We start from the raw sequence: 124,114 nt of genomic DNA on the forward strand, positions 1-124,114 counted from the left end.
GTATTTACAAATAGAAAAAAAGCAGGGAAAGTGGCTCTCTCAGGATAGAAAAAGTAGAGGTGATTTTCTACATTAAGTATGTATGGTGTGATACAAAAAAGTAAACCTTGAGGAACCCTTTTGCACTGCTGGTGGGAATGCAAACTGGTGCAGTCACTCTGGAAAACAGTATGGAGATTACTCAAAAAATTAAAAATAGAACTACCTTACCACCCAGCAATTGCACTACTAGACTAGGTATTTATCCAAAGGATACAGGTGCACTGTTTTGAAGGGACACGTGCACCCCCATGTTTATAGCAGCACTATCAACAAGAGCCAAAATATGGAAAGAGCCCAAATGTCCATTGAAGGATGAATGGATAAAGAATATGTGGTACGTATATATATATATGCACACACACAATGGAGTATTTCTCGGCAATCAAAAAGAATGAAATCTTGCCACTTGCGACAACACGGATGGAACTAGAGGGTATTATGCTAAGTGAAATTAGTCAGAGAATCACAAATATCATGTGACTTCACTCATATGTGGAATTGAAGATACAAAACAGATGAACATAAGGGAAGGGAAGCAAAAATCATAGAAAAAGAGGGGGGGGACAAAACAGAAGAGACTCTTAAAAATAGAGAACAAACAGGGTTGCTGGAGGGGTTGTGGGTGGGGGGATGGGCTAAACGGGCAAGGGGCATTAGGAAGACATTTGTTGGGATGAGCACTGGGTGTTATATGTAGGGGATGAGTCACTGGATCCTACTCCTGAAATCATCATTGCACTATAATGTTAACTAACTTGGATATATATATTTTTTTAATTTACAGAAAAAGGGGAGCGTAAGTAAACTTTTACACGTTACTAATTTAGTTGAATCTGTGACAGAGTCATTTATATCCAATTTTGCAATTTACCAGATTGGTTAAAGAATATATTCATTCATTCATTTCTTCGCAGACACGTTTGCTATGCCTGTTATGTGTGAGCCCTGTGCCAGAGTCCATGGAAGGTACAAAGGTAAAGATGAATCCATGAAGTCAAGGAAGCAGGCATCTTAAAGGAGATGAGTGGACCATGGGAAGTGCCCTGAGAGAGGCACAAAGTAAATGCTATGAAGGTCCAAAAGATGGAAAAGGATACCTGTCTGAAGGCCCAGGAAAAGTTTATGTAGAGGTAGAATTTCAACTAGACCCTGAAGGAACAAGTGACATTTTTTTCTTCTTCTACTTTGGAGTTTCATTAAACAGCCTTGACAGTTTGGAGCATGGTTTAGGAGTGCTTCAAAGTTTGAGACTAGGTTTTTTATACTCTGTCCTTTGTCCTGGTGCATTGTTCATGGCACTTTCCACCCTCATCTTCCCATCCACCAATTTTGTCCCAAGGAGGGGTCTCCTTGCCAGCCCAGTCCCATACCTGAATCAAGGAGTCATAATAAGGTTACTGTACTCTAGGTGTTTCTGGCCAGCTAGTGTGGTTTCTTCGAATTCTTTTCTTGGCTTAAAGAAGATCTCATTAATTCTAAAGGTGCTTTTACTTTTGATAGTGATCACATCGCTATTTGTACCAATGGGCACAGTGGTCTTTACCAACAGTCTAGTTTCCTGCTGGTTTCTCCTATTCCTTCAGTAACAGAAGTCGGGGCATCTGATCTTCAAATGTCTACTTCATTTGGACCAACTCTCTTTTTGGAGTTTCAAAAGTTGGGCATGTCCTGGCACATCAGGGGCAGATGTTATAAAACATGTCACATTTTGTTAAGTAAAGATGGGGGGTGGCAGGGAATGGCAGGTACAACAGCAAAGACTCGGTCCCAACGCTCTACCATCAGTTCTTGAAACAGTCAACTTTACAAAGTAATAACATGAGCTCTGTATGGAAAACAGCAGAGCTTTACCATGATCAGGAGCTCACAAGATTTTTCATCATTTCACCTAAAAGACTAGACTCGCTTGTTTAAGAGTAGCTTAGTACCGTAGTCTTTCCGGATTTGGAAACATCCCATGAAAAATGTTGAAAATTATTTTGTCATGAACAGAACATCTTTCTGTTCAACTACAGTTCTGAAACATTGATGATTAGTGTAAGTGGGGTGGAGTTGGGGCAGAAATGTGCATTATTAACATCATCTAAGGTCAAGTTCTGCTACATGAGCCTATAATGTTCCTTGGTTCACCACAAGCTTAAAATTCACATACTGCAATAGCTTGTTGCCTTGAAAGTATTCCTTTCTCTAAGAATTCTATCCAAATCTCACAAGACTGTTCAGACTCGGAACCATTAAACGTGTAAAAGCAGCCCCCCCACCCCCATCACTTCCTTATCTCAAAAGTCCTGCCCATTCTTTGTTGTTAACAGATGTGCTGTCAGAAACTAAGAATCTTGACGTTATCACATGGAAAGGAAAGTAGTTCGAAGAAAAAACAATAGAACACAAAGGTCTTCAGTGAAATGCTGACTTTGAGTATAACAGACAAAGCAGTTATTCATAGATCTGAGGTAACATTCTTTTAGGTTTTATTTAAAGAACTTCTATAGTAGCTGAAGCTGGAGTCTACAAGTATTTCCTTAACATGTCATTTTTTCCTGCAATTCAGATACATAGACTTATTATGATAAAGTTCTTCAGAATTCATAAGGTTTTCCATTTTATAATAGCAAGCATTTCAGCATTTATTTTGGAAAAAAATGCTTAGAAAATGTCGTGAATTTTTCTAGTAAGTAAACCAATCATTAGGTCTAGGAACATGTAGATTATCCAGTGCCTCCAGCCCTCCCCTCTGAAAAGTCCAAGTTGGTTTTCTTTCTTTCTTTCTTTCTTTCTTTCTTTCTTTCTTTCTTTCTTTCTTTCTTTCTTTCTTTCTTTCTTTCTTTTTTTAAATTTATATAGGAATCTGGCTCTATGAGAAGAGGAAGGGAAAGATGAGGGGGTAGTATTCTATAGGTCTGTAAAATCTGTACCAAATAGTCTTACTGAAAACCGTGTGCCGGCATCATGTTTCTGCTGGGCTCACCAGGGCAAGGAAGCAGAGTGGGAGTGTGGGCACGGCAGATACAGAGATAGGAAGCTTTGAAACACCATACAAAGTTCATTATCTTCATTTGGTAATTTGTAAACTTTCTGAGAATAAGAACTCCTTTTTCGTCTGAGTGTCTGAAAACGTGGCTCTCTACATGACAGCAATTGTACTTTTGTCTATTTAGTTTTCAGACCATGCTTGAGACCTAGATGAAATCACTGACTCTTAACAACAACCCCCTGTCCCCAGAGGCCCCTCCTCCTCCCCCAAGAGCTGAGGCTGAGACACAGTTCTTTTCTGTTCATTGATGAAAATCATTGTGAGTCACAGAGCGATTCTGTTGCAAATACGATAAGCATTAGGCCCCCGAGTCTCACAGAAGAGTGGGTTGAATTGAGGATTTTTAGCAACCTTAGCGCAATAATGGCTGCCGAGCCAAGAGGACTTAATGTCCAGATACCAGTGCAAGGAAGATCGGGTTCAACAAGGATGGGACAAGAGTGACAGGGGCAAGGGGAGGCGTTCTGTTGCACCCTGAAGCCTTATTTATGTGGAAATTTACACACTTTGGGCAAGATTAAGGCAGGATACAAAACCAAGGAAGAGGCAAACTCCCCACCTCTCTTCCATGCCACTGTACCCCCAGCCCTGTCCAAAAACCTGATGCAAGCGTAAGGCCACTGTTGCTCAGATTTTTTGTCTGCGGCCCTGTCAAGGTTCCTTTTTCTTCAATTCTTTTAACCATCGTGGAATGAGGTCAGTACTCTGTGATTGTCATTTCGTTCCAAATTCTTGAAATATTTTATTATTTACAAAAGATTTCCCTACTGACTTAGGACAGGAAAAAATATGCATGTGCAAACCCTGACAAAGTCTCAATGATAAAAATTTCAAGTGTCATGGCCTTAGTTAAACAAAGATTATTCCTGAAGGGCTTTTGAAGGAAAATGTTTAAGAAACATAGTTTAATTAGTTTGTTTTTATTGAAGAGTTTTATTTTGTTTGTATATGTATAAGTAACAGATTCATTGTTAAAATTTCAGAAAAAATGCCACCAAAAAAGTGTAAGGAAGAAAAGAAAGATTATCTCTAATGTCATTGTCCAATGTTATATTTTGGAATCTGTCTTTCCAGACTTTTTTTCTACACATACCCACATTCAGGCATACACCCCCAGTTTTAAATGTGATCAGAGTATTTTTCATAATCTGTCATGCAACCATCTCCCATTTTCACTATATATAATATTGTGGCATTTTTCATGTCAATGTACATAAACCTACACTTTTTAATTTTTGTATTGTATTCTATTGTATCGAGCCACCATAATTTAGCTCATTACTTATTAACATATACTCGGGTTATTTTCTACTCTTTTTTTACTATTATAAGGAAGGTTGAAGTAAATATCCTTGAACATACACCTCCAGATATATGTCCAATTATTTCTTCGTAGGAGTGGAATTGCTAGATCACACAGTTTGCATATTTAAAACTCCAATACGTGTTGTTAAACAGCCTTGCGGGATGCTTATACTTAATTCTATGCCCACTTGTAGGATATAAGGATGCCTCTGTCTCCACTGTGCCCACGTTGGGGTCTCTCTTTTTTTAAAACCTTGGCATTAATAAACAAAAATAAATAAATAAATCGCATTGTTTTTGAGTGAGATTGACTATTGAGAATGAACTTATTTTCTTATATTTATTGACCATTAGCAACGCTTCTAAAAGTAATTGGTTTATGACCTTTGTTCATTTCCTGTTGGCCTGTGGATTTTTAACCTTATGATTTTTAATAACCTTTTGTATATCAGGGAGAGTAACGTTAGTCTATAGAGACTATAAGCTCTCTGAGAGCTAAGATCATCTTCAGTACCGCAGAGCCGGCCCTTAGTATGATGCGTGACCCAGGGCAGACCCAACTAACTCTGGAGGTTATAAGTAAGTTCTCCTAGTATATGTTTCTCTTAGTATTTTCTTAAAATTTTTTTCCTATCCAGAAGTCTGTAAGCTTCAAGTAGTAAAAAAATCTATCAATATATTCCCTTATGATAGATGAACATTTGAGTCATATACTTCCCATATCAAGATTATGAAAATAACAACAAACATTTATGTACACACGTTGCAAACACTTTGCATATGCTCATTCACTTAATCCTTGTAACAAGCCTTTTGCCTAGTAGAGTATGTCCCAATCCCGTGCCTACCTAATTACTCCTTTTAAAAACTATTCTAGATCTCTTCTCAATTGATCTCACTAATTTTAATAGGTAAGCCTTTCACGCTTTCTTTTTCTTTTTTCTTTTTATAACCTATTGACAGATTGGCTTCCATACAACACCCAGTGCTCATCCCAACAAGTGCCCTCCTCAATGCCCATCATCACCCATTCTCCCTCTCCCCCACCCCAATCCCCATCCACCTTCAGTTTGTTCTCTGTATTTAAGAGTCTCTTATGGTTTGCCTCCCTCCTTCTCTGTTCGTAACTATTTTTCCCCCTTCCCTTCCCCCAAGGTCTTCTGTTAAGTTTCTCAAGATCCATATATAAGTGAAAACATATGATATCTCTCCTTCCCTGACTGACTTATTTCACTCAGCATAATACCTTTCAGCTCCATCCACGTTACTTGCAAATGGCATGATTTCATTCCTTCTCATTGTCAAGTAGTATTCTATTGTATATATAAACCACAACTTCTTTATCCATTCATCAGTTGATGGACATTTGGGCTCTTTCCATAATTTAGCTATTGTTGAAAGTGCTGCTATAAACATTGGGGTACATGTGCCCCTATGCATCAGCACTCCTGTATCTCTTGGGTAAATTCCTAGGAGTGCTACTGCTGGGTCATGTTTTCTAAATCAGAAGAAGCAGAGGGGTAAAAGAGATCCCTTTCTCTCTCCCCTTCATCACAGCTACCCTCATTTTCTTCCCCAGTGCCTGTGTGTGATTTCCCCTTTTCTTTACACAAATTGTAGCATGATGTACACAGTATTCTGCATCCTGGTTATTTGATTCACTTAATAAAATATCCAAATGCTCTTTAAAATCACTTTGTCAACTTTTGATTGTAGTTGAGTTAAATTTATAAACTTGGGGACAACTTTCATCTTTAAAATATTGTCTTCCCAGGGTGTCTGGGTGGTTCAGTTGATTAAGGAAGCGGCTCTTGATTTCAGCTCAGGTCATGACCTCATGGTTGGTGAGATCAAGCCCTACATGGGTTCTGTGCTGACAGTTTGGAGGCTGCTTGGGATTCTGTCTCCCTCTCTCTCTGCCCCTTCCCTGCTCATGCTTTCTCTCTCTCTCTCTCTCTCAACATTTGAAAAATAAATAAAATATTGTCTTCCACTCAAGAATATATTATTTCTGTGGCGCCTAGGTGGCTCAGTTGGTTAAGTGTCCAACTTCAGTTCAGGTCATGATCTCATGCTTTGTGGGTTCAAACCCCATGTCGGGCTCTCTGCTGTCAGCTCAGAGCCCAGAGCCTGCTTCGGATTCTGTGTCTCCCTCTCTCTGTCCTTCCCCGGCTCACAGTCTGTCTGTCTGTCTCTCTCTCCCTCCCCAAAATAAATAAAAATTTTTAAAAAATTTTAAAGAATGTATTATTTCTGTTTTTTTCTGACTTACTTTTGTGTCCTTCAGTAGTTTCCAGTTTTCTTCTTACTAGAAGAAGTTTATATATTTCTTAAGTTTATTTCTGAACAGTCTTTTCAATCTTTCTCTACCTGATAGGCTGGAAAAAAATGTCTCCTTTGTTTTTTTTTTTTAACTTGCATTTATGTTATTACCAATGAAGTAAAACACTTTCATACATTTATTGTTCACTTATAGTCTCTGCAAGTTGAGCTTCTCATCCTTACGCATCTGAATGGCAGTGAAGGCTTGAGAGGGTCCCCAGGACAACTAAAATAATTGTTCAACACATTAAAAATCTAATTCATCATTCTCACAAAAGCAATATCTCCACCTTACTTCTCTGTTTCTGTTAACAAGATTAACAGTCCTCCATGATTCAGGCTCAGAATCACATAGCCTTCTTTGATAACTCTTTCCCCCTTCACCTCCTACTTTATCTCATTTGCCTAACGTGATTTTTTAAAATCTACTACTGAAATTTCTCTTGCTTCTGACTCTTCCTTTTCATGGCCACAGGTTTGGAAAAGTCCTCTATCCCTTTGTCCAGAGATAATTGGCTTTCTGGTCTCCCCACCTCCCCTCTCTTCCTTCTGCAACTGAACAGAGAATACATGAAATACATATCCAAGCATATCCCGTTGTTCATAAAACTTGAATGGTATACCACTGCTTCCTAAATCTGTCTTCCAACACGATCCTACTTTTTTCCTATAGTTCAGCAAAACCAAACTACTTAAGGTTCCCAAAATATTCTCTATGATTTCCTGATATACTTTCTCTTCTGCTATCAAATGCACCTGGAATGTCCTTTTTTTTTTTTTTTTTTTTGCAACCCCATCACTTCCTCAAGCCTCGTCTGAAATATCATCTCCAAGAAGCCTGTCCTGTGATCTCCAACTCTTCTGAAGTCCCAGTGTAACTTTGTTTCTCTTAAACTACTCACCCTATTATTATCGCCACTATAAATTGTTTAAGCAAAGAGAATGTGTCTTACATGATGGTATAATGCAAAAAAATCCTGGGATATGTGGTCAGAGGATCTGTTGAAAGCCCCATTGTTCACTTACTAATTGGTTTAGATTGGGTAAGTCATTTAACCTCTTACCCTAAGATCTTTAGTTTGTGAATTGGTGGTGGGAGCAATAATGTGTATAACAAAAGAAGCTGTGAAGAACAAAGAAGATAATGTATGTGAAAAAAAACTGTAAATTTTAAAGCACTGTATAATAAATATTGGCTTAGAATTGATAAATTTAGTGTGCCTTGATTTTCTTCCCATTTGTTCACCACGCCAACGTCAATCAAGGTACTGTATTCCACATAAGACAGTTGCAATAATTTCTAATGAGATTTAGCATCATGATCTAGTCTCAAAAATGGAAAATGTTGGGGCACCTGGGTGGCTCAGTCGCTTAAGTGTCCGACTTTGGCTCAGGTCATGAGCTCACTGTTCATGGGTTTGAACCCCACGTTGGGTTCTCTGCTGTCAGCACCGAGCCCACTTGGGATCCTCTGTCCTCCCATCTCTCTCTGCCCTTCTCCTGCTCATTCTTTCTCTCAAATAAATAAATAAATCCTAAAAAAAAAAAAAAATGGAAATTGTTATTAGTTGGTTGAGAAAAAGACATTTTAAACAGTGATTACAATGGTTTTGTAGCTGTTTAAACGTGAAGAGGAATCTTAAAAGTAGCGAACACCAATGGCCCCTTTAAAGATAGTTGACATTGTTGGGGCGCCTGGGTGGTGCAGTCGGTTAAGCGTCCGACTTCAGCCAGGTCACGATCTCGCGGTCCGTGAGTTCGAGCCCCGCGTCAGGCTCTGGGCTGATGGCTCGGAGCCTGGAGCCTGTTTCCGATTCTGTGTCTCCCTCTCTCTCTGCCCCTCCCCCATTCATGCTCTGTCTCTCTCTGTCCCAAAAATAAATAAAAAACGTTGAAAAAAAAATTAAAAAAAAAATAATAAAGATAGGTGACATTGTTACGGATTGTAAACAATTGCTAATCATGCTGACAGAAACCTTTCTGAATGAAACATATTTCTATTAAAGAATCTATGATATACGGTGACAGGGAGAGATAAAGATCAGAAGGTGAGCCATTCTAATTCCTGTTTTCAGGTCTAGTCCTGAGGCAAAGGATGTCTGAGTAAATGAAGAAGATTGTTGATTTCCCATGAACTTCACTGGGATTATTCTCCGGAAATAAGTTTTTTAAATCATTCATAATAACAACATCTGGTGCTTCTCCCCACAGTGGCATCACACAACGCATGCATCCCATATTTCATACACATAGGAACATGTGCACATAAACCACCTTACCTATCCTAAAAGAAATAAGACAAAAAAAGAATGACTCTCTTCCTTCATATAACTATCTCCTTTCCACGTATTTAGCATCCCTCACCCAACACTCTTACTCTGAGAAATAGGCCTTGCTTTCGGCATATCCGAAAGGTCGGAGGCCCCCATGACCTTTCTACTGTCTCTTTCTTTCCAAGCTTAAGTTTCTCTCTATATTATCACCCATCTTTCTCCATTTTTGTCAATGTTATTATTGAAATACAAAATACAGCCAGCAAAGTGCCAAACTCACACTGAATTTCAGTATACAGCTCGATAGAGTTTTGCATATGTTTGAATGCAAACAACCACCACCTAGATCAAGGTGTGGAACATTTCTAGTACCTCAGTGGGCTTCCTTGTGGCTCCTCATAATCAAATGCCTCACCCAGAACCCCCTAGAGGTAAGTGCCATTCTGACTTGTATCACCATCAGTTAGTTTGGCCTGTTCTTGAACTTCACATGTATGGAATCATACAATGTGTACACACTTATGTGTCCAGCTGTTTTCTCTTCCCAGAGTATCTATGATATTCATCTATTGTGTTAATCAGTAATTAATTCTCGTTACATACGTAACAACTTTATTAAATATAGTTCGTATACCATAAAATTCACCCTTTCAAAGTACAAAATTCAGTGGGTTTTGGTATATTCAGAGTTGTGAAACCATCACAATATGCAATTTTAGAACATTTTTAACATCCCCAAAGAAACTTTATACCGGTTAAGTCACTCCAAATTCCTCCCCTTCCTCCAGCCATTGGAAACCATTAATCTACTTTCCATCTATAGATTTGCCTATAAATGGAATCATACAATATGCAGTTTTTATTGAGTGAGTTCTTTCAGGTAGCATAATGTATTCAAGATTCACCTATGTAGTAGCATGTATCAGTACTCCATTCCTTTTTATTGCCAAATACTATTCCATTGATGGAAATACTACATTTTGTTTATCCATTTATGGGCATTTGGGTTGTTTCTATTTTTTTGCTATTATGTACAATGCTGCTATAAATATTTATGTACATGTTTTTTTCTGTGGACATATGTTCCCAATTCTCTTGGATATATACTTAAGTTTTTAATTTTGATGAAGTTCAATTTATCTATTCTTCATAAGTGACAAAAGAAATAACAGTGGTGACGGTGGCTGTCAAGTTCGAAATCTACGGGATGAGCTGGCAGGCAGGAGACCCAGGAAAAGCCAATGCTGCAGTTTCTGTTCAAAAGCCATTAGTCTGGAGAACCAGGAAGAACTGGTGTTCCAGTTCAAGTCAGAAAGCCATCTGCTGAGGGAATTCTTCTATTTGAGGGAGAGTTGGTCTTTTATTCTACTTAAGTGCTCGATGATTAGATGAGACACATGCACATTATGGAGGGCAATCTGGTTTACTCAGAGTCCATCAATCTGAAAGGAAATCTCATACAAAAACACCCTCACCGAAACACACAGAATGATACTTGGGCCAGCCAAGTTGAAGCATAAAATGAACTAACACACTTGGGTCATAGAGTAGGGCATATGTTTAACTTTAGTAGATACAGCCAAAGCGTTTTCCAACATGGATAAACCAATTTACACTCCCATCTGTAGCGCATGAGAGTTCAGGTGGCTGTCTACCTTTCTTTGTCAACACTAGGTACTGTCAGTCTTTTAAATTTTAGCCATTCTGATAGGTAGGTAGTGATATGTCATGGTGCTTGCAATTTACATTTTCCTAGTAAGAAATTATGTGAAACACTTTTCCATGAACCTATTGGCCATTTGGAAGTCATTTTTGTAGAATATTGCTTCAGGAGTTTTTCCCCATTTAAAAAATTGCACTGTTCAGTTTTTCATGGTGATTTATAAAAGTATTTTTTTACATATTCTGAATATGAGTCTATTGTCAATATATATACTCAAGTATATTCTCTCTTAAGGGTGTCATTATCAAGACACTCTCTTGATAGTGTCTTTTGATTAGTAGAAGCTTTTTTGTTTTTTTTATTTTTTTTTTTATTTTTTAACGTTTTAATTTATTTTTGAGACAGAGAGAGACAGAGCATGAACGGGGGAAGGGCAGAGAGAGAGGGAGACACAGAATTGGAAGCAGGCTCCAGGCTCTGAGCCATCAGCCCAGAGCCCGACGCGGGGCTCGAACTCACAGACCGTGAAATCGTGACCTGAGCTGAAGTCGGCCGCTTAACCGACTGAGCCACCCAGGCGCCCCAACTTTTTTGTTTTTTAATTTCCCATTTAATTTAGGTCCATGATCCATCTTTTTTGTTTTAGATCTATGATCCATCTTGAATTCATTTTTATATACGGTGTGAGGTAGGAATCCAGTATCTTTTCTTTCCATACGAGTAGCCAATTGCTTCAGCACCATTTGTTGAAAATATTATCCTTTCCTCACTGAATTGCAGCAGTGCCTTTGTCATAAATCAAGTTCTATTTTTGGATTCTCTATTATGTTCCTTTGGTGTATTCATGCATCCTTGTGCCAATACCACAGTGTCTTAATTACTGAGTCTTATGATGACTTTACATTTGGTAGTGTAAGTCTTTTAACTTTGTTCTCCTTTAAAACTTATCTTGGTTATTCTAGCTTCTTAAATTTAAATAAATATTAGAATCAATTTTCAATTTGCATACATGCACACATCCAAACACACTTTGGGGAATTTTCTTCCTTTCTTATTTCTTTTTGTCTCGGAAAATGTCTCTTCTCCTAAAAAATTAAAACTCTCCTTTTGTGTCTGCAGTGTTAATCCCATAGGCTTCTCTTACATGCTCAAGAGTCATCACCTCATACTTGCACCTTCAATTTTTTACTCTCCTTTGAGTTTTTGCCCTCAGCAGATAAACACAGCTAAATGTTTCTTATTTCCTACTAAAGCAAAACAAACAAAAACAAATGTTTTTCAACCTTTTCAACCCTCACATCACGATCCTCTGTCTTTGCCATTTAATATTTTTAAATATATGCATATACATTTTAATTATAAAATTGCTATCTCGGGGCACCTGGGTGGCTCAGTCGGTTGGGCGGCCGACTTCAGCTCAGGTCACGATCTCGCACTCTGTGAGTTCGAGCCCCGCGTCAGGCTCTGTGCTGACAGCTCAGAGCCTGGAGCCTGTTTCAGATTCTGTGTCTCCCTCTCTCTCTGACCCTCCCCTGTTCATGCTCTGTCTCTCCCTGTCTCAAAAATAAATAAACGTTAAAAAAAATTTTAAAAAATAAATAAATAAATAAAATTGCTATCTCACGACACAAAATCTGAAAAACCATTGTTCAACCACCGCAAGACAATTAGGATTATTTCATAGCATCTTTATATGCACATGCATGTATACTTTTTGGTGTTGTGATCCATGTGTGTTTTTTAAAATTTTCTATCTTCTTCCTTCACTTAATATTATAAATATTTCTCCATACTGTTCCATAATCTTAATAATTACTTTAAATGACTGCATCACACACAACTGATTACCAAAATCCTAATTTTAAAACAATAGTATATTATGTTAAATAATAGTATATTCAGAAATTTCTGTTGCTTCAATATTTAGTCTTCTAAGTAAATATTGGTATAAACATCCTCATTCATGTAGCTCTCCCTTTCATGACTATCAAACCTTTTGAAAGAATAGTCTGCATTCCATACTTTGACCTGTCTGCTCATCCCTTAACTCCTGAAATCTACCTGCTCCTACATTGCTATCAAACAACTCTCTTAAAGGTCACAATCACCTTCTATTCAGCAACCCAATGTTTCCAAGCCTGCATCATCCTGATTCTCTTCATAGCACTTAATACTGCTGGCCTTCTTGAAATTCCATCCTTTCTCCTTGATTTCTGTATGATATATAGCCTAACTTTGCCTGCTTCTCTTGCTTTCCCTGCTTGTACCTCATCCTCCAGGGTTGGGTTATGTATCCTCCCCACTCTTCTTCTCATTTGGCAATCTCATGGCTTAATTTATTTTCTCTCCACAAATGACATCCAGTGTATATCCCCAACTGTGATCTTCTTTCTGAACTCCAGTCCCATGTTTTCACGTGCTGATCATTTCCATCTAGATACCTCTTTAGCATCTCAAATTAGGAGGACTATCACAAAGATCATCATCTTTCCTCCCACAACTTCTCCTCTTCCTATGTACCCTAGTCTTTTAGCCTTAAACGCTTGAGTCACCTTTGACTCTCACTTCTCTGTCTTTGACTCCTCGACAATTGTTCCCTCATATAAACCAGGAACTGTTTCACGAGTGGGCATTGTGATTCAGTTAAGGCCTAGGAGGGAGGGATGGCAAGTCATTCTGGGTAATATTTTCTCTCTCTTAAGAAGATCTTTCTTCCTCCTCTGGACATTATGACTTCAAGATGTGATCATTGGAACTTCCATTGCCATCTTGCCATTAGCCAGACAATGATGCTAACACTCATGACATTGGGGCAGGGATGGAAAGAACTTGGTTCTTGATATTATTAAGCTTCTGGATCTTTCAAACCTGAAATCTACTCTAGTTTATAATACCCAAATTCATGAGATCTAAATTTCCTTATTACTTAATCCATTTAAAATTGAGATTTGTTACATGCCAGTGAGAACATCCTTACTATCAATTCTTCATTATCTCTCATTTGGGCTATTGCAAGGCTATGCGGTCTTTATGCCTTCAAACCTAACCTATTTCATACACCTGCTGCTAGATTCTCCTTCCTAATGAACTATTTGACCATGTCTTTTTTCTTATCCAAAGACCTTTAGTAACTTCCTATTGCCTAGAGGGTAGTTCAGACTTAGCTGCTCAGCATTTGTGGTTTTATACAGTTCTACCCTGCTTTACATATCTCATGTTACAGATACACAGAATTAAGTGCTATCCCTCAAATATGCCTCTTCCTTTCCTGCTCGTTTCATGTTTTCTCTCCCTGGAATACTCTTGTTCTACCTCCTCCTGTCTATATGCAACTTTCTTCTTGAAGCTGTCCCTTCCCTTCTTCCACCCCCTGCAAAGTAATCTCTCCTTCCCCTAAACTTCTGTGGTCTTTTTTACTGTCTACCTTGAATTGGTATTATTTCTATAGCATAATCTCTTCTACTGCCAGTGCTGTTCCATAGAATTTTCTGTGAAGAAAGTTAATGAGCACTTGAAATATGGTCAGTGCAATTGAGGGCCTGAATTTTTCATTTTGTTTCAGTTAGTTAATTTGAATGCAAATAGCTACAGGCAGGTAGTAGCCATTCTATCAGACAGCACAGTCCTAGACTAAAAGGCTCTTGAATACAGCACAGGGATTTTATCTTATTTTATCTCTGTAATCAATACAGAGAGCCCTGGAAAGGCACAGTGTGTTTTATTCTCTCTTATTTTCTCCAGACACTTGTGGCTAATAGACACTGAATATTTATTAGGTCATTAAATATGGAAATCACATTTACCAAAACAAGTGTTTCTAGCTATTTTTGTTCCAAATTCAAGTAGATTAAATAGAAGAATGGACAAAACTTGCACCTGTTACTGAGAAACAATGGCTAGCCCACAGTAAAAGAATCTATTTCTTTTTAATTTTTTTTTTAACGTTTATTTATTTTTGAGACAGAGAGAGACACAGCATGAACGGGGGAGGGGCAGAGAGAGAGAGAGGGAGACACAGAATCGGAAGCAAGCTCCAGGCTCTGAGCCATCAGCCCAGAGCCCGATGCGGGGCTCGGACTCGCGGACCGCAAGATCGTGACCTGAGCTGAGGTGGGACGCTTAACCGACTGAGCCACCCAGGTGCCCCAAAAGAATCTATTTCTATCGCTCTGTCCACCTTACAACTTTATTCCTCTTAGTCAAGTAGAGGAACTCTGCTGTTTAAGGCTCCTTGGTTTTTAAAACTTTTCACTTTGCAATGATTTCAAACTTAGTGAGACATTGTAGGAATAGTACAGAAATTCCCATATTCACCAAGGCTTTAAAATATTTAAACATTTCTTAGAATTTAAAAATCATCCTGTAGTTGCCAGGGCTGGGGGAGGGGAGGGAGGATTAGTTTTTAGTTGGGTTTAGAGTTTCTAATGTTGCAAGATGAAAAAGTTTTAGAGCTCTGTTGTACAATAATGTGAATATACTTAACTCTAGTGAACTGCACACTTAAAAATGGTTAAGATGGTGAGTTGTGTGTGTGTGTGTGTGTGCGTGTGTGTGTGTGTGTGTGGTTTAACATGAGAACAGTTAAACCATCTTGGAAAAATAAGTTATAATTTTGTTATAGGCTCCAAAAAGGAAAATATCTTTTCTTTTATCCTGTGAATTATTCTTCCAGAAATCAATCTGTTCCTGTATTTTCAAAACCTCACTTTTTAGAAGTCCTTCCTTATGGCTCATTTAAAATTCCATATTTTATAAGGGAAGCCCTTTTTCATCATATTCCAACCTCAACAGAAATACAATTGATTCTTTAATAAAACTAATAATAACCTAGATTCACCAATTTTTAATTTTATCCATCACTGTCTGTACATGTGTATGGGAGACATGAGAGATGTGTGTGCATGCATGTGCATGTGTGTGTGTGTGTATATGTGTGTGTGTGTGATTTATTTTTTCTGAACCATTTGGGGAAAAAAATCCCATAATGTCCACTTATCCTTTAATATTTCCATATGTTTTCTTATGAATAAGGATATTCTCGGACATATCATATTCGGGGAAATTTAACATTCATACAGTAGTTTTATCCACTCTGCAGTCCATATTCCAATTGCATCAATTATCCCAATAATGTCCTTTCTAGCAATTTTCTCCTCCGGTAAAAGATCCAGTTCAAAATGTACATTTTGCGTTTAGTGGTCATGTCTCTTCAGTTTCATTTAATCTGCAGCTTTGTTTTGCTTTGCTTTGTCTTATGACATTGATAGTATTTTAAGAATACAGGCCAGTCGTTTTACAAAATTTTCTCCTTTTTGCATTTGTCTGATGCTTCCTCACAATCAGGTCCAGGTTAAAGCTCTTCAGGGTATGTTCACACCTATCATACTCATAAGTTTATAAAGCACTCTGTTTCTCTTAAAATATACACTTATTTCATTAAATAAGTTTTCCTAAAAATATAAAATACACAGTTCTACCATTTCAAAAACAGTTGTTGGCTCTGTGCTTTTTAGTGGTTTCAAAGACAAGTGAAATTTACTTAATAATAGATCCAATTTCTCTAAACTCATTTATTCAATTATTTTAACATGGAGTATGGAAACAATTCTTCAGACAGGACTACTGAATGTATCAAAGTTTGGTGATTTCTTGTTACCCACCAGTGAATAAAACCACAGCATTTCCATTTTTTGAATCTTTATTTTTACATCTCTTATGATATCAACAGGAGAGAAAATACTTCAATTCTGATATTGTAAATAACAAGTACTTTGGCTTTTGAAGTGGTAAAGGTTTTGAGTTGGTTCTTTATTCCAAGATTACAGGTAATTTTAAATGATGACTGAGGAAAAAGGAACTGAGAAAAGCCCTTCAACTGTGTAGAAACCTGCACTATTTAAAAGATACTTTACCAAAAAAAAAAAAAAAAAAAAAAAAAAGTCATGATAGCTATAGCACTCATCTGGAAACAAAAATAACGGTCCTTCAGAATTTTTCTGGGGAATAAGTAAGAATTGTTTTAAGGAAGAAACTGGCAGGGATATGGACATTTTGGACAGGGACAGAAAAATGCCGTAGTGTTTTGGACACCATGAAAGCACTAGAATCTTTAAATAAATATTTTATATTGTGAGAAATGTCTGAGTGTTAAACACTTTTTTTTTTAATAGGGGAAATTAAACAAATATTTCTTTAAGAAGATAGAAACAAGTCTCCCCTTCTCCCCCCCCCCCCCCAAGTTAAAGTGTCTTTGGCTCTGCTTCTAGGACTTCTAGGAACGTGCAATTAAAATAAAATCGAAACAAAACCCTTGCAGCATTTCGATTTTTTTTTTCCCCCAAGCGCTCTAGAAAACTCCGAGTCCGACTCTTTTTTCAAGTCTCAAAGGTGGGAGTGCCGACGCTTCCAGGACTTCTCCCACACTCTCTTGGGACTCCGGACTCCGGGCTCCCGCTCGGGTCACCCCGGTCAGCCGACCGCCTCCGCGCAGCCAGGCTCCAAGGGGGTGTGTCCCGGCCCCCGGGGCGGCCGGACACCGCCTCCGCCGTGGGGCCCACCTGCTGCCCCCTCGGGCCCCGGGCGCGCGGGAGGCGCTGAGCTACCGGTGCGCAGGGGCCACCCCCAGCCCGGAGCGCGGGGCCCCTAGCCCGCGGGCGCCGCCGATCGGGGGCAGGTCCCGCCGCCCGCTTCCGGACGGGCCGTGCCGACGGAGCCGGGGTTCCTTTCGCCTTCCAGCGCAAACTGCTACCGGCCCCGTGGGGTGGGGGAGCTTGCACTTTCTACACGCACACACACACGCACGCACCGACATACAGAGCCCTCCAAAGTATGAGAGATCGGGATTTAAAAACGTAGGATCCCGGGCCCTCCCCGAGCTCTTTGCGCCGGCGCCCCCTCTTGCACTGCCCCGGCGGCGGCCCGCGCCAGTCCGCGTCGCTGATCTGTGTTCTCCCTCCGGCCTTCACAAGGCGGGCGTGGAGTCTGCGAGTGTCGGGGGAGGGGTACAGGGCGGAGAAAGAGCATCCCCGCGCCGCCGCTGCGGCGGCGGCCGCCGCCGGCCGGCTGGGGGAGGCCTCGTCACAGCCGCCGCCTCAGCAGCGGCCGCAGATCTCGCGGTGTTTGCCGGCGGCTGCGCCGCCATATTGTGTGACAGTATTTTGATTTGCACTGGGCTGGCGGAGCCGCGGCGAGAGCGAGCGAGAGCTGGGGGGGTGGGGGGAGGGCAGGCGAGCGCGAGGGGGGTGGGGGCAGAGGGAGGTAGGGAGGCCGAGCGAGCCGGAGCCGAGGAGCGGGGAGCGGCGACGCCACCCAGCCAGCGTTTTTGATCTGCAGCAGCCGCCGGCGGGGCGACCCAGCCCGACCCCCTCCCCTCCCCTCCCCCTCAGCCACGAGCGGCGGCGGCGGCGGCCGGAGGGAGTTGGCGGCGGCGGCCGATCGGAGGGGCTGAGCGGGGAGGGAGGGAGGGCTGAGGTGTCCCCCCTGCCGGGTGGAATCGGAGGCGGCGGCGGCGCTGGCGGCGGCCGTGGTGGTGGAGGCGGCAGCGGCGACGGTGGAGACGGCTGCCCTAGTGGGAGAGGCGGCGGCGGCGGCCGAGGAGGAGGAGGGGGAAGCGGCGGCGGCGAAGGGTAAACGGACAGCGCTGCCGGGCCTCGGCGGGATCCCCGGTCCCGGCTCTCCCCTCAGCTTCCCGCACCCCCCTTTCGTCTAGAAGGGGCTCCGCTGACTCGCAGGGCCCTTGCGGGGCGTCCGCTTCTTCCTCTCACTCTTCCTCCCTCCGCCTCCTTCCTCCCCCAGTGGCGAGGAAGAGTGGGAGGCCCCCCAAGTCCTCCCGACCGGGTGGGGGTGGGGAGTGTCGGGCCGGGCCTGGGCTCCGGGGAGTTTGTGTGTAGGGGGAGGGGGGCATTCATTGCAGTCGGGAGCCGGGGAGAGCCCCGGGTAGGGGAGGGTGCCAGGGGGTGGGGAGGGCCCCTGCCTGCACCCGTGCCCCCGGCCCGCCCCTCAGGCATGTGTGAGATGGGGGTGGGGGAAGGAAAACTCCTTTTTGGGGAGCCGTAGTCCGGTCAAGATGATTTAGCCAGGGTGTTGGGGTTAGAGACTGAAAGAGTTGTGTGGCGACGGTGGGGGGGGGAGAACTTCGTTGCCTTTGCAGTGTTGGTTTTCTGCAGCCTTCTTGAAATGGGGAGCAAGCCCCGCTCTGAATATGCGGCCCCCTCGATTTCACTGGAGAGTTCTAGTGTTCCGTCCGATCTATCTCCAACCCCTAAGATTGTGGTTGTAGCAGGGAGGTTGAAAGGGTCTGGATAGTGCTGAACAGGTGACAGGTGTATCTTTCTGTTGCTGATGCTGTCGGATTGCTCAGGCAGAGCTGTAAACCAAAGTTTCGGGGACCGTGTGAGTTTGTATTTATGTGTTTGGCCACGTTTCATTCCATATATAGTATATTTGAGATGTTAGGTTTCCATTCTTCAAGTCCGCTTAATTGTTGTGGAGAAATTCTTCAAATGTTTCTGATAAGAGGAGTTTCCAGGAGACCGGAGGGAGTTTGCAGCTTCACAGGGGTTTCTCAGTAGCTCGTGAAATTCAGGTCCCCCATGCGAGGCTGTTTTTAAGAGCCTTTTATTCATTGGAAAGTTCTTGAACACTAAGGTCGTATTTGAGGCAACGGTAAGGCAGTATGATTTTGCATCCATTTTGTCTGTTTTAGGTAAGTTTGTAAAGGTTCGAATTTTAGGGTCAGGTTGATTCACATTTTATAAAAGGAATTGGGGCTGTGCTTTAGCTCACTTAAAAGAGTATGTTGCTTATTATGCAATTTCAGACTTGGCTGAGAATTTTGGTGGGCATGGAGTAGAATTTTTGCTTTCAGTTTTTACACTATTAACTGGTTGCCACACTTTTCTTTATACAGTAGCAGAGTATTGACACCTTTTTTTTTTTTGGTAACCGTGAAATCGTGATTGGTTTTAATAAACCTGCAGTTTGAAACTTTAGTTTTGAAACCATTGCATTTTCTAATAAAGGAAGACATGCTTTTCATCTTATTGTATGTTTTGGCTGAACACTTAAATTAGAAACAATGGAAGGAATTGTCAGATAAATGAGCTACAAATTAAATTAGGGCCAAGTTAGTTTAAAAGGGATCCTGAAGCATTTAAAAACGTGTATGGAACAAATGTATTGAGTGATGGTACCATCAGTGTGTTAACAGGAAATACAGCAAAAATTCCAGTGATTCAGAACTTCTGTTGGGGTTTTTTCTCCTTTAAATCTAATCAGTTTCTAATATAGGGTGCTTATGATTTAAATCTTTGAAGGATCAACTGAAAGTTGAATGTGTTAATTAGATGAATAAGTCATCCCCCGAACAGACTCCATTATTTCATTTTTCTCTTGGGTGCATGGAATAACTTTTTCTAAGTTTGAAAGTATTCTCAAAGGACAATGATGAAATGCAGCCCTTCAGCTTCTCTTCAGTGAACTGTCAAATGGTAGAGACTGTGCTTTTGTAACTCATTAAGAAGTGGGTAATGATGGGAGTCTCCTCGGATACAGATTTCCTGAAAAATACGTTTTAACTTAAATCAATCCTGTTTGATTGCAATAACATCTATATTTGGTCCTCTCTTTAATGGAAAGAAGCACCTGCCTTCAACTAAGGATTGTTTAATTACTGCATCTAATGAAATGAAGTTTTTAAACTCTGCGGCGTTAAGCAAGCACTACCCAGATCCCCAGTTAATGTCCTTGAGTATTCCTTCATTAGTATTAGTAATATGGGTAAATTGTCTTAATGTGATTAGTCTGTGTCTTGACAGAAATAAAAGTATTCTATTTCTGTCATTTTCTCTGTAAGGAAAATTATTTTTTCAGAATACTGTTTAGGATGAAATATACACATCTATCTGTAAACATGCCGCATTTTGAAAAATAGGTGTAATGTAGACCATTTACACGAAACTATGTTTCATGCCAAAAATTCCTTGAGGAATGTCAGAATTTTCTAAAACATTTTTAAGAGACATAAACTGATCAAGACTTAAAAGTTTATTTTTAACAATCAAACAATCATCAACGGAAATTTTGTCTTTTGTACATGTTTTGGAGAAAAAGTACCTGGTAATCTTGCCAATATGTAACGTTTGTAAATTAAACTGATTCAGAAAGGCTTCGATTGCAGTATATCTCTACCTGGCCAGGTTCCCATCACCCAGAGGAGAATAGTGGTAGCACTTTTCATTGTTTCACTTCTGTCATCTCTGTTTGGTCCATCTGAGACTGGGACTGTCTGTAATAAAAGGATTATGAGGCAATAACAGAGGCCAGTGTGAAGATTGGGGCAAAATAATAATGAGGAGATAAGGGATTATTAGCTGAAGAGTTTTAGGCAGCTGGAAATACGTAGATGTGGGTAGTGGTGGCTACCAAGCATAGGAAAATGATCATGCTGAACTGTACTGAAGAGATTTGCTCTGAATCTTTTGAGAGACTTTGGCCATATGTATGTCATCTTATTTTATAGAAATGGTAAGGATTTGGAGACATTGAAATTGTATGAAATTTAAGTGTATATTTGTTCATATTATTTACCTCTGGCTCATAGTTCCAAAACACAGTAGTTTAACATTTCATTTCTTATGATTCTGGTCCTAGGAAATCAAGGACACTTGCTTAATCAGAAAGCTTAAAAACCAGAGGAAGTATCTTAGGGGTAGCCAGTATTGTATTTTTAGCATTCTCTTTTGTTGACCACTAAACTTGACTATGATCTTGATAGAGTCATAGATTAAGAATGGCTTTCTTTTTCTTTGTTTTCTAACTATTCCATCCCTCAAAACAATGTTTAGTACTAAGTATAACTACTAGCCTTCTAGAATTAAAGTTAAGCATTTCACTTAGACTTTTCACTCTCAGTTTTATTGACTCATTTTACAGAATATGCTTCGTTTCTAATTTCTTAGTCCTCAGAAGAGGAATGAGCTACTGTTAAAAGCACAGTAAAAAGTGTCAGCTGACACCTTGATATTTCAGAAGAAGATCCAGGTCACAATTGCCACAAACTAAAATCATAGATATTAATATCAATGAAATATAACTGAAATTGGATTAAAGTTTAGGCACTAAAAAGTGCATTTGTTCAAAATATAATTTATATAGACCCCTTCCTTATCTCTTGATGCCTGATAAATTGCTGAATATCTTTTGATTTGCTCAACATTTTAAATGTAAAATTTTAATAAATTCTTCCTGCATTTCTAATCATCTGTTCCAGTTCAAAATTTGGTATCAAGGGAGTGATGAATTTTTTTTTTTGACCTTTAATAGCTTTATGTTAGTCTTGTTAGTGTTTCTTTCATAGTAAAGGAAAGAAAAAGAAACTAATATTTACTAAATGGCTACTGAATGCCAAGCTTTCGTTCACAAATATTTATTGAGCACTTACTGCGTGCTAGGGACCTTTGAGATGCAGGTGATGGCAGCAGTGAATGACATAGACAAAATAGCTGACCTCGTATAGTTTACATTTTAGTAGTAGAAGACAGATGAGTAAAATGAATTGTCTAGGAGAAAAAAGTACTGTGGAGAAAAATAAAAGGGGGTTGGAGAATGGACATCGTTTATTTGCTGTTTTCACAACCGTGAAATGGACATTATCCTTGATTTCAAAAGCAAAAACTATCCACTACATAAATTTTTTTCTTTAAAAATATACTTAATAACTTGTGAACATATTTATGTTTGTACTTTGGAGTTATAGTTCAGGGGTGCCTGGGTGGCCCAGTTGGTTGGACGACCGACTTCGGCTGAGGTCATGGTCTTGCAGTTTGTGGGTTCCAGCCCGCGTCGCGCTCTGCTGAGAGCTCAGAGCCTGGAGCCGCTTCGGATTCTGTGTCTCCCCTCTCTCTGCCCCTCCCCTGCTCAGGCTCCATGTCTCTCTGTCTCTCAATAATAAATAAACGTTAAAAAAAATTTAGAGTTCAGTTGATAGCAATTTTCAAAAAATTTTTGATGTTTATTTTTGAGAGAGAGTGCGAGCGGTGGAGGGGCAGACGCGTGCGAGCGCGCGCACGCGCACGCACACACACACACACACACACACACACACACACACACACACTCCAAAGCAGGCTCCAGGCTCTGAACTGGCAGCACAGAGCTTGATCCGGGGCTCAAACCCACGAATGGTGAGATCATGACGTGAGCGGAAGTCAGAGGCTTAACGGACTGAGCAACCCACGCACCCCAATAGCAATTTTCTATTGTTAGTACTTCAGAAAACTGCTTTGTGGCTCAATAGAAAATCTGGAATCTGCTATCCTGGTTTTGCCAATGATTAGCTTTGTGCTTTGGAGCAGATTACAATTTGGTGGCCTCTCTGAACTTGTTTTCTTCTCTCTAAAATGCCTGTGATATCAGTAAGGTGGTTGTGATTATAAATTACACATTTTGTGTCAATTATCTGATACATAGGAGGGGTTCAGTAAATTGTAACGTTTTTTGTTTACTGCTTATGGGAAAGTTCTGTCAAACAAATATACCTGAAGTTGGTGACCCTTCCAAGAAGCTCTGCTCACACTCTGTGGGGCATTGTTTAATATATATTTCATTTGAACAGCGAAAGCATTCTTGTCTGATAGCATAAGGATAATTAATATATACCTGTAACCTATAGTCACTAGTACTATCCGGGACACTTGTACAGTTGTCTAGTCAATGTGATATTGGGAGTAAACCTACAGTGTTTTTCTGGTGAAGGAACATTGTGACATAGCTTGTCATTTAGGGTGACAAGCTGGATCACAGCATTTTGACAAATACAAATATTGGGTAAGATTCCCGTTTATGCAAATACTTGTGAAACATTTAGTACAGCGTAGCATATTGTAAGTATTCAATAAACGTTTGCTTTTTTCATTCATTACTCCTTATTGTGTGAAGGGTGTAATCAAAGAGTTCAGAAAGTATTAAGGAAAACTTTTACAAGGATAAAAGAATGCAAGTTGTTGATGAGTTTTTTTGAGGGAAGAGTGGGATAGCCAAATTGCAGTATTTTTCATTTTTATTCTGGGAGATCACTAACCGAGCTTCTCAAGGACAGACTATGGCTTCTTTTCTTTTTTTTAAAGTTTATTTATTTATTTGAGAGAGACAGAGACACCAGGAGCAGGGAAGGGGCAGAGAGAGGGGGGGAGAATCCCAAGCAGGCTCCACGCTGCCTGCACAGAGCCTGATGCAGGGCTTGAACTCCCAGAACCAGAAGATCATGACCTGAGCCGAAACCAAGAGTCGGACGCTTAACCGACCGAGCCACTTCAGCACCCCTGGACCACGGCTTATTTTCATTTCAGTCTTAATTTCACCATATCTTTAGTGGCTGGCCTCTACTTAAGAGCTCAACAAATGTGTGTTCGATGTTGAATAGTTCTTAGTTTTTCTTTGTATCACAACTCATTTTGGTAGTAAGCCACTTCTGAGTTTGAAAAGTGACAGTACTGGACTTAAATCTTTGAATCTGTAGTTTAATGTCAGGCAAGATGTCAGGCAAGGTCTTCTGAATGCCATGTTTTTGAATCTAGCCAAAAATTTGAAAAATATCTTAGAAATTGAGAGGAAGAAATCAGTTATCTGCAGCTAGATTGGCATTTGTTAACCTAGTCCTATGAAGTTGTTGACATTAAAGTGAAAAAGTGAATAGCGATGTTTACAAGTAGAGCAGAAAATATAGTTCATGCATAATTACATGCTCTTACCTGTTAAAAGACAAGTTAAGCTTCTCTCTTTAGGGCACTTTTGATGAAACTGTCGATTTATACTGGCTTTATGAGTTAAATGGCTCAGTCACGTTCTTACACTCTTACGATGTGGGGAATATTGGTGTTTTCACAGAAAAGAGAAAACAACCCACCCCACCCTACTTTTAACAGTAACCATTTTTCATATGCTTAAATCTTACCATCAGCCAGCTTTTTCCTGTTCTGTGGCAAGTTGTCCTCTGCCTAATGAATAGTAATTTTACCTTTCTTAAAACTTAAAGAGTTTTTCAACTTCTAAGACATTTAGTCATTTACACAAACTGTTTCTTGGCTTTTTAAAAACTGCTCCTCATTGCTTTATATTCAAATTTGGTATGTTACAGTACTGTTTTAGAAATGAGATAGAAATACATACAATTGAGTATTTTGATATTCTTGTGGTTTTTGTTTGTTGGCTTGTTTTGAACTGTAATAACCTGCCACTGAAAAGGGATACTTCTACAGTGTGTCAGTGTGAGTGGCTTCAGAGAGAAAGTCTGATTTATCCACAAACAGGTAGAACATAGACGAGGGCATTGTAAGAATTTGTAGTATTTTAATTGCGTTGTTAAAGAAAATGACATTCTTGTTTCACTTAAAAACAAAAACAGTCCTAGTATAAGTCACAGAAGCCAAAAAATAGAGGTTGGGAAGGTCCTGCAGAGAAAGACAGGAGAGAAGCAAGAGTAATGTAGAATTTAACAAGGATTTTGGTGGAAATACATGAATACTGGTAGTTATTAATAAATTATTCAAAAGAATTAATCCATTAAAGCGAGTGACCCCTGCAACCAGTACCCTCAGCCAGTCCTACGAAAACAATTCAAAGCAGTGTCACATTCCTAGATCTATTACGGGGGTTAGTGCTACCACCAAAGTCTTAAACATTTCTGGAGGTAACTCTGACCGTTTAACTTGCCTGCTTACTTGGTGCAGAAGACACGTTTTGGGAGAATGAGCAAATTATTGCCCCCTCCCCAAAAAACTATGTGACAGAGTCCTTTTTGATTAGTAAATTCTAAATTAGTAAATTTTGATTAGTAAATTTTAATTAGTAAATTAGTAAATTCTCCCTGGTTTATTAACTGTACCTCTATCTGAATTGTTACATAATATTCAGTTATTTTGAGTGTTACCTTACAGGTTTACTCTTAACATTTATATTTAGGAAAATTTCTTTTGGCCTACCTTAATGGTCACCTTTTCAGTGTTAGCAAAACTGAGCATGTCACAGGTTGCTTCTTGTCAGCCTGCCAGCTGGCCAGGCCAGAGATGACCGCCTGCGTCAACCCTACAGAGCCAATGGCAGTTCAGTGCAATGGTTTTCCATTCCCTATCAATGAGAGAAAATACTTGCCAAGACAGACTAAAACTTGAAATCAGCAACTTGACCTTACAGAACCTGGTTCTCACACTAGGCAAGTGCTTAGTCAGATAAATCAACAAAAACTAATTCTGATATCAACTGGGGAGATAGGAGCCGAAGGGAGTTTACTTAGTTTTGATTCTGTCTGCAACTGAAGAAACTATTACTTTTGACTTGAGTTGATCTCTCTTAACTGGTCAGCTTGTCAACCTCCACCCCCTTTAGCTAATTATCTTAGCTTTTACCATGGTGAGGTTCAGCGAGGTTTAGTAAGAGACCTGGGCTTTAAGGTCACATGAGCCCTAGTTCAGCTCCCAAGTTGTATTGCTATTAGTATGTGGCCTTAGATTAATTGCTCAGACTTTTTGAGCCTAGGACTTTTTTTTAGAAAAATAAGTATGTACACTAATACTTAACTTGCATGGGAGTTTTAATCACATTATCTGTATTTCTTATATTACTTATATACAGACATGGAACCTAGTAGACATCGATAAATAGTCAAAATGTAAAATATATCCTATGATATCCTGTGCTTTTCAAGACAGCTTTTCTTCCCTCTAACTTTGTTAGCTTCATATTGAGCAATTTCTATTTAGTCAGTTTAATTTTTTGAGGTATTAATCTTTAAAATAGAACAAGGCAAATTCTTGTACTTACATTAGACATCTAGCTTATAATTAGAAATAATAATTTTACTTTTGGAATTTTGCTTTGTTAGGGTTTTCCTTCAGGGTACTTACTCCCTTTATTGTTTTCAATAAATAGTATGAAAAGGGAGTAATTTCTATACAGTTTAATTTACTGTTCCTCTTTAGACCAAGGATGAAATAAACAAACATCACTGTTATTTTTTCATTACAAAATAAATGTGTAACTTCTTTGTATTTTCCTTACCCATTCCTATGAAAAAGCCTACATTTTTCATTTGAAAGTAGTCCAGACTCATAATTAAGTTCTTTTTAATGAAAAGCATTAGAAAATTGACATGGGTCATATTTGAAAACACCTTAAATATGAGGTTAAATATAATACTATGAAACTTGTGCTACCTAAAAAAAATCTTGTGTTACTTTATATAGAATGATCTTTGTACCTTTTCTGTTTTAAATTCCTAGTCAATGTTTTTTTTAGTTATTTCGATAATACTCTTCTGTGTCTGTATTTCACATTCTAAACGGATATAGTGCTGAGTTTCCCAACGTTTATTACTGGATGCTTTGATTTTTTTTTTTCCTAAAAGTTTTTTATTTTAATCTACTGAAAGAACTGATGTGATTGTTGTAGAATATTTTGCTCTACTAATTAGTATTCAGTTCTATTTGCATAAGTAATATTTTAACATATTAACAATACCATTTGTTTTTTTTTTTTTTAATTTTTTTTTTAACGTTTATTTATTTTTGAGACAGAGAGAGACAGAGCATGAACGGGGGAGGGTCAGAGAGAGAGACACAGAATCTGAAACAGGCTCCAGGCTCTGAGCAGTCAGCACAGAGCCTGACGTGGGGCTCGAACTCACAGACAGTGACATCATGACCTGAGCCGAAGTCAGACGCTTAACCGACTGAGCCACCCAGGTGCCCCAACAATACCATTTGTTTATTGATCATCCAGTAAACCTCAGAACTTTTCCTGGTATTGCAGCAATACAAATAACCTGTTACTGAACTGTAAGTCCAATTGCTATGGTTACTGTTAAGCAGTATGTACCAATCAATCAATCAATCCATCAATAATTGCCTGCACTTTAATAAGTATGTTTAGAACATTTGGTAGTAGCTCTAGAGGTAATAAATACTCTTTGTCTAAACGTGCAGTTTTTGTGAGGTCTGTGGTGTGAACCTAGAAGCACAAAGGATAGTGGAGATCTAACCATTTATCATCGAATAAATAACATTGTTGCAGAGAGGATTATGAGATCTGTGTTGGTCTTTCCAGTGTCCTTTCTATAGCTAAATAGTTTTTCTTTTAGCAAAGTCATGTGTAGTGCATAGGATTATTTATAGACACAAAGGTTCCATTTTTATTTTCCTCAAATACTATTATTTTGAAAATTATGTTTTCAAAATTGTTTAGATGGATCACTTAATGCTAGTAATAATTAGGCCAACAAATTTTGCTTTTTTGCCCTTTGCAACAGAGTTCATCTTACATGTAGCAAATCAATAATCAGTTGCATAAGAATTTAAATTGAAGAAGCCTCCCTTTGTTTATTTATTTATTTATTTAATGTTTATTCATTTTTTTTTAATTTTTTTTTTAACGTTTATTTATTTTTGAGACAGAGAGAGACAGAGCATGAATGGGGGAGGGTCAGAGAGAGGGAGACACAGAATCTGAAACAGGCTCCAGGCTCTGAGCTGTCAGTACAGAGCCTGATGCGGGGCTTGAACTCACGGACCTCGAGATCATGACCTGAGCCGAAGTCGGCGGCTTAACCGACTGAGCCACCCAGGCGCCCCAATGTTTATTCATTTTTGAGAGAGAGAGCGTGTGCTGACAGTTCAGAGCCTGGAGCCTGCTCTGGATTCTGTGTCTCCCTCTCTCTCTGCCCCTCCCCATTTCTCTCTCTCTCTCTCTCTCTCTCTCTCTCACACACACACTCTCCAGTAAATAAACATTAAAAAATTTATAACATTCAAATCTATGGTATAAAATAAGATAAAGATAGATACTGGCTTCCATATTCTTGACTATCTGAACTATCCTGTCTTTTATACCAGCATTTCCTGATCATAGGTTTTTATTGGTACTGAGTCATCCCTAGAAAATAATTGTGGAGAAGATAGCAATATAGGCAAAAGAAAAACAAAAACAAAAACTTGTTTTTTTGACAGGAATTCAGAACACTGTGTATGTTCCACTTTAATTCATTGAGCACTTTGTATGTATAGTTGCTTGGCTAGTTTTTAAAAGGCAATTAGTGACCTGATAAACACGGACATTTACTCTTTGGAACTGAAGCAGATGTGTGTAGGCATTGAAGTCAAGTAGTTGCTAGGATTGAAGAGAACAAGTACTTAGGCGATACCTAAGATAACCATCGTCAAACAAAAGTTGGTGGAAATACAGGTACCGTATATTTGCATTGAGAGTAACTTGCAGTTTACCTTGTAGCTAGCATGTACCCGAATGGTACTTGACTAAGTACTGATGTCCACTTTATGATGATTTTCTAAGGAAATGGAAAAATAAACGTGGAAATTGGAGTTTCAAAAAAACCCTTTCATTTCCACATGGACAATTACGCTTTTTTACATAGGAAAATGTGTTGACATGTTGGTTGGGCTTGCCAGCTTGCCTTTTCTTTTTTCTTCTCTTCTCTTTTTCTTTTTCAGGATTTTTCTAGGCGAAGTGATTGGCTGGCCCGAGTGAGACATCCTCATTCTTTTCACATCTTCCCCTCACGAACAACGGCGTAAATTGACAGGATTACTGTTCAGAGCCGTTCCTGTATGTGTGCGAGTGGAACAGGGAGTGCTCTTTCGGGAGTGCTGGTTCATGGGAAGATTGAACGGGTGATCTTCACCTGAACCAAACTACAGGACTAGTACTTCAACTTTTCTAGGCTGTCACGTGATAGGAAGACTAGAAAGAAACTCCACAGCCTTTGCACACCTGTGTAAAACCCAAGGAATCTTGCCTGATTCTTCCATTATGCTTCATCTCTGCATTCTTGATTAGTTAATCTAATTCACTTATCCAATAGTTTTGGAGTAGTTTTGAGTTTCTGCCATGTGCTAGGTACTTTCCTAGGTGAGGGGGACGGAAAGAGGACTAAGATACAGTTCTTGCCTTCGAGAGACATGTATACAAACTAGTATGCTATTCTGTAACACGTGCAATGAGAGAGTTATAGATTAGGAGTCTCTAGGAGTGAGCATCTGACTCAGTGAGTGAGAAAGGAATAGGAGAGGGAAATCGTCATAGGAAAGGTGAAGCTTAATCTAAGCGTATGTCAGACAAGGAGTACAAGCTGGGAGGAGAGAGGCTATTTCAGAGAAAACAACATGTGTAAAGGGTGAAAACAGGAAAGTCCATACATATTCAGTAACTATGAGTAGTTTCACTGTGTGTAGGCACTAGTGAGGGGTTACTGGAAGTGAGGTGGAAAATTAGAAGACAGGACATGAAGATACTGCCTGCTCTGTAAGGTAGATTTGCCTTCATTCTATAAATGATGGAAGGCAAGTGCTTAAATTAACATCCTTAAAAAGGTATTTCTGGCTGCAGTGTAGAGAATATTTAGAAAAGAGCCAGGCTTGGGAAGGTGGAGGACGTGGTACCTGGGTGGCTCAGTTGGCTGAGCGTCCAACTTTGGCTCAGGTCATGATCTCTAGGTTCGTGAGTTCGAGCCCTGCATCGGGCTTGCTGCTCTCAGTGCATAGCCCGCTTCGGCTCTTCTGTCCCCCTCTTTGTGTACCTCCCCCACTAGTGATCTCTCTCTCAAAAATCAATTTAAAAAAATAGAAAAGAGCTAGGCTTGGAAGGCAGGGGCAGGCCTTATAACCATGTATTTGGATAAGGAACTGAATTAATGAATTAAGTCAGGGATTAAAGAGCAGAGTAGGAAATGAATTTGAGAAGCGAATACCGAGTGTGAAGTAAAACAATGTCATAATGATCACACATGGCCTGGTTTGAGTACCTGGGTATATAGTGTAGTGCCTGCCATTTACCGATGTAAGACATACCAGGGCAGTAACAAGTGAGGAATATATCTGAGTTCTTTTTGTTGTTTTCAAGGTTCCTATGGAGAGAAAAGAGAAGCAACACATTGCTTTATTGCGGGGAGGCAGAGAAGAATTCTCTAATTAAATGACATTTGAGTAGGTACCTGATGAAGTGATAAAGGGAAAGAGCTGTCCGAATAGAGGCAATAGCAAGTGCAGAGGCGTTTGGGGGGGAGGGGGGGAGTGCTTGCCATATTCCAAGAGCAGGAAGGCCACACTAGTTGGAGCTGAGAGCGAGGGGAAGGGTAGATGAGATTCAAGTATGTATTCCTCATAGCGTCTTTAGATTGTAGGAAGGACTTTAGATTTTATTCAGGATGTGATAGGAAGCCCTAAAGAGTTTTTACGCATGATCTATGTGCTTTTTTTCTCCCTTCTTAGAACATGTCTATTTGTTTGCAGCTGTATATATATGACTCTATCATTTATCATATGTAAGATTCGTGTAACCATCACAGTCAGGATACAGAACTAGGACTCTTCTGTCACCACAAAAAAACCTCTTTGTGTTACCCTTATATAGTCACACCTTTCCCCCGACCTTAACCCCTGGCAACCACGTGTTCTTTATCGCTATAATTTAGTGCTTCAAGAGGGTTATGTAAATAGAATCATCCATTATGTTATCTTTTGAGACTGGTTTTTGGTTGTTTTTTTTTTTTTACTCAGCATTATGCCCTTGATCCATCTAAGTTAACGAGTGTATGAATAGTTGATTCTATTTTAACACCAAAGAACTATACCATTGTATGGATGTATCACAAGTTGTTCAACCATGGACTGATAGACTTATGAGTTTCTAGTTTATAAAAATTGTACAGTTTGTGTGTGTGTGAAAATACATTGTTATTTCTCTGGGGTCAGTCCTCGGGAGTGCTTTTGGTGGGTTGTGTGATAAATATATGTTTACCTTTTTAAGAAGGTGCCACTTCTCCAGAGTGGCTGCCCTATTTTACATTCCTACCAGCAATGTATGAGACATCAATTTCTCCACACCCTTACCAGCATTTGGTACTGTATTTTTTTATTTCAGAAATTCTAATAGGTTTAGAGTAACATCTCATTAAAGCGTCCATTTGCATCTCTTTAATGGTTAATTATGTTGAACATATTTTCATGTGCTTTGCTCTCTGTATATCCTCTGTGGTAAAGTATCTGTTCAAGTCTTTTGCTCATATTTCAATGGGATTTTTTTGTTCTCTTCTTTTTTACCCTAGTGAGTTCTTCAAATATTCTGGATACAAATGCTTTGTCAAGTATGTGATTTGTAAATATTTTCTCCTGGTCTGTGGCTTATCTTTTTATCTTCTTAATGGGCCTTTGCAGAGCAAGAAAAAAATAATTTCAATGAAGTCTAATTTATCCATTTTTTTTTCCTTTTGTGGATTGTGCCTTTGTTGTCAAGTCTAAGAACTCATTGCTTAACTTTAGATCCCAAATTTTCTTCTAAAAGTTTTCTAGAAGTTTTACATCTTGAATATATAGATCTATGATCCATTTTGACTTAATTTTTATTTAAGATATGAAGTTTAGATTTAGATTCATTTTTGTCTATGGATATTCACCAGTCTGTTCCAACACCCTTTGTTGAAAATTATCCTTCCTCCATTGAATTGCTTTTGTACCTTTGTCAAAAATCAGTTGGTTGTACTTGTGAGGGTCTATTTCTGGATTCCCTATTCTGTTCCATTGATCTTTGTGTCTGTTTCTCCACAAGTAACTATCTTGATTACTGCAGCTATATACAGTATGTCTTAAAATCAGGTATCGAAGTTCCTCCAGTTTAATTCTCCTTTTTTCAGAATTTTTTGTAGGTGTTCCAGTTCCTTTCCATGTAAAATTCATAAAATTTTACAAAAATCCTGCAAAAAATCCTGGATTTTGCTAGGAACTCCATTAAATGTGTAGATTAATTTGAGGAAAATTTGCATTTTTATTTTGAGTCTTTCAATCTATGAACACAGCATTTCTCTCCATACATTTAGGTAGTCTTTGATTTCTTTCATCAGCATTATGTAGTTTCCAATACTCAAACCTTGTCCATGTTTTGTTAGACTTCTACCTAGGTACATTTTTTGGAGCAATTATAAATAACATTATGTTTTTAATTTTGGTTTCTAGTTGTTCATTGTTAGTTTTTAGCAGTATGATTGATTTCTGTTAGTTGACCCCGTATCCTTTGACCTCAGTAAGCTAAATATTCTAGGTGTCTTTTTTTTTTTTTTTTTTTTTTTTTGCAGATTCCATTGGGTTTTCTAATGTGTCTGTGAATATAGACAGTTTTATTTCTTCCTTTCCAATCTGTATGCCTTTTATTTGCTTTTCTTGCCTTGATGCTCTGGCTAGTATTTCCAGTATTATGTTTAGTAGGAGTGGTGAGATCAGACAAGGTTGTCTTGCTCCTGATCTTAAGGGTAATGCATTCAGTCTTTCACCATTTGGTATATGTTAGCTGAAAGTTTGTGTAGATGCTGTTTATCAGATTGAGAAAAAGCCCCTTTCTGTTTCTAGTTTAAGAATTTTTATTATGACCAGGTATTGAATTTTATCAAGTGCTTTTTCTACATCAATTAATAGGTCATGGTTTTTCTTCATTAAACTGTTAACTAATGGTAACTTTCCTTTTTAAAGATTTACTGTGGCTGCTGTGTGGAATAAACTATGGGAGCGGGGCCAAGATATAAGCAGGGAAACCATATTGGAAATTTTTGCCGTAATCCGAATGAAAGAGGATAGTAACTTGGACTAGGAAGGGTGAGAAGAGGTCAGATTTTGGACATGTTTCAAACCTTGTGTGGGCAGGAATTGCTGATGAATTGGATCTGAGGCATAAAAGAGAAGTCAGGGGTGACTCCTAAGATTTTTGGCCCAAGCAATTGGAAGTATGGAGTTGCTGTTTACTGAGTGGGAGAAGACAGTGATGTCTAGCCAGTTTGCGCTAGGCAATCAAGAGTTTGTTTTGTACATGTTAACTTTGAAAGGCCTATTAGACTTGTAACTGGAGATAACAAGTAGGTGATTGGGTATACAAAATAGAATTCTAGCAAGAGATTCAGACTAGAAATTTGAGAATTATCAATGGAGTTGACATATGAGAAATTATAGTAATATTTATTAAAAACTATACCTACCACCTTTTTACTGGACTGTTATCTAAGTTTATCTATCTGTTAGCAAAATGCCGTATTCTCTTACCACGTGAAGAACTTTGTTTAAATTTGGATTGGTTCTGTTTATCACCAGACTGCTGTGTATCTGACATTACGTGACGTGCACCAGAAATTATGTGATGGGGGGGGGATATATATTCCCTATAATACTGTATTTAGCCATGCTTTTTGATAGGCAGATGACTGTAATAGTAGTGTGTCTTACTTATTTTCAGAGGTTTGTCCTAAACCTTTATAAAAGGAAGTATTTCTGTGTGTATTGTGAACAGGGTTTGACACTATTTAGATTCCTGATAGGCTTTCTGTGGCAGGATTTCTTTTGTAGGTAAAACAGGACATCCAGGGAGACAAATCAAAAACAAAAATTAAAAACAGAAGTGCAAAATAGCTAGCAAGGAAAAGACTTCGATTTCTGACTTAGGTCCAAAATTAAATCGGTAAAGGGAGAGGGTGAGCCTCAATTTACAGAATTGGTGAAAAGACAGATCTGAGTTCCATTCAGATATGTTTACTTCATATAAAAGTGTTTCAGAAAATATTTTTTAAATGCCACAATCTTTTTTTATAACTGATTAACTCTAATAATATTTTCTTTTTTTATACTTAAAAATGTTTTTTAAATATTTATTTACTTTAGAGGGAGAGAGAGACAGAGTGCTAGCAGGGGAGGGGCAGAGAGAGAGAGAGGGAGACACAAAATCTGAAGCAGGCTCCAGGCTCCAGGGTGTCAGCACAGAGCCCGATGGCGGGGCTCAAACTCACGAACAGCAAGATCATGACCTGAGCCAAAGTTGGTCGCTCAACCTACTGAGCCACCCAGGCGCCCCTCTAATATAATATTTTCTTACTGATAAAGAAAGTTATGTGTCTCTAGCACTTTTAGTTCCTCTGTTGTGCAATTTACCAAATTGTGTTACAATATTCTGTTTACTTTTCAGTTTCTCCCACTAAATGTCAGGTTTTACAGCATTAGTACAATGCCTTGGCACTTAAGCTCTCTGTACGTATTTGTGAATGAATGCATGAACACCTACTACTAAAGTTTAAAGCTAATAACCTTGCTTTTGAAAGCAAATGAGTTTTTGAGATTCCAGAGTGTGGGTTATGGTCATATGTCTCTTCCAAGTACTACATTTTCAGTTGATGCTTTCAATGAACATTATACTCCGACAGAATGCGCATAGCAACATTACTAACCCAAAGTCAGTGAGACACACATTTTGCCTTTTGTTATCTGTTCTTTTTGTCCTAGTGGTAATGGATTTATGCAAAATCATCTCAACTTTGGCCCAGACTTGTATTGAATGGCATATGCTTTACAGATAGGAAGCTGAGCTTAGAGTTTAGCCCACAGTTAGTTACATGCCTCATAGGATTTTCATGTGCACGCTTATTACCTAGTCCTTCTCCCCATTTCCAAGTAGATGGTACAGTTATAGGCCACGTTTCTCTTCAGTAATAATTATACTTTTAAAAGCATTTTCATATACTCTTGTTCCTTTGAGCTTTACAAGACAAATATACCCTGAGCCTTTACTGTTCCAATGCAGATTTAAGCGCCCTGAGAACAGTTATTTTTGCAACCATGGTATTTTATCTCTAAATCCATAGTGTGTTTGTACATGTATGTGTATGTATATATGTACGTATGTATGTATCTACATGTACATATATGTCCCATTAGTCCATAACAAATTAATAAAGTTTATAGGAAGAATCTTTCTCTGAAATTGTTGATGTGATAAATGCTTAATAAGTGTTAGAGGTTTATAGAAAACTTTTTCAATTATAACATAGCTATAAAATTATTACCAAAATAATAAACTTAAAACTTTATAATAATTATCGTTATGCTTCTTTTCATTTGGCTTTCTTGACCCCACTCTTTTCTGAGTTGTATCTAACTTTGACTCTTTTGTTGTAAATTCTTGGTCTTTAAGTCTCCTCTTTTCCTGCTTAGCACCTTTTCTGTAATTCCCTGGGTCATTGTCACTACCTTCTCCTAAAACTCAGTACTGTGTAATTCTAGAAAACCTATTGCCTGTCTTGGAGAGGCAATTACTGCGTGGGAGACAGATAAGTTTTAGACAGAGAACTTGGGTTCCTAGCATAGCATCGTCAGGCTATTTAGTTTTACTTGTTCCAGTTTCCCTGCCCCGCCACCCCCCAGTCTTCCCCCTCATTCACTCTGAATTCCAGTGCTGTTGGTCTAAGAACTTCCCTTTAGGAAAAGTCATTTCTATTTGGTTATAATCAGCAGTAGAAATTGTGTTGTATGGAAACCATCTTTGTTTCCTACCCACATTCCCATTATCCTCCTCTTCTTCCAATGAGAAAGATTACTTAGAATAATATTTACCACCATCGCTCCTACCACCTCACCCCACCCCATCTCTGGGATATTGATACATAAGTTTTTATATTTCTTGAAATAAATGAGGCAACTTGGTAGAGCTCTTTGAAGAAAAAACAAAACTTTATGTAAGGTGTTTGTGATTAAAACATTAATCAATGAGTAGTGTAACACTTCATCTAGTTTCATTGGTTATAAATATGCTACATAAGAGAATTGAAATTTATCCCAAAATGTTTTTTTTTATAGATTTTGTGTATAGAGATTTTTACAATATATATACACTATGTAGGTTTTACTTGTGTGTGTGTGTGTGTGTGTGTATGTATACATGTATTTAGTAGCTACAAGTATGTTTCTTTATAATGTTTTTATATGATGTACTCCCTTCTGAAATAGGGAACATTCCCCTTGCTCCACACTTAACCTGTTCTGGAAGATAGAAATGGCTTCTTGTTCCCAGAGCTTTGGAATGAAGAGTCAGAAACCCTAGGTTCTAGTCCAAGCTCTAACAGTAAATTCCTGTGTGAGATATTTTGTTTTTTTACCATTGAATCCATGGGATCTGGAATAGTGTCTGGCATGCAGTAGGTGCTTATTAGCAAATATTCATGGAATAAATCATTGTTTTATGTCTACATTAGCACTGCTTTCCTGATTTATTACTTGGGATTCAGTACTACCTAGTAAATAAGCTTCTAAGTTTTTAATATAATAGGAGTATCTAGGTTCTGACTGAGGCGAACTATTTAATTTATATTGTCTTTTAGTTGCTTCGTGGAATTTTTCGCCTTCATGATGTATCTCCTTATATACTTAAAGTTGTCAAATGATTTTCTAATACTTCATTTAATGAGAAGTTTCCTTACCAATTACATTCTGTTTGTCTATATTATATGTAAGCAGTGTCTTATTTACAAGGATATAGCCCATGTCCCCAGGGATCTTATAACCTAGATGAAGAGACACACAAATGAAACTAGAAGACTGATTAATTGTTAGATCATGAAGCACTGACCTACAGGTACAGTGGGAGTTCTAAGAATAGAGAGATCCATGTGGGTTGAAGCAGTAGCAAAAGAATTCAAGAAGGAGATGAAACGAATTGGTTTTGAAGAGTAAGTCAGAGTTTGATAAGCATCGAGATGGAGAAATGACATTCTAAGCCAAGGCAGTAGCGTAATCAGGAAGGAAAACTGGGTTAAACATGTTCAGACAAGCCCGACTGGATTCCTACGGGTGTGAGGACGAGTGGGAAATAAAGGTAGGTGGATTTAGTAGAGTTTTACTCTAGGTTCCGTGAAACCGAAGAGGTCTGAGGATAGAATTTAGAGGGATCCCTGCACTTAGATGAGAAAAAAACTCCACATCTTTATGTTTTCACTAACAGAAATCTGTACCTGCAATTTAGCAGTTTCTTCTGACAGTCCCGTATTTACAGTGGTTCAACTTAATGATTTTTCAACTTTCTGAAAAAGAGATACACATTGAATAGAAATCTCACTTCAGAGTTTGAATTTAGATCTTTTCCTTGGCTAGCGATTCCCAGTGCTGGACTCTCTATGCTGGGCAGTGTCAGGGAGCCGCTGCCCCAGTCAGCCACACAATCACGAGGGTGAGTGACCGGTACACTTACAACCATTCTGCACCCGCACGGCCATTCTGTTTGTCACTTTCAGTACAGTAGTCAATAGATTACATGAGCTAGTCAGCACTTTATTATATAGTAGTCTTTGTGTTAGATGATTTTGCCCAAGTGAGGTGTAAGTGTTCTGAGCACATTCATGGTAGTCTGGACTAACCTGTGATGGTTGGTGGGTTAGGTGTATTCAGTGCATTTTTGACTAACGGTATTTTCAATTTACAGTGGGTTTGTTGGCACGTAACCCCATCATAACTCAAGGAAGATCTGTACTGTGATTCTAAGCAGTAAAGCAGTGCCTATGACTTTATTACTAATAGTAAAAGCACAGGGATTTTCATATTACTTTACAGTTGTTGATATCTCTGAATATAATTTACATAGGTTAATAAAAAATTATGGTTATTAGACTTCTAGATTTTATTTTGTTGAGTGTTAATAAAGAAGCATATATATCTATATCTATATCTGTATCTATATATATCTATATGCATCACCAATACAGGTTTTAAAAAAATACTTGGTAACTTTCAATATAATTGGTTTTCTTTGTAATCACTTATGCATTTAAAACCATCCATATTTTAAAAAATAATTACACTTTAGTGAAATTGGCTTTCTTTGTAATCCTATGTATTGTATTTTATGCATTTCAAACTATGCTGAGAGGATATTTGTAGCTTTCTTCAGACTGCCAAAGGGGTCAATGGCACCAGATCTAGTGAAACCAAACAAGAAAAGGCCTTGAGAACCCCACCAAAGAGTTTTAGTTGAAGTGAATAGTAGAGGAGGAACCTAATGAATTTTTCTTTTGTTTTTAATTACAGAATAAATACAAGTTAACTTAGAAGAATTTTTAATTTTCATTAAGTTTTAAAAAGAGGGAGTTCTTTATTTTACAACTATAGATAAACGTAAGTTTACAAGGCAACCAAAACTTGTATAATCCCACAGTCTTTATCCTTACCCTCTTACCGTGTATCTGTTCCAGTTTGTTAAGTTTTTGTGCAAAGGAATGAAATATTTAAAGTGGTTAGGTAGGAGCATTTCTTAATCTGCTGTACTACACTGGGTCAAGCGGGAAGACTTTGGTGTCAGGGAGGTAAGCTGTGGGTCTGGTCAGTTAGATGCTGGATGATTGGGATAGTATGGGTAGCGGTAGGGGTGGGCTAGAATTGGCATTGCCAGGAGGTATTAAGAAAGAACTTTAAAGGGGTTGGTGGTAATCATGGTGGCCGAAATGCATGCAGTGGTGTAGGGGAAAGTACCAGAAAGTTAAGAAGAGAGTGCCTAAATTAGGATTCCTGGAATAATACTCTACAGGTTCACAGTGCTTGATCTGTAACCCGAGGCCAGCTTTGTGTTTTAGAATTCAAAATTCTTTGAATTTTAGAAAGGAAACGTGACATTTATATTGTATATTATGTAATGCCCCCAACAAGGTCTGAGGCATCACCCAGTTATTAAACCCTAATTATTTCTGCAGTGAAGCATGGAAATAGTCACAGTAGGCTAACTAAGCCTATAAATAGCCTTAAGTCAGTAAGTCAGTTCAAAGCAAATTTTTGCCACTACCAGATGAGGGTTTTTTTTCTTAAGATTTATTTTTATGTAATCTCTACACCCAATGTGGGACTTGAACTTACAACCCCGACATCAAGAGTCACATGCTCTCCCGACTGAGCCAGTCAGGCACCCTGTGCAGAGGAGTTTTGACATGAAGAGTCATGGAAAAAATCTTTTAAGTACTTTCAGATTTCAGAACTATGGAAGTAATTGTAAACTGTATTGATTATAACATGCAGTGAAGAGAGTCTTAGGAGTTGTGTTTTGAGGAATACTGATTATGAAATGGATGAAATTTGAAAGAGAGGTAAAGAAAGGCAAGAGAAGCGTTTAGGTGACTTCAGTTTTCAGGCTAAAAAGAGAATTACTACTTCTGATAAAAATGGGAAGCTGAGGAGGGAAGCAAGTTTGGGCAGGATTTTAAATTTAAGCTTACTTCCCTTTTATTTTTCAAGTGTTCCATATTGGTAGAATGAGCTTGAAAGTTTACAAGTGGAATGTACAGTTTCCTTTTAAAATAAGCTCTTAACACACTATATACATTGTATTAGCTAACTTGACAATAAATTACATTTTAAAAAATTAAAAATCAAATAAAATAAGCTCTTAATTTTCAGAACTCACAGTCTCTGATGTTGAGACATTAAAGTACTTAGGGTTTGAGAGTGGTTGAAAGGTGTTGTTCCTGGAGCATAAAAATTGTGGCCCTGCTCAACTGGGACAAAACCTGGAAAACAGACCGAAAAGGAGTAGAGTGAGGTACTTATACCATGACGGGATTCTTTGTGTGGCTGAGCCATTAACGTGGCCATATTTGTAATGATGTGAACACGTACGGAAATGGCAGTTGCAGCTGCCGCGTGGTGGCTGACGCACTTTGAATGCTTACGGCAGGCCGGCACTGTTCTAAATGCTTTACAGCAAGCAGTCTCCTGCCTCTCTGCCTTGTAGTCCAGGTCCTGACTGCATGTGGGTGGGAAGCGTTAGCACAGCTAGCGGTATGATTTTGATTCCCAGTTCACCTTAAAAATCTGGAGGGAGGGGCGCCTGGGTGGCTCAGTTGGCTAAGTGTCCCACTCTGGACTTCAGTTCAGGTCATCATCTCAGGATTCGTGAGATCGAGCCCCACGCTGGGCTCTGTGCTGACCGCGCAGAGCCTGCGCGGGATTCTCTCCCTCTCCCTCCCCCACTCACGCTCGCGCGCGCTCTCGCTCTCTAAGTAAATAAATATAAAAAAAAAAACTGACCAACTTCAAATTCTGTACATTTAGACAAATTTTAAACATAAAAATCCAGAGTATGGATAATTCATGAATATGTAGAATTGAGTAGGTTTCAACTTTATTGCTATTCTGTGATTTTTTTTAATCTACTTTGATAAATGAACTCCTATTAATATTGTCACGTAAATAACATCTCTTAGAAATAGGAGCAGACAAGTCTTTAATAGAAATAGAAATAAGGACAGACAAGTCTTTAGCAAAAATGAAATAAGGTCCGATAATTACTCTTAAAATTTAATTACTTAGCTGTATCTACTGTACATACATATATGCATTTACTTTACGTATAGTTTAAGAAGGCAAATTTTGTCTTAAACCTTTATTCAGATTCTCCCACTGACTTGTATAATACAAACTTGACGTTTTCAATTTAGTAAGGACATCAGACTAGAGTATATATAAGCGTCCTTTCAGTATCAGACTCTAAGGCTGTGAATGTTTAGATTTCATCCAGTAGAAGAGAAGGACTGAACTACACCTTAAAGGAGATTCTCCTTCGATTATGCTGGAAACAGTGCAGAAAAGGTGCCTGAGGAAGACGTGCAAGGACGAGTGTCAAAACTCTGCACCACATGGTTTTGACAAGCCAGAAGCACAGAAATAACGATCCTAGAAAAATGAAGAATGTGTACGCTATTGAGCAGAAAAATTTTCAAGAAAAGAGTGATTAGTAATCATTCAAATTAGTAATCAGTCGGTCAACTTAATAGAATATAGAGGAAAGGGGGTCTCTGGGTGGCTCAGTGGGTTGAGTGTCTGACCCTTGATTTCGGCTCTGGTCATGATCCCAGTGTCATGGGATCAAGCCCCACGTCAGCCTCCATGCTGAGTGTGGAGGCTGCTTAAGATTCTTTCTCTCCCTCTGCCCTTCTCCCCCATTCTCTCTTTCTCTCTCTCTCTCTCTCTCTCCCTCCCTCCCTCCCTCCCTCCCTCTCTCAAATTAAAACAAAAAACAAAAACATAGAGGCAGGAACCCTGTGCCTGGAGTTAGAAAGCCACGGATACATTTCTGGCCCTAAATCTGCCACTGATTGAGGTTTTGATTAGTAAATTACTCAATTTTCTAAACCTTGCAAAATGAGAATAATAGCTACCTAGGCTTCCTCACTGGTTTTTCATGAGGATCAAATGATACGATGAATTAGAAAGTACTCAAGAAAACTTAAATATACTATGGAATTAAGTTATTGCAAAATGGTGGATGACGATCCTGAAAAGGGTATTGTATTTGATGATTTGAATAAAACTATTATCAAGGGAGGAAACTTGTAGGCAGATTAAAAGAAAGTTGAAGCCATAGTATAACTACTCTGTAGAGGAGTTTGGCAAAAGGCATGAATGGTAAGACACAGAGGGCCTAGCATAGTGTGTTCAGTCCTTACATTGCTAATGCAGATTTTGGTATGTATGCTTGTGTTTCTCACTTGTTTAGGAGGATGTAGGAGGCAGAAACTGTAGCTCATTCTCTTTCCTCAGTGCCTTGAATACAGTAGCATATTAATAGCTTTGTGAAGACATACTTGTTACAGGGCTTAACTGGTAAGGAAATACTTTGTGTATTTCCAGTATATTGTATACTGTATATACCAGTATATTATATATACCAATTAAGGTAAGGAAATACATCCACGAGTTTATACATGGATGTATGTTTAAGATGGTTAAGACTCAAACATGTTCATAGGTTGAAGGAAGAACGCTAAGCCCCAGATAACCATTTCAGAGCGTAGAGAAAAAAAAGTAAGCTTCCCAGTCCTTTGTACAGAGCCAGCATAACATGATAATAAAATATGAACATAAAAGAAGAATACACACCAATCTCCCAAAAGTTGGTGCAAAAAATGCTTAATAAAACTACCAAATGGAAACTACCATTACATTAACAGAATAAAGCGTAACCAAGTAGAATTCACTCTAGAAATGTAATGATAAATTCATTCACGTTTAGTGGGTGAGAGGGGATTATGAGTATCTTGAAGGATACCAAAAAGGGGGAAATCAACATTTATTTCTAATAATCCTTAGTGAAACCAGGATAAATGAATATATTTAAAATTTTACATACCTCCAACCACAAGACTGCATTTTGTTTTTAGACATGAAATACTAGAATTTCTATTTTAGTGTTTAGTGAAATACTAAATTCCTTTTTTAAAGTCATGAAGCAAGGAAGATCTGGCCAGTGTTACTATTCTATAACATTGTCTTTGGAATACAATGCAAAAATTAGACCAAAATACAAAATAATTGTTGAAAGGGAGGAGACAGATTTATTATTTGTAGATGATCTTGTATATCTGGAAAAGACAAAAAAAGAATCAACCTACACATTACTATGAATCATGAGGTTTCATTATAATAGCTAGTGATAAAATACCAAACATGAAAACTAACTGTTTAAAGTATTTTTCCAGGGGCGCCTGGGTGGCTCAGTCGATTAAGCATCCGACTTGGGCTCAGGTCATGATCTCACAGTTTGTGAGTTGGAGCCCCGCGTGGGGCTCTGTGCTGATGGCTCAGAGCCTGGAGCCTGCTTCAGATTCTGTGTCTCCCTCTCTCTCTGCTCCTCCCCCGCTCATGCTCTGCCTCTCTCTCCTTAAAAAAAATAAACATTAAAAAATACATATTTTTCTTGGTGGACTTTAAACTGAAAGCCCATCTGTATGGGTTAATGAATGGGAATCCTCATTCTTTTTTTTTTTTCCTAAAGTTTACGTAGAGAGCGTTCAAGAGAGAGAGTGAGAGAGAGAGCGTGCGTGTGAGTTGGGGAGGGGCAGAGAGAGGGAGAGAGTGAGAATCCCAAGCAGGCTCCACACTGTCAGTGAGAAGCCTGATGCGAGGCTCCAGGTCACAAACTGAGGTCATGGCCTAAGCCGAAATCCAGAGTCAGATGCTTAACCAACTGAGCCACCCAGGCACCCCAGGAATCCTCATTCTTAAATACTGTTTTTAATTATTTTTTTTAATGTTTATTTATTTTTGAGAGAGATAGAGCACAAGTGGGGGAGGGGCAGAGAGAGAGGGAGACACAGAATCTGAAGCAGGCTCCAGGCCCTGCGCTGTCAGCACAGAGCCCGACACAGGTCTCGAACTCACAAACTGAGATCATGACCTGAGCAGAAGTCCCACACTTAACCTACTGAGCCACCCAGGCACCCCTAAATACTTTCTTTGCTTTTTTTTGTTTATTTTCCTTCTATGGAATACACAGGCAATTTAATTTTATCATCTCTAAGTAAGTTGAAGTGGGTTTTGAATAGACACTTTCCATGTTAACTTTTAAAAAATATTTTGAAATAAAGTTGTAGCAGTGAATAGAATGACTAAGGATTTTTTTTTTTTTTAATTCTTTGTTACTTTTGATACTTGCTGTATTACTTGGTAATGCTAGGAAAGGTGTAATCTGATCTTTGAACCATATTTAGTAAATAGTAATTTTGTATGGAACCCGCTGTTCTATCAGTAAGAGGAAAATTATTGCCCAAATGTAAGGCTTTTCTTTGCCCTTAAAGCATTTCCTGACTTAAAAACCAAGTTATATCATGCGTGGATTCTTTTTGCTTTTTAAAGTACACTACTCCAGATCTGTAACTTTTTAACAAGAGATGTGTTGACAAAGGTACTTTCTATTTTATTTGGAGGGAGAAGAATTACATTGTTTACCTTGCTTACCACTGATTCCCTTTATGTTCTAAATGTAAATTGTTATATTTGTATTCATTATCAGCTCTCAGAATTGAGCTCTCTGACACATTTCCTTTGTAGTTCTGAAATCAATGTTGATAAATCAGTTGTGTCTCTTAGGATGTGATGCAGTTGAGTTATTTAAACCTAAAGCTTGTTACACACTGTTGTTTTAGTATATATGAAAATGAAAACTTAGGTAGATCTGTATGTTTAGAATAAAAAAATGTGTTTCACTCTGTAGTAATGCAGAAAAATTGATTATCTACTGTGTGCTAGGTTGTTAGCCACTTGTGTACTTTAGCTAATTCTCTTGACAGTCTAGTAAAGTGAGGTGTGGTATCCAACTTGATAGAAAAGAAACTTCTGCAGAGAGTTTTAGTCTAAGGCCATGCTGACACAAGATTTGAACCTAGATCTGTCTCTGCCAGAATTTTTTCACTGACAATATGCCATCGTGAAAGATGGAAAATTTACATTTTTCTTAAAAACTATTTTGATTCTGTTTTGCTTTGCTGTGTTGCTAGTCACTAGAAATGCAGGGAGTTAGTTCTTTGAATCCTTGTCTTTATTATTATTATTATTATTATTATTATTATTATTATTTTGTCTTGTTAGCAGTTCCCACAATCTGCCATCATTTGACAGTAGCAGAGAATTCAATTCATTTTGAGTGCTGTGGCATTTGTTTCTTAGAGAAGCTCCCTCGGGTGCCAGCTCACCAAGTGTAAGGACATCCTTGCCAGGCTCTCATACAACAGTCTACCATTTTTAATATCCTACCATTTCTGTAACCTCTGTAGTTTGTGTGTGTGTGTGTGTGTGTGTGTGTGTGTGTGTGTGTGTGTGTGTTTTAATATGGACCCCACAAATTTATACCAAAAAGATTGAACCTATTTTGGTAATGGAAAAAGAGAATTTCCAGTGTGGTTAAGAACCACATCTTATGAGCTGTTTTTTTGCCTCCCACTTTAAGAATTACCAAGTATTTTTAAAAATTGGAACTTGAAATTCAGTTCATTGCTTGGATGTATTTCTGAAGAAACCTCTGAGACTTGATTGTAGGAAATCAGGGGAGCAGTTAGAAGACAATTGGAAATAAGATAGTGAAAGAAGAGCAAAATGACCTGAAAATGAGGACTTTACAATTTTAATTTGACCAGTGAAAGTGGATTTGCTGTTTTTCTCCTTCGGCTATTGTCTGTGGTCCCACGTTGGACAGTCTGCTGCTCAAAGCGATCACAGGTCTCACGAAGGCCACTGTTTCAGTAGCTGGAACTGGAAGTCTAGAGTAGAGTTGGGTAAAGAAAGACAGTGACTTAACTCATGTAAATGGCATCTTCTGGGAACTTACAACTTAAGAGATCCTTCTTCCACCTCCGAATATCTTCTGTGAGACACACTGGGGACTTCATCACTGCCATTAGATCTCATAGTGTTACCTGGTCACGTTTCTCGTTCCGCCTGCCTCTAGTTTACTCTAGTTTCTCTTCTGCTTTCAAGGCTCCAGACCCAGTTCCTGGACCTGCCCTGGAAAAGAAGTATCCGGTAGAGATGAGCTCACTGCAGTTACTTAATTAAAAATTTGTAAGCTGCAAAAATGGCAATGGGCCAACCAAGAACAGCTACAATTTGAATTTTTCTATTTCCAGGTATGCTAAAGTCCACGGCACCAGTCAAGCTTAGCCTGTGTAACTGCCTTACTGTGACATCTATAATAACCAAAACTTTACTTTCAAAATCTGTGGTCTTCTTGCTTTCAAGTATAGTAACATTCCTAACATCTAGGTAACATGCAGCTACTCTTGACTTTAACTTACTTTTGCCTGAATATTTCTGATTTAACTTGTTTGCTAGTAGTAGCAAACTAATGCAAAGACAACTTAGGAAAAATAAATTGGAAATACTATTGAGTTAGACCCTGTAAATGTGCAAAAACTACTCTGGTCTTCAATGAAAAGTAACCATTATCGACAGCAAAACTGTCTTCCTTTAAGAGGTTCACACAGAGTCTGAGTAGTACGTGGAGTTAAATAAGGGAAACTAGTTCTCTCAACCATTCCACGCAATGCGTGCCTTCGCATAGAGTCGGTGTTTTCTTCAGCAGTTGGAAGCAGAACCAAATAATGTATTATATAGTACTTCTACATAAAGAGTTTAGTTTTAAATGTAAGTGTGTAACTAATATTTGCTGTAATGATACTTGATTATTCAAAATAAATCCAATAAGAAAGTCATAAGTAGATTAAATTGTCCTGGAATATAACAACAAAAACAAAAACACGTTTCCTGGTGCTTAAGATTTTAATGGAGTGAAAACTACTTATGAAGGATTCGAGGGCTGAGGTCAGTTAGCTTTTAGGGGCATTTATTGCTTTTACCAATTTGTATAGATTTAGAAACTGGATTAATCCATGAAAGGTGATTTTATTTACTGAATGGGCAGATAACCATACTTATCTTTTGTTTTTAAAGTTCAGTTCAGAAGAATTGATCAAGAAATTTTATGTCCCAACTGTGATTTTAAAGGATGATTCTAATATCCTAGCTTCTGCTTCAGAAATTCTCTCCTCCACTGTTATTGTATAATGAATATGTCAGCCAGTCTAGTCAGCATTGGGTCCCTGATTATGTCCCACATGATTTGTTTGGTATTGAAAGGATTGACTCTCACTGAGTGTTGTATTAGGACCGGAAAGAGAGCTACTATCAGAGTTATTACAGGATCTTTACTGCCGATGGGTGAATTGGGGGAGAAATTGAAGAGAGAATTGCATTTGAATTTCAAGTCTTGTTTGTTATCACTGGGAGGCTGTTAGTAATGGTGAAATTTTTCTACATTACTGAATGCAAGTTTTGTGTAAAACACTGTACTAGGCCCAAAGGGATGTGCAAATGAATAAACTTTGCTTTCGGTGAGCTCACAGACAAGTAATACCAAAGGAAGTACTATAATAGGAGTGCTAACAGTATACGGGAGAGGACCAGATAGAATCAACTTTGTGGGGAAGGTAACATTTCTACTAAGCCTTGAGGGATAGATAAAAGTCTTTGGAGAGAATGGCAAGAATCTAGAAATCTTAGAAATCTAAGTTATGGAAATGGAAGTAGATAGGGGCACCTGAGTGGCTCAGTCGGTTAAGCTTCCGACTTCGGCTCAGGTCATGATCTCACAGTTGGTGAGTTCGAGCCCCACATCAGGCTTGCTGCCATCAGCACAAAGCCCTCTTCAGATCCTCTGTCCCCCTCTCTCTGCCTTTCCCCCACTTGCACTCTCTCAAAAATAAGTAAACATTTTAAATGTTATTTACTTCTTTAAGAAGTAAAAAAAAAAATTTTTTTTAAGTGTATAACATGTTCTAGAAATTGTGAGCAGCCCAGTGTGCCTAGAGAACAGTGGAGTACAGGATGTGATAGAAGATGGAGCTGTGTCATACTTTCGAATGTCAGGTGAAAGATTTTGGACTTAATTCAGTAGCAGGGAATGGGTATCCACTGAAGATTTCTTAGCCTTGGTGCACTTAAGTCCGTGAGTCTTTTGAAAAGCTAACTGTATTAGAGTAATTGGCTTGATGAAGTTAGATTTTAGCAGTAGTGGTACCTCATTAAGGACATTTATTGTTATATGTGCCAAACGTGTGAAGAGTTTTTCCTGCAGTTTCTCATTTAATCCTTACTACAGGAATGTGCGAAGTAACTGAAATGACACACGTTAGGCATTTAGCATAGGACCTGGCCCATAATAATGGTGAACCAGTAATGCTGAACCATAGCGTTTACACTGTAAACTAAGAGAAAAGTGTTCTTGTCCACCTTTATGTGTTATAACTTTCTATAAAAGTATTGTGTTTATTGAGGGACTCAGGCTTAAGATAGTAACATTAAACCTCTTTTTCTACAACCCCCTACCTCTTTTAAACAATTAAACCCATCTCATTGGTGGATGAGTATTTCTTACTCCGTTTGAGAGTAACTCAGCATTAGTTCACGTTGTGTTAGCCTTTGGTTGAAAATCAAAGGGACCTGGCTTTTTTGTTTTAACAGGACTGAGCATAGGGCTAGTCGTGCACCTAAACATATAGCCTGTATGTAACGTTTAAATCAAAATGTAACTGTAGATCTATCTCATCTTGTCAAACATCTGGAAGATTGTTAATTGTTGTAGCTGTTAACTAGAACAGTAACAGTCTCAGCATAGATAACATAGGCTTTAAGTTATCTTAGAGTACATATAGTTGGCTAAGTATAGGTATTTTCAAATTATTCTACTCTTACTCTCCTGCTCAGGTATCAGAATACAAATACTGATGGACCATATTCCATCCATGTAACCTTTTACCTGGCCTCGCTCCCTCTCCAAAATAAGTGTATATTCTTTCAGAGTCTTTCCTGTAGATACATACAAAATATCTTTTTAAAATACATCTTTGTATCCCTTTTTTAAATACACAGATTCTGCCTCTTACTTTTTTTATTCATTAAAATCTTCTCTTTCCATTTAATTATTTCGATATCTTATTCCACCAAAACACACACACACACACACACACACACACACACACACACACACAGCTACTTGGTATTCATTAGTGTTGCTATACAGTAATTTACTTATTCACTTGCCAGTAGCAGTTGTTTTTAGTAATACACACTAAAGAGGTGACTTTCTGCTCCTCTTGAAACACATGTGTTTGTCTCTAGATGAGATGCTCTAATTTATATAAAGAGACCTCTGGTTCTTTATTATCTGCAACAGACTTCATTCAGCCTGCCTCACAGCCGACTGCAGTCGCAGTGGGGGGTGACACCACAGTTGTGCACAGCTGGCCTTGCAGACTAACTTGGTGGGAAGTGTGTGTATAGATGTCTCAGTGTCTCTCTCCATGATGCTCCTCAGTTAAAAGGAATATAACAGCTGTCCTCTGTGCCTCACATGTGGGTAGGATAAGGTGAGATAATAGACATGTGCTGATAAGAAGTCCCAATATAAATCTGAATTCTGCTAGATTATAATCTTCTCAAAAGCAGGGACTATATTTTACTTATCTTTGCATATTTAAAGCACATTGCCTGGCTTGTAGTCGCAACGTTTATAGAGTGGATCCTAGAAATGATGGTGAGCCAAAAAGTCGTTCAGGCCCGTAGATTTTTCTCAGATCTATTTTCTACATTATCTGGAATCTGTACATTTTTCACTGAAACTTTCCCACCTTTTCAAACTTCACTCATTTTTCTACTTTACTCAGCTGTAATTCTTCTAATTTATCGTGTTCTTTCGTGTCCTTTCCCTCAACACAAACAGTTGTCAGGGATATCCTTCCTGCGAGACCTTTATTATTCCCCTGTAATTCCTAAGCTCAAGCACGACATTCTTTGTGACATTTTTCCTGCCTTTCTTCAGTTCCTCAGTTTTAGGCACTTCTTCCCTTGACCTTCACTGCAGCTTGTACACCTGTAAATGGCACAGAGTACTTGTTGCTGTGTGCTGGGGCATAGTGGTAGGTCTTGTGGCAGGGCCTGGAGCTTCAGAGATAAATGACCTGAACGGAGAAAGTGAGAGGCATGTTTTTGCTGACTTGTGGGAGGCAGCATGCATGATGCAGAGAGCAATGAAAATCTTCTGTGACGTGCCCCTCCTTACCCCACTTCTTCAGCCTCGTCTTTTGTCACGCTGTCTCCTTGTGAGTCTCACCCCCCGCAGGTCAGCATTAGCCAGCTCCTTACGGTTTCCTGAACTTGCCACGCTGCTTCACCCCGTTAGGTCTTTCCCTAGGCAACTACCTATGCCTGAGTTACTCTTTCCCTCTCGCCTGTCCAAGAGAACACATTTTATCTTCCAAGACCCAGCGTAGGTGTCCCCTTGTTTAATGAATCCTTTCCTTAAATCCTCCCCTTCTCCTAGAATTGGCTGGTCCCTCCTTCATTTCTGCTGTTTACTGCATATTATATCTGTATCCATTATTACATTTATTTGTTGAATGTTTGTTTTCCCCTACTAAAATGTAAATTAAAAAAAAAAATTTAATGTTTATTTATTTTTGAGAGAGGGAGATTGACAGAGTACGAGCAGGGGAGGGGCAGAAAAGGGGGGACAGAGGGTCTGAAGCAGGCTCCAGGCTCTGAGCTGTCAGCACAGAGCCTGATGCAGGGTTCAAACGCACGGACCATGAGATCATGATCTGAGCCAAAGTCAGAGGCTTAACCGACTGAGCCACCTAGGCACCCCTAAAATGTAAATTTCTTGAACATAAGCAACTGTGCTTTTATTAATTTTAATACTTTCAGCACCCACTATGGTGTAGAGTAAGTAGCAGGCACTCAACAAAGTTTGAGATATATATATATATATATATATATATATGTATATATATATATATATATATATATATGAAAAACTACATATGAAAAATGTACATATGAAAAAATATAAAAATGATAAATTAGAAAATGGGTTATGTCATAAATAAAAATGTTAAGTAGAAGATCACTTTAATATATTTTTACAGTTCAGATTTCCTACTTAGTTAGGAAAGCCTTTGCTGCAGATTTATGGATAGGTATTTGTAGGATGTGATTTCTGTTTCTTTATTTGATTATGTTATACAACTAAAAATATTAAATTGAATATTCTCTAAGGGTGTCTAATTTAGAGATTTGTGAAATAGATTTGTATATAATAAATTTGCTGATAAAAGTTTCTGTATAGTTCTGAGATTATTCTTGACCATCGAATAAAAAATCCATTCACCATAACTGTAACAAGACAAATAGCCAACTATATACAACAGTTTCACAGTGTTAGATTGAAACACTGGCACATACTAAACAAAATTACAGCATGGTGTTGTATTTTAGAAACGATTCATTTAATATTTCCTTTCCAATTTTAACTTTGCTCTTTTGAATTCTCTGTGATTTCCTTTTAAGGTTCTGAATAATCTAGTAATGAAATATTTTATTTAAATGTTGGTCTTTACATATAGATTTGTATATATTTTCTCCATTAGCAGGCTTAGCAGTCTCTATTAACCACAGTTGTATTACCAATCAAGTGTATGTGTATAATTTTCAAATTGCCAATTTAACTTTTCGTTAGATAGTAAAACATTTTAGTAGTTACTACGAAAGCACTAATGGGGAGCCTGGGTGGCTCAGTCGGTTCAGCCCCCTGACTTCGGCTCAGGTCATGATCTCACAGTTGGTGGGTTCGAGCCCCATGTCAGGCTCTGTGCTGACAGCTCAGAGCCTGGAGCCTGCTTCAGATTATGTCTCCCTCTCTCTCTGCCCCTCCCCTGCTCATTCTCTCTCTCCTTCTCTCTCTCTACCCCCAAAATTAAATAAACATGAAAAAAATTAAAATTGAAGAAAAGACTAATTGTCCATTTACATTGTGTCTAACTCATGAACATAATCGACCTGTGCCCTGTGCTATAACACGCACACATCCATACATCTACCAGGCAGCCAGAAGTCCACTTTGGGGAGAAGTCAGCTGAGGGCCATGACATTAGAAGGAAGATGGGCAAAATTATAAGAGATGAACAAAAAGAAAGCGTGGGGCCAAGTAAGTGATTAGAACTGCACAGGGATCAGTTGATAAAAACTTCTCATAACTTTCTCTTAATCTGCATATAAAGATGCCATTTTAGATTAATATTTTAACCAGATTATTATAATTTTCACATGCCACTGAGTTCATTGGTTCGTTCTAAATGTTGATGGTTGATACAAGATGCAAACTGGTACTTCCAAGTGCTTTCATTTTCTTTTATCCTCTCTTTTTCCCTTTTACCCATAATAGGAGCTTCTTGTCATATCATTTATTTATATCATGTTTTCTTTCCAAGATATTTATGCACAGGATGGATTATCCAAAAATTACAGGGAAAAGGGAGCACTGAAAAATAACTTTGTCTCCATCTTAAAGCCCTAATGTATTGGAAAAAAATAGTGAGATATGAATTGGAAAATACACACAAGGTAGTTAGTTATATAATATGTTTTGATGAATTATAACCATTCTGTCTTAGATTTATTGCACTTTTCTTGATCCTTAGAAAATGGTAGCACTCACCACAAAACCACAGTACATAAATTGCCAAGTGTGGCTGACTTGCACATTCCTTTAGAAGAACTTAAAACTGGTAAGACTTTTATCCATAAGGAATGGCCAACATTCATGGACTTGAGGCAATGTAGTAAATGAAAAAGTCGGGAAGTTTTCTTGTTTAGAGAAGGAAGTATAGATCATTATATACTTCAGCCATTAGTGTTAACTTTTTCTTTTACAAAGTAAATTATTGCAGTGTTATGAAGTTGAGAAATCCATTTTCTGCTACCAGTCCTTTGCTCCTTTCAAGCTTTTAAATAACATAAAAGCTGAACATGATAGCTAACTTATGTAGCATTTAGATGACTGATTTGGTATGTTTACTGTTACTTTTGCAAATAACTAGCTATCTATGTAAAGTGTTTCAGTATTACAATTCTTTCATGCTAAAATTTATGCTAAAGAGGGATTATGATTCTTATTTTTAGTCTTCAACAGTGATAGTATTTGAATTTTAGATTTTGATTACATGGCTACAATTCTTGCATTTTTTAACTCTTAGGAAAATAACTTGATATTATAGATTGGTGGAGGGTAGACGGGGCGGGGGGGGGGGGCGGGGAGGGGGAAGGAGTTTGCTTTGCCTTAGTAAAGTTGTCATATCATGCTCCAAGAAATATAACTCCAATAATTTGCTGTTAAAATTTTTTTGAAAGTTTTTATGTTTAATTAATGACATTTGTAAATTCTTTTGAGGTTAATCAAATGTGAAGTGCATCAACTGTTACCTAACTGGCATTTGATGAGATACTTAGATAATGCATGAGTAAAGTAAAAGGTATTTAGAATAGTGTGTGTATGATTAGGCATGGAATAGATTTCTTTATTTTTAAGGTTTAATTCTGAAATCTTATTGGGGCTAAAGGTTTCAAAATTTGCTTTAACTTTAATTTTAAAAATTGTAGCACCATCCAGCTATTCTAACTGTATATCAATGCTTCGTTCTATGATACTCTTTAAGAATAACTCACTGCACAGTCTGGTAATGTCAGCCAATCCACAGAAAAGACACAAATTATAATCAGTTATAAGAAACTATTAACATCATTTTGACAACCAAATAGATAAGTTAAAACATTCTGCCTTCCCAGTAGTCATCCTGGGGAAGTTACTGTTCACAGTTGTTAAGGTCAGGGGGGCTTTGCAGTTCAGACAGTTCTGTTAAAATTTAACATCTGTGTTTCTAAAAATCACCATACTATGCAAATCATGAAAAAGAAAAGCCACAGGGTTTATGGAAAAAGTGGAGTTCCAGATACAACACTCAAAAACTTTATCAGAGAACATTTTAAAAAAGATAGGATCCTTAAAAAAATGACAGTATAGTTTTACCCATGTTAAATGACTAAGAAATGTGTACTCCTATAACGTACAAACAAATATGGTACTTTGAAAAAGATCTGCAGTTGGCTTATGGAAGTGAGCATAGATGTGGCAATTTGTTATCCTGAAGTGGTCAAAGAAGGGTTTTCTGAAATCAGAAGGAAAGTTGTAACACAAGATATGGCTAGGTGGGGCCGCATGCTGATACGGCCAGCTGAGGCCGCTGGCGGATGTTTGAGGTGTGTTACATTTTGTGTATTCACATGCAGCTTGTTTCAGTTGAGCGTGGTTTTCCGCATCCAACTAGTATTTCTAGTGGGTAACTAACGCTCAAATTGTTCCCTATTATTTCAATTGCATTGGAACAAATTTGCAGTTTCAAAATAAGTACTAAGCAGCACCAACTTAAAGCTGAGGGTAAGGGAAACGCTTGTTTGGATAGATAGAGACCACTTTTTATACTAGTCTTCAAAATCCAAGCATTTTCTGGCACGCTGGCTCAGTCCGTAGAGCCTGCGACTCTTGATCTTGGGTCGTGAGTTCAAGCCCCACGTTGGGCATGGAGCCTACTTAATAAATAAAATTATTTAAAAAAATAAATCTAGGCATTTTCTGATATGTAGAGATTTATTGCAGCAAATATTTACTGAGCATCTACTACTTAGCACACACTTTCTAAGTATTTAGGACACAACAGTGAACAAGGTAGTCTTTCCACTTTGAGAATAACAGTACTTTTGTAAAGAATTTTGTTGTCAAGGGTCAGTTTTAAGAAGTAAAATTACACAGGTGAAAGGAGAAGTCTAGCAAGGAGTCTATTGGACAACAGGCTTTTCTCTAACCTCTGAAATTGTATACTTTCGCCAGATAATTTCATGGGGTCCTCTCCCACTCAAGATTACATTGTTTACAGAAAAAGTTATCATCTCTTAAGGTTATTAACCAGAACTAAATTTTAGGATGGTATATATATGTTAGAATGGGAAGACCTCCTTACCTTCTTGTCTTATAAGCTAAAAGAGAATCCTAATGCAATTGAGAAGTAAATTTTAGTTTTATGTATTTCATTCCATTTCTTTCTGGTACTCAACATGAACTATAATTAAATGTGTTTCAGTAAAATTCAACCATGCAAGAATAGGGCAAAGATAAATGATAGTTTACATAATAATATTAAAACTTTAGTGTTCTTATATCTCAAGGCCTTTCTCATCTCCTGTAACTACCCCCCACCCCAAACTCCTTCTTCCTAATCCTACTGTCCCTCCTTTCTTCTAGCCAGACAGATGACTGACTGTCTCCAGAATCTGCCTCAGATTTGGTTGTTTTACTTCATACTTTTTTAACCTTCTTTTTTAAAAATGTTAATTCCAGTTTCGTTGACATGCAGGTACGTTATTTCAGGTGTACAATATAGTGGCTCAGCAGTTCTGCGCGTTACTTAGGCCTCCTCACAATAAGCATATTTCACTCGTCCCTCCGCCCACCTTCCCTCCGGCAACCATCAGTTTGGTCTCTATAATTAAGAGTCTGGTTTTTGGTTTCTTTCTTTTTTCTTTGCCCGTTTTGTTTCTTAATTGAAACATATGAGTGAAATCATTTGGTGTTTGTCTTTCCCTAACTGACTTATTTCACTTAGTATTGTCCCTCTAGACCATCCATGTTGTTGCAAATGGCAAGATTTCATTCTTTTTTATGTTCTTAAACTTCGAAAGTAGCCATGATTCTATGGCCTCCCAGTCTCTCCCTCAGCCCAGAGAGCCCTTTAAACACATACAGCACAGTTAATACCACTTAGGTAGCACTCGTGTACAGCCTAGACCCATATAGCCTTACTCCCTCTGTGATACATCTATTTTGATGTTTTAAAGGTGCCCCAGAGTCAGCATGTTCAAAACCAAACCCGTAATCTACCCCTTTGTTTTCTTGGGCCTGTTCTATGATTTGTAGATGGGACCACCATCCAGTTGAGCAGATCAGAAAGCAGTGTGGACACCTACTTCTTCACCCCAATATTTAATCCATCAACAAGTTCTATTCATTTTTCCTTCCTAAATATCCTTTCAGTTTTTCCTTTTACTCGGCCTCCATTGCTGTTTCTGTAGTTACAAGCTATTAACATTTGCCAGCTAGACTACAACAGTAGTTTTCAAACTGAGTTTCTCATATATTTTGCCCTTTTCTCCATTCTGTAGCTATTCTTCATACATACATGATTTTTTCATCATGTCCCCTTCCCTGCCTCTGAGCTTAAATCTTCAGTGACTTCCCATTACTCAGAAGATAAAACTCCCAAATTTTAATGACCTGCAAGACACATCATGACTTGGAGCCTACCTTCTTCTTGCTCTCTGCTCTCTACAATTTTTCCTTATGCACAGTGCTCCTTCCTGATCCTTTTTTGAATGTGAAAGAGACGAAACCAATGTGATAGCAACAGGCTAGGCTGAGGTGGCAGCAGGAAGCAGACAGAAGGTAAAATAGTGCACAAGTTCGAATAGCTACCTAAATTACAAACTGTGTTGATGTGCCTCTAATCTAAGAATTTCTGTGACCTGGAGAGCAAGGGCATTGACTAGTACTTGTATCTGCACGTTCTAGGCACTCCTTAAGTGTGTGGGTCGTGGCTAATTAGACTAAATGATTGTCTGGTTTTCAATATTCTGTGTATCCAGTTGCCTCATAAATGCCCATAGTTAGCTGCATTATAGTTCATACAGAATCTAACATTGGTTTGTTTCAATAATGTGCTTAGTTGTAAAATTTATTTACTCACCACCAAAGGCTACATTAAAAATAGTTATCTTGCTTTGTTCTTAAGGTTTACTTTTGCTGGATATAGAAAGTGGGTTGATGTTTTTTCTTTCAACACTTCAATTATGTCATTTGACTATTTTCTGGCGTCCACAGTTTCTGATGACAAGTCAGCATTATTAGAATTGTTCCCCTTTGTGTCATTTCTTTTGCTGCTTTCAACATTTTCTTTGTCTTTGATTTTTAGCAGTTTGACACTTATACCTGTGCGTGGTCTTCCTTGGCTTTTCCTGTTTAAGCTTTGAGCCTAACCTGTTTAGGCTTTGATATTCTTAAGTAAGATCTTTTTTGCTGCTGCTGCTGCTGCTGCTGCTGCTGCTGTTGTTGTTGTTGTTGTTGTTGTTTAAAACAAGCTCTGGCCAGTTTTATTAAAGACAATTTCTGCATACTTTTCACCAGTCTGTTCTAACAGGCTTCTAGTGATATCAGAATCACCTGGGTCAGGGCATCCTGTGCAGAATTTTCCACATGCTGTGCCCAATTCAGTAGTATTGCCACTGCAGAGATGGACACGAGTTTTGGCCAATGTGACATAGTACTGTTTCAGATTTCTTCAAGGCTGGACAGCTGTTGGCCAATTGGCTAGTTTTGCCTTGCCTTGTCTGGTCATTTTTAGAGTCTTCTCCAACCCCAGCAAGGACTTCCCACTTTTCATGAGGAGTTGGAGCCTAGAGTTGATGGACTCCGGCCATCATCTTCTGGATGGTGTTGCAGCCACCATCTTCTGCCTGCTGTGTGGGATGACCCCTGACCAATAGCAGCCACACATGTCTGAGAAGGTGACCAAAGTCTTAACTAACTTGGGGAAATCTTTAGCCACTACTCTTCAAATAGTTTTTTCTACCCCATTCTCTCTCCTTTATCCTTCTGGATCTCCAGTTACAAGTACCTTAGACTTTTTGATATTTACCCTTAGGTTCTCTTCCTACCCTCACCTACCTGACCCCACCCCACCCTCAGTCATTTTTTTATTCTCCATCCCTTGGGTGTGAATAATTTCTATTGCTTTGCCTTCGAGTTTACCGACTATTCTGTCATTTCCAATATATGGGGAATCCACCCAGTGAATTTATCTCAGACATTTATTTTTCACTTTTTGAAGTTATGTTTGGTTCTCTTTTTTAAAAGAATATAGTTTCTGGCTTTTTGGTTTTTTGGGGTTTCAGGGGAGTGGTTTTTTGCTGAAATCCAAGCATGTGTGTCCTTACATCTTTAAGCATAGTTAAAATAGCTGCTTTAAAATCCTTATGTGCTAATTCTAGCACCTGGGTCATCTTGGGCTTGGTCTCCCTTGGTTGCCCTTTCTCTTGAGTATGGGTCAGTTTTTCCTGTTTCTTATGAATGGCATGTAGAGACTCTGGATTCTATTGTGTGCCTTCAGTAGTGAGTATTGATGTTTGGTTGGTTTCCTTCCTTGCTTGCTTGCTTTAGGAGGCAGTTAACTTGGCTGAACTCCCAGCTTCAAACTCTGAAATCTCAGTTATTTTAGCTTTGGCTGGGCTGCTTGGAATCTCACATGTGTGTAGTTTGGGGATCAGAGATGTGTGCAGAATTTATACATAGGATTTGGTGCTTCTCTCCTTGCTGTGATTTACTTACTAGGTTTTCAGCTGTTGTGGGTATGCCAGAGTCTACCCTTTGGTTCATTAAGCTGGTACGGCTGTAGGTTTTCTGTCTAGGTTTTAGCCACCCGAACCAGCCGAGGCCTGCTCTCTGGCTAAACGCCACTAAAAAAAAATGGAAAATCACCCCATACTGTTAACCTTCTAAGTACTGACTCCTTCTCCTCCCCACCATCTCTATTACTGGTTATGCCTTCTGCTTTCATGTAGTTGTTTTTATACTCTGTCTAGTGTTTATAGTGTTTATGAGAGAAATGATCTAGTAGGAGCCATTCAGCCATTACAGGAAATGAAATCCCTGAAACACAGTTGTACATATGAAAAATTTTGTTGTTTGTGTACTTGATGGTCTTTATTAGAAAAGCAAGTGTGATAAGATGTTTTCAAAGAATTTGGGAACTTTATGTTTTTATAATGGGATAAGTTGAAATTTATTTTCATGATTCATCCTCTTCTAATAAAGGTGGTCCTGAATTAGACTGAAAATTCATTTATTTGCCTCTCCCTCAAATTGTGCAAAAACTTCCAAATCTAGATCATTTGAAAAGTGTTTTAGAAGCAAAGTAATGTGAAGAAACCATACAGTAAAACTTTCATTTCATGCAGCAAATGTTGCATGTTTGACCTAGGTCCTGAGGTGGGTAAAGCAGTGAATTTCAAAGTTCTTGATCCTGTGGAGTTACCATTTTGCAGATAGATGGAAAATAAATAAATAAATACATATCATGTATTGACACGCTATGAAGAAAAGTAGGGTGTGAGGATGTGAGGAGGAGACTTGTGGCTTTATTCTTGAGAGATTGGGCAAGGAAGCTACTGTCTCTGAGGAAGTGACATTCCAGCAGAGATGTTAATGAATTAAGAAAGGGGGCCATGCAAGTATCTGAGGGTAAAATGTTCCAGGCAGAAGGAGCAGTGGTGCAAAAACCATAAGGGAGGAAAGAGTGGCTTTTTTGAGAACTAACCAGAACCGAGGGGGCTAGAATGGTAGAAGGTGAAGTCTGAGGGGTGGTAGTTAGCCACAGGCCTGGTGTTGTAGGACTGAGCAGGGGATTTTGCTCTGGTTTTCTTTTCATAAAGATCCCTCGATAGAATGAGGGGCAGAGGGGGAACAGAAAATGAAGGCAAGGGACGAAACAGTAAGAGACCTTTGCAGTGGCAGTCTGTGTGAATTACAGTGGTGGCTTGGACAAGAGCAGTAACAGAGGTGGGAGAAAGTGGTCAGATTCAGAATATTATTTTACAGATCCAGCCAACAAGACTTGATGGATTAGATCTGGGATCTGAAAGAAGGATCAACTGGATGAATGATGGCACCATTTACTGAGATGAAAAAGACTGCGAAAGGATTGGCTTGAAAGGGGGGAAATTAAGAGTTTCCTTTTGGACATAGTAAGTTTGAAGTGAGTTTTAGATGTCCAGAAGGAGATGTCAGGCAGGTAATTGGCTAGATTAGTGTGGAACTCAAGGGAGAGCGTTCCCTTGACATTGGAGATACAAATGCCTCTGTTTAAAGCGGTAAATTTGGATGAAATTACACTGCGGAGGAGTGTAGGTTTAGTTGAAAAGAAACCCTAGATCGAACTCCATTGTCCACCAACATCTAGATGTGCAGGAAAGGAAGAGGATCTGACAAAACTGAGAAGGAGCTGCCAGCAGGTAGGAGAAAAACCAGAAGAGTAGAAACCTCAGAAGCCAAGTGAGGAACTTGTTCAAAGGAGGAGATTGGTTGACTGGGTCCTCAGCTGTGGTTAGCTGAGGACTGGGGACTGCTTAAGAGGTCTGACAGCCTGAAGGCCTGCGGCAGCTTTGAGAAGTATAGTTTCAGTGGAGAAAAACTGCGAAAGCCTGATTGTGTAGGCTAAAAGAGATTAGGAGGGAGAAAGGGAAGACACTTAGGTACAAACAACCCTTCCTTTCCAGGAGTTTTAGCCCAGAAGAGGGAAGGGGCAGAGAAATGAGCTGATGGCTGGAGTGAAGTCAAGGGAGGCTAGCTCAAGTTGAGCAGTGTTGTAGCTCATTTATCACCCCTTAAGCTATTTTAAAATACCATTTACTAATTTTCAGTACTCCTCTTTTCTCCTATAACCCATTGTAATTTTTACCTGTGTGACATAACTAAGCTGAAATCACATAGACGAAACAATTAAGGAATTTAATTAAATGATAATAAAAAGCTTTAAAAGGCTTTACTATGCATGATGTCTGTATATTCTGTGGAAGACTCAGAAGTTCTACCATAACTAAATTTAATAAAAAATATTTTAATATCTACTGTTATGCTGAACAGTGCTTACACAGTGCTAGCTACATGAAGGGAACAAAAGAGACCTAATTCCTATATTGATGGAGTTTATAGGTTTGTATTTTTTAAGCTTATGTTAGTTAGCAAGGTTAAATGAGAAATACAACAGATAAGAAACCCGTTTCAAAGAGATTGTCTTATTGTTAGATTTATCATAAAATGACATGATCACACAAATAGCATTATATCTAAATATTTTCATGTTATTTAGGTTTAATATACTTACGTACTATTTATATGCCAAAAGGGCTTTCAAAATTAAACGTGGTTTCCATTAGGAATAAAAAAACAAGGTAGGTAGTTCTCAACTTTGGCCACACCTTAGAATTACTTGGGGAAGTGTTAGAAGTCCATATGCCCAGGCCACTCCCCAACCAATTAAATCCAGACCTTTGGGGGTGAGCCTCAAGTAATAGTATATTTCAAAATACTGATTTTATTAAAACGGAGTAAAATGCCACTGATCCCCTGAGAATGAATTCATTACACATTTAAGGATTAAGTATATCTGGAAATTAAGAAAATGTATTGGGTTATATAGCTCATTATTAGACAAAGCATGCAAAGTCATTTTTAAAGTTTGGTTTAGAACCAAACTTTATCAGGTTCCAAACTTTAAAAATTTTGAGTAAATAAGATAACTCACCTCAGATTCTCTTCTAATTATTAAGAAAAATGTCAGTAATGTTACTCATTTTCCCCGTTTAGAAGAATGAGGGAAGACATCCTTGACAGTAATTTCTTAAATGCCTTTTGGCACAGCCATTATAAGGCATACAAATAGGGATTAAACAATCTAAAAGTTTGACATCAGGAGTTATAAATTGAAAAGATAGTATAACTACATGGAAAACATTGTAGGACTAAATAATATTTTGATAACTTATATTAAATGTTAGGAACTAAAGCACGTGCCCTGTGTATTGAAATTTTAAATCCACAACAATATTCATTCTCTAATCAGTTCTCATTAAAATTTTTTTCTTTCTTTCACAGAAAATGCTTGGACAGAAGAGATGAGTACTATTTCCACTAAGGCCTAGAATTGCCTACTGTACAAATAGTCCTGATCAGGCAATATACGAATGGCCCAAGGAAGCCACCAAATTGATTTTCAGGTTTTACATGACCTGCGACAAAAATTCCCTGAAGTACCTGAAGTTGTTGTATCCAGGTGCATGTTACAGGTCAGTGTGCAATGATTTCTGCATTCATTCATACAAACCTGGGTTGTTGTTTTTTTTAATTAGAAGAAAACTCTTATCTTCCTGTTGGCACTCGTGTGCTCTGATGAAAAGAAATGAACTTTGGTGTCTGATAGCCGTGTGGCCTTTAACAAGGTGTTTAGGCTCTTTGGAATACAGGTAGTACCTACCTTGTGAAGTAGATGTGAGGACGAAATGAGAGCCCAGTATAAAGCCCTGATACGTGGTCCATACTTACTCTGAGCTCGCTTCACTTTTCCCCTGCACTTTTTAAAAATTCCAGATCTTCATATGAGAGTCAGGAAATCATTAAATAAGGAGTCAGGAAACTTGGGTTCTGATCCTAAATGAGCCCCCCAAGCGTATTTGGCAAGTAATATGCCTTCTTTATACTTTAGTTTGCTTGTCTGTAAAATGAAGGAATTTGACTTCAACAATGCCTCAGGTTCCAATTTTAAAGACAAAAGTTTGTTTTTAATATTTTTTAATTTAATCTGTAGGTTTTCCAGTTGTCACTAACCATCTAATAAATGTTTGCATTTTTCTTGCGTGTACAATCTTAGAAATCCATAATTCTAAATATTTGGTGATAGGTGTGCCTTCTCATTTGATTAAACTGGAAATCTCTCCATCAAAAACTGCTTTTCCAAGCTTGTTAAAAATAGAGATATAAAAAAGTAATTTGGGCTCAAACATACTTTCTCGATAAATTAATTTAAAAGTTTGAAATTGTATGAAATTTTTACAGGCTCGATATCTGCTTGATAAAGTGACTACATTTTGTTCATACTCCTGTCGCCTTTTATCTGTACATTTAATTGCTCTACCTGCCTGTAGCCTAATCCAGTTTTGGCCTCTCCAGTCCTCCTTATTACTTCTGCCAATGTGTCTTTCTAAGTGCAGATTTTGTCATGTTTTTACCTGCTTAAAAACCTCATGATTGTTTTTTCATACCCTTCAGAATAAAGTTCATATATTGCGAAGAGGGCATACCAGGCCTGTGATCTGGAATCCTGCCTTCTTCTGCAGCCTGGTCTCTTGCCCAGTCCTTCCTCCTCACACCCTATGCTGCAGACGTCCTCAGCTGATTGGAATTCTCTGAACATGCCTCGCTCTTTCTATAATATAGTGTTTAAGAGCATATGTTTTGAGTTAATAATACTGTATTGTATACTTGAAATCTGCAAAAAGAGTGGATCTCAAGTGTTCTCACCACCACTAAAAAAATGCAGAGACAGAGACAATGTGAAGTGGTGAATGTGTTGATTAACTTGATTGTGGTAATCATTTCACAACGTATAACTATATTAAATCATAACATTGTACACCTTTTTAAAAATCACATTGTACAACCTTAATATATACAGTTTTCATTTATCAATCATACGTTAGTAAAATTGGGGGAAAATAAATAAATAATAAATTTTTTAAATAAATAATAAAAAAATAACATATGTTTGGGGTGATAAACAGATTTGAGTTCAAGTTTTGACAGTTACTAACAGTAATTTAATTAACCTCTCTGGCCCTCATTTTCCTAACTGTACAATGGGAATAAAAAACTTCACAGTGAATTAAATATGATAAAGAGGGAGCCTGGGTGGCTCGGTCGGTTAAGCGTCTGACTTCGGCTCAGGTCATGATCTCACGGTCCGTGAGTTCAAGCCCCGCGTCAGGCTCTGTGCTGACAGCTCAGAGCCTGGAGCCTGTTTCAGATTCTGTGTCTCCCTCTCTCTCTGCCCCTCCCCTGTTCATGCTCTGTCTCTCTCTGTCTCAAAAATAAACGTTAAAAAAAAAAATTTTTTTTTAAATAATATGATAAAGAAAGTAAAACCACCAGTAGGATAGCTGAATCATAGGAAGTGCTTAATAAATTTTGGCAGCCATTACTAATAACAATAATAATAGTAGAAGACCTATAATAAATATTTGGTGAATGAATCAGTAGTCCGCATTCATTGATATAATACGTAAAAGAAAAAAAGGAAAAGGAAAAAAAAGTACTAAGAGTGGAGTCAGAAGTTGAAGAAAGTATGGGGAGGAGCAGAGATAGTGGGGAGTGTTTCCCCCTAGAATCCAGGTACCTCTTTCTAACTTTTCAAATGGATTTTTGTAATAAAATAACCCTATACTGAGATAATAAAATAACCCTATGCTGAAAGAGTTCAATAAGTCATTGAAAAATAGAAAAATAACACAATTTCTTCAATAAAATGTTACAAGACTTGATATGAAAGAACTGCCAATTTTTTAAAAATGTAGCCAGTAAGCATGTATTCAACTTTACCAAAAAATAGAAAATAAATGATTTTGAATTCCTTTTGGGGGCCCAGTAGTAACACTTTTACCATGTTAATCTGGTTTCACAAAGCAAACTGCCCGAAGGCAAGCTTCCTAACACCTAATGATAACTGAAATGAAATCGGTTTTGCTTGCAAATTACCCATGTGACAGATCACATTCTTCTAAATTGAGTTGATGATCATTCCGGGCATCCAAATAATGTAATTTGTATGTGCTAGAACAAGAAATGTTAAAAGAAAGGGATGGGGAGAGCTCCTCTGAAAGCACAGCTAGGGTGCACATCTTCCCAAATTTGGGGAGATATTTTTAAACTGTAAAAGTAAATTTAGCTACCTCTAAATGTACTTCTAAACACCTCTTATTTGGTAACAGCCTCTTCTTTTGGGAGCTGCCGTCCCTTTCCCAATTGGGTAGGCTTCTGTCCTTCCTCTGGAGGGAACCTCCCTGTAATAAATACACTGGTTCAGAACTTTCCTCGATAGAAAAAAACACAGTAAAGAAAATAGAAGAAATTAGTCGTCAAAGGATCATGCCATGCTGCCACTATGTTTACATGCTCTTAAACATCTTGCTGCTTCTTTTTTTTTTTTTATACTTATTTTTGAGAGAGAGACAGAGCACAAGTGGGGAAGGGACAGAGAGAGGGAGACACAGAATCCGAGGCAGGCTCCAGGCTCTGTGCTGTCAGCACAGAGACCGATGCGGGGCTCGAACCCACGAACCACGAGATCATGACCTGAGCCAAAGTCAGACACTCAACTGACTGAACCACCCAGGCACCCCAAACATCTTGCTTCTTAAGGACAGAAATATCTACTGTTCTTTTCTTGACTTTATTGACTGCTCAGATTCCTCTGTTTGGAACTACCTGTATCATTTCCTTGTGCTGTGGATTCTCTAAGATGACAATATTATCAGCAGGTATAATTCCTATCTTTAAAATTTATATTTGTTAATTAAATATTAGAATGGTGTAAAAATACTGCATCGTTAACACTCTGACTTCCTTTTTTTAAACTGAGTTTTTCAGTTCTCTTAAAATGACAATTGAATCTATAAGTTTAAAATTTGCTATTCTAACAGTAATGCATTAAGTAGTGTTTATTTAGTGTTTGTAAGACTTAATATTAAGTACCATACATATCCTTAGGTGAAGTCTTCTCAGGTGACCTCTGCCCATAGTCCTTATCCCTACACCTATCATTCTGTATTCTGTTTGTGAACACATTAATTTCCTCTACCAGACCAGGAGATCCTTAGCAGTAATTGTATTTCTTTCTGTTTGCCTAAGGGAAGTTCAGTAAATTGGTTGAAGGAGTGAATGAATCAGTTAGAGAAGGATGATCACAGAGGATATTTTGACACTATCTGTAATCTCTGTGTCTATGTAAGAAGCTTGAGGAAAAATGAAAGAGGAACTGGAAATAATGAGTCAGACCTTTTTGTAGCTTTGAAGAGAATGCAGATTTGCATATATACAAAAAAGCAATGGTTTTCAACCTTTTAGAATCTTACCCCACACCTCTTGTTACACTTAAATGGAGTCCCACTAAAAGTAACTAGGGTGTCTTTGAGAAATAGGTGATTCCTCTAGGGTAGGAAGTGTACAAGATGATCTTGGACATCTTGTCATATGACAAAACAAGCTATGAAAGGCTACTGGGTTCATGTCGTGTATACACATGGACCAACTTGAAGTCCTTTCCACCAGCCTAAAGATCAAATAAGAATGACCACAATCGATAAACATCAAAACATTAAAGATGCTGGAGTTTGTGATGATACTGAAAATAAATCTTAGTAACTTTTAGAGGTTGCTAGAACATCAATTCATTATTCTAAAAACCAGTAGAGAGAAAGAAATTATTTACTCTGTTTCTTCTGTGCAAAGAGTGCCAAATAGTTAAAGACAGCAAGTTCTTTGAGGAAGCATTGCAGCTAATACATGAAGAAGGAATCTTAGGGGCACCTGGGTGGCTCAGTCAGTTAAGCATCTGACTTTGGCTCAGGTCATGATCTCTTGAGTTCAAGCCCCGTGTCGGACTCTGTACTGACTGCTCAGAGCGTGCAGCCTGCTTCACGTTCTGTCTCCGCCTCTCCCTGCCTCTCTCCTGCTTGTGCCCTCTCTCTCTCTCTCTCTCTCTCAAAACCAAATATTTTTTAAAAATTTTTAAAAAAGGAATCTTACAGTTGAGATATCCCAAATATCAGCATTTGCAACCCCTAATGAAATAAAGATTCTAAATAGCGATCATCAGTAACTGCTAGAAATCATTACCTGTATCAGGCTGATAATATCAGAATCTACCAATCAGCTTGAAGGTCATAAAAGGACAAGCGGACATTATTATGCCCCCTTTGTGATGCAGTAAGTAACAGACGCTATAGAGTCTTGCCAAAAATTTGTGTATGAACCTGCTTATACTTAGAGTTACATTCACGATGAAATACAGGGGATATTGACATCACAGAGTGCACCCATCCAGTATAGATGGCAAATTCTACTGGACAAATGATTGTTTTTCAACAAACAAATGGCTAGAGAATTTTTTAAAGAGGGGAGGATTAATTATTATTAGAAATTTAAGAAGCATATCAGCCAAATTAAATATGTGGACCTTCCTTAGATCCTCCTTCAGGCTAACTAAAAAGACATTTATGACGCGGGATTTCAACACTAGATATTAAGTGATATCAAGTATTGATTACTTTAAGGTGTGATAGTGACCTTGTGCTTATGGTTAAGTCCCTATTTTATTTTATTTTATTTTATTTTATTTTATTTTATTTTATTTTATTTGAGTGTGTGTGTGCCTGCACATGTGGGGGAGGGGCAGAGGGAAAGAGCGCGAGAATCCCAAGCATTAGGGCTGCATCCCAGGACCCTGCGATCATGACATGAGTCTAAATCAAGAGACACTCAAACAAGTGAGCCACCCAGACGGCCAAGTCCCTATTTTTAAAAGATACATATTGAAGTATTTACAGATGAAAGCGAAATAATGTCTGAGACTTGATCTAGTGTCATGAGGGGAGTAGCTGGGGCATATACATTGGGTGAAAAAATTTTGATACTGTTAAAGATGGATGATGATATAGATGAGTTTATCATATTTACTCTTTAGTTTTTAATGTTTTAATTTTTAATACATTTGATAAAAGGTACATTTCCTTTTATTCTGTTATGGCCTTTTAAAAATCCCAAAGTATACTACTTGTCAGTGTTTTTCTGATAAGAAAGTGATGTCTGTAGAGGGTAAATAACCTAAGTGCATGTGAGTTATGACATAGCTGGGATTAGAACATATTAAATAATCAGATTTTATAAAGGATTGAAGGGATTTTTGAGAGCTCAAGAGAATTAAGGAAAAAGACTTTGTAAATAGGAGTATCTCTTTTAAAAAAGGAAGTGTGGGGATTGGATTTGGGGATGTTGGCAGAGAAGAGATGAGAAGATGGGGTCTTTGTGAGCTTTGGTTTAGTAGGGAGAATTTGCTAGGAACAGCAATAAAGGTAACTTGAAGCAAAAAGCACCATTTAGGTTTGGCAAAAGGTAAGGTCTAACTATAGTGAGTAATTGGTTGATGAAGATTGTGGTGTCTTTTTAAATTTTAGTTGAAAAACTGATGTATATCAATTCAGAGTTATGAGTAGGGTAAAAGAATTTTTACAGCATAAGAGATTTGAGCTTTCAGGGAGGAAATAAGTCAAGCCTTGCCCACTATATTTTGCATTACCTGTTCAAACTGTGGACTATCATTTCTTAACAAGACTTCAAGATGCCTTTTGTGGTTCAGTTTTCTCTAATTAGGTATTATCTCCTATCAAACCACCTGTAAACATTTTAACTTGGTTACTTAACCTTTTTTGTGTCTAAAACTGACCTCTTTCTGTCAGGTTCCTAATCTTCCAACCCCTCTGAAGTCTCTTTCTCTCTTATAGACAAATTGTGTTGACTGTTTATTTGTAATGCTTCATAATTTGTGTCTACTGTCAAACAGTCCTTATTTCATGTCTTCCAGTGGTGGTCTTATCAAGAAGTTGCCCCTTTCCTTTTCGTACGAAGTATCAACAGACCACCCTCCCAAAATACCCTGTGTCTGCACTTCTCTGTTCATTCACGTCCAGTGGCTCTCCCCACTGCCTATATCTAGTCCTAACTTTAGTGTGACTCATTTTTCAAAACCCTCAATTATAGGCATACCTTGGAAATATTAAGGGTGTAGTTCCAGACCACCACAATAAAGCAAATATCATAACCGAGCCAGTCAAGCGAATTTTGGGGGTTCCCAGTGCCATATAAAAATTATGTTTATACTGTAGTCTATTAATGCAGTAGCATGATGTCTAAAAAGAGAATGAGCATACCTTAATTAAAAAACACTTTGTTGCCAAAACGGCTAGCCATCATCTGAGCTTTCTGTGAGTCACAGTCTCTGCGCTGGTGGAAGATCTTGCCTTGATGTGGATGGCTGCTGACTGATCGGGGAGGTGGTTGCTAAAGGTTGTGGCAGTTTCTTAAAACAATGAAGTTTGCTACATCAGCTGACTCTTTCACAAACGATTGCTTTGTCGCACGCAAGGCTGTTTGATAGCATTTTACCCACAGTAGAACTTCTTTCAAAATTGAGTCCGTCACATCCTGCCACTGGTTTCTCAACTAAGTTTATATAATATTCCACATCATTTATTGTCATTTGAGCAATCTTCACAGCATCTTCACCAGCAGTAAATGCCACCTCAAAAAGACCACTTTTTTTCCTCGTCTGTTAGTTTTAGCATGAGATGACCCATTTCAGTCACTTCTTCAGGCTCTGCTTCTTATTGTAGTTCTTTTGCTGTCCCCACTACATCTGCAGTGACTTCGTCCACTGAAGTCTTGAACCACCTCAAAGTTGTCAGTGAGGGCTGGAATCCACTTCTTTCTCACTTCTCTTAATGTTGGTATTTTGACCTCTCCCCATGAATTACAAATGTGTTTAATGGCATCTAGAATGGTGAATCGTGTCCAGAAAGTTTTCAATTTACTTTGCCCGGATCTATCAGAGGAATCACTGTCTGTGGCAGCTATAGCCTTACAAAACATATTTCTTAAATAATGAGACTTGAAGGTCAAAATGATTCCATAAGCCATGGGCTGTAGAGTGGGTATTATGTTAGCAGGCGTGAAAACAACATAAATCTCATTGTACATCTCCGTCAGAGCTCTTGGGTGACCAAGTGCATTGTCAGCAGTAATATTTCGAAAGGAATCTTTTTCTGAGCTGTAGGTCTCAACAATGGGCTCCAGATATTCAGTAAACCATTTTGTAACCAGATGTGCTGTCATCAAGGCTTTGTTCCCTTTTTAGAGCAAAAACAGAACAGATTTAGCATAATTGTTAAGGGCCCTAGGATTTGGGGAATAGTATATGAGCATTGGCTTCAACTTCAAGTCACTAGGAGGCGTTAGCCTCCTAACAAGAGAGTCAGCCTGGTTTTTGAAGCTTTGAAGCTGGGCATTGGCTTCTCCTCTATAGCTATGAAAGGCCTAGATGGCATCTCCTTCCAATAGAAGGCTGCTTCATCTACACTGAAAATTTGTTTAATGTATCCACCTTTGTTAATTGTCTTAGCTAGATCTTCTGTATAACTTGCAGCAGCTTCTGTATCAACCCTTGCTGCTTCACCTTGCACTTGATGTTATGGAGATGACTTTTTTCTTAAACTTCATAAACCAACCCCTTCCAGCTTTAGATTTTTCTTCATCTTCCTCACCTCTCTCAGCCTTCACAGAATTGAAGAGAGGTTAGGGCCTTGCTCTGGATTCGGCTTTGGCTCAAAGGAATGGTGAAGCTGGTTCCATCTTCTATCCAGGCCACTACAGCCTTCTCATATCAGCAATAGGGCTATTTCGTTTTCTTATCATTAGTATGTTCGCTGGGCTAGCACTTTTAATTTCCTTCAAGAACTTTTCCTTTGCACTTACAACCTAGCTCTCTGGTACAAGAGGCCTGTCTCGGCTTTCAACATGCCTTCCTCACTAAGCTTAATCAGTTCTAGCTTTTGATTTAAAGTGAGAGATGTGGGTGGCTCTTCCTTTCACTTGAACACTTAGAAGCCATCGTAGGACTATTAATTAGCATAATTTCAGTATCGTTGTGTCACAGGGAATAGGGAAGCCCAAGGATAGGTAGAGAGAGTAGTCGGAACATACAAATTTATCGGTTAAGTTCATCATCTTCTATGGATGTGGGTCGTGGCACATCCATAGAATTCGTGGCACCCCAAATCTATTATAATAGTAACATCAAAGATCACTGGATCACAGATTGCCATAACATAATAGTATGGAAAGGTGTGAAATATCGCAACAGTTACCAAAATGTGACACAGAGACATTAAGTGACCAAATGCTGTTGGAAAAACAGTGCCAATACATTTGCTCAATGCAGGCTTGCCACAGACTTTGAATTTGTAAAAGAACAACAGTATCCGCAAAGCACAGAAGCACAGTAAAACGAGGTATGCCTAATTTAATCTCAATCTCTTTTTTTTCTTAAAATCTTAAAATCTCCAATAAAACCTTTAGCTCCAACTAAGTCTGTTGAAATTACCTTGTTTAAAATATGCTTTTATTGATCACACTTACATCTGTCTTTACTCCTGCCATTCCCTTCACCTGGAATTCTTTGTTCCTATCCAAGTCGTGTATAAACGCATATCCTACTGTATATGAAACCCATCAGACTACATGTCCCTTAATAACAGTTCTTTGTACAGTAGCCTACAGTACTGACTCTGTCGAACTTCAAAACCACTTGGCACATACTCCTGTTTTAATAATGTTACCTTTTCATAAATCCATGGTTTGTCTCCCTAATCGAGTTCCAGAACTCTTCTAGGGAAAGTTTGGTTTTATAGGTCATTGAGTTTTTCCACGGGCTCAGACTACTGTGCATATTTGGGTGTTCAGTAAATATTTTTATGGATGATTTATGAGTAACGATTGGTCAGTCTCTTGAGGATTCTTTGGAAATAATCTGGTTGCTTTTTTGTTTTTGTTTTCATTTCTATGGAGTAGATTTGTATGGTACTGTCTAAAGGCAGAGATACGAACTCCATTACTCTAGGGCCTCCCTGGAACTTCCATTTCTTATATATGTGTGGGGTTTTTTTTACACAGGTTAAGAGGAAGCATGTAAGGAATTGAGATGACTTTGTTGTGAGTTTTAGGACTTTTTATATTTAAACACTCCATACGTGATTTTTTTAAAAGGTCATTAGTTTAAAACAATTGATACAGCATTTGAATGCAGGACATCTAATTAATATATAATGCTCGAGTGGTAATGTTTTGTTCAACATTCAAATCGTGTTTTTAATTAGATTATACTTTTACTGTATTTGCATGAATCCATTTTACTTACAAAACAGCTCCTAAAACAGAACCGTGACCTGGTTTGCTGTCAGCTATTGCTAGAGAGCTTTTCCATTATGTTAGCAGTGAGGATTTTTATAATTCCGTCATTTGCACCAAAAATAGTTCTTCTCAAATTAAAGATTCCAACAGATCTGTTAGAATTGTATTAGCTAGTCGCTAGTTAATCACGTAATATTTTAGTAGTGTTGAGCATGTGAGCATGAGCTTCTGGTTGTTAACATCAAGCTGTTTTTATTTTTGTTTTATAGAATAATAACAACCTGGATGCCTGCTGTGCAGTTCTCTCTCAGGAGAGTACAAGGTATCTTTATGGTGAGGGAGACTTGAACTTCTCGGATGACTCTGGAGTTTCTGGCCTACGCAATCACATGACTTCTCTCAACTTGGACTTGCAGTCGCAGAATGTTTACCACCATGGGAGAGAAGGACATCGAGTGAACGGAAGCAGGACTCTGACGCACAGCATTAGTGATGGACAACTTCCAGGTGGTCCGGCCAATAACGAGCTATTTCAGCAGGAGCCACAGACAGCACCAGCTCAAGCTCCTCAAGGCTTTAACGTTTTTGGAATGTCTAGTGCATCGGGTGCTTCAAATTCAGCACCGCATCTTGGATTTCACTTAGGCAGCAAAGGAACATCTAGCCTTTCTCAGCAAACTCCCAGATTTAATCCCATTATGGTGACGTTAGCCCCAAACATCCAGACTGGTCGTAACACTCCTACATCTTTGCACATACATGGTGTACCTCCCCCTGTACTGAACAGTCCACAGGGAAATTCTATCTATATTAGGCCTTATATTACGACTCCTGGTGGTACAGCTCGACAGACACAACAGCATTCTGGCTGGGTATCTCAGTTTAATCCTATGAACCCTCAACAAGTCTATCAGCCTTCACAGCCTGGCCCCTGGACTCCTTATCCTGCGTCTAATCCTATGTCACATACCTCAGCCCAGCAGCCAAACCAGCAAGGCCACCAGACCTCTCACGTCTACATGCCCATCAGTTCACCTACTACTCCACAGCCACCGACCATTCATTCATCTGGGAGCTCCCAGTCTTCTGCCCATAGCCAATACAACATTCAGAACATTTCGACAGGACCTCGAAAAAACCAGATCGAAATCAAACTTGAACCCCCACAAAGAAACAGCTCTTCAAAATTGCGTTCCTCTGGACCTCGAACCTCCAGCAGTTCCTCTTCGGTCAACAGCCAGACCTTAAATAGAAATCAGCCCACTGTTTACATAGCTGCCAGTCCCCCAAATACTGACGAGATGATGTCCCGTAGTCAACCTAAGGTCTACATTTCGGCCAATGCCGCCCCAGGAGATGAACAGATCATGAGGAATCAGCCCACCCTCTTCATATCCACAAACTCCGGAGCATCTGCCGCCTCCAGGAACATGTCTGGGCAAGTGAGCATGGGTCCTGCCTTTATTCACCACCACCCTCCCAAAAGCCGAGCAATAGGCAATAACTCGGCAACTTCTCCTCGAGTGGTGGTCACTCAACCCAATACAAAGTATACTTTCAAAATTACAGTTTCTCCTAATAAACCCCCTGCAGTTTCACCAGGGGTGGTGTCCCCTACCTTTGAACTTACAAACCTTCTAAACCATCCTGATCATTATGTAGAAACAGAGAATATTCAGCACCTCACGGACCCTACTTTAGCACATGTGGATAGAATAAGTGAAGCACGGAAGTTGAGTATGGGATCTGATGATGCTGCCTACACTCAAGGTAATAATACGGAAGGTGGGGTCACTTTCCATGGTGGGCTTATTGGTGTATATTGGATTTCACTGTAGACATGGCTGTCAGCATTATTACGGCATCTTTTAAGTGTTGCCCCAACTCATACTGTTTTTAAAACCTTTGAGAGTATTCATATGAGCTTTGAATTTCAGTTTTATTATTGTGTAAGTTACAGTTTGACTGATAGGGTTATCACAACTTCAGAACAATCCACTCTTATTTGTTTACTTTTTTTTTTTTTTAATGCTTATTTTCTTACTTGAGAGAGAGAGAGTGCATACGGGGGAAGGGCAGAGAGAGAATTCCGAGCAAGCTCCACGCTGTCAGTGTAGAGCCCGACGCGGGACTCGAACTGACAAACCACCAGATCATGACCTGAACCTAAATCAAGAGTTGGATCCTTAACTGATTGAGCCACCCAGGCGCTCCTGGTCTGTTTACTTTCTTAATGTTTGCTTTTCAGGTAATTCTCTTCTCCGTGGTAATGCTTACCTGCCCTTTAAAATTTCTGCAAACACACATCTTAGTAAGAGATGAGTGAATTCATACAGTAAATCTGCCTTCTTCAACCAGGCGAATTCTCTACTTACTCTTAAGGCATTTTCATTTTTCTAATATGACGTTGTTCGTCTTATTTTATGTCAAAAGCTAACTTCTTCAAGTCCTAGAATAATTTAACTCAGAGATTTGATTTCTATTCTAGATATTTGTCTCTTTCAGTCACCCTTAATCATCCATGAATCATCCATCCTTTCTTTTTATTTGGAATTGTGAATAAAAACATTAGTTTTCAATCTGTCTCTCTTGATTATCCTTTTCTGAAATAGACTAGTTGATATTGACATAATACTAAATGATATCTGTATTAGTTCAAGTAGAGATAATTTCTGTCATACATATTTTATTTGGTGCCTTAAGTTACGTAATTTTCAGTAGGAAACTGTTAAATTCATTCAGATAAGAAAGTGGAGGGTAAGTGTCTTCTTGACTATTGATGTAAATTTGTAGATTGGCTGCGAGTCCTTTAGAGTAACAACATGTCGTACCCATCTTTGTGTCCCCAGTGAATTGTTCCAAGTACTGTAGGCAGGAAAGTACTATATATATCATCACTCCCACGCAGCCACCTACTACCCCTAGTACCACTTGTCCTTTTAAAAATTCCTAAAAATAGGGGCACCTGGGTGGCTCAGTTGGTTAAGCTTGCGACTCTTGATTTCAGCTCAGGTCATGATCTCATGTTTTGTGAATTCAAACCACTAATCAGGCTCTGCACTGTCAGTGCAGAGCCTGTTTGGGATACTCTCCCTCTGTCTCTGTCTCTGTCTCTCTCTCTCTCTCTCAATAAATAAACTTAAAAAATTTTCTAAAAATAATGATTTCACTGCTGAGTTTCTCAGAAGATCTGATTGTTTTGGCTTATTTTATGTTTCAAGCAATTAGATTCTTGTGATTTTCAACTCAAGCTGGACTGTGGTATTTTCAGATTCCATAAACACCTGTGCAGCTTTCAAATTAAGATGCCCAGGTCTTAACCCAAACTTGCTCAGTTAGAATCTCTGAATGGTGAAGCCTAGTGTACATGTGTGTTTTAAAAGGTCTGTGGGTGATTCCAATTGCACTAAAAATTGTGCTAAAACTTCTGTTTGTTTTCCATATATCTGTGACTAAATTGGACCCAGTTTATTTATTTATTTATTTTTATTGTTTACTTTTTGAGAGACAGAGAGAGACAGAGGAGGGGCAGAAAGAGAGAGGGAGACACAGAATCCAAAGCAGGCTCCAGGCTCTGAGCTGCCAGCACAGAGCCCGATGCAGGACTTGAACTCAGGAACCATGAGATCATGACCTGAACCAAAGTCAGATGCTTAACTGACTGAGCCACCCAGGTGCCCCAAACTGGAACCATTTTTGTTTGGTTTCAGTGGTATATGAATTTTAATATACCACTATTTATTCCACTGATATTTAATTCTTACTCTTCTCCCAAAGTCCTCCCTTCTCCTTCTCTCCTTCCATCAAAATAGCAGATTTCCTGTATTCATATAGTTTGCTATTTCTTAAATGGAGGATAAATTGTTGTATGAAGATGATTTGGTAAAGGGAATTTTCAATTGAAATAGACATGATGATCACATTTAACTGGATTGTGAATATAAAGTGTTGCTTAAACTTGCTGTCTCCCAGTTTTTCTCATTGTCTTTGGAATCTACTCTAGTCAGGATTTTTTCCACTATAGTCAGCTCTTGTTAAGGTCATGAGTGACAGCATTGTTACAAAACCTATCTGTCTCCTTTCAGCCCTCATCTTCCTTGATGTGTGTACAGCCGCATTTACCAGTGAAACACCCTCTTCACAGTGAAACATTTTATTCATTTGACTTCTAGGATACTATAAAATTTCCACCTTCCTTTTTATTCTTTGCTCGTCCTCCTTCCCTCATCTCTCATCTCTTCATCCTTCCACTTCTCAAAGAAGTGGGATCAATGCCTCAAAGCTTAATCCTTGGGCCCCTTCTCTTTTCTGTCTGTACCATTCCTTAGGTGATTCATTCAGCCTTATGACTCTATAAATACTATGTGCTGATGATTGCCTAATTCATAACCTACACTTAATCCCGAATTTTAAGCCAGTTTATTTAACTACTTATTTAACATCTCCATTTGAATGTTTACTGGCCATCTCAAGTTTTCCGTGTCTGAAATACCTTCTGATATTCCCTGCAGCTTACTCTCCCTGTAATCACTTTTCCCATCTCAGTTCATGGCAATTTAATTTTTTTTTTTTTAATTAGGCCAGAAACTTCAGAAACACCCTTGACACCTTCTTTTTTCGTATTTCACATCTAATCTGAAAATCTATCAACTCTAACCTTCAAGGCGTATCAAGAATTCTCTCTTCTTACCACCCCATTATTATCACTCTGGTCTGAGCCACCATCATCTCAAGTGGATTATTGCAGTAGCCAACCTGCTTTCACTCTTGCTTCCTTATGGTGTTCTTTCAGCTCAGCAGCCAGACAGATGCTGTTAAAAAACGTAAGTCAGATTATATCACTCTTCTGCATATGATGGCTATTTCATTCAGAGTAAAAGCTATGAAGCCTTATGTGATCCACTGCCCATCGCTCATCTCTTTTCCTTCTGCTTACCACTTCCAGTCCTACTGGCCTTCTTGCCAATGGCCTTCCTTAAACAATGGAAGGGATGCCTTAGGATCTTTGTACTTGCTGTTCTCTGTCTGAAATTCTCTTCTCCCAGAATCCAGTTAATTCCCTTTGGATCTTTACTCAGATGTCACCTTTTCAGTGAAATTATCCCTGGTCTCCCTGTCTAAATCTCCATGCCAGCATTTCCCATCTTTCCATCCTTGCTTATTTTTGCTCAGAGAGGGGAAAATGAATAATCTAATAGTAAGATACATAACAACTAATAAATACCTGCTGAAAGCTTACTATGTGCTAGGCACTTTTCTGAATGCCCATTTCCACAACCAACTATAAAGCAGACACTAGTATTATTCCTGTTTTCAGATTAACATACTTAGAAACAGACAGGGTAAATACCTTGCCAAAGGACAAATGACAAGATTCTAACCTAGGAAATTGACAGTGGAGCCCACACTCTTAAACCACAGCACTGTAACCTCTTTCCACATTTTAAAAATAAACCCTCTGGATAGATGCTTCAAGTTTGTCTTGTAGCTTCACATAACCCCTGGTTCACCAGTGGGGGCGACATGTGCCCCAGTTTAAGAAGCATAAAGCTAAAAGATCACTCAATAAAAATAAGTAAAAAACAGGCAGCTATAGGGAAAGAAATCACAATATACAGATATAATTAGAAAAACGACTTGAAAAAATAAAGCAGTCCCCTGGAGAAAGAAGTATAGGGAGCACTAGACTTCTAAAGGCACCTAAACATTAAAGAAAAAAAAAAATGCTGATGAGTGAAGGCCCTGGTTTGAGAGCCCAGAGCCTACCCAAATAACAAATAGCAGGGTTCCACGGAATCCGCCGCTCAAATTACTTCTCTACCTTAACAGCCTTCAGACAGCTGAAACAACAGCACTCGCTTGCTTTGCACATATGTACATACACGTGGAATTTCATAACATTCGTGTGGCTGCGTATCCTTGTATTACCTGGTGCGTGCACACCGGACTGGTGGGAGTACCGTTCTGCAGCCCTTTCATCTTGTTTCTTTCTGTTTAGTGTGGAACTGCTGTTGACCTAGATTTATGCATCATCCAGTGACAAAATTCTTGATCTCGTGTTTCTTTGACTTGGTTCTATTCAAATCAAAAGATTATTCGGGACGCCTGGGTGGCTCAGTCGGTTAAGCGGCCGACTTCGGCTCAGGTCATGATCTCGCGGTCCGTGAGTTCGAGCCCCGCGTCGGGCTCTGTGCTGATGGCTCAGAGCCTGGAGCCTGCTTCGGATTCTGTGTCTCCCTCTCTGTCTCTGACCCTCCCCCGTTCATGCTCTGTCTCTCTCTGTCTCAAAAATAAACGTTAAAAAAAAAAAAGATTATCCTTTCCTGAAACAATGTATCTTTTGTGAGGTTAACTTATACCTGTTTGATGCTCTACAGTTTATACAGCACTCACTATGGTACTTAATGCGGTGACCCGAATAATAGTGATCTTTAAGAAAAGACCTGAATTCTGATTTATGTGGCATGGGTAATAAAGAGAAAAGAAGTGTCTCTGCCTCCTGCAGTGAAATTGATCTCTCTAAAGCTCCTGGAACAGACTATTTCAGAATAGAAAGAGAAGTTGAGCCAAGTACCAGAGTTGTAGGAAAATATTTTTCTCAAGTTGAGGACGGAACATACATAAATAAATTTGGTACACTAAATGCATTCTTTTTCATTTGTATTTCATCTAACATTTAAAATCTAAAAATACTACAATAAAACATGTCAAAAATGGGAATTTATGTTTATAAAAGATACATTGATTGATAAGCCCTCTGCTATCGAATGAGAAGAAAAAGGGATAAATTAATGAAACTTTCCCAGGTCCTGCTCATTTCATCACCCAAGTCTACCAACACCACTGCTAAAGGAATTAAATTACACTTGAGTCCTTATCAAAGTACTACAGGAACCAGAGACACAAATGAATGCCCAATAGAAAAGACAAATTCAGGCTAGAGAGAAATGCCCTTTTGAAGTCTGTGGATATAAAGAAGACTCCTATTCTATCTGCTAAGAACAAATGTTAAAGTAAAAATTGCTTGCCAGTAGTAAGGATACTGTGTGGCCACAAGCTACTTTTTCCCCCTTGAGTCATACTGCCTGACTGTACCTAACTTCTGAAAAGTGCCAGTAAATATTTTATCATTCGCTGTATTCTGGGACTTTCTGGTGCCCTCTCGCATTCATAGATGTATGCTTTTAGTAATACTGGCAACTTCTTTAGGTGTGAAGAACAAACATTTTTTTGATTCAAACTAATTTACATTGTGGGGGATGGGAGGAAAGGCCTGCTTTCTATGTTTTGTTATAGCAGGCAGAGGCTCTTACCAGATTACCACTGGTGCCAAAAATGATGTCTTCTTCTCTTTTATTTCTGAAGAGCCTTGCATCAGGCTCTGTGCTCACAGCTCAGAGCCTGGAGCCTGCTTCAGATCCCCTCTCTCTGCCCCTCCCCCACTCACTCTCTGTCTTTCTGTCTCTCTCTCTCTCAAAAATAAGTAAACATTTTTTTAAATTTACATATATAAGGTTATAAACATTTTTAATGATTCCCTACTACTTTTTTCCCAATTATATTTATGGTCCTATCATACTGTTAAGCAGTAGCCTTGACTTTGAACCTGAAATACAAAAACAAATAAGGAAAATTACGAGATGAAATTTAGCTCCTTGGACTTTGTATGTCTCATTCCTTGTCCTTTTTTTTTAACCAGTGCTTCCCTCCAAATCACACTTTCTATTTAACAATATTCAATAAATATGCTAATTATGACAAAAATTGAGAGGGCTAAATATTCTTTTCAAGAGGAGATAAAATTTAAATTAGTTTTTAATCTGCCCTACTTCTCATAGGTTCTTCCCAGTCTCAAGACTTACTACCTTTCTTAATTTGAAATCTCAGGATTGGAAGAGACTTCAAAAGTCATTTAGAATTGTACAACTGTGTACAATTGTACAGAGGTCATCCAGCCCACTTGCCCAGTTAACACTTAGTCCTCACGATCCCTAGTCATTGTAAACCCATTGTGTACGTACTTCAATCCCTGAGGAGAGAGAAGCTGTCTCTCCCGAGGTAGCAAATCCCACTTTGCACAGTTCTGCCTTTTGGCAAGTTATTTCTTGTATTAAACTGGTCTCTTTAAAAAGTATTATGCAGTAACATATGCACATGATAAAAGAAATTTCAACCCCGCCCCCAAAAAAGGAAGATAGGATTACAATCTGTCTCCTTTCAACACCTGCCTGTGTCTCCCCCCCCAGCCCTCCCACCACTTAACTATCAGAGGTAACCTCCACTAACAGTCTTGATCCCCCTTCTCTCTGTAATCATACACATACACACACACACTTTTTGTAACGGGAACCCACTATACACATATGGCATACATAAATACACACATGTGGGATTTTATAATACATACATAACCTACCGTATGTAGGACATAAACATTGGAGAGGTACGCTTCACAGTTTTTGCTTAAGATCATTGCATTTCAGCCTGTACAAATCTCTTTCATTCTTTTAATATACTTTTTAAACATTTTTATTCATTTTAGTAGCTTTATTGAGATAGAGTTTACACCCATGAAATTCACTTACTTACGGTGTACAAACCAATGATTTGGGCAGAGTCACATGTACAGCCATAGCCACAACCAATACTAAACATTTTTGTCACCTCAGAAACTCCACACCCTTTAGCTATCAGCTGCCTGCCCCATCACCCCTGCCCTCAGCCTTAAGCAACCACTAATCTACTTTCTGGCTCTAAATTTATGTATTCTGGACTCTTACAATAAATGGAATTACCTAATATGGAGTCTTTCATGACTGGCTCTTTTCACCTACCATACTGTTGTAGAATCCATCCATGTTGCAGCATATGTTACTACTTCCATTCTTTTTTTTCAGCTGAACAACGTGCTTTTGTATAGATGGAGACCACATTTTTGCTTGTTCATTCATCAGTTGATGGACATTTAGGTTGTTTCCATCTTTTAACTATTATGAATGATGCCGCTGTAAACATTCATGTACACCTTTTTGGTGGACATTTGGTTTTATTTCTCTTGAATATATACTGGGAGTAGAATTCCTGATTCCTATACTAATTCTGTGGCTAACCATTGGGGAACTGCCAGACTGTTTTCCAAAGTGGCTGTACCATTTTGCGTTCCCACCAACTGTATGTGAGTATTTTGATTTTTCCACATCATCAATAGTTGCCATCATTTGACTTTGAATCTTGCTATCCTAGTAGCTATGAAGTTGTATTTCTTTGTGGTTTTGATTTGCATTTCTCTGACGGCTAATGATGTTGAGGATTACGACATGTGTTTATTGGCCATTTGTGTATTTTCTTTGGAGAAATGCCTATTTATAGCCTTTGCCTTTTTTAAATTGGGTTGCCTTTTTATTATTGAGTTGTATGAATTCTTTGTGTATTCTGAATATAAGTCTCTGATGATTTGCAGTTATGTTTTCCCATTCTGTGAGTTTTTATTTCAAGTAAGCTCTATGCCCAATGTGGGGCTTGAACTCATGATTCCCACAGTCAAGAGTTGCATGCTCTACCAACTGAGCCAGCCAGGCCCCCTATCTTTTCATTTTCTTGACAGTGTTGTTTGAAGCACAAAAGTTTTTAATTTAGCTGCAATCTAATTTATCTGTTTCTCCGTTCATTGCTCCTGTTTTTAGTGTCATATCTAAGAATCAGTTGCCAAATCAAAGGTCATGAGAATTTACTCCTATGTTTTCTTTTAAGAGTTTTGTAGTTTTAGTGCTTGTATTTTGGTCTTTGATGTATTTTGACTTAATTTCTGTATAATAGTATGAGGCAAGGGTCCAATTTCATTCTTTCACCTGGGGCTTATCCAGATGCCCCAGCACCATTTGTCGGAAAGGCTTTTCTTTCCTCGCTGAATGGTCTTGGCACCCTCATAGAAAATCAGTTGACCATAAACACATGGTTTATTTCTGGACTCTCAGTTCTTTTTCATTGATCTATATGTCTGTCTTTAGGCCAGTACTACACTGTCTTGATCATTGTTACTTTGTAGTAAGTTTTGAAATTGAGACCTGTAAATTCTACTTGGTTCTTTTTCAAGATTATTTTGGCTATTTGCAGTCTCTTGCTGTTCTATATAAATTTTAGAATAAACTTGTCGATTTCTACAAAGAAGTCAGCTGGGATTCTAATAGAAATTGCACTGGAGTATTTTTCTACATATACTTGATGTTTTGTTTTGCTTTGTTTTGTTTAAATGCAATCAGAACAAAAGGGTTTGTAGTGAAAAGTTCATCTCGCCAGAGGCAACTGATAGCTATTCACAAATATTTCATTTTGCATTCTTCTAGAAACTGAAATGTAGCAAATCAAGGTATATAGGTATATAGATATATTTTTATACAAATGAAATATAGTATCTCGTGTTTTGTGTTTGTCATTTTTTTTCGTTATCACTTTGAGAGCATTCCATGACAGCAGGTGGAGATAGATCTCTTTGTTAAAAAATGGCTGCACAGTAGTTTGTACCATAATCCATAACCAGTCCTTTCTTGATAGACAGACATTAAGGTCTTATTTTTACAAACCACTGCAGTAAAAATCCTCTGCATACATATTTATGCCCATGTCCAAGTATGTTGGCAGAAGAGATTACCAGGAGTGGAACTGATGTGTCAAAGGATATGTGTATTTTTAATTTTGATAGATGTATCATTTAGGCTTGGTTATACGTCAGTAACAAACCGTGTCTTTAACAACCAAAGTTTATTTCTAGCTCACTTGCCACAGTAGATTAGCTGGTGGGCTCTGTTCTATATCATCCTCACTTAAGGACCCAGGTGGAGGGAAGCGCCATTCCACGTTTCCATGATTGTTCAGATAAAACAAAGGAAAATCAGCAAATCAGCACTGATTCCTTAAGCTTCTGCCCTGACACATGTTACTCTTTAGCTAAAGGAAGTTTCACAGCCACCCGTAACCACATCTAATTCCTGGAGAATGGGGAGGCATAATTCTACTGTATATACCTGGAAGGCAGAGAGCCAGAAATATTTGGTGAAGGGCACCGATGACTGTCACAGAAAATATTGCCAGTTTTGAGACTCTGTCTAGCTACCAGTTTATAATCTCATATTTGTGAACGGGGAACACTTTTGACAACATTTGTAAGAATGTTCTTTTTCTCCTTCCCTCCCTCGTGATGAGTATCATCACGATATAGGTGATTGAAAAAAAAATACATCTTAGTCAGTTTGGTAGGTAAAAATTTATTGCTCGGGTTTTTTAAAATTTGCATCTTTGAATACAAGTGAGGTTGAGCACCTTTTCGTGTGTTAATTTTTTAAGCTGTTTGTATTTTGTGAACTTGTCTGTTTTTATAAGATACCTACTGTTTTTTTCTAATACGTTGTTTTAACTTGGTCAATAAATTTTTTTATTTTATAAAGTTTCTTACTTTTATATGTTCAAACCTAACAACCTTTTTTTTTTTTCTTTCTGGCTTCTGGGTTTTAGGTCTTATTTAGAAAGCCTTTCACCATTCCAAGATTTTGAAAAAAGACCAGAAATCTTGCACATATCTTCTCTTTATAGTGATATTCTTTGGAACCCTATTGAACTGGACTCATTTCTCTTTCCTGTGGCAACCCTTCAAAACTTTTCTAAGCTATAAACATGCCCCAGTTCCTTTAATGGTTCATCCAGTTGTGTTTCTTTGAGGCTCTTTTGGTATCTCTAGGCCCTGGTTTTCTTTTTCTCTATAACAGAAGTTTTAGACAGTGTCTCTATCTTAATGCTGTAAAATTATATGTAGAATCTTACTTGTACACACAAATAAAGGCCAACAAAGTGTTTATCTAGCAGAAGCCTAATCATAGGAGTTAGGCATCATTCCTTATAGTTTTGTTACATCTGTGGCCCACATTAGAGGCCCAGTTTCAGCACTGTTGAAAGATCTGATTTCAAACTGTCTTTAAAAATGGCAAAAGTAGGGGCGCCTGGGTGGCTCCGTTGGTTGAGCGTCCGACTTCGGCTCAGGTCATGATCTCACGGTCTGTGAGTTCGAGCCCCGCGTCAGGCTCTGTGCTGACAGCTCGGAGCCTGGAGCCTGCTTCCAATTCTGTATCTCCCTCTCTCTCTGCCCCTTCCCCACTCATGCTCTGTGTCTCTCTGTCTCTCAAAAATGAATAAATGTTAAAAAAAATTTTTTTTAAATGGCAAAAGTAGATGAAAACATCAGGAAACTTAATTTTAATGAGTAATTGCCATCTCTCAATCTTTTGTGACTCCGTCACTAAATAAGTGACAGTAATTATACATTGGCATATAAAACAAATACCTCTGCTGTCAACAGTTACAGTCTAGAACAGTTTTGATTTATTTTAGAAGCTGACATTGTACTTTGTTAGGTACAGTGACTTAGGCACATAACTGACTTTGGCATGTGAAATTGTCATGACAGACAAAAATATAAAAGATATTAGAAGTAAGTACCTATCAGATTTCCAGTTGCAAATTCCCCCCCCCCCTCTCTAATAAGCCAAAGATCTTTATATCCATAAATACCTGGTACATTTTCCAGTGGCAAAGGTATTCTTTTAATATGTACTTTGCATCCTCTTTTTTTTTTAGCAAGTTTTTTTATTGACACCAATTAAAAAGAGTAGGCACCTGAGAAATCGCATAATTTCCCCACAACTTCAAGTCAAACTTTTTGTCTAAAGAAATAGGATGTAAGAATGATGACTGAAGAATTAAACTACTTTTGGGGGGAGATGGGGTAAACCCTTAAAAACTGTAGGATAAAGGAATTTTCTGTAAGAATTATAAAGACTTGATATTTGTTAATAATACAAAAGCTGCACATTTGTCTAGTGCTTTACCATTTGTAAAATAGTTATGCAGATGCGAGACCTACGTGGGGCTTAAGAGAGGTAGTTGAAAAAAAAAAAAAAACTGTGAATACCTTAATTAGAATTACAATTTTTCCTTCTTGAATGTCAACCCTGTCATCACCATTCCCGGACAACAGTGTTGATTCCGTATCTCTTCACCTTAGGTCTCAAGTGCATCTGTTCTCTTCCTCATTTTCTCTTACTTCCCACCCCCCCCCCCCCACAATGGAAATGCAGTTTTCAGAATGTATGCTGTGTTCCATGCTGTTATTTTAAAAGCTTAAGTCAGGCATTTTCTTTTTTCTCTTACCCCCCATTTGGGAGGAGAACAAATCAAAATTAATTTTTGGTTCGTTTTATGGTTAACCATTTTTACTGTTCTTTCTTCCGTTACTAATTCATACCCACATTTCATAAGAAGAAAAAAATCTGGCCGTGCTTTGAATGTCAGTGCCACAAAGGATGGGATCTCTTCTAACTTGCTCCTTTCTCTCTGTAATGCTTGTACAGTGCCTGAAACATGGTAGGTAGACAGTATCTCTTTTTTTTTTTTTTAACTTTTGGAGAAATTACATGTTATTTACACTATAAAAATACCTAAAATTATGGGGTGCCTGGGTGGCTCAGTCGGTTAAGCGGCCGACTTTGGCTCAGGTCATGATCTCTCGGTCTGTGAGTTTGAGCCCCGCGTTGGGCTCTGTGATGACAGCTCAGAGCCTGGAGCCTGTTTTAGAGTCTGTGTCTCCTTCTCTCTGACCCTCCCCTGTTCATGCTCTGCTGCTCCCTGTCTCAAAAATAAATAAAACGTTAAAAAAAAAAAATTAAAAGAAAATACCTAAAATTAGTAAAGCTAACACCATCTGAAACTTGAAGTGTGTTTTTCTAATTACCAATAAAGCTGAGTAAGAAATTGTGTCCATCGTTCCTGGAAGTTGACAAAAGCTGGGTAAAGACTAAGCTTTCTGAAACTGCTGCTTTAAAAAAATGCCCGTAGGACTGGTTTAAGGGCCCCAGTATTTGAATTCACTAATACTTACTTTAACAACCACAAGAGGGAGTTGTATGCTTAAATTACCTTTTTATGTTAAAATGTAATTTTGCCTGAAAGAGGATTTAAAAGGTACCGAATGTTTTTTCCACTACCTGTTATTCCTTCTCTTTTTTGTGTGTATATCTAAAAGTAGATAGGTAGGTTTCGAAACCAAAGTCAGTGTGTAATTGAGGTGTTAAGTACATCACTTAGGTTATTTCCTAGGCAGAACTAGCATATAAAACACCGCCACCTTTCTGCATTGTGAGCAACTTAAAAGTCTTGCCAGATTTCAAAATGTATTCAGCTGTGTTAAGTGAAAAATACTAAAACTAAACATTCAGGGAGAACTCTAAAATAAATTTCATGTTTTTGTTTTATCAGTATTTCTGTCTCTTGGGCCTAAAATTAGTATTTTACTCCACCATTCATTAAAAGTCAACTGTTGTCACTATTTTACATGTAATAGATATTTATCAAGTGCCTACAATTGTCAACATTTAGTACTACGTACCAGGTGGTACAAAATCAGTGTTTACCCTCAAGGACCTTGAGGTTTAGTTGAGAGATGTACTTGATAATGAAAAATCTAAAATGCTGAATTTTTCCTAGTGTGAAATGAAATGGACTCATTTAACAAAAAAAGTTGCTTCTCTAATGGGATACCGATTTATAAATACAAAGTAATAGTATATACGCTCTTGAAATAGTTCCTTTAACTTTGTTCCTTCCTTCACACTTCCTTCATACTTCACACTTCAGGGTATTAATTTATTTAATGCCCTTTGAACAGGTAGTATAGAAATATACTTAAGCTCCTTTACTACTAAAATTACCTTGGATTTCAGAATACTAAAAATTTAATTAATCTGTTTTTGGCTAAACAAAATACTGTTACGATGCAAATACTGCTAAAGAAACTACAGCACAGTCTTTACTCATACATGATTGGATATATTTTAATTTTATACATTTATATATGTTACATTATATTCTGTATATCCTGTATATTCTGTATGTGTAAATATACATATTCTGTATATAGACACAGTTATGTCTAGGTGTGGTGTTTTTTTTTTTAATCATCCTTGTTTCATATTCAGTGAACTCCTGTTGAAAGGCTTATTTCTCCTTTCAGTTCTGGAAATCCCCTCCTGAGTCCCAGTTTTTCCATTGTCTCTTTCTAGAGCTTCTCTTACTCAGCTATTCAACATCCTATACCAACCTTCTACTTCTCATAGCCCTGTCCTCAGATATTCTACCTCCTTATCTTTCCCATTATGTAATTCAGGAGATTTCCTTAATTTTTGTTCCAACCCACGTATGAAGTTTTCATTTCAGCAGTGATGTTCTTAATGTCTAAGAGCTATTTCTCTAATTCCTTTTTCATAGCAGACTATTGTTGCATGGGTACATGAATGTCTCAGATCTCTTAATGATGCTAATTAGAATTTAAGTTTTCGTCTAGCTCCTAAATCCTCTCTGCTTAATCTGGGTTTAGTCTTTCTCTTTGTTTATATAGATCTTTGACATGTCAGACGTTTCTGAAATGTATGGTGATCCATGGCTGTTGGTTCATATTTAAAATTTTTTTTCTTAATGTTTATTTATTCTTAGAGAGAGAGAGACAGAGCGCCAGTAGGGGAGGGGCAGAGAGAGAGGGAGACGCAGAATCTGAAATAGGCTCCAGGCTCTGGCTGTCAGCACAAAGCCGGACACAGGGTTTGACCTCATGGACCACGAGATCATGACCTGAGCCAAAGTCGGACGCTTAACTGACTGAGCCACCCAGGCACCCCAATTTATATCTGAGAATGAAAGACTGAGAAAACTAAGTGGAAACCTACGTGAGAACGAGGGACTTGTCACTTGGGAGACTTTGCTATGTGATGAGTGAGGAGCCAGCTACTAGGAGAGAACACTACCATCACGGCCTAACGTTGTTTGTATATGGGGACCAGCTTGAGAAATCCGTGTTGGCTGGCCTTGAGAATAGACATGCAACTGTCTGTCCCACAGGATAGGGTAAGGCCGACTGTTGCATGAACAGATATCCAATTAAAACCTTATTTCCTTAACTTCGGCCTCCTGTTGTCACCTGCATTCTTCAGTCTGGAGCCTCAGTAGGTCTCTGCAGTGCAGATGAGCTGCTTCTTTGTCCGAGATTGTGGCTTTTCCCACCCTCCTTCATTAGCCTGCTATTCCATCTACTTTCAGCCTTCCAGAAATTTGTTGAAATCTCTTGTCCATTAATTGCCTTTTCCCCCTTGTTTGTTGTTGTTGGATTGATGGTTTTATTCCTCTGTCATTGTCTTGGGGTTTCAGGAGGTGGAAAATTATATAAATACAATGTTTAGTCATCTTTAAATGGAAGTCCTGGCTAACAGTCGATTCTTCATAGCCTGGCTTTTTAAGTCCATATTTGTCTATATCTAAATGAATGACAAGAATGGAGAGAGAATTTTTCCTTTAGCTTACCCATGGAAGTCTGTGTAACAAATCACCCTTCCTCCCGTATAAATACATATTACTAGATAGCACATGAGCCCAAATTATCCTTATGTGTGGTTGATGTGATTGTGTTTGTAACACTTTCTTAACATGTCAAAACAAAGAAACAAAACCCAAAAACCAGTCTCAGGGATTTCTCAAATCCCTTTTCAAAGCCATTTCTTGTAACAGAGGTGAAATTTTCTAGCCTCACCCACGACTGCAGCCCAATTTTGTAAGCCTGCCTGACTCTCTTTCTAAGCTAATTCCCTTCTTTTGGACGCCAGAAGTATAATTGTCATGTTTCTTGCTCTGTAGTTAACACTCACCCTTTTTTCATTTCGTGGAGCCTGATCAGAGCAAAAGTGTCTATAAACAAACACTATAATGACTTTTCTTCATTATGAGTCTAATAAGGGTTCTTAATGATATGTACTGTGTCATGGTTTATATGGTGAAGGTTAAAACTGCAGACAGACCACAACGAGAGAAAAAGTTTATTACCTTTAGCTGAATTTTCATAGTGATTCATCTTGACACCCCTATTTTGTCATTCATCTTCCTGAGATTTCTATCTAAAACTCCCAAGCCACAAATGAAAAGAGAGCTGGGCACATAAAAATCCAGGCACTTAGAAGAAATAATTGCTAAGAAGTAGAGGGTCATATCTCTTTCCTACTATCTTCAGAGCACTTTTTATCTTGTTTATAATTAACAGACATACTTAAGAGATCCTGAAGAGTCTATAAACTACATTTTTCATTCCTAAGTAATATAATATAATATAATTATAACTCTGTTCTAAGATTTTGTCTTCACTGGAAAGAAATCCCTCAAACAGAATTTGAGGTCATGGACTCACAGTATTTTACTTTAGGGGTTCAGTGTAATCATAAATGTATCTTGCCATTTTTCCCCAAAGGCGAGCCAGCTTCAGCCATTGCAGAAACTCCATTCTTTGTGAATCCCCAGGGATGTAAATAACGTTTTTCTATTGCAGAAACATTCTGAACAATTTACTCCTTAACTTCAAAATATGCCCACAACCTTCAGCAGCTGAGGCTGCTTCAGTGACTGTGGCTCCTCTATTTTTCCTCAATTTTTTTTAACCAGATTTCTGCCTTGTTAAAGGATCTCTGCTACCAATATTGGCCTTCTCAGCTCTGTGGTATACTTTCCTATTTTGGTAGAAAGGATTACTAATACAGAGAATTACCGGGAAGAGTGCTTAGCCCCCGTCCTAGAATGTATGTTCTGAGATGGATTGGTTGGAAAATAAAATTGAAACAGAAATAAAGTTGGACGGTTGGTACCTTCCCCCTCCACACTTTTATCACTAAGTAAAGAACCCTCTTTATGTCTCATATTTTGCCCTAAAGTCATCTTTTTCTGAAATGAATATTACTACACTCGCTTTATTTCAGTTTTACATATTTGCCTGCTATGTCACCTTCAAAACTTCCAAGTGGCCTTCAAGATGGTGTCTGGTTTTCAGCAGTTTGACTGATGTGTTTGGTTTTTGTTTAACTACTGCTTGGAGATCTCTGGGTTCCTTTGATCTATGATTGATTGTCTTTCATTAATTTTGGAAGATATTCGCCCATTGTCTCTTTAAATATTTCTTCTGCCTTGTTTTTCTCTTCTCTTTAACTGATTACATGTATATTAGACTATTTGATATTTGTTCTTTTTTCCACTTTTTTCCTCTTGTGTGGGCAATTTCTGTCTTCCAAGTTAACTGATTCTTCTGTATCCAGTATGCTGGTAAGCCTGTTGAAGGAATTCTTTATCTCTGATACCATATTTAATTGCCAGCATTTGACTCTTTTTTTGTGTGTAATTTCCATTTGTCAGATTATCTGTTGGGTCCTGCCTGTTTGGTATCCATCTTTTTAACTAGATTTTTTTTTTAACATATTAATCATAGTTATTTTAAAATTCCCTGTCAGGTGGTTCTAGCATCTGGATCATCTGTTAGTATGGTTCTATTGATTGCTTTATCTCTTGATGAGAAGTTGGATTTTTCTCTTGCTTTCTGTGTGTCTCATAATTTTTTGTTGAATGCCAGTATTGTATGAAAAAAAAAAAAAAACACAGAAGAGACTGAGATAAGTAGTATTTGCACCCGGAAATGAGAACAGCTCTTTTTTTTTTTTTTTTTTTTCAGGTTATTAGTGTGAGGACTTTAGTGAATTCAGTCAGGCCCGGAGCTGGGTTTGGGTTTTGTTGTTAATCTTTAGTGTACCACTGCCTTCAAATATCTCCAGCAATTGACTGCTCTTACTTTGCATCTCTTAGAGTGGTACCCGAAGTGCAAAATATTTATTTTACTTTAGTCCTTTTACTTCCGACCTTTCTGTGCTATGATGGGTCCCCACGTACTCAGACTTCATAATATGATCAGCAAGTCTCCACATGATCTGATAAAGGGCCAAATAGTAAACTATGTCTGATTTTGCAAGCCATGCAGTTTGTCACAGCTATTTAGCTCTGCTGTCGTAACACAATAACAGCCATAGACAATAAGTAAACAAGTGAGCATAGCTGTATTCCAGTAAAACTTTTTTCACAGAACCGGCAGTGAGCCATACTTGTCCAATGACCGTAGTTTGTTGGCCACTCGTTGAGAGCCTTGTTCTTGCACACCATCACCACCCTCCCCACCACCACCATCCCCCCCCAGTCTCTCCTACCTCTGTAATGTAAGCTCTGCAAGGGCAGGGATTTTTGCCTGTTTTTTGATTTGACAAGTAGGCTCTCAACATAATAAAAGAATGGGTGAGTGAATTCTATTGTGTGCTTCTTATGAACAGTATATAGCTGAATTTTAAAAATTTAGTGTGCTGATCTCTTGTATCTAAACAAATACATTTAATTAAATTGCAGTTGTGATTACTGATATATCTGGGATTATTCTTGTCATATTTTTTTTCTACTTCTTTCTCTTTTTTCCTCCTTTCCTGCCATCTAAGTTTAATCAAATTTTCATTCTCCTTTTGTTCAGTCTTTTTATTTAGAAGCTACATTCTATTTAGCTTTCTCTAATAGTGATCCCTACACATTTAATGTGTGTGTGTGTGTGTGTGTGTGTGTGTGTGTGTGTGTGTGTTTAAGTAGGCTCCACGCCCAACCTGGCACTTGAGCTCACAACCCCGAGTTCAAGAGTCACATGCTTTACCGACTGAGCCAGCCAGGTGCCCCTGACATGTAGGTTTGGTTTGTCAACATTTTAGAGTATTCTTCCTAAATACTTTCAAGACCTTAGAATGCTTCTCTGGGCTTCATATTTCCAATTTCTTGTTATTTCTTAATGTTTTAGTTTTACTTTGTTTTAAGCAGTTTATGCCACCCTGCCCACTGCCATGGTCTTTCCCCTTTTTTTAGAGTTAGAACTTTAGATTTGTTCACCTATTCTTTCCTTTTGTATTAATCTCCTTCTTATCAAAAAACACATTATTAGTAGTTCTTTCAGCAGCAGCCGGTGGTTGGTGAATTCCCCCAAACTTTACCTGAAAATGTTTATGCATCCATGCTCCGATAATTTAACTAGATGATCAAGTTATGCTATTATCTTTGAGCATCTCTTATTTCTCTTCTTTAGTTTTAGAAGTTTTTTCAGCAAGCATCTCCTCAAAGTTTGCCCCTTCCTATCTGTTGTCTCCTTCAGGAACTCCTTTTTTGATTTATGTGAGATTTTTTCACCCCTCTTTCATGTTTTCTGTCACTTTATCTCTGTGTTCTGGGTAGTGATCTTAGGCTTATCTTCCAGATCACTAGCTGTGTCTTTGACTGTATACAGTCTGTTTAATCTGTTTGACTTTTTCATTTCAGTGGCTACTTTTTATTTCCAGAGGTTGTTGATGGTACTTTTGCAAATCTGTCTCTTTTATTCATAGTATCTTTTGCTGTATTTTTATGTACTCTGTTATCACTGTAGTCATCTTAGGCTTTTATATAGCTTCTTTCAGACTATTACATAATCTCTAAGTTTGGGGGGCTCCTTCCAGGCCATGGATCCTCATGGGAGATCATTTTCTTGTTTGGTCAGACTTGTCTTTTGAAAGCTTCCCTTTATCGAAAGGATGTTTCCTCCACGGATCCCATGGTACTAGCTTCCTGGCGGTGGAAGTGGCTTGTCACGGCAGCTTGCACTTGCCTCTGCCCGCCCCTCCCAGCAAATCACCAGCCTGGGGCTCTTTGTCGTCAGTATTTCTCACCCTGAGGTTCTCTCTCTCTGCCCTTAAGATATAAATTTTGACCACTCAGATGTGTTTTAACTTGGGCTTCAATTTCTCAGCAAATCTCTACTCATCCCTGCTTCATAAAGAATACTGAAGAATATCGCAGATATGTATCTTGTTTTAGAATTTCAGCATAAATATCAACCATCATTTGGTCATCAGAGGATATTAAAGGATTTAGTCATTAGGGAGGAAACCATCATTAAATTTAAGAAATGCTACTACTTTTAAGTAAAATAATCACTAATTTGAGCAAATTTCTAATTAATGCCCCGTGAGACATGTTGTTGGCAGGTGGTTAGAGTTTAGAAAGTATGTTATTCCCCATTTTCCTTTGCTCTGTCCTTCATTCGTACTGCAGTCCTGCCTCCGTCTTTTCTTCTCTTCCTGTCTCCCTCAATAACAGCCCACATCCTCATCTCCTCTTAAGAAAATAAACCCTACCGTAGAATTCTTATATTTTGGAAATAGAGAGGTAAAACTGCAGTTCAAATAAATAAGTCAAATTGATAAAAGCCTGACAGAACAAGCTTGATAGGTAGGGATGTACTAAAGACACAGCGGGTTTTCAGCCAGGAACACGTGTACCTCCAAGAACACCTCCCTGCATTTACAGAATATATATTAAAATGGGAGAAAGGTTAACAGGGTTTTCATGTTTATCAGAATCAGCCATGCTTTTTAAAACTTGAAACATAATGCCCTAGTATTTGTTTCTTCCAATTAATAAGAAAGGAAAATTATAGAGGGAAGCATTTGTGGATTATAACAGTGTCAGATTTTGTTGGGAAAAATGATCTACTGTTTAAAGTTAATTTTGAAGTCCTTGATCCCAACAGCCTCCCAGACTCCACACCCTAATTCTGGTTCTAGAATACAGTACTCGATTGGCCTGAATATGTCTTAATGTGCCATAGCCTTTTCCTTATTTTTTTGATTCTTAGAAAATGAGGTTTAAAAAATTAAGTAAAATAAAGAAATCTGAGTTTAGTTTAAGATGACTGTTTAGCATTAATCCAACCTGTTTAATCTACTTGACTTGTTCATTTTAATAACTATTTTTCATTTTTAAAGATTGTTAATTGTACTTTTCTAAATCTGCCCATTTTCTCGTGGTAGAATCATCCCACATTGCCTTTTTATAGAAGTAGATAAAGGTGTCTTCACTTCTAGCCCAGTATCCTAAAAAACAAGGCCCACATTGCCCAAGGATTGATCACAAGAACACACACTAATTTTTTGGCTTAATAAGGTTTCCCAAGCAGCTTATCATTCATGCTACAAGATTGATTGCATACTTTCTTTCTTTAAAAACCTTAGGAAAATATTTTCACAAAATAGAAGTGATTTCTTTAAATGGTATCATTTTTACTTCGTGATTTGAACAATTTAATGTTAGCATTTAACACTTTAATGTTAATATTCATGTGGATTGAAATCAGTCTGTCTTATTTGTTGGCATTCATCAAAATGGATTTGGCTTAACCCACATTCTCTTCTAAAATGTCCATAAAGTGTTCACATTAGAATACCTTATGCATAGTCCAAACATGTCAGGCTTCTTGGAGTAGATCTCATCTTTTAGAGGGTCAGACGCAAATTAAATAACAGTGAGTAGGTTAATTAACTAGACCGGAGCCTTTATAGAAGTAGTAGGCTATAAATGCTGTCCTTAGCCACAAAGTGGGTTTAGCCAAACTGGTTTTTTTTTTTTTTAATTTTTTTTTTCAACGTTTTTTATTTATTTTTGGGACAGAGAGAGACAGAGCATGAACGGGGGAGGGGCAGAGAGAGAGGGAGACACAGACTCGGAAACAGGCTCCAGGCTCCGAGCCATCAGCCCAGAGCCTGACGCGGGGCTCGAACTCACGGACCGCGAGATCGTGACCTGGCTGAAGTCGGACGCTTAACCGACTGCGCCACCCAGGCGCCCCCAAACTGGTTTTTTTAAATTTTTAAATGAGTAGCAACATTTGTCTGCTTAAATAATTAAAATAATTTTCAAGTTACAATTTTTTAAATTTTAAGTGTTCAAACTCAAAATATTTTGTTTTAGTGTATCTTTGGGATTCTTGGCATACTCTTGATTGTCGCAGAAACACTATTTGTTTTCCCAAAGCTGCTTAAAGGTTAATTGACGGGAGTGAGTGGGTCCTCATGTTTGCTAATATGTGTTGCAGCTCTGTTGGTACACCAGAAGGCCAGAATGGAACGACTTCAAAGAGAACTTGAGATTCAAAAGAAAAAGCTGGATAAACTAAAATCTGAGGTCAATGAAATGGAAAATAATCTAACTCGAAGGCGCCTGAAAAGATCAAATTCCATATCCCAAATACCTTCAGTAAGTCTTTCTGTAATTCTTGTGACCTCTGTGCTTGGGAACATGAGAATAGGCAATCTGTCAGAAGTATAAAGAGTTGGTCTAGTTTTCTAGAAATGCTCCTATTAACTCATACTTGTTTCTTTGCCCTTACCTTCCCTTGCCAAACTCCACGCTTTCTTACCTAATGATAAGAGAATCCAATGTAGATCCTTCTCACACGGCATTATTTTTCAGCTCGAAGAAATGCAGCAATTGAGAAGTTGTAATAGACAACTCCAGATTGACATTGACTGCTTAACCAAAGAAATTGATCTTTTTCAAGCCCGAGGTAAAGTTCAGTGCATACTCAACTGAAATTCATTGTATTAATTTATCAACTCTTTTCCTGTGGCTGAAAACAAACTTCTCAGTTGTAGGCTTATTGTCTCAGATTTGACTTTGGAGCCAGATAGTACTAAAGAACTATTGTGTTTTTCTTCCCCACCCCGACTCCAAAAGAAATTATGTATTTGGTTTAGGAGTAATTTGATAAAATTTGTATTCTTCAAACCCGCTTTAGTCTTGTGTTAAGGGAAGACAGTAATTAGTATGTCTGGCTGTGCTATCAAAAGTATTACTGTTATGTATTAGTAGAATCTATAATATTTATTGTAATATTTATTAAGATTAAAATAGAGGTATGCCTATGTCTCTTTCCTATTGCTGTTTTTCTTTTTACCTCTCAAGAATCATGCTTTTTTAAAAAAACGTAATTAAAAGGCATCCCCACCCTAATGGCACTGTCTTAATTAATAAAAGAGAGTAAAAGTATGGCCTGTACTTTTTTAGAACAACTTATTATGAAGCTTGAGCTATTAGTGATAAGCCATAATTGCTTATTGTAGTAAAAAAAAATCTTGACAGTGTAATTCAGTTCCATAGACAGCTAAAAGGAAATTTTATAACTTAAACCTAATTCTGAAGTTAGGGAAATAATAGAATGTATGAAATGGAAAAGATAGAAAAAAGGAAGGAAGCCAACAAAAAAGAAGTCCTTAATTACTCTTGAGTGTGTGCCAAAAATCCATCAAACTGAAAGATGGTGGTTGTGTTTCCTTTTAAAATGTTAATAAGTCATGTTTGACATTCATAGAAAATGCCATATTTAACTTTAAAGAGAGAAAAAGGAATTTAGTGCCGGTCTAGCAACTATAGTTTTTGAACCTGTTCCTTTTATTTAACATCTGAACCATTATATTACATTAGTGTAAGGTTTTAATACTTATTTGGGACCAAGCTATTTATTTAGTTGCTTAAGACCATGTTTGATTGTTTGAAATTATATTTTAAATTGTTACATTTTAAGTTATTTTAACTTGTCACATGGAATAGTGGTCTAGTTCTACATCTGTCACTGTCTTACGGTTTAATTTGGCTTCTTCCCTCATTTACCACTCAGACCTCTGTTGTGAGTACTGTATTATACCTTCCTCAGCTGTTTTGACATCTTTACAGGTAATTTGAGATTAGAAGTGCAAAATAAATGAAAGACATTTCTTCTATTTATACTGTGATCTTTTTTAGAAAGAATATGTTTGCTTTTGAAAAAATAAAATTAAATATTTTTGAGCTATAAACATTGATATATTTACTTTTTATATATTTCAGGACCACATTTTAATCCCAGCGCTATTCATAACTTTTATGACAATATTGGATTTGTAGGTCCTGTGCCACCAAAACCCAAAGGTTAGTGTCTCCATTAAGTGTGAAAACCATTACATCTTGAAAAACAAGATTTTAGAAAAATTTGTTTTTAGCAACCTTCCACTCTAGAAGTGCTTCAAACATTGGCATTCATGGATGAATTCATCAGGAAGATAGTTGCTTATTTTCACTTATATGCTGGGGATGGGAAAGGATGCAAAAGTGTTATGTACTTAGCTCTTTAAAAGTAATATGCAGGTCCTTAGGATTCATTATATACCCCTCTAAAAGAGCAAGTCTTGGCAAAAGAAATCATCAGGTGCAAAAATTTGAACTCTTTAAAATTTTAGATAAATGAAGAGGAAGACACCTTAGGGAAGTTTACTTTTCATGAGTATTCTGTTGATGCATAATTCTGCATAATCAAAATACTCTAAATTCCAAATGAATCATTTTTAAAAACTAAGGGGCACCTAGGCGGCTGAGTCGGTTAAGCATCTGACTCTTGATCTCAGCTCAGTCTTGATCTCAGGGTTGTGAGTTCAAGCCCTGCATTGGGCTGGGTGTGAAAAAAAATTTTTTTACCTACTATCATTTTACATCATTGATAATCAGACCATATGCACACCAAACTAAGATGTCAAAGTAGGTGTGTGGATTTTTTTACTCTAGGAATTAAAAGAGAGAAATGATAACAAGAATGAATCGGTACGTTACTAGCTCTTTGGTTTGTTAGAAGACTTTTCACATTAGCACTCAGTGGAGTTCACTCCGTCATTTTTGTTTAAATATAATTGTATTGGGCCTAGCTGTACCATCATTTTTTTTTTAATTTAAACGTTTCTAAACATAGTTAGCTGGAATGCAATGAACTATTATTCCAGAGGAGCAAAAGTGAGATTAGGGCATTTGTCACAGTAAGCAGTGGTTAAAATACTACATGCTATTTGGATGTTAATTAAATAGAGTAAAGAAAACAGTGGCATAGCCTAGCTTCTTAAAATAAACAAAGTGGGTATTTCAGACTCTGAATAAGTTGCTTTAATATAATCTTTTCACTCTCTTTCAAAAAGTAGAATTGTTCTTATAAAAAGATTCCTGTTTTACTTCTACTTAATCCAGTACTTATGTATTGAGGGTAGGAGGGAGTGTAGATGGAAGGTAGTTGGAAAGGAGGTGAAATGGAATCAGTCATGACAGTTGTTGAAGCAGGATAAGTACACGAGGGCTTAGTTTACCGTTCTCTCCACTACTGGATATGCTTGAAGTTTTTTGTGATAAGAAGTAAGGAAACGTGGAACGGTGAAAGCAAAGGATGGGAAGCCTTTCCTTAAATTTACAACATGTCAAGGGAAGGGGTCCGAGATGGTGTCCTAGGAAGACTCTGAACTTACCTCTTCCACAAACACACCAAATCTACACCTACATATATATGGAGCAGTTCCACCTGAAGAAGAACTGGGGGGCTCACTGAACAGCTCTGCATGACAGAGGGTAGAAGGACCACATAGAGATTGGAAAGAGAGATAGAGACACAGGAACCATGGGAACCCCACCCCCTACACTACAAACTGCAGTAGGGGGAGATAGCACTGAGGAGCCCACGCACAGATTTGCCCACCTGGCCCCAGAGGAAAAACAAAAAATAAAACAAAGACGTGGTTTAAAGGGCAACGGGAATATAAGTGAGGAAAACCCATTTACCAAACCTAGAGCGTCCACCAAACGGTGAGGGAACTGCTGCAACTCTCTGGGGTCAGAAGTGCCAGCAAGTACCATGTTTACCTTCTCCCACCACTATGATAGCACAAATGGGAGCAAAGTCTAGCCAACCTGCCCTCTCAGCAAGACTCGGGCCTCTTCCCACACCAGTTCTGGCCATCCTTCCAAAATGGCCCCATGCACCTACGCCTACCTGAGCTCCAGCCATCCCACCAAAGGGCCCCGATGCAGTGCGCACTGGTAGACGCCCAGCCTGCACCCACTGCAGTTCCAGCCATCCTACCAGGGCACCTCTGCACGGAGTACCCTGGGTCTCCGCTCACACCTGCTACAGGCTCCAGCCAGCCAGCCAAAGCTGCCGGGCACACACATCTTTGTGGGGACATTCCTACACAGGGCCACTCCTTCAAGACTGAAAAAGGTCTTTTTTTTCTTTTGCCTAATTCATAGAAATAAACACAGAAAATCAAACAAAATGAGACAGAGGAATGTGCTCCAAAAAAACAAAGACAGAACTACAGAAGAGGAACTAAATGAAACAGAAATAAACAATCTACTTGATAAAGAATTCAAAGTAATAGCCATAAAGATGCTCACTGAACTTGAGATTAGAATGGATGAGTTCAGCGAAAACTTGGACAAAGAGATATAAAATATAAAAAGATTCAGAGTTAAAGAATGCAATTACTGAAATGAAAAATACACTGGAAGGAATGAGCAGATTAGAGGATGCAGAAGAATGGATAGACCATCTGGAGTCAGGGTAATGGAGAGCACCCAAACTAAACAGCAAAAGAAAAAAAAGAATGTTTTAAAAAAAGAGGATAGGTTGGGGCGCCTGGGTGGCGCAGTCGGTTAAGCGTCCGACTTCAGCCAGGTCACGATCTCGCGGTCCGTGAGTTCGAGCCCCGCGTCGGGCTCTGGGCTGATGGCTCAGAGCCTGGAGCCTGTTTCCGATTCTGTGTCTTCCTCTCTCTCTGCCCCTCCCCCGTTCATGCTCTGTCTCTCTCTGTCCCAAAAATAAATAAAAAACGTTGAAAAAAAATTTAAAAAAAAAAAAAAAAAAAGAGGATAGGTTAAGAGACTTCTGGGACATCAAGAATAGTAACATTCAGGGGCACCTGGGTGGTTCATTCAGTTAAGCATCCAGCTTCAGCTCAGGTCACGATTTCATGGTTTGTGAGTTCAAGCCCTGTATCAGGCACTATGCTGATAGCCTGGAGCTGCTTCAGACTCTGTGTCTCCCTCTCTCTCTGCCCCTCCCCTACTCATTCTTGTTCTCTCTTTGTCTCTTTGTCTCTCTCTCTCTCTCTCTCTGTCTCTCTCAAAAATAAACATTAAAAAAATAATTTAAAAAAATAGTAACATTCATATTATGGGCATCCCAAAAGGAGAAGAGAGAGAGAAAGGAGCAGAAAACTTATTTGAAGAAATAATAGTTGAAAACTTTCCTAACCTGGGGATGGAAACAGACATTCCGATTCAGGAAGCACAGGGAGTCCCAAATAAAATAAACCCAAAGAGGTCCACACCAAGGCACACAATTAAAATGTCAAAGATTAAAGATAGATAATCTTAAAAGCAGTAAGAGAACAGGAATTAATTGTATATAGGGGAAAAACTCCATAAGACTCGGCTGATTTTTCAGCAGAAACTTTGCAGCCACAAGAGAGTGGCATGATATATTCAAAGGGCTGAAACGAAAAAACCTACAACCAAGAATACTACTTAGCAAGATTATCATTTAGAATTAGAGAGGTAGAGTTTCCCAGACAAAACTTAAGAGTTCACCACCACTAATCCAACCTCATAAGAAATGTTAAAGGGACTTCTTTAAGCAAAAAAGAAAAGACCGTAACTAGAAATAAGAAAATAATGAAATGAAAAAATTTCCCAGGTTAAAGCAAACTTATGGCAAAGATAGTTGATCAATTGCTTATAGAGCTTAGTATGCAGGCTAAAAGACAAAAGTGAAATGAATTATATCTAAAGAAAATTAGTTAAGGGATTCACAAAATAAAAAGATAAAATATAATATCTACATAAAACATAGAGGAGGGAGTAAAAATGTAGTGCTTTTAGAGTATGTTCAACTTAAGCAATCATTGACTTAATATAGACTGCTAAATACTTAGGATGTTACATATGAACTTAATGTTAACCACAAACCACAAACCAATAATAAATACACAAAAAGTAAAGACAGGAATCCAAACACAACACTAAAGAAAGTAATCAACACATGGGAAGAAAGCAAGAGAAGAAACAGAGAAGAACTACAAAAACAACCAGAGAACAACAAAATGGCAATAAGTACATACCTATCAGTAATTACTTTAAATGTAAATGGTCAAAATCCTCCAATCAAAAGAAATAGGGTGACTAGATGGATAAAATAACAAGGCCCATGTATATGCTCCCTACAAGAGACTCACTTCAGACCTAAAGACACTGAAAGGGATGGAAAAAGATACTCTGCAAATAGAAGCAAACAAACAAACCGGGGTAACAATACTTATATCACACAAAGTAGACTTTTTTTTAAACATTTTTTTTAGTGTTTATTTATTTTTGAGAGAGAGAGAGACAGAGACAGAGTGTGAGTTGGGGAGTGGCAGAGAGAGAGGGAGACACAGAATCCGAAACAGGCTCCAGGCTCTGAGCTGTCAGCACAGAGCCCAACACGGGGCTCGAATTCACGGACCACAAGATAATGACCTGAGCCAAAGTCAGATGCTTAACTGACTGAGCCACCCAGGTGCCCCCAAAGTAAACTTTAAAATGAAGACTCTAATGAGACAAAAAAGGGTGTTATGTAATGATAAAAAGATCAACAAAAAGATATTACAATTATAAATACTATGCACCCACCAATAGAGCACCTAAATATATGAAACAAATATTAAGAGACATAAAGAGAAATTGATAGTAATACAATAAGAGTAGGGAACTTTACAACCCCACTTACATCAATGGATAGATCTTCCAGACAGAAAATAAGGAAACATTGGCTTATGAACAACCCATTAGATGACATGGACTTAACAGAAAATTTCATCCAAAAGTAGCAGAGTACATATTTTCAAGTACACATGGGACATTCTCCAGGATAGATCACATATTATGCCTTAAAACAAGTCTCAGTAAACTCAAAACTGAAATGTGAAACATGTTTCCAACCACAATGTTATAAAACTAGAAGTCATTTACAGGGAAAAAATTGGGGAAAAAACAAATATGTGGAGGCTGAACAACATATTAAACAACCAATGCATCAATGAAGAAATCACAGAGGAAGTAAAAAAATACTTGCAGACAAATAAAAATGGCAACACAGTTTCAAAATCTCTGGGATGCAGCAAAAGCAGTTCTATGAGGGAAGTTTATAGCAACATAGCAATATAACCTCAAGAAACAAGAAAAATCTCAGATAATCTTACACCTAAAGGAACTAGAAGAAACACAACAAAACCAAAATTAGTAGAAAGAAGGAAATAATAAAGATAAGAGTAGAAATACAATAGAGTCTAAGAAAAACAATAGAAAAGATCAATGAAACCAAATCTAGTTTTTTGAAAACATAAGCAAAATTGATAAATCTTTAACCAGACACATCAGGAAAAAGAGAGAGGACTCAAAATCAGAAATGAAAAAGGAAAAGTAACAGCCAACACCCACAGATATACAAAAGATTATAAGAGATTACTATGAGAAATTATATGCCAACATTTCGACAGCCTAGAAGAAATGGATAAATTCCTAGAAACAAACATTATTCCAGGACTGAATCAGGAAGAAACAGAAAATCTGAACATTTCAATAACTTAGTAACAAAATTGAATCCGGAATCAAAAAACTCTCAACAAACAAAAGTCCAGGACCAAATGGCTTCACAGGTGAATTCTGCCAAACATTTGAAGAAGAGGTAGTACCTATCCTTCTCAAACTATTCCAAAAAATAAAAGAGGAAGGAAAACTTCCAAGTTTATTCTACAAGCCCAGCATTATATCCTGATACAAAACCAGACCTTTTAAAAACACTACAAAAAAAGAAAGGAAGGAAGGAAGGAAGGAAGGAAGGAAGGAAGGAAGGAAGGAAGGAAAGAAAGAAAGAAAGAAAGAAAGAAAGAAAGAAAGAAAGAAAGAAAGAAAGAAAGAAAGAAAAGAAAGAAAAGAAAGAAAAGAAAGAAAAGAAAGAAAGAAAGAAAATTACAGGCCAGTATCCCAGATGAACATAGATACAAAAATCTTCAACAAAATATTAGCAAACTCAATTTCAACAATACACTGAAAGGATCATTCACCACAATCAAGTGAGATTTATTACAGGGATGCAAGGATGGTTTAAAATCTACAAATCAATCAACATGATATACCACATTAACAAAATGAAGCATAAAAACCATATAATCACCATAATAAATGCCGAAAAGGCATTTGACAGAATTCAGTATCTGTTCATGATAAAACCTTTGAACAAGGGGTCCCTGGGTGGCTCAGTCAGTTGAGCGTTTGACTCTTGATTTCAACTCAGGTCATGATCTCATGGTTCATGAGATCGAGCCCTGTGTCAGGCTCTGCTCTGAGAGCACAGAACCTTCTTGAGATTCTCTTTTCCTCTCTCTCTTAAAATAAACATCAAAAAAAAAAAACTTTAAACAAAAGTGGGTTTGGAAGGAATATACCTCAACATAATAAAGGCCACATATGACAAACCCGCAGCTAACATTATAATCATTGGTGAAAAGCTAAAAGCTTTTCCTCTAAGATCAGAAACAAGACAAAGGTGTCCACTTTTGCCATTTTTATTCAGCATAGTACTGGAAATCCTAGCTGCAGATTCAGAAAAGAAAAAGAAAAGGCATCCAAATTGATAAGGAAGGAGTAAAACTGTCTCTATTTGCAGATGTCATAATGCTATATATAGAAAACCCTGAAGATGCCACCAACAAAACTGTTAGAACTAATAAATGAATTCAGTAAAGTTGTAGGATACAAAATTAATATGCAGAAATCTATTGCAGTTGTATATACTAGCAACAATGTAGCAGAAGAGAAATTAAGAAAACCATCCCATTTATAGTTGCATCAAAGAAAAGTAAAATACTTTGGAATAAATTTAACCAAGAAGGAAAAAATACCTATGCTCTGAAAACTATAAGGCATTGATGAAAGAAATTGAAGACAACAGAAACAAATGGAAAGATGTATCATGTTCGTGAATTGGAAGACTTAATATTGTTAAAATGTCTGTACTACCAAAGCAGTCTACATTGAGATTCGGTGCAGTCCCTATCAAAATACCAGTAGTATTTTTCATAAAACTAGAACAAATAATCCTAAAATTTGTGTGGAACCTGAAAGATCCCAAAGAGCCAAACGAATCTTAAGGCCAAACCTGGAAGTATCAGAATCCCAGATTTTAAGATACGGTACCAGCACAAAAATAGACACATAGATCAATGAAACAGAATAGAAAGCCCAGAAATACCCACCCATATATCATCAACTAATCTACAACAAAGGAGGCAAGAATATAAATGGAGAAAAAATAATCTCTTCAATAGATGGTATTGAGAGTATTAGACACCTACATGTGTCTAAAGAAAGAAACTGGAAAAAAAAAAAAAAAAAAAGGAAACTGGACCACTTAAAATAAACCCTAAATGGATTATAGACCTAAATGTAAGACCTGAAACCATAAAATCCCTTAAAGAAAACACAGGCAATAATCTTTTGGACATTGGCCTTAGCAACATTTTTCTAGATGTGACTCCTCAGGCAAGGGAAACAAAAGCAGTATTGGGACTACATCAAACTAAAAAGCTTTTGCACAGCAAGGAAATCACCAACAAAATAAATAGGTAACCTACTGAATGTGAGAAGATATTCGCAAGCAGTATATCTGATAAGGGCTTAATATCCAAAATATTAAGAACCATACAACTGGGTTGTATACAACTGGGTTGTATAATATCCAAAATATTAAGAACCATACAACTGGACACCAAAAAATCCCCACACATAATCCAATTTTAAAACGGGCAGAGGACCTGAGTAGACTTTTTCCAAATGCTACAAATCACTAATCATCAGGGAAATGCAAATCAAAACTATAATGAAATAACACCATTCAGAGTGGCTAATAATCAAAAAGACAAGAAGTAAAAATTAAAAACTCAATTTGAAAAAGACCAGAAATAACAAGTATTGATGGGGATGTGGGAAAAAAGGGAACCCTTGTGTACTGTTGGTGGGAATTTAAATTGGTACAGCTACCATGGAAAACAGTATGGAAGTTCCTCAAAAACTAGAAATACCATATAGTCCAGTAATTCCACTGCTGGGTATTTACCCAAAGAAAATGAAAACATGAACTTGAAAAGATACATGCATCCCTATGTTTATTGCAGCATTATTTACAATAAGCAAAATATGGAAGTAGCCTAAGGGTCCATTGATAGATGAATGGATAAAGAAGATGTGGGGGGTGTGTGTGCGTGTGCACATGTGCACAATGGAGTATTATTCAGCCATAAAGAAGAATGAAATCTTATTCATGACAACATGACGGACCTAGAGAGTATTATGCTAAGTGAATAAATCAGAGAAAGACAAATACCATATGATTTCATTTATATGTGGAGTCCAAAACAACAACAACAACAACAACAACAACAAGACAGATGCAGACTAATAAATACAGAGAACAAACTAATGGCCTCTGGGGTGGAGGGAGATGGGCAAAATAGGTAAAGGAGATTAAGTGGCACAAACTTCCAGTTATAAAATAAGTAAGTCACAGGGACGAAAAGTACAGCATAGGGAATATAGTCAACAATATTGTAGTAACTTTGTGCGGTGACAGATTGTAACTACGTCATGATGAGCATTGTGTAATGTATAGAATTGTTGTATACCTGAAACTACTAGAACACTGTATGCCAACATTTCAATTTAAAACATTCATAACATGTCAAATGATGAAATATGGCATATTATTGTTTCCAAAAAAAGAAAGAAGAAAAAATCTTACTAGCTTGTTCACAAAAGATAAAAATTTGCATGCTATTTTGGGGAAATACAGAATCAGACATTCTTCCCTTAGGGCTAAAATAGAGAATTATTTATTAGTTTCATTTATAGAGGTTTATTTAGTTAGAAATGATTTTATAGTTCTGCTTTACACTGCATCTTTGTTTTTTTTTTAACGGCTAAAATTAGTATGGAAATCACAAGCCATCCTTTGCAATCCAACTTCCTCCTTTTAAATTCTGGTTTCCAAATACCTCTAATAAAAAGATTGGTAAGTTTAAGTACCAAATGAGATTGTGCAGATATAAGGAAACCATTGGAGATTTTTCATTAAAAAAAAAAAAAATTGTAGGTCCCTAGGGGCGCCTGGGTAGCGCAGTCGGTTAGGCATTCAACTTTTGGTTTCAGCCCAAGTCATGATCTCACAGTTTTGTGAGTTCGAGCCCCCATCAGGCTCTGAGCAGGCAGTGCAGAGCCTGCTTGGGATTCTCTCTCTCTGCCCCTTTCCCACTCGCACCCCTTACTGTCTCTCTCTCAAGATAAATAAATAAAGCTTAAAAAAATTTTTTTTTAATTTGTAGGTCCCCTATTGATTGCCTTAGATATCTAAATAATGAAGATAATGCTGGTGTTTAATAATAGATTGAAATATTAATACAAATAGTACCCCTTCCTAAAAACTTTTGTAGTTAAACAAAAAGGATAGACAAAGTTTTTTAAATGTGCCAGGTAGGAATGTTTCCTAACACCTAAGTGAGACCAAAATTCTAATAAGTAGGATGGAGCCCGAGATTAAAACAATTATTCAATAAAAGTATTTCCCAAGTATGAAATGTGAAATCATTTTAAATGGTAAAATGTCAAAATAAATCTTAACTATTTATTTTAATGTGGGTAGGAAACATTAACTAGTATTTTCAGACCCTTGATTTTTCAAATATTTTCATTTACAAAACCCTTAATTAGATATTTTTAACTTAATTTAAAGAAAATTACTGTATAAATAACACTTTCAGGTTGCTCGTGCATATGGCAAAAATTGTCATGATGCCTAAAAATTGCTACCAATGCCTGAAAGTCGACAGTTTTGCAATAAAGTAAGTATTCTTTCAGACTAATCAGTAAAAAAGATGCTGCCGAAGGGGGACAGAATACCAAACGTCACTTAATTATTTTAAGTTTGTTATAAAAACTTGACTTCCTATATTTTATCTACTAGATACCGCAGTGTGTATTTTAGGTTATCTGAAAAGCTATCATTTAGTTACCAACTCAGTAGAGTAGGTGGAATTTGCAAATTAATAGACAGCATTTTAACATAGTTTGAATCTTTACATTGTAAACCTCAGCAGGAGAGTCCCAGCAAGCAACACGCGCTCCTTTTACCTTAAATCTCCCTAAATAATTTGCAGGAACTCTCTCCTAACATTTCTAATGGGATTCCCACAAGAGTAGTTTCATAACTGTAATTTCATCTTAGATACAGCCTTGGAGGAATATAATTATTCTTGGTATTTAAGATACCTTAATCCTTTCAAACAGTCTAGAACATCGGCCTCTTAGAGCTGCAGTGGCTTTAGTTTATGAGAAAGATCAGACCTGGAGGGTATGTGGTTTATCTGAGATCACAGAACAAAGTCATGAATGAGTAGCAGACCCAGGAACAGAACTTCACCTCATGTTCTTTCTACTGTTCCATAATAAGTAGGATTTTAAAATGAACTGAGAGATAAAGGATGGTAAAATGTTCATACTCAATTTGCTTCTCCAAGTCTATTGTTGATACATAGTGAGGATTTGAGAAATTAGCTCATCTTTTTATTTTTATTTGTGTTGGTCAAGGCTTACATTCTTAGCAGATAGAGGACGTTTACCAAAAACGTCCATTCCTGGAAGAAAACAAATAAAAATACCACTTCAGTGGGGAATGAAACTCTAGCATTAATGAGATATAAACTTTGTCAGTATTGCAGTACGATGGATACCTTTTCCCAGTCTTAAGGTGACATGGGAATTTGCTGTTGGGTCCCCTGTGAGTTGATTTCGGTTTTCTCCTGCTATAAATTGGAGAAAAGATGCTCTTTTCCCCTGAAGGACATAGCGGGGTGACCCCGTCATGTCCATGTTGGCTCCCCGGCACAGAGCACCCGGCTCCCTAGAGGTTGGAGAGAAGGGAGCTTTGTGTCAGTTTCAGGTCGAGGCTTCATTTGCTTGACAGGCTGCTTTCCTGCTGTGCAGTCACAGGTGTCTAAAGTTGCCCGTAATTGATGACTTCGTGCTTTTTGCTTCTAAAATCATTCTTTTGCTTCCTTATAGATCAAAGGTCCACCATCAAAACACCAAAGACTCAAGACACAGAAGATGATGAGGGGGCTCAGTGGAATTGTACTGCCTGTACTTTTTTGAACCATCCAGCCTTAATCCGCTGTGAACAGTGTGAGATGCCAAGGCATTTCTGAGCCAAAAGGCCCTATATCTCTAAAACCACATCTGAAGTTCAAGAAACTAGTCTGTCATCAGGGGAAAAGTTTCACTGCTACATAGGATTTTGTCAAATTGAAGGTGTGACAGGATGGTGTTGTGCTAATGGTAAATGTCAGCCCACAGAGCTAATAATACCTCAGTCTAATGTCATGGGCAGTTGAAATTCATCACATGAAAGGTAATCTGCTGAAAGACTTGGTTGCCCGCTGCCTAACCATGTACAGTGTTACCAGTAGCCCGTTATGGATAATTCTCAATCTATTAATGCCTAGGTGTTCCCAGTACCTTTTCCCCCTCATGTCACTACTGAATTTTGACAGGAGGAAGGAATAGAACGATGGCTTTTTTTTTTAAAGCTTTCGGTGAAACACTACAAACATGAAGAAAAGGAACAAGGTTTAACTATTTAAAAACTGTTTGCTGCCGCATGGTGCCAATGGATGGGGGAAGAACTTCATGAATCTGTGGTACTCTTGGCCTTGTCTTTGTCTTCCCTGAAAACGTCTCCACTCTGTGAAGCCAGCATCTGGGCTCTAAAGATGAAAAGGAAAGCAGCATGCATTGTCTGTACAAACATGCAGTGAAATATCCCAAAGCTTTTCCTACTGTACAGATCTCTCGAGTCTGCTTTAAGTGATTTCTTTTCTTCTTTATTATTTTCTTATATTTCTATATGTATAGTGTAATAGTCTTTTGTTAACTAATTTTCTTTTTTCCTTTTAGTGATTAAGCACGATCATGTCCCTTTTTAAGCCTTACCTGAGAGAAGCAATGCCTTAAAATAAAAAAAAAAAAGCATTAACGAAATGAAGCTGTGCACAAAATAACCTTCCTCTACTCACTCTGTACTTTGCCCTCATGAGTGCCGATGTTCTGTGAAGACATTCAGATGCTGCCCAGTGAATTGCAGGAAATATTCCAAGACTTACGTCGATAAGTCACACTATCTGTACTGACTTCGGCAGTGGGCGGCACAACGGTGTTTGATCTCCCACAGGGAAGCTTAAAACAAAAGGTATTTTTAACCCACTGACAGAGCAACAAGGTTGAGCTTGCTCCACCTGCCTGGTGTCCCACAGAACTCTCACGGGAGATTACGATCGGGAAAGTACAGTTTGCAAAACCAGCAACAGCGGCCGTACCTACAGCCCTGGTGTGGGGAGAAGTTTCAATGCTTTACTGTTGGGGCAGTCCGTTTCTAAACCTGACTTGGTGGCAGTATCATGCGTATTTATAAAACGAGGCTAGTCATATTTAGGACAACTGAAGGAAAGCTGGAAAAAAAGAAAAACAAGCAAACTTGAACACTGAAGCAACCTCAAGCATCTCTTTATTTTGATGATCTATTTTTATAAGGAAAATAAATATTCAGATGATCGGGAATGTATATAACTAAATGAAATCAAGAAAAAGAAATAACAGTATGCATTTAAGAGCAGAATTATGAAATTATCTATCAGTGCTTAGAACGGGGCTAAGGGAAGTGCTGAAATGTAGCAAAAAGGTAGGAGATAATGTTGACTGTCACCCATTGTAAATGTCTGCAAATGGATATTTTTTAAATAGGCAGGATTATTACAGGTGATCTGTATGAATGTCAGAGCCTCGACTTCCGGGCTTTGCATCTTGTATATGGGAAGAAATAGGACAATCCTAGTTAATTAGCCCATAGACCCAAAGCCCTTACATTTGATACGTTTTGTTTTAAAACTAGGCCTTGTTTTTCAGCTTCATCTGCAGTTCTATGTGAAGATTGATAAATCAGTTTTTACTTGTTTTATTAATAAAACGTAATTTGGATATCTTGAGTTGATGGTTTTGTGATTTAGCTGGGTAAACTATCTTTGTAACAGATAAGTTATTTATAAAAATTAAAAAACTTATATTCTAATGTGGATTTTTGTGACTTGTTTTTAAAGTTTGTGGGACAGAAGACAGTTTCTACCCCAGCCGAACATTTGATAGTTAATTGACATCAGAGAGAACTCATTCCCTAGAGTCTTCTCGTGACAGATGGCATTCAACTGCATTTCTTGGATGATTTTTCGCCATTTCCTCAGGCTTCTTAACTAATGAAAGAAAGCGACCCTGTTTCAACTGAGCCAAAAACAATGTAATACTGCTTCTTTTTCGTAGTTACTGCTTTTCCTTTCATTTCTTTTTGGGTTTTTACCGTTTACCTCATTGGAAGCGTGATATCTTGGGCCATTAGGCCGGAGGAGTCCCTTAGTATCTACTTTATCCCATAATGTGTAGGTGCTGGGGATCCCAGTGGTGCTTCTCTTGAAGAGAATCTCTATATTAAGACTTTCCGAAAAATATAACTTGGTTTTTCTGAGTATGAAAAAAAGAAAGTAGCGTTTGCTGATCTCTTTATGTCATAACCGTAGAAAGCCCTGCCTTGCCTCGACTGGTGTTTTAAACCTAGTGAGACAGAAATACCCTTTGCCAAGGAATATGAGGCCTGGACTTGCTGGTGGTCTGGAAACCACCTTCAAGAATTACTGCACTAAAATAGAATTACGGACACTAAGAACCTCAGATGGAAAGATGGACTTCTGTTTCTCATCACTGTTCTCCTTGGGTGTTGACGTTCTCTTATTTAAAGGTGAGGTGGGCAATTAGTTCGGGGAGCCTGGATTTCTCAGAAAAGCTTATATTAACAGAATAGTGGCCGGTATATGCTCTTATAACTAATACATTATGCAAAGATGCATGTCATATTGCAGGTTTTTGTGAAAAGTATGAACATTAATTTTTCTTTTAAAATTTACATTTACTTTAAAACAATTTTTTTTTTTTTACATTTATTTATTTTTGAGAGACAGAGAGACAGCGCAAGCAGGGAAGGGGCAGAGAGAGAGAAGGAGACACAGAATCAGAAGCAGGCTCCAGGCTCCGAGCTGTCAGCACAGAGCCCAACGCGGGGCTCAAACCCACGAACCGTGAGATCGTGACCTGAGCTGAAGTCAGACGCTCAACCGACTGAGCCACCCAGGCACCCCCCTGTTTACTTTTTTAAGTGACCAATCTAGATGAATCTGCAGTCTAATATTGACTTTATATTGGAGAATTGAAATTGTGCAGAGAATCATATCCATAGGTAGTCAAAACTATGTTAGTTATTAACTTTAAACGTATTTTAAAGCATTTTTAAACCGCAGACTTCCCTGACATTTCATCATACCTCTATCCCAGTTAAATGTTGACGGGACAGTCCAGTGAGCAGTGATGGGTTTAAGAAGTGAATGGTGTAAGCTATCCTATTCAGTCCCTGAGTGATTGAAGTTGGCTGTATTGCCTTAGAAAATGATGTTAAATCTGTAGTGGCACTGAAGGCCGTTCCAGATGTAATACCTTCATGCTGGGTGTTAGCATAACTTCCCTTATGATATTACAAAATACTTCTATTTCTCTGTGACAAACATATTTTTGACTCCAGTTCTTAGAAGCTACAATTATTATATCCATATTACTTGAAGATGAAATGGTTTGAGGCTGCATTTTAGTTTTTATTGCTTCCATCTGAAGTAAAGCAACTGAGAGAAAAGACTTCTAAAGAAAACACAATTTTGTAGCTTTATATTTGTTAAAGGAGGATTTTCCAACCCTCAGTGTGCAATAGACTGGGTTTGTTTTTTTGTTTTGTTTAAGAGAATGTAGTTAATCATACAGAAATGCTTGCTGTAATACCTTGTCTTTGCAACTATACATTTCTTCCTATATTCTAGGTTCAAAAATAGAACTGCCCTGTTATAATGGTTGATTGACTTACCTAGTTCTTTAGAAAGGTTGTGAAAGCACTTGGAGGCTATTGATTTTTTTAATGTCGGTATAGTTAACATACAGTGTTCTATTAGTTTCAGGGATAAAATATAGTGAGTTAACAACTCTATACTCTGTGCATTTGCATTTCTGGCACTATGGCACCTTGCTCCCTAGACCACTCATTTAAGAATCAGGCCAGTTGAGGTCCAATTCTGGCATCTCCCTAGATTTACCCTGTAACCCTAGGATAGTTCCTTGCTTTTATTTCCCTGCCTTGTTAAATGAAGATAATTATATTAATTATGTTAAGCCTGCCTCACAGGAGTGCTGAGAGCCTTAAGGTGAAACTATCTGAGCCAACCCCTTCTCACTAGGAACTTCCCTATCCTTAAGCAGTGGGTCATGTTTTTGAATGGGTTTTGATGCATTTTTCTCATCAGTGTCAATGAGTGAAACGGTAAGTTTGCTATTATTTGTCTGAAGTGGCCTAGGGACATCACGGTGGACCAGAATTTGGGATTTCGGTCACTGCGATTAAATTACTTCATGCCTTTTAATGTCAAAAAGTTACTTGTTTTGCCAAGATTATCAAAGGCTAACCTGAAGATCAAGTGTGTTTATATTTCTGTTGTGTGTCCAGCTATCTAAAGAACGTGTATTTTATGGTGGAGTCTGACATGATTTCTCCAGGAAAATAAACACTTTCTTCAAAGGACTTACTCCAGTGTTTGCACATTTGCATATTTGTCTCAAGGCTGAAATTGACCGAAGGTACACGTCATTCTAGCCTCTCTCTTTACCAATCCCCTACTTTACCTCCTTTTTTTCCCCTTTAGGGCAGGAATACATCCTTCCTCTGACCCAAACTATATTCCAAAAGTGTTTATTGACCCTCATAGCACAGTGGGCAAACACTAAAATATTTCCGCCATGGAAATGCTTTCCAGAGATTTTTAAAAGAAAACAAAAACCAAAAAACCAGACTTCCATTCCCACCTGTGAGCCCACCCGTCATTTCTTACAGCTAAGTGGCTTTTTCACACTGCTCTTACTGGTTCTCCTGCCTCCTGTTTCTTACTCTTCCTTGCACTGTGCAGCCAGGGTTAGAGGTAACACCATGCCCATGCTCCCCTGTTTAGAAATCTTTATTGTTTCCTGACAATAAGCTGACTGGGTTTACTTGTAAAATTCTGTAGCTTGTCTTCAGGGTGGTTTGTTACTTTCCAACAGAATACTCTTAGAACAATCAGCCTGTTCACTTCCCTTAGCCTTAGGGCACATCCCCACCAAGGTACTTTTGTCCATTCCACTTCCTCTCTCTGAGTTTAAACCTTCAAGGATCAGGTCAGGGGTCAAGGTCATGAGGCCTTCCCAAGCTACCCTCTTGTGGCACTTGCTATATTTTTTGCCCACTTGGCATTTATTGCCGCTTTGACCTGTCCATTCATAAACTGACAGGGTAGGTATTAAGACGTAGCCCTTTGTGTCTCCACAGTAAATACCCCGTATGCATAGAAAGAGGTCCGTAACTGTTGATGGTGATGATGATGATTGAGGGCCATTTCTAACATTTAAACGATGGGTACAGCCGCTATATTTCACATAGGACCAATATAAGTTACAGATTCCCAGGCCAGCCAGTAGTTAATAGGAATGCTTTGCATTTAAAATGCTAGGATATGGCACAATGCTATTGGGATATGTAAATGTAGCAAAATAATAGGATGTTTCAGTTATCTTCTGTGTGGAGAAGTAGAGACCTTGGTGGATATTCTGGAAAATACAGACATTGGCATTTGAAATTGAGGTCCCTGATTCTGTTCTATCTGATTTTACTTCAAAGCTTAAATTTTGCCTTTTCTTGGAGTCAGATATTTGAGTGGCTTCTTGTTCTTAGACATGATAAGGATCCAAAAAAATTAACTCACAACTGAAGCAAAGGGACATGAGAGAGTTGTGGGGTTTTTTTGTTGTTTTGTTTTTTTTGTTTTCTGAGAACACTGGTCAAGAGGAGAGGGGAAAAAAGAAAATTGAATGAAGAAGGTGTAATAACCCTCTCCTCCTTTTTCCCAAGAAAGGTGAAAAGGCAGGCTTCTGACCAGGTGCATGATAGCAGAGAGTGTATTTGTGAATTGTGTAAGTAGGACCAACACACTGCCTGTGTGATGAGTGCCATCAAATGTACGTTCTATTACCAACAGTAATTAACTACCTTTTGGGTTTTTAATAGAATTATTTCACAAACCCATATGCTGAAGAACCAGATTCTTTCCACAGAACAGTCTACACATCTTAGAACTACCAACCCGGGCAGCCTGGCTCTACGAAGCCACTGAATGAGAAGTCGTACACACAATCTCATTGCAGTGAATGATCATAGGTGATTTTTGTTAAGACTGTGAAGTGTCCCAAAGTTACAATTATATTTAATATCGAAAAGCAAAAACATACAGCAAAGTGTTTGGAACTTGCACACTTGTATTCCTCTCTTTACCAACCACAATCTCTCTTCCATCATTCATAACCATGAATAACCTACAGTTAAATGCAGTGGGTTCACATTACATGGAACAAATGGCCCCCACATTCTAAGACAAGTGAAATAAAGAATGAGCAGGACTCACTGAAAACCTTAGGCCAACTGTCACTTTTTCCTCTGAGCATCTGTGCTGTGGAATCTACATTTGCTGCAGTGCAGAGATCGTGAGGACCCCCTCCCCAGAGTCGTACAGGGCTTTCATTTTCATGGCATTTTGACAGACCCATCCATCCACAAGTAAAAGGATTTTATTGCTGTAACAAGTGTCACTGATTCTATTTCCTCTGTTTTCTACAGGCGTGATACTGAGAAAAAAAGTCCTTCATTCTCAGAAAGTGCAGGTTGGTAACATTTCGGCTTTGTCCTCTCTAGACAGAATGACGAACTGCCTTCAGTGTTTCCTTACACCATCTGTTTTAATGAGGGTCTAGCTTCCTCTACCGTGTTTTATGAAGTATAGTGGGACGTGGGACCTCTTGCATCCTGATTTGCTTAGAGAATGGGCTTAATGCTTGTCTTCTGGTGAGGGGGCAGAATGGCCATACTGATGCTTAGCCCCAGGACCAAACTGTGATTCAATCTTGCGGGGTCAGAGCATCTCTTCTTAGCACATCCTTGAGTGGCCAAGAACGCATTTTCCTAGCCAAGTAGAAGTAACTACCTCATGTTTCATTTACCTGTTTCCTCTCACGAATGTAATCAAATTGATCTGACAAGATCTCCTTCTTCAGGAGATAAATTGTCTGCTGTGCAGTATTTCATTTTTTTAATGTTTATTTATTTATTTAGAGAGAGAGCACTAGTGGGGGAGGAGAAGACAGAGGGACATGGAGAATCCAAAGCCATCCAAAGCAGGCTCTGCACTGAGAGCAGAGAGCCCAAGACAGGGCTCGAACTCCCAAACCGTGAGATCGTGACCTGAGCCGAAGTCAGACGCTCAACTGACTGAGCCACCCGGGCACCGACGGTTTTTTAGATAGGACTAACGTGCTCACTATGTGAGGCACGATTCTAGATGCTTTACAAATATGAACTCATGTAATCCTCAGAAGAGCCCAAAGAGCTAGCTGTTCTGATATCCCCATTTTACAGACCAGGAACTGAGGCAGAGAGATTAAGTGACCTGTCCAGGGTCACACAGCTGGTAAGACTCAGGCCCAGAGTTCCCACTCAGGCCTCTGACTCCCGTCCCGCTTTTAACCACCACGACATGCTGCCTTCAGGCTTCTCCGTCTCCTGCGAATGGATATTTATTCCTACTTCCTCCAAAGTGGCTATGGTAAGTTATCAGCTCTCAGTCTCTAGAATCATCTTTAGATTTTAGGAGACGCTTTACTTCCAACTTGTGCTGCTTCCTCCTTTGCCAGTCTTCCAACTCTTCCTCTGATGTGTGAGGCCGAGGTCTCTTTCTGTGGTCACCACCGTGCACCCTGCTCCCAGCGGGGCCCGGCACGTAGCAGACGCACAGCAAATTTTAAGTTCAGCCCGTAAATCTGGTGAGCTCGCGTAACTGTGTTTTTCTGTTACTTCCCTCAAATGCTTCCCCACTCAAATGTGTGCACGCACAGCCCTCACCGTTCTCCCGTTGTGCAGCTTGTGACTTTGCCTGCTCGCTATAGCCGTTCGTGACATGTGCAGGTCGATGAAACATTTCCGTCTCCTGACGCTCACATTCCCAGCTGAGGTCCGACAAGGTTCCAACGCTCTGCCTCCCTGCTTGGGCTTTCCTACTGCAAACAAGGGTCCGTGTTTACGGTCTAGTCAGTGACACGTGCTGCACGTTTGTGGTGCTTTTTCTTGGCGATTTTGCTGTTTAAAATGAGCCCCAAGCAGGGGCGCCTGGGTGGCTCTGTCGGTTAAGCATCAGACGTCAGCTCAGATCATGATCATGATCTTCCGGTTTGTGGGTTCCAGCCGTGGGCTGAGCCCTGGGCCGACAGCTCGGAGCTCGGAGCTTGGAGCCTGGAGCCTGCTTGGGATTCTGTGTCTCCCTCGCTCTCTGCCCATCCCCCACTTGTGCTGTCTCTCTCTCTCTCTCTCTCTCTCTCTCTCTCTCTCTCTCAAATAAATACACAAACATTGAAAAAAAAATTTTTTAATGACCTCCAAGCATATTGCTGCTGTCTAGGTCTCCTTAGTGCAAGCAGGCTGTGACGTGTCTTACAGAGAAAATGCATTTTGTTCGGGCCTAAGCCATAGTGCTGTGCAGCCTGTGAGTTCAGGGTTAGTGAATTAATAATGTATTAAACAGAAACACATATAAAACAATGTATTGATTGGTTGATGAAGATGTGAGCAGGGCCTTGTGGGAACCTCAGCCTGCATTTGCCCCAGGAGCAATGATTTAGTACTTGCTAATTCAGTGTTTGTGAAGACTATATAGGACACAACCACCACAAATAATGAGAATCAACCGGAATTATAGCAGAAGGCAAGTGCCGTCCACAGAGGTACAGCGAAGGGAGAGGTTGTCCACAGAGGTTCAGTGAAGGGAGAGATGACTTCTAATGGTTGAGTCCGGGACAATTTATGATGGAAGCATTTGAGATGGGACCCAAATGGTGGGTGAGGATCTGGTGGAGGCGGGGGAAGATGCTCCAAAATGCAGAGAATAGAGTGAGCCATGGTGGAGCCCAAAAACCGCAGGGGCCCCGCGGAGATCTGCAGGTAACCTCACTTGGCTGAAAGGGGAGCTCGGGAGGGAGAGGTCATTTGAACCATTCTGCGAAGCAAGATGAAGAGTGTACTTGATTCAATGAGCAAAAGGAGCCATGAAAATAATTTGGGTGGTTGGCCCCCAAGAAATGAAAACGTAAGTCCATCAGTGTTGACAGCAGCTGTATTCATAGAAGCCAAAAAGTGGAGACAACCCAAACTTCCATGAATAGGTAAAGGGATAAACAGATGGTGGTCTATCATTGCATCGGGGGTGTTAGCATCAAAAAGGGACAAATATGGTGCAACAATATCAATGAATCTCAGTGCATTGAGAGGCGTAAAACAAAACCAGACACAGGAGTTCATCTGTAGGGTTTCGTTCATATAAAGTTGTAGACAGGACAAAACTGTGATGACAGCAGAAACGGGGATAGAATTCACTGAAAAGGGGCACAAGGGAACTTGCGTGGGGTGATGGGAATGTTCCACATCTTGACTGTGGCAAGCCTGCCATGGGTGTATCCACTTGTCAAAATTCGTTTAAAAATGGGTGCATTTGGGGGTACTTGGGTGGCTTAGTCAGTTAGGCATCCGACTTCGGCTCAGGTCATGATCTCACAGTTCATGGGTTCGAGTCCCGCATCAGGCTCTGTGCTGACAGCTCAGAGCCTGGACCCTGCTTCGGATTCTGTGTCTCCCTCTCTGTCTGCCCCTCCCCTGCTTGTGCTCTGTCTGTCTCTCTCTCTCAAAAATCAATAAACATTAAAAAAAAAATTTAAATGGGTGCATTTTGTTACATAAAAATCATGCAATGTATATGAGAGTATATAAATTAAAATAAGAAATTTGTTTTAAAAGAAGCTTTAGGAGGGAAAGCATCTGGTATATATTTCAATACCTTTCCCACATCCTGACAAACAGACACCTATGAGAAAGGCAAGTAAGTGGAAAAGCAGAAACACAAAACAAGTTACCACTAGATGCTCCCTTAGTAATGATCGGGTATAAAGTACAACCCCGTCATATCTAAAGCTAAAAACTCCCCGACGTAATCCAGTTGGGGAATGTCCATGATCCATCCTGTTGCTAACTCGGATTTGATTCACAATTTCGTCTTAGTAGGATAGATACCAATTCCTCTCTATCACCACTAGCTACCTGGTGACCAATATACCTGGCGGGGTTTCTTCTCAAACTGTAACACTACTGAATTAATGCCGAGAAAGACAACTGCATGGGGCCATCTGCGGTTGGGAGCGTCGTGTTCTTCTAGGGAGCTCGCGTGAAATCGGTGAGCGCTTCTGCACTGTGAAGAGGCCGTGTGAACCCTGCCGTGTGTAGACCAACATCAGCACCAGCCTAGTACTTTGGTTCTTCTGATTCTTCCGCAGGATCGTTCATTCTCAGGGAGGTAAGAGCTGCTCTGTTCTGGCGGTGCTTCAACGCCCATGCAGCCGCCGTCTGATGTCCCATAAAGCGTCCCCAGCATCCACGATGCTCCCACTGCAGGCGCCACCTCTGGCCTTCAGCACAGACAGAATTCTCCAGGCAGCTACCCACCTTTAGTTTTCCCAGTTACGGGTGTGTTTTCGTGAAAATATATGTTGATTTCTGTAATTCTCTTCTCTGTAAAACTAACATCTCTGGTAACATTCGCATGCAGCATCTTAGGCTGACAAATCCCAAACAACTATCAGAGGTTCCTGCTTTCTCAAGTTAAACCTTGACTTAGAAATTTGATTTCTTTTTGATTCACTCAGACAACGCGCTCCTATGTGCCAAACATTCTGAGTTCTGGTCACATATCAGTGAAGAAGCCCCAGTGTTAATCCCCGTGCTCATCTGTCCCCTGGGATCTCCCATGACTGAGCTGTCACAGCGCCCGGCTCATTATGTGCCTTCCCTATACGCTGCCCAATTGCTTTGAGAGTAGTCTTACAGGATTTTGTTTTCAGGTTCTCTCCTAAGGAGCAAATGCTCAAATTCAGAAGAATAAATTTCTGTATGGGTCGCCTTCACTGAAAACTATAAACTTCAAGGCTCTTTGGCTTCTGCTTTGTGAGATAGTAAAGAACCTCATTAGTCAAAGGGGTGTCACTAAATGCCCAGAACAGTAGCTTTTAATCACTTGAGAACTGGTTTGTGGGTGAGGCGGGGTGGCAAGCGAAGCAGGCAAGGAGCAGCATCCGTGTCTCAGCTCCCTGAAGGCTCGTCCACGCTGCTCTGAATACTGCACGCTGTGTATCTTGCGTTTGTGGTACGCGGGGCAGCATCTGATTTTCTCTTTTGAAAGCTGGGTGGATTCCGAAATCTGACTTTTTTTGTTTCTTTCTCGCCGTCTTTCCGTCAGTGTTGTCTTTAATAAGGAAGGGAGAGTGGAGGGCATCGCAAAGGGATGATTCCCTTCTACCTAATGCTGCGTTGGGGAAACCACACGTGTGGTTTCTTTCGTTGGGCTCCACGTTCTTGCTTTCTAAGCACATCGTGAGGGCGTCTTTCACCAGCTGAGTCCAATGTGGCACCGTTCCTAACTGCTGAATAAACAGAATGGAAGTCAAGCAAGAAGAAAAGCACCAGTACACGCAGAGGCATAATTACAAGGGAACGTTTTTAAGTTGAAAACATTGCTCACCCGGAAAAAACTTTACAGAGAGGAGTTTAAGCTGTTTTCAGTTTTGCCTTCAGAAGAACTGTTTTCTTACAAGGTTGGTATTTCCACAGTTCAAAAGAAGCTGCTAGAGCAGAGGATTAAAGTTTTGATTAATTCCAAAAGACGGCACAAACACCGTCTGGCGGGCTCCCGAGCACCTGACGCTGCAACCAATGCCAAGCAGAGGAAGCCACGGTTCGTCGGGGGTGGGGGACTCTGGGTTCGAGGGGCGCCGTCAGCACCCCCCACACCGGCCCCTCTCAACTCCATCTCAGGAGGGGCGGTTTGAAAACCCACGTGAAGCCATCGCCTCCCCTGCGTGAGCATGCAGGCGTTCACACGCCACCCGTTAGCTGTGGAGGGGCATTAAACTGGGGTGAGACCCGTCCCCACCGCTCTCGCCAGGCGCTAACGGGAACCAAAGCAACCGCGGCGAAGCAACCGGCTCGGTGCCCCCCACGGCGCGCGGCCCCCAGGGTAGCCCGCTGGGGTGCCCTGTATGCCTGTGGCCCCCACATGCCGAGCTCCCAGCTCCCTCCCCCCCAGCCACCACCGGTTCTTTCGGTGATCCAGGGCACGTGAGAAAAACGAGAACAATGCGCTGAATTCGCAGAAAGCAAAATGGATTTCGGCTTGAAGTCTGTTTTTTGTTTCCACGTTTGTAAACTTCCCTATAGACCCTCAGCCCCACAGAAGGGGCCGAAGGGTAGAGCTTCCCAGGCAGAGCGGCCCCAGCTGCGGAGAGGCCGGGCGGAGCTGCTGGGTGGGGGTGGGGGCCCGCGGCCCCGGGCAGGGGAGAGGAGCTGCGGGGGGCCTACGGGGAGGGGGTCGGAGCTGCAGGGGACCAAGTGCGGGGGGGGGTGGGGGTCAGGGAGAGGAGCTGCGAGCTGCGGGGTCGAGGGGAGCCTAAAGGGAGGGGAACGGGGCTTGGGGGGAAAGAGGGGGAATGGGCCCGGCTGCGGCGGGCGGGCAGGGGGCGGGGCCTAGGGGAAGGGCAGGCGGAGCTGCGGGGGAGCCGGGGGAGAGGGGGGCGGAGCTGCTGCGGGGGTGGGGTTGGGGGGGGGGCGCCGGGGCCGAGGGGGAGGGGAAGGGCGGGCGGGGCGGGGGAAGTAGGCGAAGCTGCGGGGCCCGGGAAGGGTGGAGCTGCGGGGGGCGGGGGATGCGGGGGGCGGGGATGCGGGGGCGGGAGGAGCCCCGGGCAGGTTGCAGGTGGGGCCGCGGCCGCGGCCGCCGCCGCGCGTCGGAGGAGTCCCGCGTCCCGGCGGAGGGGCCTGAAGGAGCCCCGGTGCCCGGTCAGGGGTCGGAGACCGGCGGGAAGCGCCGGAAGGCTGGGCGCGGAGGGGCCGGTGCGCCTGCCGCTGTCACCGCCCGGCCTTGTGCGTCGCAGACCTCAGTGTCCTCACTCCGCGCGCTTCCCACCCGCCCTTCCCGAGAACCAGGTTGGCTCCTGTCACTGCGGAGGTCCCGGGGCCACAACCACGGCTGCCCCTTTCTCCTCCGCCGTCCGTTCTAAGTTTCCCTCACCAAGGCTGTCACCTCGGCAGGTCTGCACGGTGGCCGCGGCGGTGCGATCCGCACCTCCCCCCTCTCCTTGGCGGCCCTGCCCGTGGGCTGCAAACGTCTGTGCGGCAGGAGAGTGCCAGGAGGTGGCCTCAGGGATCGTCGGGGCGCCACACACATTACCTCCCCGGTCCCATCTGTAAAACGCAGCCCCGCCTCCTCCCGCGCATCGGGACGGCGACGCCTCACCTGCTGGTCGCTGGAGACCAGGGTCGCAGCGCCCTGCCACGGCAGTACCTTGTAGTTCCGTGGGACCTGCTAGGACCTGCAAGCCTGGAGACCCCAAAGTTGGGGGACGAGAAGGGCACAATCTCGGATGGGTCACTGGTACTCCTGGTGAGTGGAGCCACTTCTGTTCCCCCCACCTTCGTTTCCCAGCCCTGTGTACCCTAGCTGGGGTCACTACCCTGGACAGGTTTCTGACTTAATGCCTGAACTGCCTAATGCCTGAAAAGATGGCTCCGTCTTTTCCCAAGGCTACTCCCGAGCCAGTGCGCAGCTGAGCAGTCAGGGGGGGGGTCCTTTCTCCGGAGCCACCTGCTTCTGCACTGGTGCAGTGTGTGACAGGACCAATGGCTCTGAGGATCAGGGACCGCTCCCACAGCTCTTACTCTGTGACGAGCATCCCCTTGTCTTAGGTTTGCTGTGTGGGACTCTGTGCCCATGGGTGAGGCATCCAGGAAGCCCCGGATAATGAAGCTGGCTGAAGCTCTGGGGGCAGGGAAGGCAAACACACACCAAGAATGTGTATCTACCTTGACAGCCCTCCCAACACAATGGGCCAAATGGGGCCGGTGGTTGTCCTTGAGGAAGAGGACCAGGCCACATCAGGGGCTCAACTTCGGCCTCCAGTGCTGACAGGTTAGAAAGTCAGAGGCAGTTAAGTAACTCAATTGGCCTTGGTAAGTGACAGTTTTCATGCTGGGCATATATATAACCTCCATCATGGCAACCATAGCCACTCCATTCATGTGCCCATCGTGCCAGTTCCAGGGGGTCAAGAACAAAATCTGACCGATGTCACCTGGCTAAGCACTTGTCTACTTCGTTGTTCAATGCCTCTTCCAGTGGATATAACGGGTGGTACAAAAATCTTATTTCATGCCGACTTCCGTGTACCCTTCACGTGCCTCTACCCCAGACCTCCTTCTTTCCCATCGTCCAGTCATTTTCTTTCCAGGCACCTGATCAGACAGCCAGGCCATTGGCTACTGCCCAGAGATCAGTATTAGTCTCTTGGGCCACTTGTCCTTCCACTTAAAGTACATCACGACTCTATTTAGGCAACTTCCCTTAGCTTTCTGCCCTTCCATTCTTGACTTTTTCTGTTACAGAAAAAGTTGGCTCTAGGGTCCCCATGATCTAGTAACCACCTCTGTGATTCTTGCCAGCCAAGTCCCCACGGCCACCCCTTCCCTCTTGCTGGTCATTATAGTGATTGCAACCTCCCAGCTTCTGGTGGTTAGTGTTTCCATGGCCTCTATGACTTCATGGGGGTGGGCGGCCATCCCTTTTACCATCAACCCTGGGCTGCAGAGGAAAGCTACCATTGAGCTTCCTAGTGATGCTGGGTCCCTGTATCAGTGCATTTCCTAATGGCCTGGAGTCCTCTCTGGAACATTTTCTCTGTCCTCCCAGTCTTCCTGCCTCAAATAAAATATGCTTTCTAGTATGACCACTCCCCTCTGTCTCTTTATTCCTTCCTTTCCCATCTGGGGCAACTCGGACACTTTCACTTCGCTCAGCGTTGGCCACCACACTCCCAGGCTTCTAGCAGCCACCTCAGCAGGATTTTGCCCTCTCCCCCGGAGGCCTTGTTACAGTATTAAATCCTGTGTCCAACAAAGCGCCCCCCAATCAATAAATTCTCGCTTCTCCAACTTTAAATTCTAGCCCCCTTAATCAAGCCCTTCAACATCCAATGCCAGAGATACTCCCTACATCCTGTGCATACTAGCTAATTCTTGCTCTTCTTCTGGAACATAATCATTCTCCTCCCTGGCGAAGTACAGTCTGTATACAACCAAATTATGCTGGGATCGAACCCTAGTTATCAGTCTGCAGGCTGGAGAAGAGTCAGCTCTGTAGGACAGAGGCCTCTGCAGCGTCTTTCAGCACAGGGGACGTGCTCTCTTACTAGGGACGGGCTGGCCACCTCTGCAAGCCCTGAGGGTTCGGGGCGGGGGGTGTTCTGCAGAACCCACATTCTTGGAGGCACCCATGGGGAAGCCACGTCCCCCTCCCATGCTTGCGGGCCAGGTTTTCCAGTGAGGGCAATGAGTCTGGCAACATTACAGATCTGCCTTGACCAAGTTCTGAAACGTCTCTCAAGTTCTGTGACGTTCGGGTCCTGCATTCACTGTTCAGCTGTGTCCGTTCTTCCCCCGCAGGAGACAGAGGCGTCTTTGCAAGGAGGCCCTCTGGCTCTCACACCCACCCTCTCTGTGCTCGTTAAGAGCCCTCCGTCCTTACTGTCTTTCTGCAAGGCCTCAATACGTGCAGCGGTCACCAGCTAACACGGCTCCCCCTGGAGACACGGTCCCCCGTCTTCCCCTCCGAAGGATGGGTCCCACAACCTCGGGTCACCACCGCGGGATCTTCATAACGGGGCTGCCACGACGTACCAGGGACTCTCTGCATCACACACCCCTCAGGACGGTGCCCTCTTCGCCCTCTGGGGAGTGAGCCGTCCGGTCCTTAAGCCCCTCTCGTGTCCCCTGTGCTGGTTCAGGTCCTCTGAGAAGGAGCTACAAAGACTGGTGAGTTGTGTGAGACACATCCTGGGGGCAGAGCCCTGAAGGATAAAGAAGGAAGACGCGGGAGACGACAGGAGACCCTTGGAGGGCAATGCAGGAGGAGAGAGAGCAGGAAAGAGGGCTGAGTCCTCTGACGGAGGAGATCTGTCTCTCAGGAAAGGGGCTGAATGAGTGCTCCCGCCATGCTGTCCTTGGCTGGGAGCAGCTCGTTGGAAAAGTGGCCTTCGGGCAAACACAGCGGTGGACCCAGAGGGGAGCAGTTGGGCCTGTCATCTGTGCTTCCCGCAGGGAGAGATCCGAGGGGTGCATGGCTCCGGCTGTCACGGCAAAATCCCCCTCCCACCTCCACCTTTAGCTCCAAGGACGGCCGGCTCTCAAAGAAAGGCAGATTTAGATAGCTCCCACGGGGGGTGCTCCCTGACAGTCGGACAGGGTGCTCTTCCTGGCCAGTGGGGAGCAAGGGGACTCAACACGGAGCCGGCCTAGGTGAGATGAGTCAGAGAAAGGCACACGCCATATGATCTCACTTTCAGGTGGAATCGTAAAAAGCCAGACTCTGACACGGAGCCAGGGGTGGGTCGGTCAAGGGCCACCGACTTCCGGCTCTGAGACGAAATCCGTTCTGGGCATCTCCTGCCCAGCCCAGCGATGACAGTTTACAAGACCGTACTGTCTACTTAACAGTCGCTCAAAGAGTAAATCTTAAATGTTTTTACCACAAACGAAGGGGGGGTAAATATGTGAGGCGGTGGTGGTGTTACCTAGCCCTACTGGGGTATTCATCTCACGATATAGACGAGAATGAAATCATCACATCGTGTGTCCTACACTCACGCAATGTTCTAATATAGCAGTAAGCCGGGGGAGGGGGAATCAAGCACCCTGATTTGCTTCGTTTTGTTTTCTGTTGGGAAGCACAGTGTGTATGAGACTTAATCACCTTCTCAGAAAGGTCTTCATTAGCCATGAAA

At 39.3% G+C, this 124,114-nt stretch overlaps 1 protein-coding gene and 1 pseudogene across 3 annotated transcripts; one reads left to right on the forward strand and one right to left on the reverse strand.

The window, feature by feature from the left end:
• Window positions 1-20,519: 20,519 nt before the first annotated feature.
• TAB2 (TGF-beta activated kinase 1 (MAP3K7) binding protein 2) lies at window positions 20,520-109,012 on the forward strand. Of its 3 annotated transcripts, XM_042987295.1 has the most exons (8): window positions 20,520-21,163; window positions 45,733-45,881; window positions 61,400-61,590; window positions 71,584-73,084; window positions 94,143-94,303; window positions 94,520-94,613; window positions 95,933-96,013; window positions 107,045-109,012. In XM_042987295.1, exons 3-8 carry the CDS (start codon window positions 61,489-61,491, stop codon window positions 107,185-107,187), a joined length of 2,082 nt encoding a protein of 693 aa, XP_042843229.1. In that variant the 5' UTR covers window positions 20,520-21,163; window positions 45,733-45,881; window positions 61,400-61,488; the 3' UTR covers window positions 107,188-109,012. The 3 variants fall into 3 exon arrangements, with proteins under 3 accessions (XP_042843229.1, XP_007086944.1, XP_042843230.1); XM_007086882.3 differs by lacking the exon at window positions 20,520-21,163 and having other exon boundaries at window positions 45,506-45,881; XM_042987296.1 differs by lacking the exons at window positions 20,520-21,163; window positions 45,733-45,881 and adding an exon at window positions 58,301-59,490.
• On the reverse strand, window positions 56,772-58,160 carry LOC122238772 (annotated as a pseudogene).
• Window positions 109,013-124,114: the final 15,102 nt, after the last annotated feature.

Source organism: Panthera tigris, chromosome B2 (assembly GCF_018350195.1).
Source record: "Panthera tigris isolate Pti1 chromosome B2, P.tigris_Pti1_mat1.1, whole genome shotgun sequence".
In the NCBI taxonomy this organism is placed as follows: domain Eukaryota; kingdom Metazoa; phylum Chordata; class Mammalia; order Carnivora; family Felidae; genus Panthera; species Panthera tigris.

Coding starts and splice junctions, on each gene's coding strand:
- TAB2 (XM_042987295.1), top strand. CDS start 61,489: ATGGCCCAAGGAAGCCACCAAATTGATTTTCAGGTTTTACATGACCTG. Junction 61,591..71,583: donor TATCCAGGTGCATGTTACAG/GTCAGTGTGCAA, acceptor TTTGTTTTATAG/AATAATAACAACCTGGATGC. Junction 96,014..107,044: donor TGTGCCACCAAAACCCAAAG/GTTAGTGTCTCC, acceptor GCTTCCTTATAG/ATCAAAGGTCCACCATCAAA.